At 44.0% G+C, this 144,179-nt stretch overlaps 1 long non-coding RNA gene across 1 annotated transcript; it reads right to left on the reverse strand.

The window, feature by feature from the left end:
• Positions 1 to 20,551: 20,551 nt before the first annotated feature.
• Positions 20,552 to 112,624, reverse strand: LOC138984672 (uncharacterized). The gene is made up of 8 exons (XR_011461923.1): positions 112,559 to 112,624; positions 110,928 to 112,146; positions 108,740 to 108,784; positions 72,310 to 72,496; positions 70,350 to 70,443; positions 26,518 to 26,767; positions 23,256 to 23,466; positions 20,552 to 21,482 (listed from the first exon to the last, which is right to left on the reverse strand). It is a non-coding gene; the product is annotated as an uncharacterized lncRNA (long non-coding RNA).
• Positions 112,625 to 144,179: the final 31,555 nt, after the last annotated feature.

The raw sequence follows: 144,179 nt of genomic DNA on the forward strand, positions 1-144,179 counted from the left end.
CCGACTGCAATACTACGGACTGTAGCCCACCAGGCTGCTCTGTCCATGGGGCTCCCCAGGCGAGAATACTGGAGTGGTTTGCCACCCCTTCTCCAGGGGATCTTCCCGACTCAGGGACTGAGCCTGCATCTCTTACATCTCTTGTATTGGCAGGCAGGTTCTTTACCGCTAGCGCCACCTGGGAAGCCCAAGAGGTTACGTCAGTACCTTAATGACTCGGATCAAATGCCACTGCAAGGTGACCTATGGTCGGTAGTTTTCCAGTAATTTCTGAAGAAGGAAACCTAATCCTCAAATTTATTCCATTTTATAATTACCCACTGCTGGCACACAAATGAAAGAAAAAGATTTTTTTTTTAATCTTTTGCAACTTAACATTTCAGCCTTTATTAAAAGATGTATATCTCATTCTCTCCAAACTTCGCAACCTCTGCCTGGAAACCTCCCACTCCCCACCCCAGGCTGCTGCGTCCTCTGCAGGGGTGTGCTCGTCTCTGGAGAAGCCAGGCAAGGTGGACTACTGAAATGCCTAGTTCCCCAGCTCAGCTGAGGGGCCAAGTCCCTGACAGCAGCGATGAGTGGTTCCCTCAGGGTCTTGCTATTTTGATGTTGAGATCTAGGAGAGTCCCTTCCAGCACTGAGGGGTTTAGGTGGAGCATCAGAAGTCCCAGAGTTTTGTCCTCCGAGTCGCGGCAGGTCAGTCTGAGCTCCCACACTGGGGCCATCTCTGAGGACCAGAGACGAGCATGGTCCAGGTGCCACGTCCAGTCTCACTAGAACCACTGCGGTGTGAGCAACAGCTGCTGGGCAAGGGAGCTGCCGCAGGTGTGAGGTGGGGCGAGGCAGCCCAGGGAGAGCTGACCTCAGGAATGTTCCTGACAGACTGAACACCTCAGGCACACCCAGAAAGGTCAAGACAAATGCCACCGGGGCCATCTGAGCCCATCTAGAGACCTTTCAAACTAAATAACCACTCTATGAAGCGCTGATTTGGAAGACTCAGCCAGCACTGCCTTCAGAGCAGAACAGAAGGGGGTTCATTCCTGTCATGGTTTCCATGAAGGACAATGTGTCTGTTTAGCTCAGGTCTGTGTTAGAGGCTCTCCTGCTGCCGCCCTCCCCACTGGGCTCTGTGTGTGGAGAGCATTTTCATGGTAAGGATAGAGCCTGGAAGGGAGTCGAGGTGGGTGGCGGCTTATACTTGAAATGAATGGTGTTTGGAGCCTTTGAAGAGCAAAAATATAAAACTGTTTATTGACCTACAGCCATCCATGAAATGGAATATAATCCCTGGCAGAAAGTATAGAACAGAAAGTCCCCAACATTGCAGCTGCCTAGAGATGAAAAGATTATCTGGAGCTAAGAAGACTATTTCTTCATCCACGGTCTTAATGCTGAGTCTCCCACAGAATCCGGAAGAATACTATCTGCTTCTGGGCTTCAGAGATAGAGACAGAGATATTCAAGGGGAGCAGAAATACCACCCCAAAGTGCATACCTTTCTTTTGGCTTTTTTCCAAAAAATATTTACTTACTTGTTTAGCTGTGCTGAGTCTTAGTTGCAGCAGGAGGGATCTAGTTCCCTGACCAGGGATCAAACCTGGTCCCCCTGCATTTTGAGTGCAAAGTTTCAACCACTGGACTACCATGGAAGCCCCCAGAATGCATCTCTGTGTTATGAGGATGATTTTAGGCTGATCATTTTGGGCAGGGCGGGGAGGAGGGCTGTGATGGGTCTTTGTTGTTGCACGCAACTTTTCTCTATTTGCAGCGAGCAGGCGCGACTCCTCGTTGTGGCGTGCAGGCTTCTCGTCGGGGTGGCTTCTCTTGTGGAGCACAGGCTCTAGGTGCATGGGCTTCAGGAGTGTCAGCTTGCTTAGTTGCTCTGAGGCATGTGGGATCTTCCTGGACCAGGGATCGAACCGGTGTCCCTTGCATTGCAAGGCAGATTCTTAACCACTGGCTAGGCTGATTATTTTTAAGAAACAGCAGACACAAGTGAAGTACTGAAAACTGCATAGAAGTTACCCTTCAGTAAGAAACATATGGGCTTCCCTGGTGGCTCAGTGGCAAAGAATCCGCCTGCTAATGTAGGAGATGCAGATTCAATCCCTGAGTCAGAAAGATCCCTTGGGGAAGGAGATGGCAATCCACTCCAGTATCCTTGCCTGGGAAATCTGTGCTCCAGGGAATCTGATAGAACACATCTTTAGATAGATACTTTGAGGAACTGATTTCATGATCACAATCCTTGCATCTCTTCAAACCTAGAAAATCACTAAATCCCTTCATGGTGACATCAGCTCTTACATCTAGCAAAAAACCTCTTGTAAAAGGGTGTGACTGCACTGAACTCCCCCTTCACCAAAATCTTATATTTGACCTTCCCTGACTGCTTCTTTGGAGCAGTTGCTCAGGGCTATCTGAGGTGCTGTCTCCCGGGCTGCAGTCCTCATTTTGCCCCAAATAAAACTTAATTCACAACTCTCCCATGGTGCATCTTTCTTGGTCAACAGCAGGAAATAAAACCTCCCATGGGAAAGGCACCTTCCCTGTCACCAGACATAGGATCCAGGGCTAAGCAGCTGTATAAACAAACTCTGTTACTTCTTCATCAATTTACTACTCTAAACCTGAACGTTTTTATCCTGTCAATTCCTCACAGGTGTTTCTTTATCTAAAAAGGATAAAAGCTGCCTGCCTTGGTCACGTCTTCAGACCTTATATTGCTGGGGCCGGGAGGGATTCAGCCAAGTTCAGTCATTTTAATTACAAAATTAAATTTAAATTTGCTTTCTCCTGATAATTTCCCTTTTATTACTGGGTGTGGGGGGGAGATGACTCAGCCAAGAACCTAGAGGAGTCAAAGGAAAACTCGTTTTCCTCCCTCACAGCATCATTTTCTGAGCATGCTGGGGTGCTCACCCCACTCCGTGACAACCACTCCTAGGCACTGTCTCATCAGGTCCTTGAAATGCCTGCACAAAGGAAACACTCTTTAAAAGCTGAGGAAGTGAAATCAAACTCAAGACCATTTCCCTGAGAAACAGAAGAGCCCTGTTCAGTCTGACCCCAGCCTGAGCTCTTCACCACTGGGTCTTCTAATGAAAGCAAAGTACACTCTAGACTATGGGCTTCCCTGGTGACTCAGACTGTAAAGAATCTGCCTGCAATACTGGAGACTTAGGCTCAATCCCTGGGTGAGGAAGATCCTCTGGAGGAGGGCATGGCGACCCACTCCAGTATTCTTGCCTGGAGAATCCCATGGACAGAGGAGTCTGGTGGGCTACACTCTACGGGGTTGTAAAGAGTTGGATACAACTGAGCAACTAACACTTTCACTTTTTTTTCACACTCTAGATTTGGACTGTCCCATTGGCTCAGCAATAAAGAATCCACCTGCCAATGCAGGAGATGTGGATTCAATCCCTGGGTTGGGAAGATTCCCTGGAGGAGGGGGATGTGCTGTATTCCTGCCTGAAGAATCCCAGTGAGGGAGGAGCCTGGTGGGCTGCAATCCATAGGTCAGAAAGTCAGACATGGCTGAAGCAACTGAGCATGTGAGCACATTCTACACTGCAGCCACCATTCAGTGGGCACTCACCATAGCTGCTAGCATCTCAGGGCACTGGGTTCCTCGGGCATTGGCCTGTCACCCCTGCTGCTCATAGCTGAGGGCAGAGGGCCCGCAGAGCTGCGACCATTGACTCATCCAGGGCTTTGACCGTCGTAGCTGTCAGCCACTAAATAGATTCTTCTTCGAAGGGACTCATCATCACCCTTTCCACCGCATTTCCCCTCCACTCTGGGTTCAATGTTGCCTCCTATTTGGGTCACAGCGACATTCTCCCCACAGGCTTCTCTGACTCAGCTCTCTCCTTCCTCATCCAATCTGCCTGCTCCCTACCAGGCTTGGCTTCCAAAAGCAGTGCGTCCTGCTCAAACACCGCAGGCAGCTCTCTGATCCCCAGTGGCCTAGGCCTTGGCTCACAGAACCAAAGTCCAGCCCTGGTTTGTACCCTTTCCATCACCTGCCTCCCCTGCACATCTAGCCACCTTCACCTGTGTTGTCATCCCCTCCACACGCTGTTACTTAAATCACATCCAAATGTCTGGGTCAAGTTCAAGTCTCACTTCGCCCTTGAACGCTGGACTTGAAGACAAACCACCAACCCTGATGTTACTGTAGATAACATGGCTGTTTTTGTTTGAATTACAGCCTAAAGGAAATGCTCAGACAAGAATCTGAAGGCAAATACAGTATTTGAAAGCTACAGGAAAGGCTACAGGGAGGTGGAAAAGAGGGACAGGGAGGAAGAGCCGCCAATAAAAGGTGCAGATCAAGTCGGTTACCATCGGAGCAGCCGGAGCTCAGTCCTGTGGGGATGGGCTAGCCAGGATAGGACACACACCTCCGTTATTCCACCCAGGAGGAGGGAGCTGGTGCATTGATACACCAACTGGAGAGTCCAGTCATTGTTGGAGAGCTGCTCCACCTGGAGCTGGTGCCCAAGCACCTCCAGCCTATGAGCAAGGCCAGAGGCAAGAGAAAGCTCCACATGAAATCCACGCAGGTGCTGGAAGCTAGAAACCCAGTGTGAACACCAGGACGGTGAGGGGGACAGGATACGGATGGGGCAAGGCCCACGTGTGCTTCAACAGCCACACACAGTTCATCACTCAAACCAGGGCAATCAGAGAGTGAAAGGGAGTACCATCAATAATCATTCTGGGAAGCAGGCAGGATTCAGGATGACCTGGGCAAATTACCACGCGTGAGCTTGCATTTGTAGCTGTGACTTTTGTATCAAGCTGATACGACTCTACGCAGTGCCTTCCACGTGGCTCTGTGCTCATCACCGAACCGAGTAAGGTGCTTAAAATAAAGGAGATGCTCAGAAAACACTGCACTGCTGGACCCAGGATGAGGGGGCCACCGCAAATTCAGAGTCGTGTGCTAGTCAAAGGGCATAGGCTTTAAAGTCAGACAATCCTGAGTTGAAACCCAAACCCCACTGATTCACTGCTAACCCCGGGTGTAGATATGACATCTCAAGAGTTGGAGTGACGATGATGATATCTGCCTTGCACAACTGTCAAGGATCAGAAAAGACCTATACAAAAGCAAGTCAAACTACAGCAAACTGAACCTTAATTTCATTATTATTCCACAAGCTAATAATGATAATATGGATTATCAGTTTGATCATTATCCTTCAGGCTCCTACTCAGCACTGGTTCTATGTCTGTCTCAGCTCAGCGTTTTATTTTCTTCTCTGTGGCTGTGGATCATTTTCACATAGCAGATGAGTTGAGCCTTTGTGAAATGCACTTCCATTCACAGAGACAAGGAGGCTGAAATTGGCTGGACATTCTCTAAGTCAGGAGTGGATATGAATTTGAAAAGGGAGAAGTTAAGAGGGTAAGATCTGGTATGAGCTGTTAGCTGAGCTGATCAAAATCCGAATCTCCAGATTAAGCTTCACTGTTTCTCACACTTTGAAAGGCTATGAATTAAGAGGAAAGTGATAGTGGAAAGACACCCGGCTTTTCAAAAAGAGACGTCTAACACCCCAGAAGTAAACAAACCTGCCTTAAGCTTCTGAGTCATGTCCCTGGCTTACTCATCACCACTGCTTTTATTGTCCACTGGGAAGATTTTCTTTGTGTTTATATAACAACAAGAAAAATGGGGTAGACAGAAGGGAGAACTTATAAACCCAATTACTGTCCCTCTGCAATTTGGAATCATAATTTTTCACTTTGTGAAGAAGCTTAAAAACACCAGGCTCACTGTAAATTTAGAAATGAGCGGGGAGAAACATAAGACAAAGTGGAGAAACGTACTCTCACCCCGCATAGGCTTCTGGCACATCCTCGTGTCAGAGACAGTATGATTTCTTTTAACTTATTTATTTTATCAACATAATACATGCATATAATTTTCAAAAGTTAGTGATAACAGTACTAAAAATTTGTAACAAAATACAGCAATAACATGCACCAGTATTCCCTGTCCAAAAGGCTCATTCTCCAACCAGTAACTAATTTCAGTAAATTCAGATACTACTTCTGGAATTTACTTCCACATTTCTAAATAATATGAATAAATAAAGAAGAATGAAGAAATGGTTAGTTCCCCTATATCCAGTCTCCCATTCTTCCATAGGAATACATATGCCAACTTCTAGCTGAGCTCAAGAGTTTTTGAATAAAAATATATTTTTTCAAGCTCCCCTATACATGGTTGTGCTATTAAATCTGGGCTAAAGGGATGTGAGTAAAGCATTACATGTCACTCTCAGGAATCTTCCATAAAAGACAATTGAAACATATACTTTGACTTCTTCATTCTTTCTTCCTTCTTGATAAATGGAATGCAGACATAATGAGCCATACTGAATCATGAGGTTAACTTGGGAATGAAATTGTGCCCTGTCAGAACAACAGAACAAGCAGAAGCAGAGTGGGTACCTGACGTTTTAGGGAGCAAGGCTGTCACCTGAAACCTGACAGCTACATTAGGAGAGAAATAAAAACTTTTGCCTAATGCAACAAAAAACCAAACAACCCAATTGAAAAATGGGCAGAAGACCTAAACAGACATTTCTCCAAAGAAAATATACAGATGGCCAACAGGCACATGAGAAGATGCTCGACACCAGTAATTATTCAGTTCAGTTCAGTTCAGTCGCTCAGTTGTATCCGACTCTTTGTGACCCCATGAATCACAGCACGCCAGGCCTCCCTGTCCATCGCCATCTCCCAGAGTTCACTCAAACTCGCATCCATCGAGTCGGTGATGCCATCCAGCCATCTCATCCTCTGTCATCCCCTTCTCCTCCTGCCCCCAATCTCTCCCAGCATCAGAGTCTTTTCCAACGAGTCAACTCTTCGCATGAGGTGGCCAAAGTACTGGAGTTTCAGCTTCAGCATCATTCCTTCCAAAGAAATCCCAGGGCTGATCTCCTTTAGAATGGACTGGTTGGATCTCTTTGCAGTCCAAGGGACTCTCAAGAGTCTTCTGCAACACCACAGTTCAAAAGCATCAGTTCTTCGGTGCTCAGCTTTCTTCACAGTCCAACTATTGCATCCATACATGAGCCCTGGAAAAACCATAGCCTTGACTAAATGGACCTTTGTTGGCAAAGTAATGTCTCTGCTTTTCAATATGCTATTTAGGTTGGTCATAACTTTTCTTCCAAGGAGTAAGCGTCTTTTAATTTCATGGCTGCAGTCACCATCTGCAGTGATTTTGGAGCCCCCAAAATAAAGTCTGACACTGTTTCCACTGTTTCCCCATCTATTTCCCTAATTATTAGAGAAACACAAATCAAAACTACAGTGAAGTACCACCTCAGAAAACCCATCAGTAAAAAGTCTACAAATAACAAGTGCTGGAGAGGGTATGGAGAGAAGGGCATCCTTCCACACTGTTGGTGGGAATGTAAGTTGGTGCAGCTGCTATGGAGGACAGTATGGAGGTTCCTCAGAAAACTAACCCCGCAATCCCACTCCTGGGCATATACTCGAACAAAACTATAACTCAGAACGATAATAACCTCCCAAAAAGGAACAGGAAGAAATAGGAAACATGTACAGACTAATCACAAGCATGGAAATCAGAACTCTAATAAAAAATCTTCCAACAAATAAAAACCCAAGGTCAGATGACTTCACAAGCAAATAGTACCAAAGTTTAGAGAAGAGCTAACACCAGTCCTGCTCAAACTCTTCCAGAAAATTGCAGAGGAAGGAACATTCCTGAACTCATTCTGAAACCACCGTAACCCTGATACCACAACCAAAGATCCCACACAAAAAAGAAAACTACAGGCTAATATCACTGATGAACATAGATGCAAAAATCCTCAACAAAATTCTACCAAACAGCATCCAACAACACATTAAAATGATCCTCTATCACAGTCAACTGGGCTTTATCCCAGCCATGCAGGGAGTCTTCAATATACTCAATCAATCTAATATACCATATTAACAAATGGGAAGATAAAAACTGCATGATCATCTCAATAGATCCACAGAAAACTTTTGACAAAATTCAACACCCATTTATGATAAGAGCTCTCCAGAAAGTAGGCACAGAAGAAATCTACCTCAACATAATAAAGGCTAGATATGACACACCTACAGCAAACATTATTCTCAAGACTGAAAAACTGAAAGCATTTCCTCTAGATCAGGAAAGACAAGGGTCCCCACTCTCACCACTATTAATCAACATAGTTTTGGAAGTCCCAGCTATGGCAATCAGAGAAGAAAAAGAAGTAAAAAGGAATCCATATTGGAAAAGAAGTAAGTCTCACTGTTTGCAGATGACATGATAATATGCATAAAAAACCCTAAAGATGCCACCAGAAAACTACTAGAGCTTTTCAATGAATATAGTAAAGTCACAGAATATAAAATTAATACACGGAAACCCCTTGCATTCCTACGCACTAATAATGAAAAATTAGAAAGAGAAATTAAGGAAACAATCCCATTAACCACTGAAACAAAAAGAATAGCTGGGAATAAGCCTACCTAATCCAAGCCAGGCCCCAACAACACGTGAACCGTGAACTTCCAGATGTTCAAGCTGGTTTTAGAAAAGGCAGAGGAACCAGAGACCAAATTGCCAACATCAGCTGGATCATCGAAAAAGCAAGAGAGTTCCAGAAAAACATCTATTTCTTCTTTATTGACTATGCCAAAGCCTTTGACTGTGTGGATCATAATAAACTGTGGAAAATTCTGAAAGAGATGGGAATACCAGACCCCCTGACCTGCCTCTTGAGAAACCTATATGCAGGTCAGGAAGCAACAGTTAGAAATGGACGTGAAACAACAGACTGGATCCAAATAGGAAAAGGAATACATCAAGGCTGTATATTGTCACTGTGCTTATTTAACTTATATGCAGAGTACATCATGAGAAATACTGGGCTGGAAGAAGCACAAGCTGGAATCAAGATTGCCGGGAGAAATAGCAATAACCTCAGATATGCAGATGACACCACCCTTACGGCAGAAAGTGAAGAACTAAAGAGCCTCTTGATGAAAGTGAAAGAAGAGAGTGAAAAAGTTGGCTTAAAGTTCAACATTCAGAAAACTAAAATCATGGCATCTGGTCCCATCACTTCATGGGAAATAGATAGGGAAACAGTGGAAACAGTGGCTGACTTGATTTTGCGGGGCTCCAAAATCACTGCAGATAGTGACTGCAGCCATGAAATTAAAAGATGCTTACTCCTTGGAAGGAAAGTTATGACCAACCTAGATAGCATATTAAAAAGTAGAGACATTACTTTGCCAACAAAGGTCCGTCTAGTCAAGGCTATGGTTTTTCCAGTGGTCATGTATGGATGTGAGAGTTGGACTATAAAGAAAACTGATCACTGAAGAATTGATGCTTTTGAACTGTGGTGTTGGAGAAGAATCTTGAGAATCTCTTGAACTGCAAGTAGATCCAACCAGTCCATCCTAAAGGAGATCAGTCCTAAGTGTTCATTGGAAGGACTGATGCTAAAGCTGAAACTCCAATACTTTGGACACCTGATACGAAAAACTTACTCATTTGCAAAGACCCTGATGCTGGGAAAGATTGAAGGCAGAAGGCGAAGGGGACGACAGAGGAAGAGATGGTTGGATGGCATCACTGACTCAATGGACATGTATTTGAGTAAACTCTGGGAGTTGGTGATGGATAAGGAGGCCTGGCATGCTACTGTCCATGGGGTTACAAAGAGGCAGACATGACTGAGTGACTGAAGCAAACTGAAGTGAAAGAGACAAAAGACCTGTATGCAGAAAACTGTAAGACACGTATGAAAGAAATCAAAGATGACACAAACAGATGGAGACGTATGCCATGTTCTTGGATTGGAAGAGTCAACACTGTGAAAATGACTGCATTACCCAAAGCAATCTACAGATTCAATGGAATCTCTGTGAAACCATAGAGTTCTCTATTCTTTATTCTCTAGTTCTCTATTCCTTAGAGAACTAGAACAAAAATGTTCATAATTGGCATGTAAACACAAAAGACCCCAAATAGCCAAGGCAATCTTGCAAAAGAAAAACAAAGCTGCATAAATCAACTGTCCTGACTTCAGACTATACTACAAAGCTAAACCATGGTACTGACACAAAAATAGAAATATAGACAAATGGAACAAGATAGAAATCCCAGAATAAAAACCCATGTGACAATGGACACCTTCTCTTTGACAAAGGAGGCATGAATATATACAATGGAGAAACAGTGTCTCTTCAATAAGTGGTGCTAGGAAACCTGGACAAATACATGTAAAAGAATAAAATTGGAACACTTTCTAACACCATACATAAAAATAAACTCAAAATGGAGTAGAGACTTAAATGTAAGTCCAGAAACTATAAAGCTCTTAGAGAGAAACATAGGCAGTCCACTCCTTGACATAAATCATAGCAAGACCCTTTATGACCAACCTCCTAGAGTATGAAAATAAAAAGAAAAATAAACAAATGGGACCTAATTAAACTTAAAAGCTTTTGCACAGCAAAGGAAACTATAAACAAAGTGAAACGACAACCCTCAGAATGAGAGAAAATAATAATAAATGAAACAACTGACAAAGGGTTAATCTCTAAAGTATATAAGAAGTTCATGCAGCTCAATATCAGAAGAACAAACAACCCAATCAAAAAGTAGGCAAAGACCTCAACAGACATTTCTCCAAAGAAGACATACAGATGGCTAATAAACTCATAAAAAGATGTTCAACATCACTCATTATTAGAGAAATGCAAATTGAAACTATAACGATGTATCACCTCACAGAATGGTCAGAATGGCCAGCATCAAAAAAACCTACAAAAGATAAATGCTGGATAGGGTGTAGAGAAAAGGGAACCCTCTTACACTGTTGGTAGATAAATTCATACAGTCACTATGCAGAAAAGTATAGAGATTCCTTAAAAAACTAGCAATAAAACTACCATATGACCCAAAAATCCCACTACTGGGCATATCATCTCAGGAAAACTTAACTGAAAAAGACACATGCGCCCCAATGTTCACTGTGGCACTATTTACAATAGCTAGGACATGGAAGCAGCCTAGTTGTCCATTGACAGATGAGTGAATAAAGAAGTTGTGGTTCATGTATACAAAGGAATATTACTTAGCCATAAAAAGGAATACATTTGAGTCAGTTCTAATGAAGTGGATGAACATAGAACCTATTATATAGAGTGAAGTAAGCTAGAAAGAAAAGAAACAAATACCATACATTAATGTATATATGTGCAATCTGGGAAGATGGTACTGATGAACATATTTGCAAGGCAGCAACGGAGACACAGATGTAGAGAACAGGTTTGTGGACACAGTGGGTGAAGAAGAGGGTGGGATGAATCGAGAGAGGAGCAATGAAACATATACATTACCTACATTCAGTTCAGTTCAGTTCAATTCAGTCGCTCAGTTGTGTCCAACTCTTTGCGACCCCATGAATCGCAGCATGTCAGGCCTCCCTGTCCATCACCAACTCCCGGAGTTCATTCAGACTCATGTCCATCGAATCAGTGATGCCATCTAGCCACCTCATCCAGCCATCTCATCCTCTGTCGTCCCCTTTTCCTCCTGCCCCCAATCCCTCCCAGCATCAGAGTCTTTTCCAATGAGTCAACTCTTTGCATGAGGTGGCCAAAGTACTGGAGTTTGAGTAAGCTGTTTCAAATGTTACCCATTACATATCTTTCTTTTTTTTTAATTTTATTTTATTTAACTTTACAATATTGTATTGGTTTTGCCATATATCAAAATGAATCTGCCACAGGTATACATGTGTTCCCCATTCTGAACCCTCCTCCCTCCTCCCTCCCCGTACCATCCCTCTGGGTCATCCCAGTGCACCAGCCCCAAGCATCCAGTATCATGCATCGAACCTGGACTGGCAACTCGTTTCATATATGATATTATATATATTTCAATGCCATTCTCCCAAATCATCCCACCCTCTCCCTCTCCCACAGAGTCCAAAAGACTGTTCTATACATCAGTGTCTCTTTTGATTATTTCTGCTACAACTCTCATTTTTCCTTGAGTTAATAACTGCTCCATTTATTTCATTTGCTTAGTTTACTGTGTGACTGTTACAGGCTAAATTATGTCCTCCCCAAATATGTATGTTGAGTTCTTAGCCCTCAGTACCTCAGAACGTGACTGTATCTGGAGGCAGAGACTTTAAAGAGGTGATTAAGTTAAAATGAGGTCACTATGGTGGGTCTTAATCCAGTATGACTGGTGCCTATAAAAAGGAAATCAGGAAATGAGGACACAGACACATACAGGGGAAAGACCACATGAAGATACGGTGGGAAGGCGGCCATCTGCAAGCCAAGGAGAGAGGCCTCGGAAGAAACCAACCCTGCTGACACCTGCATCTTGGACTCCACCCTCAAGAACTGTGAGAAAATGTATTTCTGCTGTTTAAGCCACCTAGTCCGTGGTATTTGTTATGGCAGCCCTAGCAAACTAACACAATTAACTCTTTGCTAAAAAATTTAAAAAAGATATATGCACCCAATGTTCATAGCAGCACAATTAGGCAACAAGACAAGGAAACCACCTAAATATCAACAGATGAATGGATAAAGAAGATGCCATCCAGATACGAATGGAGTAAGAAAGAAAGCCATTTGCAATACCATGGATGGACTGAGAGGTTCTCATACCAAGTGAGGCCAGTCAGAAAGAGAAAGGTAAATGCCATATATCACCCATATGTGGAATCTAAAATATGATATACGTGAAACAGAATCATGGACACATAGAGAAAAGAATAATGGTTGCCAAGGGGAAGGCAGTTGGGGTGGGGGGATGTGGGAATGAAGTGGCAGATTGAGGTTAGCAGATGTAAGCTTTTATATATAGAATGGATAAATGACAAGGTCCTGCTGCAGAGAACTATATCCAATATCCTATGATAAATCAATGGAAAATACATACATAAAAAGTGCATATACATATATAAATGGATGACTTTGCTGTATAGCAGAAATTAACACAACACTGCAAATCAACTATATTTTGTAAACAAAAATTGATAAAAAAACTTTTGCCTAGTTTAATTGTTATTTTGTGTCTCTGTATTTTACAGTTAACCAAAATATGTATATTTTTGCTACTTCATTTCCCAGTTTTAGAAAGTATCTACTGATGATCTATCAGTTCAGTTCAGTTCAGTCGCTCAGTCATGTCTGACTCTTTGCGACCCCATGAATTGCAACACGCCAGGCCTCCCTGTCCCCAATCCCTCCCAGCATCAGAGTCTTTTCCAATGAGTCAACTCTTCGCATAAGGTGGCCAAAGTACTGGAGTTTCAGCTTTAGCATCATTCCCTCCAAAGAACACCCAGGACTGATCTCCTTTAGGATGGACTGGTTGGATGTCCTTGCAGTCCAAGGGACTCTCAAGAGTCTTCTCCAACACCACAGTTCAAAAGCATCAATTCTTCGGCGCTCAGTTTTCTTCACAGTCCAACTCTCACATCCATACATGACCACAGGAAAAACCATAGCCTTGACTAGACGGACCTTTGTTGGCAAAGTAATGTCTCTGCTTTTGAATATGCTATCTAGGTTGGTCATAACTTTCCTTCCAAGGAGTAAGTGTCTTTTAATTTCATGGCTGCAGTCACCATCTGCAGTGATTTTGGAGCCCCCAAAATAAAGTCTGACAGTGTTTGCACTGTTTCTCCATCTATTTCCCATGAAGTGATGGGACCAGATGCCATGATCTTTGTTTTCTGAATGTTGAGCTTTAAGCCAACTTTTATAATCAGATCAGATCAGTCGCTCAGTCATGTCTGACTCTTTTCGACCCCATGAATCGCAGCACACCAGGCCTCCCTGTCCATCACCAACTCCAGAGTTCACTCAGACTCACGTCCATCGAGTCAGTGATGCCATCCAGCCATCTCAACCTCTGTCATCCCCTTCTCCTCTTGCCCCCAATCCCTCCCAGCATCAGAGTCTTTTCCAATGAATCAACTCTTCACATGAGGTGGCCAAAGTACTGGAGTTTCAGCTTTAGCATCATTCCCTCCAAAGAAATCCCAGGGCTGATCTCCTTCAGAATGGACTCGTTGGATCTCCTTGCAGTCCAAGGGATTCTCAAGAGTCTTCTCCAACACCACAGTTCAAAAGCATCAACTCTGGTGCTCAGCCTTCTTCACAGTCCAACTCTCATATCCATATATGACCACAGGAAAAACCATAGCCTTGACTAGACGGACCTTTGTTGGCAAAGTAATGTCTCTGCTTTTCAATATGCTATCTAGGTTGGTCATAACTTTCCTTCCAAGGAGTAAGCGTCTTTTAATTTCATGGCTGCAGTCACCATCTGCAGTGATTTTGGAGCCCAGAAAACTAAAGTCTGACACTGTTTCCACTGTTTCCCCATCTATTTACCATGAAGTGGTGGGACCGGATGCCATGATCTTCGGTTTCTGAATGTTGAGCTTTAAGCCAACTTTTTCACTCTCCACTTTCACTTTCATCAAGAGGCTTTTGAGTTCCTCTTCACTTTCTGCCATAAGGGTGGTGTCATCTGCATATCTGAGGTTATTGATATTTCTCCTGGCAGTCTTGATTCCAACTTGTGTTTCTCCCAGTCCAGCATTTCTCATGATGTACTCTGCATATAAGTTAAATAAACAGGGTGACAATATACCAGATAAATATTTGGGTTTCAAATAACCTCTACTCCTCCACTTGCACATCCTTCATCCTGTTATAATATTATAGCTATGCAATTTTTGTTCACTGCCAAACCAAGTAATACACTATCAGCATTTCCTTTCTTGTACAACTTTTCATGTTATCTGGAATTAATAACTGCCTTATTTTTTCATTTAGTTAATTTTCTCTATGGCTACTGCTAGTTTTTCTATACAGCAAGGAAACATATCCAGTGATCTATCAGTCCTATTTTTATTATTTCATGTTATTTAACATTTTTCAGATGCTCCCGCTAGAGTCTTTTCTCCCCCTGCCCCTCAGGTCGGGCACCTTGTTCCTGTGTGGGATTCTCAGTTTCCTTCCTGTCAAGTAAGTCTGCTCATGTTTTGGTTTCTCCTTTCCTGTAACTGGAAGCTTCCTAAGACTGTCTAAAATGTAAATTATATTTCATCTGTCTTGTAGGATGCAGATATGTGGATGGCCTCAGGAGTTCTGCAGGCTTGCAGGACCCATCAGAGCCTGGAAGAAGTGATGCTGGCAGAAAATCACTTCATTCTTCTGTGCTGTACACAAGAGTAAAACCAGGCAGGGAAAGACAGTCTCCGCAACAAGGTTTTCCAGAAGCCGATAAAAGGCGTCATCACTGCACCTGGATGCAAGGAACGCAAGAACGCCAGACACTCTTCTCACGAATGTGCCACCTTTCAAAAATCTGACTTAACTCTCTCCCCTGGGGCAGAAGACGTTATGTGACATGTGATGCTTTTCCCCCTCATCACCTGGAATGAGAGACTCTGAAAGCAAACTCCTGAAGCTCATTAGCTGTATAATTAACCAACTCAAAATCTTCCAGCATTGCACAAGGAAATCAGCAGGTGGGCAGCCCTGTTAGCCCAGGAGACTGCTGGCGGGCGTGCCTCCGAAGAGCCCAAATTTTGCCCTGCCCTTCCTCCATCTCCTCCTAAGCCCTTGATCTCAGACCAGCAGTGAGCATGGTTTTGTGAAAACTTCAGTCGGTTTGGGCCATTTCCCGTGCAGTCTTGGATGAGTACCTTGGAAAACCTGTTTCGCTCCGGGTAAAAAAAAAAAAAAAAGCCATGGTGAATGAATCCAGTACCATTGTCTTGTTTTTTAACTGAAAATTGTATCTCAAGGTGTATTCACTGAAAGCAAACACACAAAGATCCAGGAAGCGGAGGGAGAGGCTATTTCCCACCACTTGACTCTGCGACCCAGAAAATCAGGCTCGTGATATTATTGCAACGTAGTCTGAGCAGCATCCGCTGACCTACTGAGAAGGTTTAGCATTGCCATAGGGACTCGGTGAGCAGCTCCATGGCTTATCACGCAGCAGGGACTCAGGGAACCCCCATGCTCCATCGCTAAGGACTGCAGAGGAGTTGGTGGGAAGGTTCTATGGCCCTTGTGGTAGCCCTGGTGCCATTTCCCTCTTTTCAGAGGAGGACACAGCAGACAGCTCTTCTCTTTGGCTGTCTGTCCTTTTCCTTCTATTTTTCTCACATTCCCTTCAAATGTGGCTGCCTGTGTGCTATGCTGATGTTCCCCCAAATGTACGTATCATATACTATTATATACCCCATAAGTTAAGGCAGTGTTTCTTGGAAATACAATATCATGATGGTGAGATTCATGTGAAAATGGGCTTGACCTAAGTAATCGTCCCTGTACGGGATTTTTTAGGTCTTCAGTATATTAGTTTATTGGAGAAGGAGATAACAACCCACTCCTATTCTGCCTGGACAGAGGAGCCCGGCAGGCTACAGTTCATGGGGTCACAAGAGTTGGACACGACTGAGTGGCTAAACCACCACCATCATGTTAGTTTATGATCATGCTCCAAGACTAGGTTAATGAAAGTGCCATTTCCAAAACTTACTTGAGCACAGAACCCTTTACTTGGGGAGGGGAAAAGGGCATTGGATGTTTCCTTACATTTCACAGCCACTGATCCAACAAAACCAAAGGAAATGCTGGCAGAGCTGGCCTCCATGTCCCCAGCAGCCATGGTTTATTATTTCTAAACCAGAGACCGAGAGGCCAGGATTTGAAAATTTCCTGTACCATATCCTGGCTGTTTTACCACTGGTTAACCCCTATGAGATCCATTTCCCTGTCTGTAAGATGGGGACAATTATACTTACCTTTTAAAGAGATGTTTAGAAGAGACTGAATGAGCGACTAAAGATAAAGCCTCCACTAAATGCCTCATCCTCAGTGGCATCAACAGTAGTTAATAGCTCTGCTAATCTTTTTCAGCTTCTTCTGTAATACCCACACCCACCTCACTTCATCAACTTCAGTGTTACCTGCCTATTTGCTGATGTCTGAAATATCTTTTCAGAACGACTAAAATAGGTAAGGAACCAGGAAGAGGGGGGTGTTAAATAAAGTAGTGGTTGTCTAACACTGAAGCAGCAAAATTATATGGCAAGATTTTTTTAATACTACATGAAAAATGCTCATACTTGCAGATGTTCACTTAGGAGATCAAGGATCAGGTGCTGACTTCTATATTTTTAACAGAATCTCTAAGGAATTAATTATGATGCAAATAAAACTTTGGTAACCACAACATTTGAAGTAAATACCTACACAGATCTATCTGTCAAGACTGAGATGTAAATAACATCAGAGGCTTCTGTGAGAGCAAGTGGGGGGGACCGGGAGATGGTTAGGACCCTGGTGACTGAGAAACAGAGCCAGAGAAGGCAGGCAGAACAGACTCAGAAGCTCTAGTTCCGTGTCTGAGGAAAGCGTGCCCAGGATGGTGGCCAGGTGTGGAGAAGATACTCAGTGGCCACAGCGAGTGCAGCAGGGAAGCTGCGGAGCCTCAGCAGCAGGACCCATCAAGCGGCCATGGGCTTGGGCTTGGTAAGCAGACAGACTCCGGGCCCCAGAGTCACTTCCACTTCACTGCCAGTGCCTTTCACCACACCAACTGCAGGCTGGGGTTGCAGTCACAGCCCCCTGACAAGAACGGGCAGGGGTCTGGGAAAGCCCAGACACTGAGCGACCCACGCCCCCAAGGTCTGGATGACAGGCAGAGCGGTCCCCTCTCCTGGTGACCCGCAGGTCACCCACAGGTTTCCTGTCTGTCCTTTGAGAATGGAGCCACCAAATCGCCCTCCTATTTGGCAAATCCAAAATTGAGGAAGAAGGAAATCGTCATAGAAAGAGAAGCAAAGGGATCACAAAATAAACAAGCCTGCCCCTGGATTTCAGGGTTCCTACGAGGATTCCATAACTGACATGGTGTCCAGCCAGGAGCAGCTCACTGTCTCGTGTCCTCGGGGGAGGAACAAGAGGCACGGTTTTTAGGTATCAGACTACGGACGTCTTCAGTGCAAGGAGCAGGCCTTTCACTTCTGTCGCCCAAGTCGGTCCAGGGCCCAGCATCCAGTAAGGACTCAATGAATTTCAGCTAGCTGACTGGGCAGCTGACGCAGATGCACATCAGCAAGTTACTCGAACATATTTAGTGGATGGCACTCTACAGAGGCCTCCTTATTGGGGCTGTGGTTCAAAGAGACAGAAAGTCTTGTCCCAGATTGAAACTTTTACAATTTTGTCTGGCAAGAAAAGCTTACATACACACACACACTGCACTTGAATACCAGTATAACACGCAATCAAATGACTTCACAACATGAAGACACAATGTGATAATCTAGATTAAAGGAAGTTTGGTTGGGTTGGGGCAGCCTCATTAGCGATGGACTCTTTGTGAAGTCATGGAGAAAATACTGGCCTTGGAGTCAAGCAATCTTGGTCCACATTTAACTTAAATTTCCTCTTCTGTTAAATGAGAATACGTAGTAATAGTGCTGGAGAAGGCAATGGCACCCCACTCCAGTACTCTTGCCTGGAGAATCCCATGGACAGAGGAGCCTGGTGGGCTGCAGTCCATGGGGTCTCTAAGAGTCGGGCACCACTGAGCAACTTCACTTTCACTTTTTACTTTCATGCATTGGAGAAGGAGATGGCAACCCACTCCAGTATTCTTGGCCTGGAGAATCCCAGGGATGGGGAGCCTGATGGGCTGCCATCTATGGGGTTGCACAGAGTCAGACACGACTGAAGTGACTTAGCAGCAGCAGCAGCAGTAATAGCGCTTGACTCATAGGATGGCTGGGAGGATTTAAGGATTGGAATGTAGAGCAAGGTAATATTTTACAATACTTTTTATATAAACGTTTCACATTGGGTAGTGTGGCAGGGTGAACAATGGCCCCAAGTATGTCTACAGCCCAATCCCTGAACCCATGAACATGTAACTTTATGTGGTAAAAAGGGCTCTGGAGATGTCACTAAGTCAAGGGACTTGAGATGGAGAGATTATTCCGGGTTACCCAGACGGGCCCAGTGTAACCCCAGGGGTCCTTATAAGGGGAAAGCAGGAGGATCAGAGTTACAGAAGGAGCTGGGAAGACAGGAAGGAGCAGAGTTGAGTTTGGAGGGAGGAAGGGGCCCACAACGGAACTCAGACAAGAACAGAGCATTAGATGGTTGGCTGCGTGTGTGAGTGCTAAGTTGCTTCAGTCATGCCCTACTCTTTGCGACTCTACGGATCATAGCCCACCAGGCTCCTCTGCCCAGGGGATTCTCCAGGCCAGAATACTGGAGTGGGTTTCCATGCCCTTCTCCAGGGGATCTTCCCAATCCAGGGATCAAACCCGCATCTCTTAGGTCTCCTTCATTGGCAGGCAGGTCTTTGACCACTAGTGCCACCCGGGAAGCCCAGATGGTTGGCTACTACTGATTTCCGAATAGACTCCCAAAGCACGTTCAGAAACAACAGCTGTGGAAGCCAGGACATTCACTTCACAAGAGTTGTGATTTTTTTTTGAGAAAGGAGGGAAAAAATGGGATCTCAGGTTCCAAAGATCAAAAGCTCATACACTCAGATCAGAGGATGGAAGAAGAGGTGGGTTCCTGAGAGACGTTCAGCCACCACCCAGGAAGAGCTAAAGCCTGGGAGTGATGTGGAGGAGCATGCAGGGGAACAAGGTCACACGCGAGATGCAGCCCTTCTGACCCAGAGGGGAGGTGGGCAGGCAGCTGTCTGTGAAAGTGAAAGCGTTAGTTGCTCAGTTGTGTCTGACTCTTTGCAACCCCATGGGCTATAGCCCACCAGGCTCCTCTGTCCTTAGGATTCTCTAGGCAAGAATACTGGAGTGGGTTGCCATGCCCTTATCCAGGGGAACTTCTCCACCTAGGGATCAGCCTGGGTATCCAGCATTGCAGGCAGATTCTTTAACACCTGAGCCACCAGGGAAGCCATGTGTGAGGTGCTAGTGAAACCCAGTAGGATGAGTTCAGGCCTTGCCGACCGTGAAGGGTCTTCTGCCCCAGCTCACTTCAGTGGTTCTGGCAGAAACGCCCTGGGAGCTCCCCAGAGCATGCCCCACCCACCACCAGTGAGCAGGAAGTGAATAGAGACCGCGGACTTGAGGCAGCCAGAACGCTTCCCACTGGGATCCCAACTCCAGCGCTCCAGTGGAGGGCCCAGCAGAAGGCTGAGAGGATCCATTCACTGAGAGGGAGCTGGGTCGAAGGAAGACAGCAAGTACACGGAAACCATGGCCGCGGCCTGTGACTTGGCCCCCGGATGGCGGGGAGCAGCAGAGCAAGCTCAGAGCAGGAAACGAGGCCCGCCCACCTGAGAAGAAAGCATGAGCTCCTCTGAGGCTCCCACGACTGTCTCGGAGAACTCCCTCCCTCCAGCTGTGACGCTGCGTGCGCTTTCCTCTGCACATGGGCAGCATCCGGAAAGGAAAGCGGATGGGAGAGCCCCTAAGAAGGGAGAGCAACCTAGGATTTCCGGAAATTTCAACTCTGAATTAACAAAATGTAGGAGAAATTTATGACTTGTGAGAATTGATTAAAAAAGAAATTGTTTTAGCCAAATAATTTGAGTTGTCTTGGCATGACAAAAAAATTCTGCCCCACCACCAAAAGCAAGTTGAATTTGATTACAGAGAAGGAAGTTGAAATATACTGTTATTCTTGCAACTTGTGACCATGGGTGTTAAGCCTGGTACCTAGGCATGAAGCACTCAGCACACAGGAGATGTCCAATGATATTATCACATACTACATCTTGCAAAGGAAGGAAGGGGTTTGTCTAGGGGAAAAAGAAGGGTAAGGACATATTTTGTAGAAGGAACTAGAATCCAGTCTTAAAGGAAGTAGCAGGTGTCTATTGCCACCCCTTCCTGACCAGCTGCTGAGGCTCGGGGACCAGGGAATGAATTCACCAAGGCTACACCCACCCTAGTCCTGAGATTTGGGTGGGAAAGGATTTGCCAGAACAAAATCAGGGCAAGTGCAGAAGAGACCATGGGGGCTAGAGAGCAAAAGCCACAGATGCCACCTTAGCAGATATGATGGAGCAGACATCTGAAGCTGGAAGAGAAGCAGTCATAGCAAGGCAAAACTGAGAAAGCCGCCGAGAGGAGAACGGAGGTGAGTGATCCCACTCGAGAGACATGAGCCGTTCTTCCTAAAGTGTGGATGGCAGCTTGGATCTATTTATCCTGTATCTCCAGGAACCTTTGGCACGACACCTGGCAGTTTTTGAAATGTTTTCATTGAAAATAAAACCTCTCTCAATTGAGAGAATGTTTTCCATAGCTAAGGAAGACTACATTCTTCAAAACTGATGGCTTTGCACGCACTGTAGGGTTCCCTGGGAGACGCAGGAAGCTCTTTCATTCCACCTTGTTCAGCTTCTGTATGAGAAAGCAATGAGGAATCACAGGTGAGGAAGTTATAGCCTCTGGCCCCAAATTTTGCATGTTATCAGCTATAAACTTCAGAGAAGCTAGTATCAACATTTTTTTTTTGAGTAAGGCTTTTTTTTAAATTGCAGTATAATTCATTTACAATGTTGTATTAGTTTATACTATACAATGAAGTGATCAGCTATTTGTATACATATATCCCCTCCCCCTTGGACCTCCCTCCCACCTCTCTAGGTCATCACAGAGCACGGAGCTGAGGTCCCTGTGCTGTACAGCAGTTCCTTGCTAGCTTCTGTTTTACAATGGTAGTGTATATATGTCAATGTCACTCTCTAAATTTGTCCCCTCTCTCTTTTTCTCTCTTTTTCTGTTTAATCAAGTTCTCCAGCCACCATGTTCTGACCAGGAAAAAAAAAAAATTGACTCTTTCCCCCTCAAAGAAACTCAGAATCTTCAACTTAGCCTATCCATGATTTAAATTTTGTCTGCCGAAGATCTCTATTCAGTCCCAGCTACATGTTTTGGCCCTACTGCAATACTAATTATTAATCCTCTCAGGACATTATTAATGCTCAGAACAGCCAGAGCAGAACATCACACCAAACTGGAAGCCCTCTAAGCAGGGTCCCTGGACAGACAGCAGGTGACACGAGCCTGGCCTCTTCATGTCTCTTCCTCCTCCTCCCCTGAAAGAGGAGACTTCCCAAATGCCTTTCCTCTAAAGAACCTGCTGCCAATGCAGGAGACAGAAGAGATATAGATTCCATCCCTGGGTCCAGAAGATCCCCTAGAGGCAGAAATGGCAACCCACTTCAGTATGCTTGCCTGGGAATCCCATGGACAGAGGAGCCTGGCGGGTACAGTCCATAGGGTCGCAAAGAGTCGGACCCCTGACTGAAGTGACAGCACGCACGCATGCACCCCCTCCCCGGGTTTACCAGGACAGGCGGTGCTTTGACTGCAAATTGTTACCAAGCGAGAGGCCTCTCCCGCCTTCAGAGCCTCCATTTAGCACTTAAGTTACATATTCCTTTCCATCCCATCGCTGGCCATTGCTTACGCTTTGGGGTCTGTTTAGAGTTCTTTCTCAGTTATTTTATCTGACTTACTGCAAATCCATAAATCTCACCCCTCCACCCTGACAGGTGAATAATATTTTGGCTGCAAATAAGACTCCTCAGGCAGAGACCTTTCCTCTTGGAAGTGTATGTAGACATCATTCTGCTATCTTCTAATTTGCAGTGTTGTCAGAATACAGTTCCAGTGACAATTTGATTCTTTTTTTCTGCCTAACTTTATTTTTCTGTCTGAAGGATATAAATTTTTCTCTTTACCCTTTAGGTTTAGGAATTCTGGCAGACACATTTAGTTACATGGTTCTTCTCTTCAATATTGCCTGGTACTTGGAACACTTCAGTCTGCAGGCTAAGGGTTTTCTTTAGCCTCAACTCTCTCCTCAGTGCAGATGAATTTCTTTTTATTATCTGTTTACAAATAAGCTCTCCAGCATCCCTTCTTTGCCCTTCCTGGAACTTTACTGTTCATACGTTAGGGTCTTGGGGGCCTATGTACAAATCTGTTAAGTCCTTTCTTAATGATTTTCTTCCCTATGCAAATTTGCTCCATCTTTCTGCTCTCACCCTCCTGGTTCAAATCTCAATCGTCACCATCCTCTCCCACTCATCTGCAAGAATTTAAAATTAAAAGATCATGGTCTTGGTTCCACAGAATGTTCTTTTCTTTGTGCTAAAGTCAAATTACCTTTAGTGGGCTTCTTGCCCTTTCACATGAGCTCTTGAACAGGCCTCCCAGCACCTTCATTTCTTTGAGATGCTGCCTGGACAGGGGTCCCGCTGTTCTTCTTTCTTGCTCTGAATTTGAGATCTCTCTATCCTTGTCTCTGGAGCCCAGGGCTGCACCAAGAGCGGAGCACTGGCCACAGTCTGCCCTGCATGCCAGCTGCTAAGAGCATCTGCAGGGAAATGTAAACAAGCATAGAACCTCTTTATCTTCACTGTGGATGGCAATTGAAACAATGTCAGTGATAAAATACTCCTCTCTCCCAACACTCTTCTGTTGGTCTAAGTTTTAAACAATGGCTGTGGTTATAGTAGGGTTTGAATTATACATACACTAGCTTCAAATTAGCACATTTTGGTCACTTATCTCTTAATAGACACTACATTCTACATGGAAGCTAATTCGTAAAACTTTCAGTTGCACAGTTGGCCTCCAGTACACCCGACTCAGTGCTGAGCTTCTGTGAAGAATAAGCTCACAGTGAGTTGGAAACCCTCCGGTTCAGGTCTGTCTCCAGCCCCCAGGGTACCAAGTGTCCCTGTGTCGGCACAGTGGGCTCTAAGTGAGCAGTGACAGCACGGTAGCTACTGTGGCCAAGAAAGAGAAGCTGGGTCACTTCAGTTCTATTACGGTGGCGTTATCTGTGTTTAAAATCTTTTTTAATGAAACGAAGTATGAACTGCAAGCCAAACTATTTCATTTGGGAAGCGAAATTTTAGTTCATACATCTAACATCTTCCTGAATTTGAATAACATTTTGAAAATCAAAATTTCTTCTTCTTTGTTCATTCTTGTTTATAAAGAACAATTAAAATTATTGTTACCAAATACTACATGATTATCTCTGAAAATAACGTTGTCATATAAAGGCAGGAGTATTAAAATATGACCTATGTTGGCTATAAAATACCTCGATACTTCCCTGGGTCCACTTCCTGGGGCACCTTAGTGGCCAGAAATGGTTCACAGCCTGCCCTGTGGGTCAGTGGGGACCCACCTGTGAGGTGTCATCCCCAGGACACCTCAAGACAAAGCATCTGGGCCCCTCAGCCACGTTGGCAAACACCAGCACTTCTGGGTGTCAAAAGTAGGGATGATTCACTGCCTATTTCAGATCCCTCATAACTTCTCAGGATCTGGCACCAGGAAGAAGTCCCAGAAGCATGCATAGGGCCAGTACTCTTCCCCCGTCACAGGCCGCAGACCGCTGAGGCCATGCTTTCTCCAGGAACCTGTACCTGGCTCCTCACCCCACCGCTCTCTACAGTGCCCCTCAGCTCCTATTAGGCTCAGAAAGAGAAAGAAGGCTTAAAATAGTTCCTTCCAAAGACTCCAGCCAAGCCCAATGCCCACTGAGGGTCCCCACATCATCCTGCCTGCACGGAAGTTGCGTTTGAGGAGGTCAGTCAACTGCCATCTTTCCAGAGTCCCCACCATGGACTCGAACAGTCACAGCTTCAGATGTACAATCTGGAACTTTATTTTTTGATAACTAAACTTGAGTTCTTTGGCCACTCTTTTTCCTACTTGGAATTGAAAAAATGTTCCCAGTCAATGTAAATCAGTAACTGGCAGACTTAATCATGATCGATTCCAGATTTAAATTCAGTCAGTTCAAGATGGCATCCTTCTCCCTTGCTCTAATCTTCGTCCCGTGGCCAACCTGAGTTCCTGAGACGTGCGTTCTCCTGGCCTGGGGGAGGGGCGCTGCTCTGGGTCATCAGCGCCTGGGCCTCCTCTGAAGCTGGGCTCCTCGGAGTTCTTTATGATCAAGCTGGGGAGGTTTGGCAGTTTCCCTGTGAATTTTTTGACACTCCCCCTATCAAGATGTGGAGTCTATCGCCTCCCTTTGAACCCGGGCAGGACTTTGTAACTGCATCCAGGGAGAGAATGCAGAAGCACTGCCCCATGGTTCTGAGACCAGTTTAGAAAAGGCCACGTGGTTTCTGTAAGCTGTTTTGGGGACACTGGCTCGGGGAGCCTTCAGCCACCACCCGAGATGTCTGGGACTGGTGGCTGCGCTACGACAAGACCGCACGGAGAAAGAGAGAGGCCTGAGCAGCACTGATGTGCCTGCCCTCAACGGTCTGAGTCTTCCTGGCCTGGGGTGAGAAGTGTAAGCAGACAGTCAAGGGAAGCCCGCCCCAAGTGCCTCCTGACTGCATCCACACAAAAGAGCCTGAGCAAGAAGGGCCCCGCTGGGCCCAGCTATCCAGCCCCAGGCTGGTGAGCAAAACTAAGGACTGTTCTGAGTTTAAACTCATGCCAATGGCTTAAGCTAGTGTCTGGTTCATTTTGCAGCAATAGACTGCTGAAACACATGTCTACGAACACACCTATGGTTCCCTCAGCAGAAGCAAAGCTCAGTAGCTGAACTGGGAGCTCCATCTCTTCCCTGCCATGGGTGACTCTGATTCTGGGCTAAGTCCCCATCTGTTCCTGGCCTGGGATAAATAACCCACAGCCTCTCTCATGAGGTCCCTACACCCAAGGCCACACAGATGCCCAGCGGTCCCACCAGCTCTCAACTCTTAGCCTACTTCCTGGTCCCACTCCAGTGTGAGAGGTGGGGTGCTACCCCCCAACTCTTCTCCAGACAAGGTCAGCAGCCTGTGCCTCGCCTACTGTGAGGGCCTCTTTGGGGGATGAGGCTAAAGACTGTTTGGTTCTAAATGAGAAACTGCAAGCCAATACCCTCAGCCCTCAGACACACCAAGCATCTTCTCTGCGTGCAACCGCGTCTAAGCTCCAGTATCCTTCCTTCCTAATTTCTTACCCCTACTGGATAAGTTTTTCCTCTGATGTGAGATTCAAAGGCTCTTGCGCCATTCCATATATTTCCATCTCTACTTTGTGTGGCACATAACTATCCTCAGAATTCTCCAGTAATTATGATCTATACAAGGCTCCAAGTGTTTGATCATCAAAGGTCTTACGGGTTAAACCAAGGAGTCTGCCCCAAAATAAAAATTCCTGAACACAGCCATGAGCAGCAGCCTTCAGCATCCCGCCTATCTCCCAACACAAGCTCTCAAATTATCAAAGAAATGGAAACAAAAAAAAAAAGAAATGGAAACAGAAGCTTCTGCTCCCTAGAATAAATCAGAACACCTCCCACCCCCATCATGACCGAAAATAAGGCAAAGGGGTACAGCAGTATGGAGCCAGTCAGGAGAGCAGGCAGGATTTCCTCCGAGTAAAACTCTGCCATTGAGACAATCACCTCATTCCGAAATTCCAGAAGAGCTGAAGAGGGTGAGGTCATGGCTGTCTGCAAGTAAGTCCAGTTTCCACGTCACCATTCTCCATTAGAATCTCCACCTTGGCTCAAAGCTCGTAGAGAAACACGGTGATGGATGCAGTCAGCAGGAGAGGCTTGAAATGCACACGTCCCCCTGAGCACCTTTTCTAAGTGCTGTCCGTGTCACCTGTGTATGTGTGCAGAGCAAAAGGGCAGAGAAGGAAGAGCCGAACTGGAAGAGAAAGAAAAGTTTCTCATCAGTTTTCTGATCCAAAACAAAGAAAGACCCGTGAGGGAGGGCTCATCTACTGGATACATCCCAAGAGCTGGGAGAAAAGTACAGCAGAGTCCTGGAGGTTTCAGACACTCATTCCCAGGGCAGGAGCCTACCCAGCTCATGTGAGAGAGGAGAAAAACAGAAGCAATGTTCCTGAATTTCCAATATGACTGCAGCAGCCTTCCCTTAAAAATACCAAGGGCCTTAGCTCAAAATACCAATTCAGAAATTAGCATTCTTTTATAGCCATTTCTCTGATATTTTGAATAAAATTAACTTTATTAATGAAATCAATTGCAAAAGCATCAAAGCCACTATTTGGAACATGAAGGAAAAGAAACTTCTCTCTCACACATACACAAAACCTTCACTGCCTGGGACACAGCAGGGGCTTAAGAGGGTATATGGAGTAATAGTGAGTGAATGAATGAATGAATGAACAGCCCCTCAGAAGCCATGTAACATATTTCTTACCCTCTCTTTGCCTAGATTTCCAGGGAATCTGAAAGAATGGATATAGCTACTGACTCAACCCTGGTATTAAATGATGGCACCATCCAAGGCCTTGCCACCATCACCCAATTGTTACTCATTAGCCATTGCATCTTCCCGAAAGCAGGGTTCCTCTCTGTCCTGGCACAGTGATCAGCATGCTGAGGAGACAGCTTTGTTCTCAGAGGTGCGTCTGCAGGATCCTCTGTGAGCCACTGGGATGACTCATGCCATTGGGATCCTCCATTGGGAGGACTCACGCCATCTGGCGAAGGTTCCTGAATCCGGGATAGCAGGACTGGGAGTCACCCCGGACTCCTGCTGCCAAAGCCATCCTCAATTGAACGTGAAGTGAGTTGTTCGGTTCCTACCACCACCTTTGGCTAAAGAGGCAAATGAAGCTGTTTTCTTCAAATCAATCAGCCAGACTTCACTGAGCTTTCAGCTCCTGCCTGCAAGGAACTTACATCTGTTGGAAGAGAGAAGCTTTACACCCAAGGAACAATGAAGGAGCTAATAACACGCGGTCAAGACTAACGGACCGCACGGGAGTGTCTTTACCACTTCCCTTCTTTTTGCCCATGACAGGAAAATAAACACTGGCCCACAATAAACACATCACAGAAGTGAAACTGGACAAGACTTCCACTGAGACTGCATATGGAGAGAAAACAACGAGGGGTCTCCGTGATGCTCAGAAGAGCACCAAAGGAGTAAAGCACCTTCACTGCACTCGGGTGCTGTTTTCAGCAAATGACGCCTCAGGAAAGCGCAGGCCAGCGGCTCTCAGACTTAGGTGTATCAGAACCTCTCGGAAGGCTTGTTAAAACAGACTGCTGGGTCTTGCCCCCAGGGTTTCTGATCCAGGAGATCCAGGTGGAGCCTGAGAATCTGCATTTATAATAAAATCTCAGGAGGTTTGCTGATGAGAGGGAGGGAGGACCACACTCGGAGATCTGCTGATTTAGGCGGCTATTTTGAAGTGGACACTGTCTGTAAATGTTTGGTCTATGTACGTTCCAAGTGATGCCCAATTCTACATAAAGCATCTCACTGCTTGTTAGTGAGAGCCTGGGGGAGGAGGGAGGAAGGGGTAGAACGGGAGGGGAGAGAGAAAAGAAGAATCAAATTGTCGCTATGGAAGAGGGTTAGCCCTGATTACAGACTAACTCAGGGTTGGCAGACTATAATATCTGTAGGCTCCAGGAGGTGACACAATTGAGAAAGGGGCAAGCAGGGATGAGAAACAGCCACTGCCCACTACAATGTGAGAGACAGCAGGGGCGTGAGGGCTGGTTTTGGGGACCCAGAACTTCACGCCGCCTCTAAAACAGACAGCCCCTATTCAACTCCAGTGGGCTGTCATTATTCAAAGAATGGGGCCTGGGATTCCCAGAGTTGCTAACTTTTCAAAAGAATGAAAAACTTTGGATTTTTGTAAAATATATCTATTAGGTACTGATAACCAGACCCATAATTAAAAAAAAAAGAAAAGTTATCCATTCAGTATCTGGGATGACCTTAAAGACAAGATTAAGCAATTCTCCAGAATTCGGCTGTGGAACAATGATTGATATCTCTTAAGAACAGAGAGCTCGCCCCTCTGGCCAGAAGGCAAACAGGTCATCTCAAATTTGCTGTGAGGAGCTTTCATCGCCAGCCAGGGACATTGACCGGGGCCCTGTGTGCTGGATGGCAAAAGCTCTTCATCCCAGGACAAGAAGCCGGAGGTACTCCCTCTTCCCCAGGACTCCAGGCAGTCTCCCAGCTGAGAACAGAGGCCACGGCGTGCAGCTCTAGGTGGCCCCCGCACAAGCTTTCCTTCCCAGACACATAAGCAGGGAAGCAAGCTCACCCCGCTGAGAGCCTCCGGGAGAGCAGGTGAGGAGCCCCCTGGGAGCAGGGCTGTGTCCCCTCACCCAAGGACCTCCGGAGCCCAGCTCAGGGCCCACTCAACATGCAAACTCAGCGCTGCGGACCTAAAGATACTTCCACCCAAATGAGAGCCCTCTGGAGAAGTAACCCACTTTCTTAAAAACCTTCATTTTCCTTTCTCTTCTTTGGTCCCCACAAACCTCTCTGCTCTCCTGGTCTCCCTGCTCTCCCTGTCCCCTCACCACAGGGTCCCTGTGTATCTATGTCTCGGACACTGAGAGCTGCTTTTTGAGCCATTAGAGCAGACAACCCGTGCTGCCCTTCATCTCCTGTCTCCAGGGGGTTCCAGGAGAAGAGAACAGGTGCAAGGAAGAGAAGACAACTAAGAATTAAACACTTTGATATTTGGCAAAACTAATACAATTATGTAAAGTTAAAAAAAAAAAAGCTTTAAGCAGCACTTACTTTAGACCCAAGGCAACTTCCAAAACCCCCAGCACAAGGCACCCCATTAGAAGTTGTGGTAGGGGCATGTGGCTTAGCTTAGAGGATGAAACTGGGTCTAGGGAGGTCAGTTCTCTATTTACACGAGACTGAGGGGCTTCCTGGGATTCTGGAGTTTCAGAGCTACAACTCAGAGTGTCCTAGGAAGAACAGGATGGATGGATGAATAAATAACCGCAGGATTCCTGGCCCCTAGGCCTGTCTTAAAGGTTGAATCAGCTGAATGGGAAGTTTTCAAATATTCCCACACCATCATCACACCCCCTTGCCTCCTACTTCTCCTGCAAATCAAAGTGTTGGAGACAAAATCAAAGGATGAAATGGTGGACTAAGAAGAATGAGTCCTTCGGCTTCACCCACACTAGGAGACTCAGCGTGAAGGAAGGAAAGAAAACCAAAAGGCTTTGCTGACCTTGACAGCACATTATTTAATCCACAAATTAAACAGAGTCCAGGCAGAGCAACCCTGCCTTGGAAGTGGGGGGACTATATGGGGGAATGAGATGGAGACAGAAGCATGCTGGGGAGTGCCACCCTGGAGGATTTCATTCTAAGATCTGTGTGTGTGCTCACTCACTTCAGCCATGTCCAACTCTTTGCGACCCCATGGACTGTAGCCCGCCAGGCTCCTCTGTCCATGGGATTCTCCAGGCGAGAGTACTGGAGTGGGTTGCCATGCCCTCCTCCAGGGGATCTTCCTGACCCAGGGATCGAACTCAGGTCTCTTACATCTCTTGCACTGGCAGGTGGGTTCTCTACCACTATCGCCACCTGGGAAGCCCTTAAGATGAGGGCTCCTCCCCTTCCTTTTCCTTCTGAGGAGCCCTGCCCTCCTTGCACAGGCTGGTTCCAGGATCAGTTCCATAGATTCTGTTTTGCATTAGTGCTCTGGAACAATAAAGAAATGGGTTCTTGCAAATCATTTCTGGAAGCTGATTGCTTTGACACAGTGAACTTCAGCATTTCACCAAAGCAGATTTCTCTTCCATTTAGCTTATTTCACCATGAAATGACCCCATTCAGCAATAGTGTGCTACATACCACACCTGGACACTGCAATTCCCGTCGATTGCCAGAAAGGGAGGAAGCAAAAGAAGGCTGCCCCAATGGAACAGAGACTTTATTTAAAACAATTTTCTGAAAAACAATGACTAACCAGAGGTTCTGAGCCAGGATAACTGGGAACAAGCCATCATATTCCCCTTTCAAGGCACAGCTCCCTGTTGCTTCCAGCAGACCACGTATTTCTTAGTATCTCTGAAGAAGTGTTAAATCAATAAGCTCCCTAAAGGTTGCTGACAAATCAGATGCTGCTCTGTAAAAATATGAACCCCACTGCCAGGGAAAACTGAAGGCCTAAAGAGTTTTAAGAAGGAAAAGGCCATTTCCCACTAACACACCAGCCAGTATTCTGACATCCAGGGTGTCTCGGCTCACATCAAAGGCACAGTCATGGGTCCTGGTTGACTCAGCCAAACCTTTGAGGTTTAAAACTCTTAGGAAGGTACAAAGAGAACATGGCCTTGACCAACCTGGAGCTCCATATTAATTTTGAAAATGATTTCTGATTGCAAAGTAGTCCCTTCTACCTGGGCAGTGCTGTTTCCAGAGTATTTCACACCATCATGTCATTGCTTGCCACAAAAACCTGAATCCGGTCAAGACGGTATTCTCACACGTATCCCTCAGCCAAGGGAAAGGAGGCTCAGAGAGCCCTTCATAACGTGCTCTAGATCACACAGCTTGAAAGCGACAGGGTTGGGTCTAAAACCTAAGGTTTCTAATTTTTCTATTTTACATTTCTCTTTTGAGTACTTCTTCAAATCAATCCAAGATTTCCTGCTAGCTTCTATACTACCTGATAATAATTCATATATTCTGCCACAAAGAGCAAAGCTCCTGGTTTCTCCAGCAACTTTATCTACTTATATTTCTTAATGTATCAATTCTTATGTTAACAATTGTATAGCTTTATGTTTTATTGCTCAAACTCAATCACTTCAGAAATATTTGTCAGACTCCTCCGAGCAGTGTGCAAGAAACTGCCAATGAGACACAGAACTGAGTATTAACAAAACAGCCCCCACCCCCACAGACCCCCACCCACAGCAGGGGCTGGCAAACACCCTCTGTAAAGGGCTGGTTAGTGCATATTTTAGGCCTGGTGGCTGTACCGTACCTGTCACAACTACTCTTTCACTGTTCAGTTCAGTTCAGTCGCTCAGTCGTGTCTGACTCTTTGCAACCCCATGAATTGCAACACGCCAGGCCTCCCTGTCCATCACCAACTCCCGGAGTTCACCAAACTCATGTCCATTGAGTCGGTGATGCCATCCAGCCATCTCATCCTCTGTCGTCCCCTTCTCCTCTTGCCCCCAATACCTCCCAGCATCAGAGTCTTTTCCAATGAGTCAACTCTTCACATGAGGTGGCCAAAGTACTGGAGTTTCAGCTTTAGCATCATTCCTTCCAAAGAACACCCAGGACTGATCTCCTTCAGAATGGACTGGTTGGATCTCCTTGCAGTCCAAGGGACTCTCAAGAGTCTTCTCCAACACCACAGTTCAAAAGCATCAATTCTTCAGCGCTCAGCTTTCTTCACAGTCCAACTCTCACATCCATACATGACCACTGGAAAAAAGGGATAAAGCAGCCATGGAAGATGAATGGATGTGCCTGGGTTCCAATAAAACTTTATTTATAATCAGAGGCAGTGCATAGGATTTGTCCCATGGGCTGTAGGTGGCCTACTCCCCATCCAGAGTGAGCCCCAAGGCAGAAAAATCCAACGATGAGGCCATATGTTAAGTGTTCTAAGATCATGTGTGGGCGACTTGGCACCATCACTCCTCTCTGGGGCTTGGAAGTACATTTCCTAGAATGCCCTTCCTTATGGCTCTAGGTTAAAGATGACTAACAGGAAGTCATGTGAGATCTTGAAGGCAGAAGAAAAGCAGAGGCCATTTCTTTAGGAGGTCATAATGGTCAAACAGGAAGAGAAACAAATGGCCATAGGCCCAGAGGGCCCCAGTTGCCCACCTTCTCCTCTCAGTCCACATCTAGCTCACATTCCTGGCTGCCAGCCCTTCTGACCAGCAGTCGCCCCAAGTTCACCACAAGGCATCTCACTGAACCCTGTCCAAGGGACAGATTCCGCAGAGACAGCAATTTCCACATCCATTTCCACAAGCACCTCCCTTGGAGTTTCATGTCAGCAGTCAGGCACACGTAGCATCTTGGATTTTCCTGAAGTTCCAACTGTCTTCCCAGCCTGTGCTTCAGGCAAGCATGACAAGAGACTGTTTCTCTGACACTGTGACTTCCCCCTTCCAGACCTTCACTTCCTCATGGCCTTTCATTTTCACATAAGAAAAAAGTCCTGTGTTAAATTCCATATCCCATGCTATGGTGTGAATATTTGCATTCTTCCAAGAAGCAGACTCTAAAATGAGGATTGCATTTAAGTACTTTATTTGGGAAGAGATCCCAGACAGTCTCACTAGGGCAATAAAAGCAGGAAGGGGAAGCGATAAATAAAAATTGTTTTATCAAGTCACTGCCATTCTGGGTAACTGAATTTTAATCCCAAGGGGTGACTCAGGAAACTATGCAAAATAAATGCCTCAGAGTTATCCCACCTGAAGGTGAGGGAGCGAGGGTACTGATACACAAACTCCTACCAGCTGTTATTTAAGGGCTGCTGGGAGTGATGGTAAGCGACTTTCCACTGCCTTGAAGAACACCGTCAGGCAAAAAGATACGGATGCTGGCAGCTGCAAACCTCACAAGTGGGCTGGAGGTTCAGGGGATGTGAGCAGGAAACGGACATCATCTTTGCAGTATGGTTCTTTGCTGTAGGAAGCACCTGGCAGGTAGTGAGCTCTCAAGTAAGTGTATGTAAATGAATGATTAAATGTGAATCAATGAATGGGAATGAAGTACTAACATCCCGATTTCATACAGGGAACAAGGCAAGTGATGAACATATCTGAGGCTAAAGTTCACACGCTTGCATGCCCAGGCACAGCGACTAACTACCCCTCCGTGGGCTGCTCCTACAGGAAAATTGTGCGATGTTTTCAAGTGCCTTAAAAGAGTCAATTTACTACACAACTGCAACAACAGCAATCATCATCATAATTCTCTGTACTTAATAACACATTGGAGTCAGTGACAGTAACAATTATGCTATAATGCGCTTAGCTGGCAGGGAAATTCAGCTTGGATAATACTGTACGCATACCTGTTTTTTGCTTCCATTTCTATTTCCTTATTTTTGACTAAAGATGTGTTCACCACAATTTCCCCAAAGGTCATATTCCGGAGATAAGCGCTGGAGAGGAGATAGAACTGCTTTCTTGTTTACACAGCTTTTATGTCTGCCCATGTCATCTCTCTGCCACTGACTTTTATGTTCCAGTGTGATTACTGTCATTCACGTTTTTCCTGCATTTGGTGAAAATACCTAATATTCCCATAAGCTTTTATGGTTTTCAAAGCACTGTTCTTTACAGATGCTCATGTGATCCTTGTCACAAACCTGGGACAGAGTCACCTGTAAGATAGTCATCAGAAAGTCATCTGATAGTTCACTGTACTGTTACAATAAAACTCTACATATGAGAGGGATAAATGAGGGCCACAATTCAGCTGCATAAAACATGGGATTATTGGGAAATTACAAGAGACAACTCTACACATGGATATTGCCAGATGGTCAATACTGAAATCACACTGATTATATTTTTTGCAGCCAAAGATGGAAAAGCTCTATACAGTCAGCAAAAACAAGACCAGGAGCTGACTGTGGCTCAGATCATGAACTAGTTATTGCAAAATTCAAACTTAAATTGAAGAAAGCAGGGAAAACCACTAGACCATTCAGGTATGACCTAAATAAAATCCCTTATGATTATACAGTGGAAGTGACAAATAGATTCAAGGGATTCAATCTGATAGACAGAGTGCCAGAAGAACTATGGATGGAGGTTCGTGACATTGTACAGGAGGCAGTGATCAAGACCATCCCCAAGCAAAAGAAATGCAAAAAGGCAAATGGTTGTCTGAGGAGATCTTACAAACAGCTGAGAAAAGAAGAGAAGCAAAGGGCAAAAGAGAAAAGGAAAGATATATCCATCTGAATGCAGAGTTCCAAAGAATAGCAAGGAGAGATGAGAAAATCTTCCTCATGATCAGTGCAAAGAAATAGAGGAAAACAATAGAATGGGAAAGACTAGAGATCTCTTCAAGAAAATTAGAGATACCAAGGGAACATTTCATGCAAAGACGGGCTCGATAAAGGACAGAAACAGTATGGACCTAACAGAAGCAGAATATATTAAGAAGAGGTGGCAAGAATTACTACACAAAAAGAAATATACAAAAAAGATCTTCACAACCCAGATAATCACGATGGTGTGATCACTCACCTAGAGCCAGACACCCTGGATGTGAAGTCAAGGGGGCCTTATGAAGCATCACTTCATAGTGATGAGGAGCTAGTGGAGGGATGGAATTCCAGCTGAGCTATTAGAAACCCTAAAAGATGATGCTGTAAAAGTGCTGCACTCAATATGCCAGCAAATTTGGAGAACTCGACAGTGGCCACAGGACTGGAAAAGGTCAGGTTTCATTCCAATCCCAAAGAAAGTTCAAACTACTGCACAACTGCACTCATCTCACACACTAGTAAAGTAATGCTCAAAATTCTCCAAGTTAGCCTTCACCAGTATGTGAACTGAGAACTTCCAGATGTTCAAGCTGCTTTTAGAAAAGGCAGAGGAATCAGAGATCAAATTGCCAACATCCACTGGATCATGAAAAAGCAAGAGAGTTCCAGAAAAAAATCTACTTATGTTTCTTTGACTTTGCCAAAGACTTTGACTGTGTTCGGTTCAGTTCAGTTCAGTCACTCAGTCATGTCCGACTCTTTGTGACCCCATGAATCGCAGCATGCCAGGCTTCCCTGTCCATCACCAACTCCCGGAGTTCACTCAGACCCACGTCCATCGAGTTGGTGATGCCATCCAACCATCTCATCCTCTGTCATCCCCTTCTCCTCCTGCCCCTAATCCCTCCCAGCATCAGAGTCTTTTCCAATGAGTCAACTCCTCGCATGAGGTGGCCAAAGTACTGGAGTTTCAGCGTGGATCACAACAAACTGCGGAAAATTCTTCAAGAGTTTTCAGGTGGGAATTGACCACCTGACTGGCCTCTTGAGAAATCTGCATGCAGATCAAGAAGCAACAGTTAGAACCAGATATGGAAAAACAGACTGGTTCCAAATTGGGAAAGGAGTACGTCAAGGCTGTTTGCTGTCATTCTGATTATTAACTTATATGCATAGTACATCTTGCAAAATGCCAGACTGGATGAAACACAAGCTGGAATCAAGATTGCAGGGAGAAGAAATATTAATAACCTCAGATATGCAGATGACACCACCCTTATGGCAGAAAGCAGAGAACTAAAGAGCCTCTTGATGAAAGTGAAAGAGGAGAGTGAAAAGTTGGCTTAAAACTCAACTTTCAAAAAATGAAGATCATTGCATCCAGTGCCATCACTTCATGGCAAATAGATGGGGAGATAATGGAAACAGTATCAGACTTTATTTTCTTGGCCTCCAAAATCACTGCAGATGGTGATTGCAGCCGTGAAGTTAGAAGACACTTGCTCCTTGGAACAAAAGCTATGACAAACCTACACAGCATGTTAAAAAGCAGAGATGTTAATTTACTGACAAAGGTCTGTCTAGTCAAAGCTATGGTTTTTGCAGTAGTCATGTACGGATGTGAGAGTTGGACTACAAAGAAAGCTGATCATGAAAGAATTGATGCATTTGAACTGTGGTGTAGGAGAAGACTCTTGAGAGTCCCTGCGACTACAAGATCAAACCAATCAATCCTAAAAGAAATCAGTCCTGAATATGCATTGGAAAGACTGATGTTGAAGCTGAAGCTTCAATCTTTTGGCCACCTGATACAAAGAACTGACTCATTGGAAAAGACCCTGATGCTGGGAAAGATTGAAGGCAGGAGGAGAAGGGGACAACAGAGGATGAGATGGTTGGATGGCATCGACTCGATGGACATGAGTTTGAGCAAGCTCCAAGAGTTTGTGATGGACAGGGAGGCCTGGCGTGCTGCAGTCTATGGGGTCACAAGGAGTTGTACATGACTGAGTGACTGAACTAAACTGGACTGAAAGACTATATGACTGTATATTTGTACTTACAGTTACCTTTAGGATGGACTGGTTGGATCTCCCTAAAGGAGATCAGTCCTGGGTGTTCTTTGGAAGGACTGATGTTAAAGCTGAAGCTCCAATACTTTGGCCACCTGATGCAAAGAGCTGACTCATTGGAAAAGACCCTGATGCTGGGAAAGATTGGGGGCAGGAGAAGAAGGGGACAACAGAGGATGAGATGGTTGGATGGCATCACTGACTCAATGGACATGGGTTTGGGCAGACTCCGGCAGTTGGTGATGGACAGGGAGGCCTGGTGGTTCACGGGGTCGCAAAGAGTCGGACACAACTGAGCGACTGAACTGAACAGTTACCTTATGGGAAAAAAATTTTAAATATGTCCTCATTTATTATATGTGTAGTAACTAGGAGAGTTATCATAAGCAACGGGTACACCAAACACTGGACTTAAAATTTGCTCCATGGGGTGGTGGAAGGCCAGTCCCAATCCCAGCTGCAATTCACCCAGTGCAGCCTGAAAAGGCTCAGTAGCATCCGTTTTACTGTCAAAAATGTATCACGGTAAGGATGATAATCTTTACAGTCACTAGTTTTGACAAATTTCACTTTATAACAATGAAGTTCTCAACAGGGTTTTACTGTATTGCTTCATCTTGTGGATACCAAAACTGAGACTCTGAGAAGTTAAACGACAGGCCCAAGCTGACACCGTTGTATTTGTTCACAGCCAGAACCAGAAGCCAAAACTAGCTTCCTGAGTGGGTGTGTGCTTCAGATACCCTCTGGCACACTGCCTGTCCTGGTCTGGGCAGCTATAACAAAGTACCGCAGACTGGGAGGCTTAGAAACAGCAGAAATTCATTTCTCACATTGCTGGAGGTTGGAAGTTTGAGATCACGCTGCCAGCATGGTTAAGTAACTGGTGAGAACTCTCTTCTGGGTTGCAGAGTACCAAATGGTTCTCGTATTCTCTAGTGATAGAAAGAGGGCTAGAGAGCTGTTTAAGGTCCTGCATATACAGGCACTAGTCACATTTATGAGGGCTCCTCTCTTGTGACCAAATTATTTCTCAAGGGCCTCATGTCCTAGTATCATCACACCAGGAGTTAGGATTTCAACACGCGAATCTGGGGAAGGGCGGATTGCAGACCTCGGGTGTATAACAGTAGTTAACTGCGTTGTTTCCGTTTTGCAGATGAGCAAATAAGCAAACGGAGGCCCTGAGAAATTACATTACGTACCCAACATGACACCACTAGTATTGCTCATAGTTAGAACGAGAAGGCAAAACTAGTTTCCTTCCTGGCACACAGCCTCCTCACACAGGCTGACTCTCACCAGTCATCACTTGAAGTGTGTCCCCTTCACATCACATCATCTTATCATTCGGCTCCAGTATCTTCTACTCTGCTCTCACACATTCTATTTTTAGTATATTTACAGCAAGAGCCCAGGTAGACAATTAAATCTACATTCTCATTAACTACATTATCTGACAGAATGTGGTCCACTGGAGAAGGGAATGGCAAACCACCTCAGTATTCTTGCCTTGAGAACCCCATGAACAGGATGAAAAGGCAAAATGATAGGATACTGAAAGAGGAACTCCCCAGGTCAGTAGGTGCCCAATATGCTACTGGAGATCAGTGGAGAAATAACTCCAGAAAGAATAAAGGGATGGAGCCAAAGCAAAAAGAATACCCAGATGTGGATGTGACTGGTGACAGAAGCAAGGTCCGATGCTGTAAAGAGCAATATTGCATAGGAACCTGGAATGTCAGGTCCATGAATCAAGGCAAATTGGAAGTGGTCAAACAAGAGATGGCAAGAGTGAATGTCGACATTCTAGGAATCAGCGAACTCAAATGGACTGGAATGGGTGAATTTAACTCAGATGACCATTATATATACTACTGCGGACAGGAATCCCTCAGAAGAAATAGAGTAGCCATTATGGTCAACAAAAGAGTCCAAAATGCAGTACTTGGATGCAATCTCAAAAACGACAGAATGATCTCTGTTTGTTTCCAAGGCAAACCATTCAATATCACGGTAATCCAAGTCAATGCCCCAACCAGTAACACTGAAGAAGCTGAAGTTGAATGGTTCTATGAAGACCTACAAGACCTTTTAGAAGTAACACCCAAAAAAGATGTCCTTTTCATTATAGGGGACTGGAATGCAAAAGTAGGAGGTCAAGAAACACCTGGAGTAACAGACAAATTTGGCCTTGGAATACAGAATGAAGCAGGGCAAAGACTAATAGATTTTTGCCAAGAAAATGCACTGGTCATAACAAATACCTTCTTCCAACAACACAAGAGAAGACTCTACACATGGACATCACCAGAAGGTCAATGCCGAAATCAGATTGATTATGTTCTTTGCAGCTAAAGATGGAGAAGCTCTATACAGTCAACAAAAACAAGACCGGGAGCTGACTGTGGCTCAGATCATGAACTCCTTATTGCCAAATTCAGACTTAAATTGAAGAAAGTAGGGAAAACCACTAGACCATTCAGGTGTGACCTAAATCAAATCCCTTATGATTATACAGTGGAAGTGAGAAATTGATCTAAGGGCCTAGATCTGATAGAGTGCCTGATGAACTATGGACTGAGGTTCGTGACATTGTACAGGAGACAGGGATCAAGACCATCCCCGTGGAAAAGAAATGCAAAAAAGCAAAATGGCTGTCTGGGGAGGCCTTACAAATAGCTGTGAAAAGAAGAGAAGTGAAAAGCAAAGGAGAAAAGCAAAGATATAAGCATCTGAATGCAGAGTTCCAAAGAATAGCAAGGAGAGATAAGAAAGCCTTCCTCGGCAATCAATGCAAAGAAATAGAGGAAAACAACAGAATGGGAAAGACTAGAGATCTCTTCATGAAAATTAGAGATACCAAGGGAACATTTCATGCAAAGATGGGCACAATAAAGGACAGAAACAGTATGGACCTAATAGAAGCAGAAGATATTAAGAAGAGGTGGCAAGAATACACAGAAGAACTGTACAATAAAGATCTTCATGACCCAGATAATGACGATGATGTGATCACTAACCTAGAGCCAGACATCCTGGAATGTGAAGTCAAGTAGGCCTTAGAAAGCATCACTACGAACAAAGCTAGTGGAGGTGATGGAATTCCAGTTGAGCTATTTCAAATCCTAAAAGATGATGCCATGAAAGTGCTGCACTCAATATGCCAGCAAATTTGGAAAACTCAGCAGTGGCCACAGCACTGGAAAAGGTCAGTTTGCATTCCAATCACAAAGAAAGGCAATGCCAAAGAACGCTCAAACTCCCACACAATTGCACTCATCTCACATGCTAGTAAAGTAATGCTCAAAATTCTCCAAGCCAGGCTCAGCAATACGTGAACCGTGAACTTCCTGATGTTCAAGCTGGTTTTAGAAAAGGCAGAGGAACCAGAGAGCAAATTGCCAACATCCGCTGGATCATGGAAAAAGCAAGAGAGTTCCAGAAAAACATCTATTTCTGCTTTATTGACTATGCCAAAGCCTTTGACTGTGTGGATCACAATAAACTGTGGAAAATTCTGAAAGAGATGGGAATACCAGACCACCTGACCTGCCTCTTGAGAAATCTGTATGCAGGTCAGGAAGCAACAGTTAGAACTGGACATGGAACAACAGACTGGTTCCAAATAGGAAAAGGAGTACGTCAAGGCTGTATACTGTCACCCTGCTTATTTAACTTATATGCAGAGTACATCATGAGAAATGCTGGGCTGGAAGAAACACAAGCTGGAATCAAGATTTCCGGGAGAAATATCAATAACCTCAGATATGCAGATGACACCACCCTTATGGCAGAAAGTGAAGAGGAACTCAAAAGCCTCTTGATGAAAGTGAAAGAGGAGAGTGAAAAAGTTGGCTTAAAGCTCAACATTCAGAAAACGAAGATCATGGCATCTGGTCCCATCACTTCATGGGAAATAGATGGGGAAACAGTGGAAACAGTGTCAGACTTTATTTTTGGGGGCTCCAAAATCACTGCAGATGGTGACTGCAGCCATGAAGTTAAAAGACGCTTACTCCTTGGAAGGAAAGTTATGACCAACCTAGATAGCATATTCAAAAGCAGAGACATTACTTTGCCAACAAAGGTCCGTCTAGTCAAGGCTATGGTTTTTCCTGTGGTCATGTATGGATGTGAGAGTTGGACTGTGAAGAAGCCTGAGCGCCAAAGAATTGATGCTTTTGAACCGTGGTGTTGGAGAAGACTCTTGAGAGTCCCTTGGACTGCAAGGAGATCCAACCAGTCCATTCTGAAGGAGATCAGCCCTGGGATTTCTTTGGAAGGAATGATGCTAAAGCTGAAACTCCAGTACTTTGGCCACCTCATGCGAAGAGTTGACTCATTGGAAAAGACTCTGGTGCTGGGAGGGATTGGGGGCAGGAGGAGAAGGGGACGACAGAGAATGAGATGGCTGCATGGCGTCACTGACTCGATGGTCGTGAGTCTGAGTAAACTGCAGGAGTTGGGGATGGACAGGGAGGCCTGGTGTGCTGCAATTGATGGGGTCGCAAAGCGTCGGACACGACTGAGCGACTGAACTGAACTGAAAAGAACATTATCAGTTAGGATTAGAAGTGCCCTAAACAAGACAGACGAAGAAGGCAATGGCACCCCACTCTAGTACTCTTGCCTGGAAAACCCCATGGATGGAGGAGCCTGGAAGGCTGCAGTCCACGGGGTCGCTGGGGGTCAGACACGACTGAGCAACTTAGCTTTCACTTTTCACTTTCATGCATTGGAGAAGGAAATGGCAACCCACTCAAGAACCCAAGTGTTCTTGCCTGGAGAATCCCAGGGATGGCGGAGCCTGGTGGGCTGCCCTCTATGGGATCGCACAGAGTCGGACAAGACTGAAGCGACTTAGCAGCAGCAGCAAACCAGACAGAAGCTTCGTATCGCTCTTAATTAACAGAAGGCTTCAGGCAGGAAATCCAGACTGCCAAGGTGGCTCCACAGTCATTAGGGATCTTTCTTCCCTTTCTCCTCCACTATCCTAGAATCTGAATCCCATCCAAGGGCACCTTGTGACCAAGACAGCCTGTGAAGCTCCAGTTTTCATCTGTGAAGCTGGAAACAGGAAGAAGAAAGGAGGGACAGCGGTTAAAGGGGTGTGTCTCTCAGGGAAGTCGGCTCCTTTCAATCAGATTTCCCGGAAATCTGACTCAGCGCTCTATGCTATTGGACAAACAGTGAAGAAAGGAAGGACAGGGTAAGGGGTGTATTTCTCAGAGAAGTGTGCTCCTTTCAATCAGACCTCTGGCTCAGTATCTTGTACAGAATTTAGCCACAAAGACATATCTACAGTGAAGGAAGCTTTAAAAATGTTTTCTTTTAGCTGAGCATACTGCTGTCCCAATAAAATTAGAATTTTGTTTTCATAGAATAAGGAGAGAATCAGTTATCTTCACAATAATGCTGCGTAAGAAACCATCCCAAACCTTAGCGACTTACAACAACAAGCACTTTTTTCTCATTTGTTGAATCTGGATTCACAGAGTAGTGCCTGATTCACAGAAAGCAGGACCGTGACTGTGTGATCTAAGCTGGCAAATTGAGAACAGAGGCCACTGTGGAAGGGTCTGTACTGCTAGAGTTCAGTGGGAAGGGTTGCATGCCTTTAGGGTCCTGCTGGACGCCTTGGAATGGAATCTCTCTAGAGCTTTTCTCGAAAGCCCAGTCACCAACCCCCCCAAAAAACACCCAGGGGTATATCAAAATAACAAGGAGATGAGAGGTCTCCCCAGAGGCCAGCAAAGTATGCGGCACTTGTATCAGTTAATGGTGCGGTGAACAGGGCTGCAACACTGCCTAACTCCTGAGGTTCCCGATCCCGTCACAGCTGATGCAGGCAACAGCACAAACTTTACATGGCCTTAAGCATAAGCCCTCACTGTACATGCCATGCACACTTCTCTGAAATGTGTCCTTTCCCAATACAATGAAAACATCCTTCCATGAAAATAGGGGTGGACCTTCTTCTTTTTTGGGGTTGTCTAATATCCTATGGTGTAGATGTACCACAATATGCTTAGGTACTTTCTGAGTCATAGACACTTAATTGTTTCTAGGGGCTTTTTTGCGGCTATAATCACTACTGCAAAAAGCTTTCTTCTCCATATATCCTTTCCATCCTTATCTCATACCACACAAAAATAAAATTCTGGACAGATAAAAACAAATGAACTTAAATATGAGAGAAAAACAGAATGTAGTAGAAAAATATAAGATGATGCTTTTATATATCGTGGTATAGGCAGCCTTTATAATACAAAGCCTTTATCAGTATAACAGAAAGTAGCTTTTATGTATTTGCATAACTATAGAAAAATTCCCCTGGATAGTTTGATTTTATAGGACTTCTAGATGGATAGACATAATACAAAGTTAAAAGACAAACAGACTTGAAGCTAATGTTTGCAATCCATATTGAAAACTAACAGTCAAACTACATTTATTTAAAGAGTTCCTATAAAGTGATTTCTAAAATGAGTGATTTAATAGAATTAGAGCAAAGAAGGTGAATTGGTAATTCACAAAAGAAAAATAAGAATACAAATGAAAAATAGGACATTCAGTCTTACTGGTGAATAGGGAAATGCAATTTAAAATAACAATAAAATATAACTTTAAACAACTTTTCAAACCCTAGAGTATTGGTAACATTTACTGTTGGTGAGAAGTTGGAAGAATAAACATTCCCATGCTTGCTGGAAGCAGGGAGCCTTAGTACAATTTTTCTGCAGAATAACTTAGCACTATCTACCAAGATATTTAACAGCTCAGCAATTCAGTCCTGAGAACCCAACCTGAAGAAATATGCTTACAAGTGCAAAGACATAGACACACACTTGCACACACAATCATGGGGTTTTATCTGCAGAGGCAAAAACAGGACAAAGACATGAAATGACCTAACTGGTCATGAAGAAGCTTATTTAAACAAATGGTATAGATCTATATGGTCTAATTTGGACAAATGTCCACAAAATACTTCTAGAGAAATAAAAAGCATAAAAATATGTGTAGCTTCATTCCATTTATCTAAAAAATATTTTATGTCTTTGCATAACCATAGAAAACATCTATATAGAAAGCTATATGCCAAAGCTAACTTCTGTAGGAGAGGGGATATTAAATTGGGAGAGAGAGAACCGGTCTTTCATGTTTCATACATTTTGTTCTTTTGAATGTGTTACAACAGGCAAATATACTTCTCTGATTTAAACAATAAAGATTTAAAAAAGAGAAGTGACAAATGTTTCTGTCCTCCACTCCTGAGCAGGATGGGGTTTCCCTCAGCTTAAGCAGCACTGGCTGGTGTGAGTCAAGGTGGACAGCAGGCAGGCAGCCTGGATTGTAGTGTTTGTTGGTTTCCATTGTGTAAATATCCCCACACGCTCAAATTTCAAGTGACTCACAAAAGTCACTTTAGCATAATATGTGCTCAATAAATCAATTTTTAAAATTAAGTGTTAAACAGAACTGAACTGCTGAGGTCCTGAATAAATTAACAAGTTAGGTCAGAAATTCCGCTCTGGTGGAATGGAAACATCCTGCTGGATGGGCAAGTCTCAACCTCGTTTGTTCACGGCACATCCATCTCTCTCCCCCGCTTGCCACTGAAAATTCAGCATTCAAGTTTTCTGAGGTTGGTGTGGTCTTGTTACAGTTTTACAAGGTCAACTGATTTTGCCAATCTTTAAATGAAGCTTCACACTTTAGAAATAGGTCAGGTGGTGGAAGGAAGTCTGCCAGGAAGGTTCCTTGTTCATTATCAGCCCAGGCAACTGAATTCTGCAGACGGTGCACATAGGGAGAGAACCTGGTTGAACTTTCAGCCTTTACAAAAATATTCCTGCAGATGGGAAGATGTGAGAACTGCAGTGCAGCCCCATTTCCAAGTGCTTCTCTACACTGCAGCAATTAACAAGGCACGTGGAATTCATCCAGCTGGGAATGACGAAGAATTCCTGCCCTCACAACATGATCACAGTCTAGTAGAGGACAATCTGAGCAACATCACAGAGTCGGTGCTATGACGGCCAGCCCACTACCAGCATTTGCAGGGACTATGAAAGTTGCCTTCCTTCTCCTCTCATTCCAGGTTCTACCTTCTACTTCAGGGGTTCTTATGTGGACACCCCGCCCATGTGTCCAAACTTGATCTACCTTCGCTGTCCTTTAGAACCAGACATGCACACCAGCTACATCATCTGCCCTCTGGTGCAAAGAATCCGGGAAAGAGACCCCTGCAGCTCTTGGAAAGAGGCAAAGGCCATTTGGGATAGGGGTTTCAGGGTCCTGGTTATTTAAGAATGATCGAGAAGCAGGGCTGGGACTCTTCACCTCACCAGAGGAGGAATACAGCCCACATGGGGCCTGACCTGTGTGTGTCAGTCAGGCAGTCATGTCTGACTGTTCACAACCCCATGGACTGTAGCCCGCCAAGCTTCTCTGTCCATGGAATTCTCTGGGCAAGAACACTGGAGGAGATTGCCGTTCACTTCTCCAAGGGATCTTCCTGACACAGGGATCAAACCCAGCTCTTCTGCATTACAGACAGATTCTTTACCATCTGAGCCACCGGGGAAACTCCTGGGGACTGACAGGAGTCCTCAAATGCACAGCATGCAGAGCAGGGGCTCCAATGGCCTGGAAAGTATCGGTAATGCAAATAACCGCGGCCAAGAAAACAACTACCCCACCCTTAACCAGTGCAAAGCAGGCTTCCTGGAGGAGACAGGCCTAAACTGGGCTTTGCCCTTGGCATATAGTTTAACCCATCAGAGAACAGGGAGGGAACTTCAGACATGGGAACAACATGTAACAGGATCTTAAGAGCTGAGAGATGCTCACAAGAGCTGATGTTAAATTGTTCCTAAGAGTCTTTGCCTTTTTGTTTACCCAAGTCAGAGAGATGCTGCTGCCTTCACCCTCAAGCCCTGAGAACAGGGAATGGCAATTTAGTGGGATCTAGTCACAGAAGAGTGATCTGCATTCTCTAAGCAGCTAGCTGGAGTCCAAATTGTGAGCAGATGACATTGATTCTTGATTTGCCGTGCAGACCAATCCTGCCCCAGCCCCTCCCCCAGTGCTTTCCTCTCCTCCCTCCATGCCCTCCACATTTCACCGCTCTCTCAGGAGAGGCACGAGGACCCAGGACTGCAGCCAAGGTGTTCATTTTCCTAACGAGTCGGCAGCTAACCCATTTGTATTGAGTGACACATATCACTTCTGCTTAGAGCCCACTGTCCATACGCAGTCACATGCCCACACTCACTGCAAGGGACTCTGGGCGATCTCGGACAGCACATACAGTGTTTGATAAGCACAGTCCCTCTGCCACACAGGCTCTGCCCGTGTGTAGTTGTACGACCTTGGACAAGGTTCGGAAATATTCTGTGCCATACTGCATCCTCCATAGTGAAGCAGGAGTAACACTAGTCTCTGACTCCAGTATTGTGGTCTAGGAATTGATAATATGCTTTTCAATCACAATGCCAGGCACATAGCGAGCACTCAGCAAAAGTCAGTTGTCATTTTTATTGTCACTGATTGTATGATTGTGAGAAAAACGCTTTGTCCTTCTGGGTCTATGCTCCCTCATCTGCAAACCAGCCATGACAATAACCCTGATTAGGCTGGCTATTCAATTAAATGGCACAATATATAAAAAGACCATAGCACTGTGCTCGACATATAATCAGCACTTAATACAAGTTATCTCCCCTTAGTGGAGGTAATCATGAATTGATAATCCTCCTCAGATCAAGAGGCAAAGGCCTTGTTTGTAGATTTAATAGGGTGCAATAGTATTTAAGACGCTGACCAATGGAAACCCCAATACAGAGTATTTCAAAACATAAATGATTTTACAGATTTTCTATTTTCCAGAGGCAGCTTAACACCCAACAAGCAGGCTGAGTCACTCCAGTCAAGTACAACTCTTTGCGACCCTATGGACTGTAGCCCGCCAGGCTCCTCTGTCCATGGGATTCTTCAGGCAAGAATACTGGAGTGGGTTGCCATTTTCTTCTCCTTAACACCCAGAGATACAGTATCTAATATGCAGTATGGTTCTGTGGACCACTCAGTTATGTTTCGAACTGCATTTCCCAGAGTCCCTTTTTAAGGTGGTCTGGGTTAGCGTTGTGAACAGTGAACTGAGATTTGGACGTGGGTGTGGAGCGGCAGCCACTCTGCTCTGGAGGTCAGTGTTGGTGATAGGTATTGAGGGGTGGACACCGAGGTGCTGTTGGGTCCACTTTGTCCTTGATGACTTTCCTTTCATACTGCCAGTCCTGGGGAACTGTGCTGAGTCCAGGCCCGCAGCTAGGACTTACCAGGTGACACTGTGCAAGGCTGACCCTCTGAGAACTCCTATATCCGCTCTGTTTTGCCTTTCCAGTAGCTGGACTGTGTCATAGCTTCCATATTTTCCTGGAGGTTCTGCTCATTCATCCCCACCAGGACTGCTTTGTGACCTGCTGTGGACTGAATTATGTCTCCACAAAATTCATTTGTGTAAGTCCTAACCTCCAGGACCTCAGAATGTGACTGTTTGGAGACAGGGCTTTTAAAGAAGTGATTAAGGTAAAATGAAGTCATATGAGTGGGCCCTAATCCAATGTGACCGGTGTCCTTAGAAAAAAAATGGAAATTAGGGCACACACACACACACACAGAGGAAAAACCACGTGAGGACCCCAGGAAGATGGCCATCTGCAAGCCAAAGTGAGAGCCCCTGGAAGAAAGAAGCCCTGATGACACCCTGGTCTGGACTTCTGGGCCCCATGAGAAAATACATTTCTGTTATTTAAGCCGGCAAGTCTGTGGTACTTTGTTATGGCGCCCTAACCAGCAAATGGGCTTCCTTATAGCTTTTCTTATAGTTCAGTTGGGAAAGAATCTGCCTGCAATGCAGGAGACCTGGGTTTGATTCCTGGGTCAGGAAGATGTCCTGGAGAAGGAAATGGCAATCCACTCCAGGGTTCTTGCCTGGAGAATCTCATGGACAGAAGAGCCTGGTATATCCACGGGGTCGTAAAGAGTTAGACATGACTTAGTGACTAAACCAACCAAACCAACCAACAAATACACAACCTTTCTATGACCTCTCAACTTCTAGCTGTGGATCATTATTCTTCCAGCTCTTCTCACACCTGGGTAAGGTCTATTTCTACTGTAAATTCCTTATTCTATAGTTCTCATGGTGCTTTTGGTTCCCTGATTGAACCCAGATTGATACATATAAGGCTTAAGAACATGGACTCTAGCTATAGTCTTTTGGGACAGAAATCTCATCTAATTTTATTCTGTGCGATCCCTGGGCTATTACTTAACTTCTCTGTGTCTCTGTTGCCTTATCTGGAAAATAGAATAATAGTACTTTCCCCTGCTCCCTTACAGAGTTGAATTAAACGAACTACTACAAAGAGACTTAGTATATTCTTACACAAAGATTATGCTCAATAAGTGTTGATTAATGCTGTGATTGTGGTTATTACTTGTTACCCACCCAAGAGCTAAAACACTGATTCATAAGTACCCCTTTCCCTGCCCTGACTTCCTATATGTATGTCCACCTTTCCTCCTGGATTGTAATACCCTAAAGAAGGGTATCATAAGTTATTTTTGCTTTTCTACTCCTGAAACTTCCATCTTCATGTGTCAAGAAGCCTCCACTGTCTGGATGCTGACCAAGTGAGAATTAGAGTTTCATATGGTCCAAGGAAGGCTTAAGGTCTGTGAGATCCAGCCTCTAAGATCCTGGCTCTCAGGACTCTTGCCTCCTGGTACTCACACCTATATAGTCTCCTCCCACATGAAGCGGGGCTGACCTCTGTAACCTATAGGACATTGGGGAAGTGATGAGTGTGACTTCCAAGGCGAAGTCATAAAGGAAAGTGATGTTTCTACCATGCTCTCCTGGATTGTCACAGGGGAAGCCAGCCACCATGTCATGAGGAAACTCAGGCAGCCTTATGAAGAGGCCCACACGGTGGGGAAGTGATACCTCATCCCAGAAAAAGCCCTAACTTGCCAAGCATGTGAGGTACCATGTTGCAACCAATCCTCCAGCCCCAGCCAAGCCTTCAAAAGACCACAGTCACAGTGGAAATTCTAATTGCACCATCTCATGAGAGACCCCAACAGAGACTGTTCAGGTAAGTAGCCCCCAGTTTCTGACCCAAAGAAATCATGTGAGGTCCTAAATATTTATTGCAGTTTGTTATACAGAAATAGGAAAGTAATATACAATCTAGAAGAAAACTGGCCTGAAAATATGCTTTAGCTCATCAACTGCAATGGTAAGAATCAGTTGTATTATATATCAAGTGCTAATTATCTGTTAGGTGTTATACTGAATACTTTACAATCATAACCTTATTTAATCCTTAATATTATCTTACTTAATGAATGACAGAATTAGGTTTGTACTATTAATAGTCTCATTTTTCAGATAAAAAAAAATGAGGCCTAAAAAGGCAATCAATTTCTTCAAAGTCTACCAGCTAGTCGGTGATACAGCCAAGACTGGCTGCTCATCCCCAGGCCCCCAGAGCTGGGTTCTCCTCACTGACACCCTATTACATCTGTTTGGCAGAACTCACCGAGGCCTCATCTAAGGTACTGGTTTCCTAAAAACTCAGGGGAACAAAGCCCCTGGGCTATGAATATTGCCCCCAAATCCTCCAGACCTGGATAATGAACGCCAGCTCGCCACTTCCTACAGTCTGGTGCAGCCCTCCCTGGGGGTGCAAAGACAACGAACTAATCACAAGTTTGTGCTGTGAACACACTGTTTAACACCATATACAAAAATAAACTCAAATGGATTAAAGACCTAAATGTAAGACGGGATGTTACAAAACTCTTCAGAGGAAGACATAAGCAAAGCACTCTCTGACATAAATCACAGCAATATCTTTTTGAATCCACCTTATACAGTAATGAAAATAAAACCAAAAATAAACAAATGGTATCTAATTAAACTTAAAAGCTTTTGCATAGCAAAGGAAACCACACACAAAATTAAAAGACAACTCACAGAATGGGAGAAAATATTTGCAGATAAACTGATGATCAAGGGAGTAATCTCCAAAATATATAAACAGCTCATACAGCTAACTATAAAAAAAAAAATCAAAAAATGAGCAGAAGACCTAAAAAGACAGTTCTCCAAAGAAAACACACAGATGGCCAACAGACACATGAAACGATGCTCAACAGTACTCATTATTAGAGAAACACAAATCAAAACTACAGTGAGCTATCACCTCATACCAGTCGGGATGGTCGTCATCAAAAAACCTAAACACCGGAGAGGATGTAGAGAAGAGGGAACCCTCCTACATTGTTGGTAGGAATGTAAATTGTTACAACCACTATAGAGAACAGTATGGAAGCCTCTTAAAAAATCTAAAAATCGAACTACCATATGATTCAGCAATCCCACTTCTGGGCATGCATCAAGACAAAACCGTAACTCGAAAACACGCACGGGCCTCTGTGTCCACTGCAATACTATTCACAACAGCCAGGACGCGGAAGCAAGCTAGACATCCAGCAACGGGGGAGAGGACAAAGGTGTGCATAAGCAATGGAATGCTGCGCTTGCTTAAGTCACCTCAGGCGTGTCCATCTCTCTGTGAACCTTTGGACTGTAGCCCACCAGGCTCCTCCATTCACGGGATTCTTCAGGCAAGAGTACTGGAATGGGTGGCCATGCCCTCCTCCAGGGGATCTTCCCGACCCACGGATCAAACCCGTATCTATTATGTCTCCTGCATTAGCAGGTAGATTCTTTAGCACTAACATCACCTGGGAATGAAATACTACTCAGCCATTAAAAAAGAATAAAGTAATGTCATTTGTAGCAACAGGGATGGACCCAGAGATTATCAAACTAAGTGAATCACAAGTCAGAATGAGAAAGACAAACACCGTATGATATTACATGCAGAATCTTAAAAAAAAAAAAAAAAGATACAAATGAACTTGTTTACAAAATAGAAACAGAGTCACAGACTTCGAAAACAAATTTAGGCAGTGGATTAAATTAGGAGTTTGAGACTTGACATAAGCACACTACTATATATAAGACAGATAACCAACAAGGACTTACTGGATATCATAGGAAACTTTACTCAATATTCTCTAATATTCTACATATGGGGAAAATAATCTAAAAGAGAAAGAATGGACATGTGCACATGTAAAACTGAATTACTTTGATGCACACCTGAAACTAATACAACATTGTAAATGAAATCTAATATAAAATAAAAATTAAATTAAAAAAAACCCATGCCCCCAGGTAACTGCAATTCAAGTATCCATATTCCTTCCCTGTCACTGCACTCTGACTTCCCTCCTGGCGTAAGTGGTTTTTTCCCTGCTCGGGGAAGGGCTCGAGGATGCTTCAGGAGCAATTTCACACCTCATTCTAGAAACCTGCCCTGCTCTCCAGTGGAGGATACAACAAAGAAAGTAATTAGCTCAGAAGATTGAAAAGTGAAAGTGTTAGTCACTCAGTCATGTCTGACTCTTTGCAACCCCAGGGAGTGTAGCCCTCCAGGCTCCTCTGTCCATGGGATTTCCCAGGCAAGAATACTGGAATGGGTTGCCATTACCTTCTCCAGGGGATCTTCCCGACCCCGGGATCAAACCCAGGTTTCCCGAATTGCAGGCAGATTCTTTACTGTCTGAGCACCAAGGAAGTCCAAATCAGAAGATTACAGATCTTATTATGAGAACCAGTTACTTTCAGTTTTCAGCGCAACTTATATTCTCTTTGGCTCTTTCTATGTGTTAGCACTTGGGCTGACTTGGATTTCTTGCTGGTATAGTCCTTGATTACTTAAACAATTCCATTTTCCACGAATCTTAAGCCAGTGACTTCCTATTAGTAAACTTCCTCGACCACAAAACATCTACTTAATCAAGATGTGTTCTCATAGCATGGTGCCTAAGTCCTATGAAAAAAAGTGAAAGTGAAAGTTGCTCAGTCATGTCTGATTCTTTGCAAACCCATGGACTATATAGCCCATGAAGAAGGCAATGGCACCCCACTCCAGTACTCTTGCCTGGAAAATCCCATGGACGGAGGAGCCTGGAAGGCTGCAGTCCACGGGGTCGCTGAGGGTCGGACATGACTGAGCGACTTCACTTTCACTTTTCACTTTCATGCATTGGAGAAGGAAATGGCAACCCACTCCAGTGTTCTTGCCTGGAGAATCCCAGGGACGGGGGAGCCTGGTGGCCTGCTGTCTATGGGGTCACACAGAGTCGGACACGACTGAAGTGACTTAGCAGCAGCATACAGTCCATGGAATTCTCCAGGCCAGAATACTAGAGTGGGTAGCTGTTCTGTTCTCCAGGGGATCTTCTCAATCCAGGGATTGAACCCAGGTCTCCCGCATTGTAGGCAGATTCTTTACCCTCTGAGCCACCAGGGAAGCCCTATAGTATATTGCAAAGGAGAGGAGAGACTTTTCAGATTTCTACTTAATTTGCTAGGAGACCAACCAATCTTTGTTGTTTTCTTTCAAACTATAATACAGAGTTGGCTGACATACAACTATTTTCCAAGTCCTGCCAGCTAAATAATGTCACTCGACATCTAGTCCTACAAGGACTGAGTCCTGAGCCACTGCAAACCCTGATCTACAACATACCCTGAGAGGGGTGCAGGGTGGAGATCTCCATGAGGCACTCTGTGCACTGGGAAACTGTCAGATCAGGCCTTCAGAGAGTTAGACGTTTTCAGGAGAAAATATTATGAACCCCATTCTTGCACCTTCCCATCCTTAGAAAAGCACTGAAACCATTCACTAAGACATCTGTTCCTTGTGACCAGCAGCAACCTTCTACCAAATGTTCCTGCTTGCTGCAGAAACCCCTTCATAAAAATCACGAATATACTGATACCTCTTCAGAACAGTTCCTCAGAGCTGTGAGAAGCTGACTCCCGGCTAGAGTCTCAGTAAAACACTGAATAAACTTGACTCACAGCTTCCACATGTTGTATATTTTTGTTTTCCAGTCAACGACACATAATACATAAAGTGGAACTTGCCCAATATCCTGCCTTATCAATTATCATTATAAACAAATCAGAGTACACACATTCAACTTGTATGCTAAAATATTTTACTTTCATTTTCTCCTTTAAAAAACAGAGCTTATACGTACTCTCTCGTGTATTTTTTCCTCTTAGAAGTCTCTCTTGGAAAGACTACATCTTAGAAAGATGTTTCGCATTAGTACTGACGGGGTTTGGGGCACAACGCTGTAAGATGTACCACTTTGGCAAACGGATTATTTTGAGCTGAAAACAACTGAGGTGTAAAAGATTCAGGAAGAACCTTTGGACTTGCTTCTTATTGCCTAAAAGAATTTAAAATAAGAGGCCTGTCCCAGGAAGTAGCTATCTTCCTGGTTAACTATAGTGAACGATTAAGTGTGATAGACGGGGAGAAATGTAGCAAAGCCCATTTGATCAAAGTTCTCTCTGTGTCACCGTCTTTGGATGGCCCAGCAAACAGCTGTCTGCCAAATATTAACATTTTTTACCTTCCTGTGAATTATCTTACTTTCCTTTGGAGTCTGAGACCCTTATTTCTTCTCTTTATTTAGTCACTAAGTCATGTCCTACTCTTTTGAGACTCCATGAACTGTGGCCTGCTAGGCTCCTCTGTCCATGGGATTTTCCAAGGTAAGAATACTGGAGTGGGTTGCCATTTCATTCTCCAGATAATATATATACCTCATCTTGCCTGGCTGTCTTTGGAACTCTTCATTCCTATGTGAATTCTCCATGCACATAATAAATTTGATTTTTTTTTTCCTATTCATCTGCCTTAAGTAATTTTTAATTGCCAGCCAAAAGAACTAAAAGGGGAAGGATGGGGATATCCCCTTCCCCCACAGCATGCAGAGATTCTTATTCTTTGAAACAGTTACTCTGACATGATCAACTATTCTCATATTCAAGGAGCTGTGGGCTGCTTCCTTCCTTTTTCCAATGGCAATCTAATGTGGAAATGACCGTTCTTACCTGTATGCCCTGCACATTCAGAGGAGTGTTTCTGGAGCGTAAATTCCTATAAAGGGGAATTCTGAGATAGGATTTGTGAGCTGTATCGGCTTACATTCCCATCAACAGCATCTGAAGCTGCCTGTTCCTCTGTACTTCTTCAAGATTGGATATTATCCTTTCTTCTCTCGTTTTGCGTTATGCCTACCTCTTCTTATAATTAACACTGGTGAAGGGAACAATGGATTCTTTTCCTCCTCTACAGGTGGACTGAAAAGGAAATTCCCTCAGTAGTAAACAGGAGATTAAGTTGGCCCAGAAGTAATTAGCATTTATATAGTGCTCATTCTCAGAACTAATTCCCATTTACACACACAAAGAGGAGTTTACACTGAGGGGAGCTCTGCATGCGCTTCCTCAGAGCTTGAGTTCTGCTGTTCTTGGCTTCAGCCAGTGATCTAGAGCCAGGAGGTCCCCCTGAAGATAGGTTAAATTGTGGGTGTTTAAGAATCACTTAAGAGGACTCAGAAAAAAATGGAGTTTCTAGCTCTCTTATTTCCCATTTGATTCAGGCGGCCCTGGGTGGACATTTCTGCGTCTTTTGGAGCATGAAATGCTGAGGTCATTATCCTGTCGGGCTTGGGACACTGACATCGCTACTCCACGTGAGGCCACTTCTTTGTTTTATCCAGTGACTTGCTTTGACTCCCATCAACTCCCATATCCTCTATAAGCAACCATCTCTAAGCATTGGATACATTTTCCAGAATTTTAAAGTATCTCTGGGAAATATGTAGTGTGGTTTTACATGAATGTATGTATAAATTTTATATAAATATATATTAGATAAAAATAATGTTATAGGTATAATATAAAAAAAGAATTAAGTTGTAGTATAGATGTTTCTTTTTCTTGCTTTTCACCTTAGCACTCTATTTTAAGATCTATTCTGATGGCTGTGGGTTGCCCCACAGAATTCCCTGGTTCTAACTGCCGATCTTTTTGTCTTTTCATACTGTTCATGGGCTTCTTGTGGGAAGAATACTGGTTTGCCATTTCCCCTCCCACGGACCAGGAGAAGGGGCCGGTGAAGGATGAGATGGTTAGGTAGCATCACTGACTCAATGGACACGAATCTGAGCAAACTCTGGGAGACAGCGGAGGACAGAGGAGCCTGGCAGGCTATAGTCCACGGGGTCGCAGAGTGGAACAACTGCAGATCAGATCATCATATCCTCCTGCGCTGCCATCACCTCCCGCCCAGGCATGCCCTCAGAAATGGGCAGGGTGGTTGTGTCCAAGTCCACGCCCTGCTGCTACAAACCAGGCCACAGTGGCCAGCCTACCAAGTCCTGAGAGGGAATTTCTCTGGGTTTTATGCCTGGGAGTTTGACTGTTAGGGTTGGGCAGTTTTTAATTTCTTGATAGTTTTGAAAAATAAACAAAAGTACAGTAAGTGGTATAATGAGCTCCTTACCCCCATCTACCTGAATTTTGAATTATCACGATTTCACTGGACTTTAGCTCTTTCTTTTACGGCACTATTTTAGAGAAAATCCCTGACACTGGGCCATTTTACTCTAAGTATTTCCATCTGCATCTTCAATACATAAGAAAATATTTTACATAACCCCAGTGTCAAAGTCACACCTAAAATATTAAAAATATTCTCTCGATATCATCTTCTTTAAAGCTTTTTAAATTTTACTCAGGAATAATTGACAAATAAAACCGTACATATCTGGACTGTAAATATATATATACACATTGTGTACACATATACACACATTGTGAAATAATTACCAAATTAATTCAACGTTTACCTCATGTAGCTAACTCTGTTGTAGTAGTTAGCTTTATTGAGATATAACTTGACAAATAAAGTCATATATCTAAGTGTACAATGTGACGATTCAACATAAGTATACACTGTGAAATGACTCCCATCACCAAGTTAATTAACACATCTGTTTCCTCATATATGTATATATATATATGTATATATATCACATTGTGAAATAATTACCAAATTAAATTAATACAAGTATCACCTCACACAGCAAACTCTGTTATAGTAGTTCTTCCCTACCTATAGGGTTTTTAGCTTTACTGGATATAACTGATAAAGTTGTATATTTAAGTGTACAATGTGACGATTTGACAAAAGCTTACACTGTGAAAAGATCCCCATCACCAAGTTAATTAACACATCTGTTACTTCACATGTTTCTTTCTTTTGGATGAGAATACTTAAGTTCTACTTTTTTAACAAATTTCCATTATACAATAGGGTGTTATGTCAACTACAGTCACCATGTCACACAATTAGGTCTTCAGACCTTTTTCATCTTAAAGCAGAAAAGTTTGTATCTTTTTACCAACTTCTCCCTCCAGGCCCTAGAAACTACCATTCTACCCTGTCTCTGAGTTTGACTTTTAAAAAATTTTTACACTCCATATATAAGTGATACTGTGCAGTATTCGCCTTTCTGTCTAGACTATTTCACTTAGCATAATGCCCTCAAGGTTCATTCATGTTGTTGCAAGTGGCAGGGTTTCCTTGTCTATCATGGCTGAATATTACTGAATAGATCTACCACATTTTCTCTTTTCAATTCATCCCATGACAAACATGCAGGTTGTTTCAACACCCTGGCTGCTGCGCGTGCTGTTGCAGTAAACCTGGGTGCACAGATACTTTTTGACCTTTGACATGGTGATTTCATTTCCTTTGGATGCACACCTAGAAGGAGGATTGTTGGATCATATGGTGGTTCTATTCTTTTTTTTATTTTTTGAGACTCCTCCATAAACTGTTTTCCATAGTGGCTGCACCAGTTAATATTCCCATCAACAGTGAACAAGGGTTCCCATTTCTCCACATCCTCGTCAACACTTATGTCTTATCTTTTTGATAAGACATCCTAACAGGTATAAGGTGATAATGAGGAAACTGGACACCCAGTTCAGTGTTTATTATATAAAAGAAACAAGAGAAAACATCAAAGGGGCAAACAGGTGCCCAGAGATACATTCTGCTGCTTCTCAAGTTTGCCTTAATCCAGTTTTACTGGGATATACTTTATACCGTGAACAATAAAGTATATTATTACACTCAAACTGAGAGTCTGGTCTCAAAGGAGCTTTGTATATACTATCAGCATAGCTAAGAGAGAGGAACACAGCAACAAGGAATATTTTCTCTAAGTTACCACTCACAACTTTTAATAATTTGTCTTTTTTAATTTTTGAGGCTTGAAGTAACATAATTACAAAGTTGAATGCTGTCTCTACTGTTTACTGTGTGATCTTGGATAAGTCATGTAAACTCTGATTCCCAGTTTCCTTGTCTATAAAATCTGGGTGACAATATCTATTTCTCATGATTGTTGTTCAGGGATTCGCTTATTCCTCTGAAAAACATTAATTCAGTGTGAAGGGACTTACAGAATATGCCACTCCGAAATATGTCACATTGGCACATGGATCATTTTGAGCCCAAGACAATTGAGAACTGATGCAGAGAGAAACCTTCTCAGAGCTTCTCTTGCCTGATGAAAAGCAGAAAAACTTCTGAGGAATGAGAACTGCCCTATATCACTCCTCCAGGGGAGTTTTGTGACCGTAAAGAAAATGGGAAATTGAGCACCAAGATGAACGAAACAAATCTAAAGTAAGCCTTATCTTCCATTAGTTTCCCCACATAAATGCGCTCCCACAATTTACTACTCTAAGAAGCCCAAACTTCCCTTATCTTGTCCCTTCCCTTATCGCCTTGTCTTAAAGTGGTATATAAGCTTCCACGTCTAACCGCTTTTTTGGCTCTTCGTTTTTTGTGGAGCCCTGTGCACATAAAACTGAAATGTTTTTCTCCTGTTGATCTGCCTTTTGGGAGTTCAATTTGCAAACCTTTGTCACTTACCCTTGGCTGGGGTAGAAGGCCATCCCTTGTGGAGGGCTCTGCTTCAAAGACGGACGTAAGTGGCAGACGTGAGCGCTAAATGAGCTGACTACCTCCAAGGAGTAGGTCTCAATCAATTTTCACTTCCGTCTTTCCTGCATTCTTCTCTGCCAATAACCCAGCTGATGCCACAGGTATTCGTTTTAAAGAGTAAAGAAGTCCTATAGGCATTTAGTACTCCAGCCTCTGCCTGTGGACCAGGAGCCTTGGTCTCACCTGGGAGCACGTTAGGAATGCAGCAGTCCGTTCCCAGCCCAGACCTGCCGCGTCAGAATCTACCTTTTAACTAGATCCCCAGGTGCGCGCTCTGCACACAAAGGTTTAGGAAGCACCGCTAGGGGATACAGGAAGGGACTAACTGCACTGACAGATGAAAGGGAGATTCCAGAAAGCAGAGAACGTCAAGGAGAGCTCCTCAAATGCAAGGCTGCAGCAGCATCGGTGAGGCAGGTCTACACGTGATCCGGGATGGTTGATAACATCACGCGTCCTCCACTTCCGCAACGTTCCCTTCCACAAAGTAGCCCTGTCGGTCCTGCTCTCAACCTGGTTCCCTCTTCTGACAAAATCTTCTTGCAATTTAGGAAGCACAACTCAGATGCAAATAACAAGAGGCTCCAGTAGTGCCAGGCCTTGTCTAAATGGGATTAGTCAGCCTCCGCCCGCAGCTGCGAAGTGTGAAATGAAATTCCCTAGTTCGGATGGATGGACTCTTTCTGCCACGTCTAAATGCAATGGTAGCTTGGAACAAGCGGAGCTGCGCCCCAGTGTTTATTATTTCTGGCTGCACTGGGTCTTCACTGCTATGTGCAGACTTTCTCCAGTTGTAGTGAGTAGAGGCCACTCTCTAGCTGTGGTACGCAGGCTTCTTTTCTCATTGCGGTGGCTTCTCTTGTTACACAGCACAGGGTTTCGGGGGTGTGGGATTCAGTAGTTGTAGCACACAGGCTTAGATACTCTGAAGCAGGTGGGAGCTTTCTTCCTGGACCAAAGATCAAACCCGTGTTCCCTGCACTGGCAGGCAGGGTCCCAACCACTGGGCCACTGAGGAAGTCCCAGTTTTCTAGAGCCCGAGAGGGTCAGAGTGAGGCAGAAAGAAATGGAGGTAGACCTTACTTCCCACAGGGCAAAGGCAACACAAGGAACTGGGACCTAAACAGCCCCAGGCTTAGCAAATGCCCACTGAATCTGGACCAACTTCTGTCCCCTTTTTACTATATCCCACTCTTCCTCACTTCTCATTTGTACTAATTAACAATTAGGCAAATGATTAGATAGATAATATCAGTGAGGGAAAAAACCAATTCTCCTCTCCTCACTTATGTTTAATAATTAGGGGTATTCAAAGTAAACCAGAAAGACACATTAACCCAAGAAAAGACAAAGTTTATTCCTGTAAGTACAGGGGAGCTTCCAGAAAATGTGGCTCAAAGCAGCAGCTAGAATTTGGGGCTTATATAGCATCTTAATAGGAGAAGAGGAGGGGAAGGAAGGACACTTTGGGGAAAATGAATGACTTTGGGCAAAGATAAATCCTACTCCAGGAGAGTAGATGGGGAGGGATGATGGTTTTCTAACAATGTTTGTTTCTGCAATTTCTCTTCCCAGTGTCAACTTCTCATTCTCCCCAGTACATCTTCCCCCAGTATAGGAACCCCGCCTCCCGAAGGGGAACTTATGGCAACCGAATTCTTTTGGAAGATTCTACTTGTAGGCAAATAAAGGGGGATGGGGGTCAGACAGACTCTCTTTCTGCATCTTTTGATTCTCAAATGACTGTTCAGCTCAAAATAATTTTATGCCACATTGGGTGTAATTTCCTTCAATAATTGGGAAAATAAGAGGATATAAATAAAACTACACGTGCTATCTTTGTATCACACGCAGGCATGCACACACACATGCACACCATCCACTATTGACACCAACGGAAATGACTGTTAACATTTTTTTTTATGATTTGTTTTTTAATCTTTCTTTCCACTTTTTGGTACAGCTTTGGGATCACACTATATATACAGTTTCATTTCTTGGTTTTTCTACTTTAATATTTTCAGCTTAGCACTGGAGAAGTGTATATGAAGAAGACTTTTTAAAATTTAATTAAAAAATTATGAAACCCTTCAAATGTAAAGTTCAGGAAGTAATATAACAACTATCCAGGATTTAAGAGACATGACTATTCTGCTATATTTGCTCTAGATTACTCTGCAAACAATGTTACAGATGCACTTAATATGTCCCCCCAAACCTCACCACAACCACCCCTTTCCAGAGGTCACCACCATCCTGAGACTGGTATGTTCCACTCTCAGCCTTATTTTTAACTGCTGCCAATGAAATATGTCAATATTTCTTGGGGTTTTATATCTCCCATAAATGGTATTATGTTGCAAAAATTATCCTTTTGCAATTTGCTTTCTATCATTCAACATTAGGTCATCTCCATAAAGATAATCTCTTTTCCATTTAATTATACAAATGAAAAACAGGTATCCATTGTTCTGTTAAAAAATGTTCCAGTTTTGCAAAGGCCCAGAGCTGAGAGCTGATGGCAGACGGAGTTAGATGGTACCTTCTTGTCTTTTTTTTAAATTTATTTTTAATTGGAGGATAATTGCTTTACAACTGCTATACAACAGTGTGAATCAGCTGTAAGTATACATATATCTCCTCCCTCTGGAGTCCCCCTCCCACCCACCCCCCGCCCATCCTTTTAGGGTTCTCCCTTTCATGTGCCTTTTTGAATCTGTTCGTTGTCAGAGGACTCAAGGGCATTCTGGGAGAAACAAGAGCAAGCGCAAAGCCCAAATCCTCTTAAGTGTCGGGTTGTATAGATACATTTAATGTGGCCTGGCGGAGGCTAGGTGGCAGGAAAAATCAACAGAGAATTCTTAGGGTACCCATAATCGTGGGGAATCTAATCTGAGACTCAGATTGTAAAGCAAGCCTATTTCTAGGCACAGACTAGAGAATATCTGGTTATGAACACTGTGTGAGGATGTGGCGCCCAAACTTCATCCCATCTGGATGCCCTGGCTCATGGGCAGGAGAAGGAGAGGCTGGGGCAGGCAAGGCTACCTGTGCATACACGGCAAGAACCAGTCCTGCCAGCAAGTCAGCTTGATCGCCCTGGACGGTGGAGGCTCTGTAACGTGGAGACCACGTCTCCCGTGGCCAGACGCAGGGTGGGTGATGCAGACGCCACCTCGAAGGGCAGCTGGGAGGAGCATTAGAGGCAGAGGTACTACAGCTTCTGCTTTTCCTCTGCAAGCTGGTGGTTCTGAGCTTTTGCTATCCTTGGACTTGTCTAGGGAATGGGATCTGAGAGAGTGAAGGATGGACTTTCCCTAATCAGATCCCACTGATTCTGTGCCAACAGATTTGAACACTTAAAGCAACGTGACCCATCTGCACATTCTCCAGAAGCCACGTATAAGGATGGTTGTGATGGCACTGTTCCCATCGCCCTGAACTGTACCTACTGCCATGCCCTTCAACAGTATATAGGTGAATACATGGCTACCAACTTATACAATAAAAATTTCTACACCCACGGGAATGACCAATTTCCACAGTAAAGATGAGCTTCACAAATACAACATTGAATAAAAGAGACCATATACAAATGAGCACAAATTGCAAGGTTCCATTTATAGGAAGTTGAAAAACAGGCAAAAGTTAATCTGCACTATTATAAGTTGGATTGTAGTTGCTCTTGGCATGGGTTAACGAGTGAAAGGGGACTTCTGAGGCCCTGGTGCTATTTTATTTCTTGACTTGGGTACTAGTGAAAAGGGTACATTTCAGTTTGTGAAAATTCATCAAGATTTACACTTATGCCAAACTTTCTATAGGTATACCATCATTCCAAGGAAAGTTTTTTAAAAGCGATATTTGACTTCAAGCTGAGGCTTACACATGAACGCCTATCAAAGCCTTAACTTTACCCTCACATTCCCTGGCACTGGTTAAAGGTCAAGACACACTGTCATCCCTCCACTAAGCAGCCCACTCTAATGACCCAGCCATCTTCCCAGTGTCCTCCCAAAGACAACGCTGTGACCTGACTGCTTCTCCACACCACTACTCCACCTTCTCTGCACTTCTATGAGAAAGTGCTAGAAATCGGTGCTAAGCCAAGACAGGAGAGTTCTCGATCCCCAGGACAGGACTCTGGGGTAAACTGATGATCTGAGGGCAGACAGTGCCCACTATGCAAACATTCCTAGGAGAGGGAAGGCCCAGCTTCGATCTTGCAGCATCTATATTTAGCAGCCTGGGGTTTGCCTCATTCAGGCCTCAGTAGGCATTTTGAGACCTTCTGTTGCTGCACACCAGAGAGAAGCATCAAACGAGAAACTCTCTCAGCTTTAAGGCTTTGTTCCCACTGGACACTGTGAGTTCTGAGCAGGCTTTCAATTCTCTGCATTTTAACCGTGGTTCTTACCTCTAACATCCCTCTTTGTGTGGTTTTTTTTAAAGCCAGTCTCTTTAGAGCACTTAATTCTGTTTCAGACATTTGTCTCCGTCGTGCCAGCAAGTCTGAATTTGCCTGTCTGATTCCTGTTGGTGAAGTCTCTTTCCTGTGACCCCTCACTAAACGATGGTATTGCAAGGGGAAAAGATCCCTCTGAATACAGAGGGGGCTACCCCTCCCCCATGAGCCGTGTGTCCAGTGGCGGTGCCTGGGGCCTCTTCCGGGCGCTTGTGGACTTCAAAATCTTTTAAGTGTAAAATGCACCGAGATCAAAGATGATATTAATACGTTACTGGAAAAACTAAGCCCCACTAATTCCCTTTGTTCCGTGTATGGCACCTCCCTTATTACATTGTTCCTGAATAGTGCCGGAATGATAATATGTCCTCAGTATATGCGGAGGAAGAAAGGAGAAAGAAAGATGAACGAGGAATGTGAGACGATTTCCTGATTATAGTCCAGAAGTCTGTTAGTCTTTTTTCACACTTCAAAATCAACTGGTTTGGCAAGATACACTGTCAAATAATTATTCTAAGGTTTTTTTTAAAAAGTGGTAAAACTCTGTACACAGTAACGTCTTCTTGGATATTCATAATGCACATAAGACACTAAAGCTGTTGGAAGTTCTATATCACAGAAACATGTTTGATTTGGGTTTCTGCAGAGTGCTTCATGGAATCCTCTTCAGGTCCTCAATTAGATCTCTCAGTACCATCCAGTCACATCCTACAAGACCAATGTTCTTTAGAGGATGCTTTGGCAAATGCACCTTTAACTCAAACAGATAGGATTCAAAGACTGTCAGTCCCACGCAGAGAGTTTCTGAACCCTTAGTTATCACCACCGTGAATGCCAGAGACTGCACCAAAGACACTCTGATTAAATACCTGCTTGTATGAAGCAAGGATACATGGCTGTATTGCACTGCACACACTGTGCCTTCTGTACAGCCGGAAGGAAGCTGTCAGTCTCAGGGTTTCAGATACAAGTGACAGTAGGCAGCATGGCTGAACAATCGGGAGAGCAAAGGTCCACTCTGGGGGTCATTACAGATGACTCAGAGGACTTATCAGTCCAGTCCAGTCACTCAGCTGTGTCAGACTCTTTGCGGCCCCACGGACTGCAGCATACCAGACTTCCCTGTCCATCATCAACTCCTAGAGCTTGCTCAAACTCATATCCATCAAGTCAGTAATGCCATCCAACCATCTCATCCTCTGTCATTCCCTTCTCCTCCTGCCTTCAATCTTTCCAGCATCAGAGTCTTTTCTAATGAGTCAACTCCGCATGAGGTGGCCAAAGTACTGGAGTTTCAGCTTCAGCAACAGTCCTTCCAATGAACACTCAGGACGAATCTCCTTTAGGATGGACTGGTTGGATCTCCTTGCAGTCCAAGGGACTCTCAAGAGTCTTCTCCAACACCACAGTTCAAATGCATCAATTCTTTGGCACTCAGCCTTCTTTATAGTCCAACTCTCACATCCATACATGACCACTAGAAAAACCATAGCTTTGACTAGACAAACCTTTGTTGGCAAAGTAATGTCTCTGCTTTTTAATATGCTGGCTAGGTTGCTCGTAGATTTCTTCCAAGGAGCAAACGCTTTTAATTTCATGGCTGCAGTCACCATCTGCAGGGATTTTGGAGTCCAGAAAAATAAAGTCTGTCACTGTTTCCATTGTTTTCCCATCTATTTGCCATGAAGTGATGGGACCAGATACCATGATCTTCATTTTTTGAATGTTGAGTTTTAAGCCAACTTTTTCACTCTCCTTTTTCCCTTTCATCCAGAGGCTCTTTAATTCTTCTTCACTTTCTGCCATAAGGGTGGTGTCATCTGCATATCTGAGGTTATCGATATTCTCCCAGCAATCTTAATTCCAGCTTGTGCTTCAACCAGCCTGGCATTTTGCATGACGTACTCTGCATATAAGTTAAATAAGCAGGGTGACAATATACAGCCTTGACATATTCCTTTTCCTATTTGGAACCAGTCTGTTGTTCCATGTCCAGTTCTAACTGTTGCTTCTTGACCTGCATACAGACTTTTCAGGAGGCAGGTCAGGTGGTCTGGTATTCCCATCTCTGTAAGAATTGTCCAAAGTTTGTTGTGATCCATACAGTCAGACTTTGGCATAGTCAATAAAGCAGAAGTAGATGTTTTTCTGGAACTGTCTTGCTTTTTCGATGATCCAATAGATGTTGGCAATTTGATCTCTGGTTCCTCTGCCTTTTCTAAATATATCTTGAACATCTGGAAGTTCATGATTCATGTATTGTTGAAGCCTGGCTTGGAGAATTTTGAGCATTATTTTGCTAGTGTGTGAGATGAGTACAATTGTGCAGTAGTTTGAACATTCTTTGGCATTGCCTTTCTTCGGGATTGGAATGAAAACTGACCATTTCCAGTCCTGGGGGCACTGCTGAGTTTTCCAAATTTGCTGCCATATTGAGTGCAACACTCTCACAGCATCATCTTTTAGGATTTGAAAAAGCTCACCTGGAATTCCATCACTTCTACTACCTTTGTTCATAGTGATGCTTCCTAAGGCCCACTTGACTTTGCATTCCAGGATGTCTGGCTCTAGGTGAGTGATCAGACTGACAGACAGGTTAATATGTGTATTACCTGATCCTGGCATTCAGGTTAATTTTGTGTCATTTATTTCAGGCAGCAAAACAAAGCATTGATTATCTCTCCAAATCCAACTGCAGACAGCCATGCTTAACAAGGAGGAAGAAAGCAAGTGGTTATTGAGACCAGAGTTTGCAGATGTCAACCACCCAGTGATAAAAGTGATCTGAGCCTGTCCTGTAGGGAAAATAATGGAAAGCTGGTCTTGTCATGGCATCTCTCATGCCAATAAGAGGCAGGCAGGATATGACCTCTCATGAAGACAGATGTTTTTTTGACCCCAGAGGGATACTTTACCAATATCTTCAGTGTGGGGATGCACTGACATCTAGTGGATGACCAGGTGGCTGATGTTTTGGCCACAAATGATAAGGTAGGAATCAATAAACTACACAGTAATGGCATCTGAAAAAAACTTAGTTCAAATAACATCTAAAGTAGAAATACAGATTTTCTTTTCTCTCATGGCTGAAGCCAATTAATTAAATTCATATTTAAATTAATATTACATGTGAAGACTTTTTCCTGCTAACAGTACCACCCCTCTGGTCTTGTGAAACGCTGGTGCATGGTTTGATGCCTACCAGAATTAACAAGCTTACAGGCAGGTAAAGACAGGTAACAGAACACCAGAGATACCCAAATAACGGCAGGAAATACTGTCCATTTTGGTTTTAGAAAATAAATATTTAATCTAATCATCAAATACAAGTTGAATTGTTAGGTTCTAGCCACCTGTGTGGATCACAATAAACTGTGGAAAATTCTGAAAGAGACGGGAATACCAGACCACCTGACCTGCCTCCTGAGAAATCTTTATGCAGGTCAGGAAGCAACAGTTAGAACTGGACATGGAACAACAGACTGGTTCCAAATAGGAAAAGGAGTATGTCAAGGCTGTATATTGACACCCTGTTTATTTAACTTATATGCAGAGTAAGTACATCATGAGAAACGCTGGACTGGAAGAAGCACAAGCTGGAATCAAGATTGCCAGGAGAAATATCAATAACCTCAGATATGCAGATGACACCACCCTTATGGCAGAAAGTAAAGAGGAACTAAAAAGCCTCTTGATGAAAGTGAAAGAGGAGAGTGAAAAAGTTGGCTTAAAGCTCAACATTCAGAGAACGAAGATCATGGCATCCAGTCCCATCACTTCATGGGAAATAGATGGGGAAATGGTGGAAACAGTGTCAGACTTTATTTTTTTGGGGTCCAAAATCACTGCAGATGGTGAATGCAGCCATGAAATTAAAAGATGCTTACTCCTTGGAAGGAAAGTTATGACCAACCTAGATAGCATATACAAAAACAGAGACATTACTTTGCTAACAAAGGTTCGTCTAGTCAAAGCTACGGTTTTTCCAGTGGTCATGTATGGATATGAGAGTTGGACTGTGAAGAAAGCTGAGCATCAAAGAATTGATGCTTTTAAACTGTGGTGTTGGAGAAGACTCTTGAGAGTTCCTTGGACTGCAAGGAGATCCAACCAGTCCATGCTAAAGAAGATCAGTCCTGGGTGTTCTTTGGAAGGAATGATGCTGAATCTGAAACACCAATACTTTGGCCACCTCATGCAAAGAGTTGACTCATTGGAAAAGACTCTGATGCTGGGAGGGATTGGGGGCAGGAGGAGAAGGGTACGGCAGAGGATGAGATGGCTGGATGGCATCACCGACTCGATGGATGTGAGTTTGAGTGAACTCCGGGAGTTGGTGATGGACAGGGAGGCCTGGCGTGCTGCGATTCATGGGGTCACAAAGAGTCCGACATGACTGAGTGACTGAACTGAACTTAACTGAGCCACCTGTCAGTATGGAATTTGAGAATTTTAGAAGTTTGGTCAAAAAACTGCAAAGCTGAATATGATTATACCAGATGCTACTCTAGAATGGGGAAGAGGGCCTTTCAAGTTTAAAGAAGAAAGTCTGTGTGTCTAGTTTTCCTAGAATCACTGATCAAGGAGTCTGTAGAGTAAATCTTATGTATCTAGTTCACTGAATGATACATTGCAGGAAGTAATTAGTGTTAAGATGCAAGGGGAAAAATGGACTCTTGGATTGTGAAACAACTGGGAAATGGACTCATGGAGTAAATCAGACAAAGATTTAACAATGTAAGTCCTACTCTGGGTAAAACAGATTGAAGAACGCTGTTCAAACTGTGCCCGGCATAGATTTTTCTAATAATACCATTGACTCCTGGGATTAAATTTATGCTGATATGATTATAGTGCTTCTGTCCAGTTTCTGTCTCATTTCTACTTTTTCCAGAACTCTATGTGTTACCATCTCTTATATCTATTCTTCCCTAACATACAATGGTAAGAAAAGCATTATCCAAAATTTGGAAATAAGGTAAAGAGTATGACTTTTCAATGAGGTGTCTTTTCAACGTCATGCTAGAATTTTGTTTAATAGGCCAACATAAAGGACTTTGTAATTTTCTAAGAGAGTGCACCTATATTTGACTTACAGCTTATTATTTGAATAGAGCTCAACCACTGTGAAGTTACATGTTAATCTGTAGAGTTCTCTAGGAAGAATCTGAATACACAAATGGGAAGTAGCCAGACCATGTATAAAAACAGAATTCTGAGACAGAACTTGAAGGAATTATCTCCAGTAACCAGTCCTGGAAGCCAGATGGCTGTAGGTTGGACCTGTAGAAATCAGATCTCCATCTCCAGTAACAACTCAGGGAGCCAAACAATAAGCTCCGTAACGATCGGTCCAAAATGGCTAAGACTGGATCAATAACTGACAGCTTTCTGATTTGTATACCTGCTTCCAACTGAAGACCAACCAGAGGAAGTCAAATATCAGTGCAGTTCAGCTCAGACACTCAGTTGTGTCCAACTCTTTGCGACCCCATGGCCTGCAGCGAACCAGGCTTCCCAGTCCATCACCAAATCCTGGAGCCTACTGAAACTCATGCCCATCGAGTCAGTGATGCCATCCAACCATCTCATCCTCTGTCGTCCCCTTCTCCTCCTGCCTTCAATCTTCCCTGGCATCAGGGTCTTTTCAAATGAGTCAGTTCTTTGCATCCGGTGCCCAAAGGATTGGAGTTTCACCTTCAGCATCAGTCCTTCCAATGAATATTCAGGACTGAACTCCTTTAGGATGGACTGGTTGGATCTCCTTGCAGTCCAAGGGACTCTCAAGAATCTTCTCCAACACTACAGTTCAACAGCATCAATTCTTAGGTGCTCAGCTTTCTTTATAGTCCAACTCTCACATCCATACATGACCACTGGAAAAACCATAGCTTTGACTAGACGAACCTTTGTTGGCAAAGTAATGTCTCCGCTTTTTAATATGCTGGCTAGGTTGCTCGTAGATTTCTTCCAAGGAGCAAACGCCTTTTAATTTCATGGCTGCAGTCACCATCTGCAGTGATTTTGGAGCCCCCAAAAATAAAGTCTGTCACTGTTTCCACTGTTTCCCCATCTATTTCACATAAAGTGATGGGACCAGATGTCATGATCTTCATTTTTTGAATGTTGAGTTTTAAGCCAACTTTTTCACTCTCCTCTTTCACTTTCATCAAGAGGCTTTTTAATTCTTCTTCACTTTCTGCCATAAGGGTGGTGTCATCTGCATATCTGAGGTTATTGATATTTCTCCCAGCAATCTTGATTCCAGCTTGTGCTTCATCCAGCCCAGTATTTCGCATGATGTACTCTGCATATAAGTTAAATAAGCAGGGTGACAATATACAACCTTGATGTACTCCTTTTCCTATTTGGAACCAGTCTGTTGTTCTATGTACAGTTCTAACTGCTGCTTCTTGACCTGCATACAGATTTCTCAAGAGTCAGGTAAGGTGGTCTGGTATTCCCATCTCTTGAAGAATTTTCCACAGTTTGCTGTGATCCACAGAGTGAAAGGCTTTGGCATAGTCAATAAAGCAGAAGCAGATGTTTTTCTGGAACTGTCTTGCTCTTTCGATGATCCAATGGATGTTGACAATTTGATCTCTGGTTCCTCTGCCTTTTCTAAAACCAGCTTGAACATCTGGAAGTTCACCGTTCATGTACTGTGGAAGCCTGGCTTGGAGAATTTTGAGCATTACTTTGCTAGTGTGTGAGATGAGTGCAACTGTCAAATATACACCCCAACAATCACACAGGATGCCCTGCTTCTGTATAGCCCACCTAGGCTGCTCTATCCCAACAGCCTCCGTCAGGGCACACCCAGAGCTCCCCCTCATTTCCACTATAAAGGCTTCTTCCTCAACTGCCTGCTATTGAGTTTCTTCCAAAGTGTGAGTGGCACGGCTGACTCCCTTGCTATGCCAAGCTCTGAATAGTAACCTCTGTTACTTCACTCATCTCCACAGTCCAGTAGAAAAGAAAGCCTCGGAGGTTAATGTTTCCTCATTCTGTAGAGAATTAACCAGTTGTGTATGTAACCCAGCCACTTTATTTTAACAATCTTTTCTGATCGCCCAGAAATAACTGTCCCTTATATGCTCTTGGAACCAGTTTTACCATCTCACTTGTTCCCTCATTAATGAGTTAATTAAACTGGTGACATGCGTTCACTTTATATTTGTATGGGAATGGTGTTTTTAAATTTTTGAAAATTACACATTGACAACAGAAAAGAAACAAAATGCGTATAAACATCTAAGGAGAAATTCAAATACATATTATATTAAAAGTTATATTAAAAGACAAAATAGCATACTTATTACGCCTATAGAATATCTTCAGTTTATTTTAATATTGTGAAGTAGCTGTCCGAGATATTGAGATTTACCAAAGTTCCTCAGCTCACTGGAATTATTTGGCTCTGAGTGGCATTAGTCAGTTTTTGCTGTGTAACAACCCCACCCCCCCTGCCAAATCCAACTTTCTGCAACATTTATTTTTCATACTCAAAGCTGTGCAAGTCAGCTAGAGTGGCTCTGCCTCAATATGAGCAGGCTCAGATCTGCTCTACCTTTGAACCAGAGGCTATTTGAGACAAATTTTTCCCATAGTGATGACAAAAGAACAAGAGGACAAGCTCTCCTAGGCCAGCCACCTCGCCTCATGTCATCCTAGTCACGCAGCGGAGCCCACATTCAGGGTGAGCGCAGGACATACACTCCCTCCAGAGCAGGAGGCACTGCAAAGTGTCAGGTCAAAGGTCACAGATGTATACACCCCCACAGAGAGGCAGTAACCTCACTGAACCTACAACGAAAGCGAAAACCATGGAGGAAGGAAGAACCCCACTGACTGGCTTTCAGAGGGGCTACACGTAGCCACAGACCAGACGTGGAGGACGGCAGGTAGGGACAGTACTCACCTCCCTGAGGGACGTGCCCTGCGCTGGTGTGACCACAGCTCTTGGAGACCTCAGAGCGCTTCTGCAGCATGAAGGTCACAATTCCAGAAGCAACCTACAGGGAAGTATGAGTCAAGATTTTAAAAGCCCGTGTCAGCTCTGTGAGGAGAATCTCAGGAATAATCTGGCATTAGCCCTGGTGTGCTTCAGTTCCCAGAGGCACTGACTGGGCTGGAAGAAAACCATGCAGAGCCCGAGGCCTTGGAAATAGAAGACAATACATTGTGAACACTTGAAATAAATACACTGCATAAAATCTCTGAAAAATCTTATTATAGTCTAATTCTGAGTAATGTTCATAAAACTGATGAAATAAAAGCTAAAGTCTAACATCAATGATATGCCTATTTGTATACAATCCAAGTTGGTCACTAATTATTCTCTCTTAAAGTATCAACAGCTCATTGATTGTGACAGATGGTTTATTAGGTGTAAGCTTTATTTTTATATGAATAAATTTGATGAAATGTTGTAACTGTTCTTACATAACATTACAGATAAAGCCATGAAATTAAAAGACGCTTATTCCTTGGAAGGAAAGTTGTGACCAACCTAGATAGCATATTAAAAAGCAGAGACATTACTTTGCCAACAAAGGTCCATCTAGTCAAGGCTATGGTTTTTCCAGTGGTCACGTATGGATGTGAGAGTTGGACTATGAAGAAAGCTGAGTGCCGAAGAATTGATGCTTTTGAACTGTGATGTTGGAGAATACTCTTGAGAGTCTCTTGGACTGCAAGGAGATCCAACCAGTCCATTCTGAAGGAGATCAGTCCTGGATGTTCATTGGAAGGACTGATGCCGAAGCTGAAACTCCAGTACCTTGGCCACCTCATTCGAAGAGCTGACTCATTGGAAAAGACCCTGATGCGGGGATGGATTGGGGGCAGGAGGAGAAGGGGAGGACAGAGGATGAGATGGCTGGATGGCATCACGGACTCAATGGACATGAGTTTGGGTAAACTCCGGGAGTTGGTGATGGACAGGGAGGCCTGGCGTGCTGCGGTTCATGTGGTCACACAGAGTTGGACACGACTGAGCGACTGAACTGAACAGATAGAGTCTGTACTCCAACTATCAAATAAGCTATGATCACTATCTTTTCCCATGCAGCTTATAAGTGCTGATTACAGGAACACAGGCTTAAAAAAAAAATTAGATGCCTGATAGAAAAATGCTTCAGTTTGCTACCCAAGTTGATTTTTTCACTCAAAATTATGTTAGTGAGATTTCTCTTATACGCGTAGTTTTCGTTTACTCATTTCCAGTGCTATATTGCATTTCATTGTCTGTGTATCCTGTTTCCAAATTCATTCTTGTACTAATAGTTATTTAAGTTATTACTTCAGTTTGGCATCCCCAAATATTCTTTTCCTTATCATTTATCCTTCCACATATGCTCATGTCACTCCCTAGCAGACGTGCGCCATGGCTGGAGTTTGGCACTGACTGGTTCTAAGTATGTGAAGGAGGGCCCGCTGGGGGATGTGCTGCCTCTCCTCTACTCCATTCATGGTTGAGGCCAAGATTACTCAGGTAAGAGAAACATCCAAGATGCTCTGCACTGGGCCAGGCTTGGTGGATCCTGACTAGCTTGCTCATGCATCTGCAGTTGGTCACGGGGAGGTGGACTGGTCCAGGAAGGTTTCACATTTCTAGAGGCAGCGTGGTTACTGGCCTGTTGACTGGGGCAAAGAGCAGCTGGGCAGAAGTCTCTTATCCTCCAGTAGGCAGGATATCAAGATGGAAGTAGATGCTCCTAAGGCCTGTTAAGTATCAGTATAAGCTAGACATCACCTCTTCAACATTTTATTGGCCAGCCAGCTCCTATTCAAGGGAAATAGTTCAGTTATCTATATTTCTATATAACAAATCACTTCAAAACTAACTACTTTAAAACACAACTCATTATTTTACTCACCAATCTATCATTTGGCCAGAGCCCGGTGGGGACAATTCATCTCTGCTCCACTAGATGTCAGCTGGACTAAGGCTGAAGGATCCACTTCCAAGATGGCCCCATCCCATGGCTGGCAAATTCCTGTCCAGGGGAGATTCTCAGCGGGCAGGTTACACTTCTTGAATCATGGGAGATGGATCCTAAGAGACTGGAAATGGAAAGTTGCTAGTTTCTTAAGTCTTGGCCCAGAAACTGGTGTAGCATCACTTCTGCCAACTCCTTTTATCACATCCTTATTCAGGAGGAGGGAGACTTGAGACTGTATCTTAAAACTGCCATAAGTGGGCTCTAAGCCCCAGCTTTATGAGAGACGTGACAATGCCACCTTGTAAAGGGCATGGGAACTGGAAGAGGAAAGAGTCGCAGCCATTTTCACAATCAGTGTGAGCGTGAAGGAGGAGAGATTTCTGGTTCAATATTCTCCTTTTACAAAGCTACTATTTACTCATCTCAGCCTTATATTAACTATAACTTATCAAGAGGCAAATTTAGAAAGCCTACTCATTATTTAAATGGCTTGGGATTTTATATAGAAAGGCTTCAAAGTGCCTCCTTTTTATTTCAACGTAAATGTTAGTACTTTAGCTCCCCTTGAAAGATGTGAAACCATGTTTTATTGATGGGATAACTATTATGCAACAAGAGCGAGGGTAATCATCTTATTCCACTCCACAGGATGAACATGGCCATTTCTGCACAAAAAAGACAGTGAAATGCTCAATTACAGCTGTGTGGTCAGTGTAAAATCTCTCATTTATATGAGCTGCAGAGTCATTAATTAGACATGGGCAAGGAAAGCTGTGGCCACCTTGGATTTTCTTTAGGCTGTCTTCTCTGTGCTGTATGAGCCACAGCCAAAATGACCTAGAGGCCAACCAGATAGAATCAGTCATTGACTCTCTCCATGCTCATTCATACTCTTCACACGTGACTCCATGGGATAGAACCACTCCTTCAGGGAGGAAATTCTGAACTTCATGCCTCAATTACATTCCCAAATCCCTACTTTCCTTTCCTAGACAGAAACTTAATTTCAATAAGAAAATCTGACCTCCCAGAAGTCCTAAAAATAAAGCGTCTACGATGTCCACCTAGTATGGTTTAATAAGCTTTGTCCAAAAGTTCCACGCCAATTCCACCTCCTGGGGAGCACTGGGGTGGTGATGGCTCTATTCACTGAGACAATTTGAGTCAGTCTTTTTATGGCTTTTCAGCTGCTCTCAGTTAAGAACTGTGTTTGGCAACAAATGATGGAAAACTTTACGTACAATAGCTTTTGAGAAATGGAGTTGCTCTTGTTTCCCTTTTATGTTAATGTTGACTTATTTATTCACTTATTGAAGTATGGTTGATTTACAGTGTTGTACCAATTTCAGGCACACAGCAAGGTGACTGTTACATATTAATATATATTCTTTTTCAGAGTCTTTCCATTATGCGTTATCATAAGATACTGAATACAGTTACCTGTGGTATACAGTAGGTCCTTATTGTGTATATATTTTTATATGATAGGTTTCAGGGATCATTACTATAGTTTTTTTTGTTGTTGTTTCTTTTAACGCACAAAGAAGTATAAAATTCTGGCAACCTCATGATGCAATCAGGTACTTATACTGCTGTTTGGATTTTCTTATTCTATGGTTTTCATCCTCATGTTTGTAACCACAATGTTACCAATCAACGTTTTAAAATTTTGGATTGAAATTACTATGACGATCTTCCTAGGGGAAGTGTTTGAGGCTGTAGACAACAGAAGAGGAATCAGCCAAGAAACATGAGGAGCCCAGAGCCTTTATTCATTTAGGTTAAGGCCATTCTGAAAACACTCTTAAAATACATGTACCTGTGGTTTTTTAAATTATCTTTTTAATAAACAGATTGGTCTAAAGTTTCTTGCCTTTTGGAACTGAAAGAATCTTAAGTGATACAAACTGTATATTGCATATAAAGTAATTTCAGTTCAGTTCAGTTCAATCACTCAGTCGTGTCCGACTCTTTGCGACCTCATGAACCACAACACCCCAGGCCTCCCTGTCCATCACCAACTCCCAGAGTTCATCCAAACCCATGTCCATTGTGTTGGTGATATCTGAAGGTCTCTAAATCTATCTTTAAAAAATATTTATTGAATGTATTTGCTTTTTGCATTCGTGTAACAAGAACTCACATGGCAAGAATTTGGAACATGAGAAATTCCTGAACTGAATTTGGGAAAAACTACAAAAGTTGTATTTAGAGGGGACAGATAGTCTTGGATGCTTATAACAGAAGTAGAGACTGAAATTTATTGAGCTAATCACCAGTGCCAGAATTAAGAAAAGGACTGAATATACGTAGGCATTTTCAAGATGGTGGAGAAGACACGGAAATCATCTTCCTTCCTACAAATACATCAGAATACATTTACACATGGAACCACCCCTACAGAACATCTACTGAATGCTGCAAGAAGACCACAGACTTCAAAAAAGGGAAGCTGATCTCCACAAAATGACATAAGACCAGAGAAGAAAGGAAAAAAATGGACAAAGGAAATGGGATGAGGCCTGCAATTTAGGGAAGGAGATGTGAAAGAGGAAGTTTCTGCACACTGGGAAATCCCCTTACGGAGGGGACAGAAGGGTCCTTTTGAACCTCAGAGGCGGGGAGTGTAGCAGCAAGTGCATGGAAAACCAAGTGGAGAGAATTCACCACGGAGATCAGTGCCGACCAGCACTCCCCAGTGGGACATTTGTACGCCCACTGCAGCAAGTTGGGGCTAGGTGCTGAAGCTCAGACTTCAGAGGCAGACCTCAGGCAGAGGACTGGGGTAGACTGCTGGGAAGATACTCTGGAGGGGCTAGTACAACACAGCTGAGGGAGACCAGAGAAAAGCCTGGGCCAGTCAGAGAGCCAAGAGATCTTTGTTGCAGGGACCCTCTAACTCCCTTCACTCACAATCTGCAGAACACCACCTTTACAAGGGCCAGAAGCAGGGTGGGATGTGGCAGTGGTTTGCGACCCCAGAGGCAGCCAAGCCTGCCGGCCACCAACCACTACAAAAATCCACGGGAGAGCAAGAGGCGGGGGACTGTAACTGCGATCTGGAACCCCAAAGATGAGCAGACTGGCTGGCTGCTGCCTAGGCATACCCAAGTACTAGAGGTAGGAGATAAGACGCTGCTGCAGTCCCTGACCTCAGAGGTGGGCATGACGGGACTCAAGCTGTGGTATCTTCCTGTGGGCCTTTACTGCTGCAGGCACTCCACACATGTCCCAGTTGTGTCTGCTGGACCCCTCACTGCCCCCAGACCAACTGAGCAAGTGAGCCCCGATAAGCCAATGCTTTTGCCCCTCTCTTGTCTGGGCAGGGAACAGATGCCAGAGAGAGGCCTACCAACAGAGACGGGACCAAAACCAAAGCTGAGCAGCAGGGGCCGTGTGACCCAAGAACAGGAAGGGGATTTGCTTGCAGTCATGGGATCAGCAGATTAAATGCCCACAATTAGCTTGAGACTGTGGGCTTCGGGGGCAACTACAGCTGGAGTAAGACCAGTCTAACCTGACCACACAGTGCCCACAGCAGTTCCAGAGACCAACCCGGAAATCCTGAGGGAATTCCCGAGTAGGAAGACTGGTTGGAGCTAATTGTGTGGCAAGGACACTGACAACTGAGGCCGTGGGAGAAATTCTTATTGCCACCCTCTCTATATAGGTTTTCATCTTTTTTCTTTTTCATATTATTCTGTTGTTTGTTTTTGTTATTCCTTTTCAATTTTTTACTTACATTTTCCTTTTTTAATGTTTTTGCTTTTACGTAAACTTATTTTACTTTACCTTTTTCCTATTTCTACAGTACTTTTTTCTTATATTGCATTTTTTCCATGTTTTTGGTTTTCTATTTTTGCTAGTATAGTTTTAGCAGTGTTTGTTTTTATTTAAAACACTTTTTGGGAGTGCCTGAAGTTCTTTGTGAGTTCTTGTCTATTTAATGTTGCTTTTACCATTTGTCTTAGGGTTTTGTCTTTCTGTTCTTTTTTGTTTGATTTTTTTTCTTTTCTCCCCTCCTCTTATTTTCTATCTCTTTCTTTCTCTTCTATGCTATGTAGCTTGTGGAGTCTTGGTGCTCTACCAAGGGGCTGGCCCTGAATCTCAGAGGTGGGAGACCCAAATCCAGGTTCACTGGACCACCAGAGGACTCCCAACTTCATGGAATATTAATTGAGAACAGCTCTCCCAAAGGCCTCCATCTCAACACTAAGACCTGGCCCCACTCAAAGGGCAGCAAGCTCCAGGGCAGGATGCCTCACACCAAACAATCAGCAAATCAGGAACATGATCCTACCTAACAGACAGGCTGCCCAAAGCCATACCAAGTTCACAGACACCCCTAAACACCCCACTGAACATGGCACTGATCGTCAGAGAAATAAGATCCAGTTCCCACCAAGAGAACAGAGGCACCAGTTACCCTCACTGAGAAACCTTCACAAGGCACTGGTCCAACCACACCCTCTGGGGACAGAATCCCCAAATAAGAGGAACCATGACCTTGCAGGCTGCAGAAAGGAGACCCCAAGCAACAGTAAATTAAACAAAATGAAGAGTCAGAGAAACACTCAGCAGATGAAGGAACATGGTAAAAACCCACAAGACCAAACAAATGAAGAGGAAATGGGCAGTGTACCAGGAAAAGAACTCACGCTGCTAAGTCGCTTCAGTCGTGTCCGACTCTGTGCAACCCATAGACGGCAGCCCACCAGGCTCCCCCGTCTCTGGGATTCTCCAGGCATGAACACTGGAGTGGGTTGCCATTTCCTTCCCCAATGCATGAAAGTGAAAAGTGAAAGTGAAGTCACTCAGTCGTGTCCAACTCTTTGCCACCCCATGGACTGTAGCCTACCAGGCTCCTCTGTCCATGGGATTTCCCAGGCAAGGGTACTGGAGTGGAGTGCCATTGCCTTCTCCACAAAGAACTCATAGTAATGACATTAAATATGATCCAAATTCTCAGGAATAAAATGGAGGCACAGATGAACCAAATGAAGGCACAGATCAAGAAAATACAAGAAATGTTTAAGAAGGACCTAGAAAAAATAAAGAATAGACAACCAGCAATGAACAACAGAATAACTGAAATAAAAAATACACTAGAGGGACCCAATAGAATAACTGAGGCAGAAAAATGGTAAGTAAGCTGGAAGATAGAATGGTGGAAACAACGAATGCAAAGCAAAATAAAGAAAACAATGAAAGGAAATGAAAACAGTCTTAGAGACCTTTGAAACAACATTAAGCACACCAACATTCGAATTATAAGAGTCCCAGAAAAAGACAAAAAGAAAGGATCTGAGAAAACATCTGAGGAGATTATAGTCAAAATGGGGCTTCTCTGGTGGCTCAGATGGTAAAGGATCTGCCTACAATGCAGAACACCTGGGTTCGATCCCTGGGTCTGGAAGATCCCCTGGAGAAAAAACTGGCAACCCACTCCAGTATTATTTCCTGGAGAATTCCATGGTCAGGGGAGTCTGGCAGGCTACAGTCCATGGGGTCAATAACAGTCAGACATGACCAAGTATCTAGCACACACACAGGGTCAAAAACTTCCCTAACATAGGAAAGGAAATAGCCACCCTAGTCCAGGAAGTCCAGAGTCTCATGCAGGATTAATGCAAAGAAAAACACACTAAGACACATAGTAATCGAACCAGAAAAAATTAAACCAAGAAAAAATATTAAAAGCAGCAAGGAAAAAGCAACAAATAACATAGAAGGAAACCCTCATCAGGTTCAGTTCAGTTGCTCAATCACGTCCAACTCTTTGTAACCCCATGGACTGCAGCACGCCAGGCCTCCCTGTCAACAGCTCCCAGAGCTTACTCAAACTCATGTCCATCAAGTCGGTGATGCCATCCGACCATCTCATCCTCTGTCGTCCCCTTCTCCTGCTTTCAATCTTTCCCATAAGGTTAACCACTGATTAATCAGCAGAAACTGCATGCCAGAAAAGAGTGGCAGGATATACTTAAAGTGATGAACAGAAAAGACCTACCACCAACATTACTCTATCCAGCAAGGATCTCATTCAGATTCGATAGAGAAATCAAAATCTTCACAGATAAGCAAAAATTATGAGAATTTAGCCCCACCAAACCAGCTTCCAGAGAAGGCAATGGCACCCCACTCCAGTACTCTTGCCTGGAAAATCCCAGCTGGTTTTGTAAACCAGCTTTACAAAAAATGACAAAGAAATTTCTCTAGGCAAGAAACAGAAAAGAAAGAAAAGTTCTACAAAAACATCCCCAAAACAAGTAAATGGTAACAGGATCATACATATCAATAATTACTTAAATGTAAATGAATTTTATGCTCCAACCAAAAGACACAGACTGGCTGAAGGGATACAAAAACATGACCTATCAGCTGTCTACAAGAGACCCACTTGAAACTTAGGGACACATACAGACTAAAAGTGAGGGGCTGGAAAAAGATTCCATGCCAATGGAAATTGAAAGCAGGAGTAGCCATACTCATTTAAAATAAAGACCATCACAAGAGATAAGGAAGGACACTACATAATGATCAAGGGTTCCCTCAAAGAAGATATAACAATTATATATGCATCCAACAAAGGAGCAGCTCAATACATAAGGCAAATGCTAACAACTATAAAAGGAGAAATCAACAGCAACATAGCAGTAGTGGAGGACTGTAACACACCACTCACATCAGTGGACAGATCACCCAGACAGAAAATTAACAAGGAAACACAAGCCTTAAGTGGTACATTGCACCGGATGTTCCTAATTAATATCTATAGAACATTCCATTGAAAAGCAGTAGAATTCAGTTTGTTCCCAAGTTCACATGGAACATTTTCCAGGATATATCACATCTGGGGTCACAAATTAAGCCTTGTATATTTAAGAAAACTGAAATTGTAGCAAGCATTTTTTCTGACCACAGCACTGTAAGATCAGATATCAATCACAGGAAAAAATGGTAAAAAGCACAAACATATGAAGACTAAACACTATGCTTCTAAATAACTAAGAGGTCACTGAAGCAATCAAAGAGGAAATCAAAAAATATCTAGAAACAAATGACAATGAAAACACAACCGAACACCTGTGGGATGCAGCAAAAGCAGTGCTAAAGGGAAGTTTATAGCAATACAAGCTTACTTCAAGAAACGAGAAAAGCATCAAATAAACAACCCAGCCTTATACCTGAAGCAACAAGAGAAAGAACAAAAAGCCTCCAAAGTTGGTAGACTTTGGATAATAAATCATAAGATGAGAGCAGAAATAAAAAGACATGAAGGAAACAACAGCAAAGATCAATAAAACCAAAACACTGGTTCTTTGAGAAGATAAACAAAATTGACAAACCATTAGCCAGACTCATCAAGGAAAAAAAAAGGAGAAGACTCAAATCAATAAAATTAGAAATGAAAAAGGAGAAATTACAACTGACAATGCAGAAATACCAAGGATCATGAGAGACTACTGTAAGCCACTATATGCCAATAAAATGGACAACCTGGAAGAAATGGGAAAAGTCTTTACAAAGTACAATCTCCCAAGACTGAACCAGGAAGAAATAGACAATATTGACAGACCAGTTGTAAGCACTGAAATCAAAACTATGATCAAAAACCTTTCAACAAACAAAAGTCCAGGGCCAGATGGCTTCATATGCAAATTCTACCAAAAGTTTAGAGAAGAGCTAATACCAATCCTGCTCAAACTCTTTCAAAAAATTGCAGAGGAAGGAACACTCCCAGACTCATTTGACAAGGCCACCATCACCCTGATACCAAAACCAGACAAGAATATTACACATACAAATGTTTCAGGACAATATCATTGATTAACATAGATGCAAAATCCTCAACAGAGTTCTAGCAGAATCCAAAAACATATTAAAGGGATCATACACCATGATCAAAGGATTTAGTGTAGTCAATGAAGCAGATGTTTTTCTGGAATTCTCTTGCTTTTTCTATGATCCAACGGATACCTACAATTTGATCTCTGATTCCTCTGCCTTTTCTAAATCCAGCTTGAACATCTCGAAGTTCTTGGCTCACCTACTGTTGAAGCATAGCTTGGAGAATTTTGAGCATTACTTTGCTAGCATGTGAAATGACTGCAACTGTGTGATAGTTTTAACATTGTTTAGCTTTGCCTTTCTTTGGGATTAGAATGAAAACTGACCTTTACTAGTACCGTGGCCACTGCTGAGTTTTCCAAATTTGCTGGCATATTGGGAAAAGGAATACACCAAGGCTGTATATAGTCACCCTGCTTATTCAACTTATATGCAGAGTACATGATGCAAAATGCCAGGCTGGATGAAGCACAAGCTGGAATCAAGATTGCCAGGAGAAATATCATTAACCTCAGATATGCAAGTGACACAACCCTTACAGCAGAAAGTGAAGAGGAACTAAAGGGCCTTTTGATGAAGGTGAAACAGGAGAGGGAAAAAGCTGGCTTAAAACTCAACATTCAAAAAACGAAGATCATAGCATCCAGTCCCATCACTTCATGGTAAATAGATGGGGAAACAATGGAAACAGTGAGAGACTTAATTTTCTTGGGCTCCAAAATCTCTGCAGATGGTGACTGCAGTCGTGAAATTAAAAGACACTTGCTCTTGGAAGAAAAGCTATGACAAACCTAGATGGCGTATTGCAAAGCAGAAACATCACTTTGCTGACAAAGGTCCATCTAGTCAAAACTACGGTTCTTCCAGTGGTCATGGATGGGTGTGAAAGTTGGACCATAAAGAAGGCTGAGCGCCAAAGAATTGGTGCTTTTGAACTGTGGTGTTGGAGAAGACTCTTGAGACTCCCTTGGACTGCAAGGAGATCCAACCAGTCCATTCTAAAATCAAACCTGAATATGCACTGGAAGGACTGATGCTGAAGCTCTAATACTTTGGCCACCTGATGTGAAGAGTTGACTCATTAGAAAAGCCCCTGATGCTGGGAAAGATTGAAGGCAGGAGAAGACGGGGATGACAGAGGATGAGATGGTTGGATGGCATCACCTTCTCAGTGGACATCAGGTTGAGCAACCTCTGGGAGATGGTGAAGGACAGAGAAGCCTGGCGTGCTGCAGTCCATGAGGTTGCAAAGAGTCAGACATGGCTAAGCAGAACACCACCACCACCACCACCATGATCAAGTGGGTTTATTCCAAGGATGCAAGGATACTTTAATATATGCAAAGTGATCAATGTGATATACCATATTAACAAACTGAAAGATAAAAACATATGATCATCTCAATAGATGCAGAGACTTTTTGATAAAATTCAACACCCATTTATGATTAAAGAAATCTGTTCAGAAAAATCAGCTAGAAGAAACCTACCTCAACATAATAAAGGCCATATGCAACAAACACATGGCAAACATTATTCTCAATGATGAAAAACATAAGGGCATTTCCTCTAAGATCAGGAGCAAGACAAGTGTGTCCATTCTTGCCACTATTATTCGATATAGTTTTTGGAAGTCCTAGCCACAATAATCAGAGAAGAAAAAGAAATACAGAGAATCCAGATAGGAAAAGAAGAAGTAAAACTCACTATTTGCAGACAGCATGATAATAAACATAGAAAGCCCTAAAGATGACACCAGAAAATAACTAGAGGTAATTAATGAATTTAGTAAAGTCATAGGACATAAAATTTATGAGAAATCAGAAAGAGAAAATTTTAAATTAAGAAATAATCTAATTCACAACAAAAAATATAAAATATCTAGAAATAAACCTACCTAAAGAGAAAATAAAAACCTATATGCAGAAAACTGTGAGGCAGTGATGAAAAAAAATCAAAGATGACACAAACAGATGGAGAGAAATACCATGTTCTTGGATTGGAAGAGTCAACATTGTGAAAATGACTATACTACCCAAAGCTACCTACAGATTCAATGCAATCCCTATTAAAATGCCAATGGCATTTTCCACAGAACTAGAAAAAAAAGTTTCACAATTTGTATGGAAACACAAAAGACTCCAAATAGCCAAAACAATCTTAAGAAAGAAAAATGGAGCTAGAGGAATCAACCTTCCCAACCTCAGACTATATTACAAAGCTACAGTCATCAAGACAGTATGGTACTGGCACAAAAAAACAGAAATATAGATCAATGGAACAAGAATAAAGCCAAGGAATAAACCCATATGCCTGTAGGCACCTTATCTTTGACAAAGGAGGCAAGAATATACAATAGAGAGAAGACAGCCTCTTCAGTAAGTGGTGCTGGGATAATGGAGCAGCTACATGTAAAAGAATAAAATCAGAATGCTTTCTAACACCATACACAAAAATAAACTTGAAATGGATTTAAGACTTTAATATTTAAGGTCAGAAACTATAAAACTCTTAGAGGAAAACACAGGCAGTTTGAAATCACAGCAAAATTCTCCTTGACCCATCTCCTAGAGAAATGGAAATAAAAACAAAAATAAACAGGTAGGACCCAGTTAAACTTAAAAGCTTTTGCACAGCAAGGGAAACAATAAACGAGATGAAAAGACAACCTTCAGAATGGGAAAAAACAATTGCAAGCAAAGCAAATGACAAAGGATTACTCTCCAAACTATATAAGAAGTTCATACAGCTCAATATCAGAAAAACAAACAACCCAATCAAAAAACAGGCAGAAGACCCAAACAGACATTTCTCCAAAGACATACAGATGGCCAATAGATTACATGAAAAGATGTTCAACATCACTCATTATTAAAGAGATGCAAATCAAAACTATAATGAGGTATCAGCTCACACTAACCAGAATGGCCATCATCAAAACAATGACGAACAATAAGTGCTGGAGAGGATGTGTAGAAAGGGGACCCTACTGCACTGCTGGTGGGGATGCAAACTGATGCAGCCCCGATGGGAGACAGTATGGAGATTTCTTAACAAACTAGGAATAAAACTACCATATAACCCAGGAATTCCACTACTGGGCATATACCCTGAGAAAACCACAATTCAAAAAGACACATGTATCCCAATTTACTATTTGAAATAAATCCCAACAGCACTGTTTACAGCAGGCAGAACAGGGAAGCAACAAAGATGTCCATTGACAGATGAATGGATAAATCAGACATGGTACATAAATACAATACAATATTACTCAGCCAGAAGAAGGAACAAATATGAGTCAGTTCTAATGAGGTGGATGAACACAGAGCCTATTATACAGAGTGAAGTAAGTCAGAAAGAGAAAACAAATATATATTAATGCATATATATATGAAATTTAGAAAAACGGTACTGATGAACTCATTTGCAAAGAAGAAATGGAAACACACATGTAGAGAAGTGACATGTAGACACAGCAGGGGAAGGAGAGGGTAGAATGAATTGAGAAAGTATCATTGACAGATATACTCTATCGTATTTAAAATAAATAACTAGTGGGAAGCTGCTATATGACACAGGGAGCTCAGCCTGGTGTTTTGTGATGCCTTGGAGGGGTAGGATGGGAGGAGGGATGGAGGCTCCAGAGGGAGGGTATATATATACATATATATATATAATTATGACTCATTCATGCGTTGTATGTCAGAAACCAGCACAACACTGTAAAGCAATTATTCTCCAATTAAAAAAAAGAAAGGGTTTGCCGAAAAACTTCAAAGAAAGTGAGACAAAGATGATGAAAAAGAAGACATACAGATGGCTAACAAACACATGAAAAGATGCTCAACATCACTCATTATCAGAGAAATGTGAATCAAAACCACAATGAGGTACCATTTCACACCAGTCAAAATGGCTGCGATCCAAAAGTCTACAAGCAATAAATGCTGGAGAGGGTGTGGAGAAAAGGGAACCCTCTTACACTGTTGGCGGGAATGCAAACTAGTACAGCCACTATGGAGAACAGTGTGGAGATTCCTTAAAAAACTGGAAATAGAACTGCCATATGACCCAGCAATCCCACTGCTGGGCATACGCACTGAGAAAACCAGAATTGAAAGAGACACGTGCACCCCAATGTTCATCGCAGCACTGTTTATAATAGCCAGGACATGGAAGCAACCTAGATGTCCATCAGCAGATGAATGGATAAGAAAGCAGTGGTACATATACACAATGGAGTATTACTCAGCCATTAAAAAGAATACATTTGAATCAGTTCTAATGAGGTGGATGAAACTGGAGCCTATTATGCAGAGTGAAGTAAGTCAGAAAGAAAAACACCAATACAGAATATTAATGCATATATATTGGAGAAGGCAATGGCACCCCACTCCAGTACTCTTGCTTGGAAAATCCCATGGATGGAGGAGCCTGTTAGGCTGCAATCCATGGGGTCGCTAAGAGTTGGGAACGACTGAGCGACTTCACTTTCACTTTTCACTTCCATGCACTGGAGAAGGAAATGGCAACCCACTCCAGTGTTCTTGCCTGGAGAATCCCAGGGACGGGGGAACCTGGTGGGCTGCTGTTTATGGGGTCTCACAGAGTCGGAAACGACTGAAGTGACTTAGCAATGCATATATATGGAATTTACAAAGATAGTAACAATGACCTCATATGCAAGACAGCAGAAGAGACACAGTTGAATAGAACAGACTTTTGGACTCTGTGGGAGAAGGCAAGGGTGGGATGATTTGAGAGAATAGCATTGAAACATGTATATTACCATATGTGAAATAGATAGCCAGTCCAAGTTTGATGCGTGAAACAGGGCATTCAAAGTCAGTGCACCAGGACAGCCCTGAGGGATGGGATGGGGAGGGAGGTGGGAGGGGGGTTCAGCATGGGGGACACATGTACACCATGGCTGATTCATGTCAATGTATGGCAAAAACCACCACAATATTGTAAAGTAATTAGCCTCCAATTAAAATAAATAAATTAATTTTTTTAAAGGGTTTGCAGAAAAACTCCAAAGAAAGGGAGACAAAGATGAAGAAAAGAGCAAAAGCTTATAAAACAAATCAAAAATAAAATACAGAGGATTAAAAATCATAATAGAAATGTAAAAGTATTTATAGCTGAATTATAATGAGAATTCTATTCACCAAGACTTGTAGGTTGAAACAAAATTGTTACTTGGAAGAGAACAATTCTAAATGCTTGTATTTGAGGAAAAAGGCTAGACTTTAATTTGCTAGATATCCAAGTTAAGAATTTAGAAAAAACAACAAAATAAATCCAAAAAGTAAAGGGAAGAAGAGAAAACAAGTGCAGATCAAAGAACAGGATCAAAAAGCCAGAAGTTAGTTCTTCAAAAAGACTGTGGCAATAGGCAAAGTCTAGTAATATTCAGCAAGGGGAAAAGCAGGGGAGGGGGACAAAAGTAAATAACATTAGGAATGAAAAGCTGGCCCTATAGATAGACTCAGCAGATTAAAGCAAGAACAAAGCAGCATTATGGACAATTTCTATGCTAATGATTTGACAACCATGAAAATGGACAATTTCCTAGAAAAAAAAATAAGATTCATTCAAGAAGAAATAGAATCTTCACAGTGCTAGAAGCGTTTAAAAAACAGATTCAGTAATTTAAAAATCTTCCCAGAGGCAAGATCTTTTTTCAGGAGGATTCTATCAAATTTTCAAAGACTATATTTAAAGTATACAAACTCTTCCAGAGAATAAAAGATAATATATTCACAGCCCATTCTAAGAAGGCAGGATGACTCTGATCCAAAACTAGAAAAGAATATGAAAATGACCAGCTTTCTTATTGATAGAATATTTTTATGACCCAAAGGTAGGGAAGAATTTCTTAAACAAATAAAAATCACTGAACAGAAAGAACTGAAAACTTCTACATTAAAATTAATATATATTCATTGAGAACCACCATCCAGTGCACAAAGACTTCATAAAATAAGGGAAAATTTCAAAACACATATAATAGACAAAGGATTAATATCTAGAGTATTGAAAGAATTCTTTAAATCAGAAAAACAAACAAAAAATGGACAAAGACATGAATTGGTATTTCACATGGAAAAGAATTACAAATAGCAAATAAACGTAAGAAAAGATGACTAACTGCATTATCATTGAAGGAAATGCAAATTAAGACCATAAGAAGGTACATTTTAAATAGAATCCGTGGCAAAAATTAAGAAATTTGACAATGCTATGCCCAAAGGATGCAAGTCAATGAGAACTCTTCTGCACTTGATTGGAAGGTAACTTGTTAGAACAATTGTGGTAAGCAATTTGCTCTTCCTTATAAATTCAAGTGTTCACATATCCTAAGACACAACCACACCTTGCTTGAGTAACACCTTAAAGAAGCTTGCACATATGTACCATTACTAGAGTGATCATAACAGGACTGTTGCAAATAAGTGACTAATTTAAAATGTCCATCAGTAGGAGATGGGGTAAATAAACTGTGGAATATTCACACTGGGGACTATTTTATACCACTATCAATTGAACACAGAGGTTATGAGAAAAGGAACCCTCATGGAGCGTTGACGGGAGTTACTAACTAGTTCAGAGAATTCAATGAGCAATTTGGTATTATTTCCTATATATATATACATTTTGTCATTTATTTCCAGTATGCATATGTGCTAACTCATGTCTGACTCTTTACGACCCTTTGGACTGTAACCTGCCAGGCTCCTCTGTCCATGGGATTTTCCAGGCAAGAATACTGGAGCGGGTTGCCGTTTCCTCCTGAAGAAGATTTTTCCAACCCAGGAATCGAACCCTCATCTCCTGTATCTCCTGCACTACAGGCAGATTCTTTACTGCGGAGCCATCGGGAAAGCCCAGAGAACCTCTCAAACGGGTCCATGAGGAGGCATGTGCGAGGATGTTCATTTCAGCACTGTTTGTGAAAGCAAGACTCACCTCCAAAGGGACAAGTAGAATGTGACAAGTGTATGTGATGGAACACCGTGGAAACTGCAATAGGCAGGAAAACAAACCAGACTCACCAAGTGCACATAAAGAGTTCTTTAAAACATAACATCGAGTGGGAGAAACAGCATTTGATTAGCATTTCAGCTATACTTATGTAAATTTAAATGAACATACACACCACCAAACATTCTCAAAGTACACCAACGTCTAAATACTATCGAAGTAGAGGAAGTTCACTTCTTAAATACAGCAGTTCAGCTGTATTTCAGTTCAGTCGCTCAGTCGTGTCTGACTCTTTGTGACCCCATGAACCACAGCACGCCAGGCCTCGCTGTCCATCACCAACTCCAGGAGTTCACCCAAACTCATGTCCATCGAGTCGGTGACGCCATCCAACCATCTCATCCTCTGTCGTCCCCTTCTCCTCCTGCCCTCAATCTTTCCCTGTATCAGGGTCTTTTCAAATGAGTCAGCTCTTTGCATCAGGTGGCCAAAGTATTGGCGTTTCGGCAGCAGCAGACTGAGTGTCTAAGAGGCAAAATGGCATTGGAAGTGGGGATGGAAGAGAATAAAATAAACGTGGGGGACTTCTTTAGTGGTCCAATGGTTAAGAACCTGCCTTCCAATGCAGGGGATGTGAGTTTGACTCCTGGTCAGGGAACTGAGATCCCATATGCCAATGGTCAACCAAACCTGAGTGCCCCAACAACAGAGCCTGCTCGCCACAACTAGAGAGAAGCCTGGGCACTGCAACTGAGACCCAACATAGCCAAAAATAAGTAAATTAATGTTTTTAAAAATGAAAATATTAGTATAAAACAAAAGAAGATGCCTGCATAGATTAAAGCAGGGATCAGGCCAGCAACTGCAGTGTGCACTCAAACTCCTCTCTGTGCAGTTGAGTCTCTCACAAACGCATGCACACACACACAGTCATTCATTTTCAGGGAGGTTTTAAAACTACCTATAAATCTACTGAACCCTCGGATCTTATAGCCTTTGTTTTATCACAACAATTGACTTGTTATCAGAGACCAGGTTAGTTCGACAGGACTTACACCAGTAATTGTCAAATTCTTCTCCAAATTCCCACAGATAGAACATTGCTTGGTTATCTTCTAGAATTGTTTTCAATTTTTTCTATCAACTATTAGGTATGTGGGCTTTCCCTGTAGCTCAGCTGGTAAAGAATCGGCCTGCAATGCAGGAGACTCCAGTTTGATTCCTGGGTCAGGAAGTTCTCCTGGAGAAGGGATAGGCAACCCACTCCAATATTCATGGGCTTCCCTGGTGGCTCAGATGGTAAAGAATCCACCTGTAATGAGGGAGACCTGGGTTCGATCCCTGGGTTGGGAAGATCCCCTGGAGGAGGGCATGGCAACCCACTGCAGTATTCTTGTCTGGAGAATCCTCATGAACAGAGAAGCTTGGCCGGCTCCAGTCCATGGGATCACAGAGTTGGATACGGCTGAGGGACAAAGCATAGCATTAGGTCTGTAATTCCTAGCATCTCCCTTTTGAAAAACAGGTCATATTTTTCCCAGCTTTACCTTTCTTGTGTCTCTCCCATTCTCCAAAAATTTTCAAATATGGACAATAATAATAATCTTAAAATAATAAACAAGATAAAACCTGCGAGTGCTTTCAGGACTCTGGAATGTGACCTGTCTGAGCTTGTTGGGGTAAATGCATTTAAAGCAGCTTTGTGATTTCTTTGCTAACTCATTAATACTTGCTGCATCTTCATACTAAGATATTGATTACTCACTAAAGGCCACAGCTTTTGCAAAAAGCTTCTGTGATTTAGAACAATACATAAAAATATAAACATAGCATGGAGACAGAACTAGCAGTGGAATATGAAACTGCTCATTCAATATTCAACTGACTATGTTTAAAAGGAATTTACATGGTGATGTCATGAGTAAGAACCAGAAATGTGAATTCTAGTTTCCTTTTGCCCATTAATGACCTTCATCTGTAAAATGGTGCATATATTTGTCAGGATCAAATGGGATAATGGATGCAAAATATCCCTGTAAATGTCAAAGAATTTCTAAAAAATGAACATTTTATTTTTTATTTCTACAACTGTGTCTGAAGAAGTGGAAGGGTGTATTCACTAAGATGTGTCTTGTTACTCAAGCAGTAAGAGGGATGTATTAGTTGACCGTCTGGAGAAGCTAGATGGGCAGGCAGTGCCCACCTCCCCTCCCTCAGTTTTCAGCCCCAGGTCCTCCGCTCATGCCCACTTTCACAGTCACATGATGCCAACAGCACCCAGGGCCATCACGCAGCTGGTGGTACAGACCTGGAAGAAACTAGGGCTGCAACCCTAAGAGTTTAAATGACACCCCTGCAATTGTGTCTTCCGTTCTGAGTAGCCTGACTTGGGATGTGTGTCCACCCTCTACCCGTGTCTGCGGCCAGGAGCCTGGGACATGTGGATGGGCGGAAGCCAAGCAGAAAGCCTGGCCAAAGGAGCAGGCGTGCACAACTCCAGAGGGCAGCACTCCTGTGTCCCTGAGAGGTAGGTCCTAGAGAGTCAGTCAATACAAGTAGACGCTGTGGACCCCTGGGAGAAAAGGCAAGACTTGGACTGAAAGTCCTTTGAGAGTTGGGAATAGGACAGCCTTCCTCACCACCCACAGGCCAGACCCCCAGGAAAGCCCTGGGTCTCACCCCATGACAATTTCCCTCATCCCTGCACACTCCTCTCCCCAGTTCTTCTCTGGACTTGTTCCCACCTTGGCTCCTAAACCCACAGGCTGAGGAAGTTGTGTGCAGCCACTCTGGTCATTTCCCAAGCCCCGCTCCCTGTCAGCTTACTGGCAGCCTGTGCCTAGCATTCCAGGCCAACATCAGGTACCGTTCCACCCTAATCCCACATGACCATTCAAAGCCACGCTACCTTCTTCTCTCCTTTAAGAGTCTGTGACCCAAATCATAATTTTCCTCCTTTCCTCTGACTTAATTTCATTTCTTTTACTGGTTCCTCTGTTTTGACAAAGGAATGCTGATGTGTTTCTGGCCTCTCTTCAGGGTTCTGTTCTTTTGCTATTGCAGGTTCCAGAGGACTTAGCGTATGCACTCTGCGTGGATGACTTACAGGGGTAAATACACCCAGCCACCTGGAGGTATCTGACTTCCCCAGGCATCCTAAGTCAACTACAGGTCTCTCCAACTCAAGCACTCAAACCAAAGTTGATTGTTATTATTATCTGATCCACCTTGGAATAAAAACAAACAGAAGCCAGCAGCTTTCTGGTAAGTGGTGCTCAGAGATGGCACCGTACAGCCACCTGAGACAGAAGCCTCGGAGCTCCTCCCCGGCTCTCTCCACCTGCCACATCAGCCAGGGACACAGCTCTCCCCTTAACCCCCAGCCCCTGTCCCGTGGTATTCCTGTGTGTACATCCGAAGTATCGTCCTAGGTAAACACTCTCTTCCCCCAGCTGGTCTCTCTGCTTGCATTGTGTGCATCATCTGCACACCTAAGGCAAAGAAAAAGAAAATATAAAAATCAGATCATAGCACCTTTCTTATGTAAAACCCTCTGTTGTTTCTCAGTGCAGAGCAAACTACACGTTGTCTACAGAAGCTGCTGTTTGCTCTTGTGGACAGTGTCTGCAACAACTTCATTTAAGTCAACGAATGAGATCACTCATCAGAGTAGAAACAACTTCATTTAAGTCAACGAATGAGATCACTCATCAGAGGAGAACTGATCAGATCCAGTGTCCTCCTTAACCTGGTGTCTCTAGCACCAGGCCCTTGGCAAGTTAGGTCCTTGTCTGCCTTACCGCTCACACAGCTTCAGGAAGCGGGTCCTTGGAGTGGCCCCATCTCACAGGCAATGAAACAAAGGGACAGAGAGGTGAAGAAGCTTGCTGAAGAGACGTAAGTAGCAGAGCCGGCAAATCAGTAAATAGGACAGCCTAACTCAAGAGTCCACATTTCTAGCCATCTATCCAAGGCCCTGTGCTTGTCTATGTGGGTTCCTTTAACCAGCCCAGAAATAAGCCAAAAGTTACTGAAATTACTGTGGACATACAAGTGAGGGTCACAGCTCACCTTCAACCAAGCATACAAATGGCAAGATCAAAGCTGACCACAGGGAAGCCCCACGTGTAAGGCCAGTGCTGAAGCCCAGTCGTTTGCAGGGAAGGCCGGGCCTCACTGGGATTCTCCCAGGTATGAGGGCTCTCAGTGGCTGTGGTCACCTCCTCCAGGCCTGGATGGGTGCAGAGTGCCCTGCTCGCCTTGATGAATGACTCTCTCCATAAAGCCAGTCTTGGGGATGTCACTGACAGAGAGCCTCTGCCCCTGTGTATTAGCAGAGCAGCAGGGCCATCAGCTGTTGGCAAGTATCCCAAGGCTGCTCTGAGGCTGTGCAAGAATTCTAATGAAATGCAAAGCATTCATCAAACAGGAACACAGTAGATTTTTCAAAGCTCATGCTCAGTCCTTTAACTGAACAACCACTGTCCCTCTTTAGCAAACACTACAGGCATTTCCCTGCTAGTAGGGAAAAAAAAAAAAAAAAACTTTACAAATTGTCTTATCATTGTTGTATTTTCTAAGTTTTAGGTTATGGACATGTTCTATTATTATAAGGAAAAAGACTTTATAAATATTTTTAACATTTTTTTCCAAAGTCATGTACTCCCATGGTTCTCATAGGTGGTTTGTTAATAGAATCAACAGGGAAGATGTGTTCAAATGCAGACCTACTGAATCAGACTCCTTAGTGCTGGGGTCGAGAACCTGGGAAAGTGTGTCTCAGCTCACAAGCTCAGAAGTCCAGGCCTCTTGTCTATGTGAATCGAGTTGAATGACCAATGCATTTCCTGTCTCTCTCTGCTTAACAGCACCTAGATTTTATTTCCGTAGCTACCTCTCTGTCCACATCCCATATTTTTCCAGAATAAGCTCATTCCTTCTCTCATTCCTTCTCTCATTCTACTAGTAGTCCCTGGTTGGTTTAAATCAGGCTTGGGTTCAAGGGTGAGCACCTATGCAATCAGAGCTGATCTCAGGACTTGATCAGAATGCTGGGGCAGAAACTCTCAGCATCTCACCAAAGCTGAACAGGAACCCCAGAATCCCAGGCCTATGGCAGCCATCTTTAAACCACGAGTAGAAACAGGTTTGGGTGGAAAATGACACCGTGGAAGCTGAAGCAGGGAGATGGAAAGAAACTGCAACCTTCTGGATCAGCCAATCATGGAGCCTGCCTAGGCTCTGAAAGCTCAGGTACGTGAAATGATAAACCCTTTCTTTGAAAGGGCTGACTGAAATGAGATATTCTGTCCTTTGCAACGTGGAGTCCTGACAGCTGTTTATTGTTCCTGGTTTCAGCTGCAATACCACGTACTGATTTAATCTAGTCTGGTACTCTTTTGGAACACTACAACCAAGTTCTAGCTACCCTCATGGCAAACAAGCAACATTAACTAAAAATAAAAAAAAATCACCGGATGCAGGACACAATGCCTTTCTCCCCATCCGTGATCATGACAACTGTCCTTGTATAACAAGACCCTGGCTTCAGGGCTCCTCAGCTCCCAAACTGGCCCCAGGCTCTACCTCAGCTCCACCCTTAGGTCTCCCAGTGCTACGGTGAGGCCTCTAGTTCTGGGCAGTTGCCTCTGACTTGGACTTTGCTTCTCGGCCCACTGACCCTCTACTGAGATAGCCAGTGTACCACTTCAGTCCATTTTCTCCCGGACATTGGCTCTCCGATAGGCTTGCTGCTGCTGCTAAATCACTTCAGTCGTGTCCGACTCTGTGCGACCCCATAGATGGCAGCCCACCAGGCTTCCCTGTCCCTGGGATTCTCCAGGCAAGAACACTGGGGTGGGTTGCCATTTCCTTCTCCAATGCATGAAAGTGAAAAGTGAAAGTGAAGTCGCTCAGTCGTGCCCGACTCTTAGCGACCCCATGGACTGCAGCCTACCAGGCTCCTCTGTCCATGGATTTTCCAGCAAGAATACTGGAGTGGGGTGCCACTGCCTTCTCTGCTCCGATAGGCTTAGCTTTTCCTGCCAGGAGGGAGTCTCATCTCCCACAAGGCCAGGATGCATGAGCCCTGGAAGGCACTCAGTGTTTCTGATAGGGAGATGACTGGCCTGGACTGGAAATACTAAAGTTACAATGAATAACAAGCATCAGTCTTTCCTAATAAATAAAATGAGATCACTGAGCTGGAGATCACTCTGAGATTTCTTCCAGTTTTAAGATTCAAGAAGCTAGAGACACACCCCTTACAAGCCTACCACTAGTGTGATCCTGGAGGTCAGAGGACTCAATAATCAATGCACACCAGCTCAGTGGCCTCAGGACACAGCGGGAGCCTGTATCACATCCAACAAGCTGCCATATGGGGCCTCTACTCTGTCTACAAACTGATACACAGAACACAAAATATATTAAAATTGAGTGGTGGGATATAAACCACTATTCCAAAAGCTGACAACACAGAAATCAGGAAATGCACATTTTAAATATTCTCATTTTACTTATTCATCCAAGTCCTCCATATATGACCAGTATCCTAGAAACTATCCAAGGAGTTAAAAATGTCACTTACCACTAACTTGCACAACTTAAGAGTAGCAGAAATTATAGTGGAGTCATTGCACTAAGTCATTTCAGCAGTGTCCGACTCTGTGATACCATTGACCATAGCCCGCCAGGCTCCTCTGTCCATGGGATTCTCCAGGAAAGAATACTGGAGCGGATTTCCATGCTCTCCTCCAGGGCATCGTCGCAACCCAGGGATCAAACATGCGTCTGTTAACATCTCCTGCATTGGCAGGTGGGCTCTTTACCACTAGTGCCATCTGGGAAGCGTCATCTGTCATTTATTACCATTGTCTGAGTGAACTCAAATAAAGCACCTGAATTTAGTCAAATGAAATTAAAGTTTTTTATAATGTTTTTAATTATAAAAAATAAAAAAACTAAATGTATTTGAAGGCTATGAAGTCCTTGAATCTTACAAATATTTGAAATTCTAAGTAGTTGTTAGAGAATTCACAGGCTGGTTATAGGAGAGAGTAGTTTCATGGTATAGACTAAATGACTTTAGTTTTTTCCAATCTGTAGCCACTTTCAAGCAATTATAATTTGTATGACTAGACCATGGCCCAGATGACCTCTTCTTTTAAAATTATACTTGTAAATGTTTATTTTTTATCATGTTGGTGGTTAAAATTTAGGGTTCTGTAGATGGTTGGATTTGAGCTTCAGTTCCAGCCCCAAGATATATTAGTCATGTGATGTTGGGCAAGTTACTTAAATTCTCTTAAACTCCAATTTCCTTGTCTATAAAAGGAGTATAATAACATTAAATATTAAATAATATTTATTATTAATAAATTTCCTTTTATATAATTTATCTAATATATTTTATTTATGTAAATAAATTATAATTAAATATTAAATATTGAAGAATTAAATATTAAAGACCTCATAGGGTTATAGTGAGGATCACAGGAGAAAGTACAGTCCCTGTTTACATCAACACCTCCATTACTGTATCCACTAAGAGCAGTACTTATGAGTCACTGTGGAAAAACAGAGAGAAAAGTCTTCTTTTCCTTGGAATAAAAAGAGCCCAACCCCAAGGAAACACACAAGGGCCATTCAAAACAGTATTTAGCAAAGGTCAGTATTTCGTGGGACCCAGACTCCCATAGCCCCGTCAGGGTTGGGGCTGTGCTGAGAGGGAAGGAAGGTGAGTGGGCCCCTCATCCCAGTCTGCGAGTTTATGGTGAACAGCAGGAGGCTGGGAGAAGAGAAGTGGCAGAGGCAGTGGAGCTGCACAGGATTCTGAATGTGGACAGCGTGAGAGGGAAGAACCCAGAGGTTCAGGACACACTCCCCCAAACATGGCACCTTGCATGCTGAACATGTGAAGCCCAGAAGAGGAGTCTGAGAAAACAGGAGACGCAGGAAGCTTGCTCTGCTCTCCTCCCCTCCACCTTCCTCCCTGAAACACGTGGTAAAACCTTCCTGTGAGAGGTGTGCTCCCTACACGTGCAGCAGAGGAGCAGCCTCATCTCCCAAGATGAGGGAGACAGAGGAGGACCCTAGCAGACAGTCCTTGCTCAGTCCCCAGGTCACTGCACTGACCTCACACCCCCAAGCTGTAATATTCGTCCACCACGGCCCACCCGGCACCACATCAAGCACAGAAATATGCAGGTCTGTTTCCTCTGGTCTTCATTTCCTCATTAAGGCTCCACCTCAGGGAAAACATCTATCAAACAAATGTGCGTGCTTTTCTCTTGTTACTATTCTTGTCACTTCAATTTTCACACTCAGCCAGGGACCCTAAAAGGGTAAAGGAAAGCCGCCTTCTCTGCTACAGAAGAAACCAGACCAAAATAGAATAAAAGCCATTTGCTTGGGCTCAGGGTCACTACCCCCTCCTTAAAGAAGAGACATTACAGGTTTCTATCAGAATTTACTACATATCATCTGTAGTGTGTTGCTTAATGCTTTAAAGTTCATATATAGTCAGTGTCATATAGTTCTAATTTTAGAGACAGATTGGGTCATTCTTCATTTTTTTCTTATAAGAATATCCCAAGGTTAAAGAAAAAAAAAAATCTGAGTATAGTAACAGATGAACAATCCAGCCCCGATGAACTAGAGGTCTTCTGTCATCCCAGAGTGAGCAAAACCAGGAACACTATTTCGTTCACGTTCTGAGGCAATGCACGTTACTATGACGTGAACTGCTTTATTCAGCTCTGAAATCAGGTGAATCCTATTTGTGACAATCAGATTAGAGTAACTCCTTCAGAAACGCAATATGTAAAGCAGTGTTACATATCACTTCCTAGAAGCCCCCCAAGTACACAGAAATCTCCTAGCAAGCAGAGGTCTTATCCCTTTAATAAGTAATGAGGTAGGGGCTTTCCTGGAGGCTCAGTGATATAGAATTCGCCTACCAATGCAGAAAGAAAGTGAAGTCGCTCAGTCATGTCCACCTCTTTGCGACCCTGTGGGCTGTAGCCCACCACACTCCTCCATCCATGGGATTTTTCAGGCAAGAGTACTGGAGTGGGTTGCCATTTCCTTCTCCAGAGCATCTTCCTGACCCGGAGATCGAACCCGGGTCTCCCACATTGTAGGCAAACGCTTTACCGTCTGAGCCACCAGGGAAGCCCTGCAGGAGACATAGGTTCAGTCCCTGATCTGGGATGATACCACGTGCTTCAGAGCAACCAAGCCTGAACACCGCAACTACTGAGCCTGCGCTCTAGAGCCTGGGAACACCGCTACTGAGCCCACGTGGCGCAGCTACTGAAGCTGGCACCCTAAAGCCTGTGCCCCACTGCCACGAGACGCCCGCGCACCAAAACTAGAGAGGAGCCCCCGCTCACCGCAACTGAGGAAAGCCCAGGCAGCAGCAAAGACCCAGCACGGCCGAAAATAAATAAATGAGTAATCAGGTGTCCCAACAAGTTTTCCCAAAGTAACAAAAACCAGAAACAACTTCCTGGAGCCGTGCAGAATCATCTTCGCCATCTTCACTGAACAGTCAGATGAAGGTGGAATTGCTGTACCCCAACCCAGAGCATCCAGGAACCAGCGCTGTGTTCAGAGCTGGCTCTAGAGCTATCACGGCCCATGGAGCAGGCCGTCTGCCCTGCAGAGACCGAGGGAAAGCAGGCGTGCCGAGCTGGGAGCCCCGGAGCTGCACACCCCAGGCGCTCTTATCTGAAGCCTTCTGGAGGCCACGCTGCAGACAGTGCTGTGGATGCCAATCCCCCACTGATCACTCCCTTCAGAGTAAAGAGTGAACGAGGACGACAACAGTGCCAGCAGCGGACGTTTGGGAGGGCCGATTATGCGCCAAGCACCAGTGTAACTGCTTCAGTCCATACTAAAACGTTCCATTTCCCGCAAGCCTACAAGTAGGCAGTCAGGATACCCGTCTTACAGATGGGGGCGTTGGGACACCGGCCTGTTAAGTATCACAGCCAGAGCCACCAGCTGGTGAGGGACACAGCAACGATTTTCCATTAAGCTACTTTACCCTAGAGCTCACTTTCTCAACCAGCACTCTTACTGCCTCCTGGAAAAGTGAGGTGTACTGGCTGTGTCCAATTTCCCCTGTTCCCAGACCTTCTTAGGGTTCTAAGCTTGCCTGGCGTAAAGAAAAGGGAAAGAGGAGGAACAAGGACCAGGAAGCTGTGAGGAGAGAGAAACAGGACTGATTTAACAAGCAAGCCTGTTGTTTAATTTCTATACCTGCTAAATATAGCCCTTCTTTCTTCCAAACTTTTTTACAGGAGAACAGAGTACATTTGACTGACAGTTGAGCAGAGAAAGGACAAGAGCAAGTAAATTGTTATCTGTAGATCAGTGCACAAGTGTAAGATATCTTCGCAGTGTTTGAAGCCGTAAGAAATTCCATGAAAGAAATCCTTCACAAAGACTAGCTCGCTGAAAGTCTGTTAACTCTTTGCAGCTTCTGGCACTTTTACCACAAAGAATTGGACCTTCATGTGCCACTGCTGTTGTTTAATCAGTTAGTCGTGTCCAACTCTTATGCAATCCCATAGGCTAGAGCCCACCAGGCTCCTCTGTCCATGGGATTTCCCAGGCAAGAATACTAGAGTAGGTTGCATTCCCTTCTCCAGGAGATCTTCCCAACTCAGGGATGGAACCATGTCTCCTGCATCTCCTGAATTGGCAGGTGGATTCTTTACCACTGAGTCACCTGGGAGCCCCATGTGTCACTATCACCAAGGGTGTAATTGAGGCATAAAGGGTGGTTCAGGAGATGGATGCAGAGAGCGTGCTCCAGTTAGTTAAGAGAATGAGAACAAGGATGCTTCCTCCTGTATCTGGCATGTGTGTGGAATACCCCCTCCTCCCAGAAATGAGTGCTGGGGATACAGGAGGACCCCTAGCTTTAGGAGCTTATGCCTAGTGCAGGGGTCTGCAAACTTCCACCTCTTTTAGGCTATGCAGGTCATAAAAGCTCTGTCCCAACTACTTAACTCTGCCTTGCAGCACAAAAGCAGCCATGAAAGTGAGTCACTCAGTCATGTCCAGCTCTTTGTGACCCCATGGACTACACAGTCGATGGAATTCTCCAGGCCAGAATACTGGAGTGGGTAGCCTCTCCCTTCTCCAGGGGAATCTTCCCAACCCAGGGATCGAACCCAGGTCTCCTGTGTTGCAGGCGGATTCTTTACCAGCTCAGCCACAAGGGAAGCCCAAGCAAAACAGCTATAGATAGTATGTAAGTGAATGGACGCAGCTGCATCACAATAAAACTGTTAAAGAAAAAAAAGTAGCTGGCTATATTTGAGCCACAGACTAGTCTGCAAACTATTGTACCTAGACACCTAAAGAACGGCTTATGGGGAAAAAACAACTTCTGTGTTATTTCATGTTTAGATCTGCTTGCTACCTTCATCCCTGAACAGCTTTGATCTGGGTGTGGACTCTCTGGATCCCACTTAGCTCCTGGAGTGTTTGGAGCTGCTATTCCACTGTCTGTGAGCGCTGGTGTCTTCAGTCAGTTGATTCTTCATCCTTGAAGTCCAGGAATCTTGTTAGGATATGGCTTAGTGATCCCAACATAAAAGGCTTTGTTTTCCACAAGAGATTTTAGCTCCTTTATAATTATTGATGTGATAAGGATGTTTGTCATCTTATTTTATATTGTACTTTCTTTTCTGGTTTCAAAACTTCCTCACCATCTCGTGTTTTGCTTTATGTTGTCTGCTGCTTCTAATCCTAGTAGCATACGTAGTTTTATCCAAGTAGGTTACTTTTATGATCGCAATTTATACTGTATCTGCTAAATCTGTAAACAGTGATGAATTTAATATATTATCCTTTCTCCTTCCTTCACTTCCATCATCCAATTACTCAATCAAGTAATTTCACAGATACCTTTATAATATTCATTTATGTGATGGCTTAATATTTACTATTTAATATTTTCTTCCAATTTTTGTGCTGAAGTCCTATTTGATATCTTCTTTTTTCTTACTATTTTTTCTCTGAGTTTATACATTTCTGCTTTATGTTCCAGTTACACAGTGGTAATACAATTAAATTGAATTAATTTGTGTTAGAAAAATTGGGAGGCCTGTGTTGTCTAGATTTCCTGTTCCAGGTGTATTTGAATATTGTGTGTGTGTGTGTGTGTGTGTGTCCCTCACCCCTAATGGAGATAGACAACTACAGGGGGTTTTGCAATGCAAAGACTTTTCCCTCCTCCTCCACCAGAGACAGCTTCTTGCAAACAAGGCTCACCTATGTGATTCTTCATGTAACCTCAGCTCCTCTGTCATCTGGAAAAAATCTAGATGAGGTCTTGGGAGCTCTGGCAACTGTCGAGATGTAGAGTTTTTACCTGCAGGTGCTCTCACCTGGAGATGACTTGTTTCTGGCTCTTTTGAGCTGTGACATTTCTCTGTGCTTCTTGAGCATCCCTTTGCTGGACCCACTGCTTTTGGCAGCCCCTCCATCAGCTTTTCAATTTGGAATTTTTGCTGCCCTTTAGTTTTGCTAAAAATGGAGTTTGTGTTTACATTCTTCATTCACCTTTTCACTTTTGAGAACAATGTATGAAAATCCCTTTTTCTTTACAGACTCTCAATAGATATTTACATCAGTAAGTTCTGATTTATATTTCCCTTTTCAGTCTTGAGATAATTTCCTTTTTTGCAAAATGATGTCATGAAGCCATGGGCAGAGAGAGTCAGAAACAAAAGTCATGGTATCAGATGACTCTCCATATGGAGTTGTGGGAGCATTTGCTCCGCAAATACTTTTTCAGGTACTCAATATATATGCAGAGTACATCATGTGAAATGCCAGGGCTGGATGACTCACAAGCTGGAATCAAGATTGCCAGGAGAAATATCAACAACCTCAAATATGCAGATGATACCGCTTTAATGGCAGAAAGCAAAGAGGAATTCAAGAGCCTCTTGATGCAAGTGAAAGAGGAGAGTGAAAAAGCTCTGAAAAACATTCAAAAATCGAAAATCATGGCATCCGGTCCTATCACTTCATGGCAAATAGATGGGGAAAAAGTGAAAACAGTGACAGATTTTATTTTCTTGGAATCCAAAAGCATTGCAGATGGTGACTGCAGACATGAAATTAAAAGATGATTGCTCCTTGGAAGAAAAACTATGACAAACCTAGACAGTATATTGAAAAGCAGAGACATCACTTTGCTGACAAAGGTCTGTATTCAAGGTTATGGTTTTTCCAGTAGTCATGTACAGATGTGAGAGTTGGACCATAAAGAAGGCTCAGTACCAAAGAATTGATGCTTTTGAACTGTGGTGCTAGAGAAGATGCTTGAGAGCCCTTTGGACTTCAAGATCAAATCCGTACATACTAAAGGAAATCAACCCCAAATATTCATTGGAAGAACTGATGCTTAAGCTGAAGCTCCAATTCTTTGGCCGCCTGGTGCAAAGAACTGACTTATTGGAAAAGACCCTGATGCTGGGAAAAATTGAGGTCAGGAGGAGAAGGGGGTGACAGAGGATGAGACGGTTGGATGGCATCAACAACTCAATGGATATGAGTTTGAGCAAACTCCAGGAGATAGTGAAGGACAGGAAAGCCTAGTGTGCTGCAGTCTATGGGGTCACAAAGAGTCGGACACAACTTAGTGACTGAATGATGAACAATAACTCTATGTGCAAAAACTGTGCAAGGCAATGGTAAAATTTTAAGATATATAAATATGCCCATAGAAGCACACTCTCCAGATGGGGATAAACTGTAGCCCAATATCTCTATTTAGAAAGGCCTAGAACCTGCTTCCTTAAAATGTATGACTTCTTGAAACCTCAGCTTTCTTATCTAAAAAATGGTTTCGATGATACTACCTACCCTTGTGACTGTTGTGAAAAGTATACAAGTTGATGCCAGTTTTTATATATGAAAGTCATAGGCGATATTAATAAGATTAGACTGGTAGGTCAGGGCCAGAATGGAGAACTTGAAGATCTCATTAAGAAATTTCATCTTTAGACTATGGGTTCCCTGCAGATAATGATATGATGAAAATGGTGCTTAAGGAAGATTTTCTGGTCAGTCATTAATCTGCAGAAAAACGAGGCAATGAAGAGGCTAACAGCAAAGAGACTGGGTAGGAGGTAGATCAGTTAGATGTTTCTTCTACACGGCAGCCACTGAGATATCTTAAGGGAAATAGCATTGGCACTGACCAGGAAAAGAGGCATCTAAGTTATCACAAGAGATGCTGGCTGCAAACAACCCTTACGTCTGCACCAGAGCATACGAGCTGAATGGCAGCCCTACCCCTGAGCGAGAGTGTCCACTTCTGAAAGTGCTATTAACTCACGTAAAAGGATGATGCTTCCAGAGTTGGTTAATTGTGCCACTAGTCGAAATGCCAGTGCCCATCACGTCCCTCAGAGCCTGCCCTTCCGCACCCCCAGATCTAAGGGGGCCTCTGGCAGCAGCCTCTCTCTGTCCCTGGGGCTGTCTCCTCCCCATGTGGAGGGAGGTGACACCTGGGGACAGTGCTCCACAATGCCTCAGGAGGTTGATGGACAGAAGTAGGGCTTACTCACCTCCAAGGCGGGACAACTCTGAGATACGGCCTACACTTCATCCCCAAGGTCCCAGCAGGACTGAGGCTCAGTGATCAGGAGTGAAGCCTGCTCATTAAGGCGTAGCATGCTGACCGCCTTCCTCCCCCTGTCATTCCTCACTTCCCTGCGGACGCTGCCTGAGATCACTCCCAAATAAACTTCTTGAACTTAAATATCTTTCTCAGAATGGTCTTCTTGAGGAGACTGTATACATATAGACTTTCAACCTCAAGTTTGTCCAAAAGACATTCTTCTCAATTTAATAGAGAAGAAAATACTTTTCAGAAGGCCCACAAGCCTTCTCCACACATGTCACTGGCCCACAGTGGGGTCACATGTCCCTGCCCAAATGTAATCACACAGAGAATGCGATGAACACGATGGGCACCACACAGCAGACACTTGAGCACCACTGGGGTCAGGTGACCGAGGAAGTGCGCCTCTGGATGACAGCCACAGTCTTCCTGGAAAAGGCTTCTCTCATAAGCGGGCACAGGCAATGAGTGTCTGCTGTCGCCGTCATTGTTTCACTGCCCTGGCAGAGAAAACCTGCGTCTGGATCCTGGACTGGACTTATCATCCAGTGAGTTCTGAGCTTTTCATCTTCCTTTAGAGAAATAAGAAGTTTTAGCCTTCAACTCTGTGAAGAACCTACCATGAGTCTGACGTGCACATTTCTACGGCAACGGGCTTAATACATCTTCATCGCCCATATTAGGATAACATTTTCCATAATGATTAGGTATTCATACCACTTTTCCCTTCATTGATCTGAGTGCTCAGACCTACATTAGAACCACTTAGGAGTAGCTGTGCCACACGCCAGCCCTTGATTATACAGCAAAATGTCGAATATCCCCACATGCATGCACAGCTTCACACCTAACACAGGTGTAGAAAGGTTGCCTAGAAAGCACTTATTCTTATCCAGTCTTTGCAGCCAAGACACCTAATGATCAATAACCTGGGCCATAAAGGGTCTTTGGAAACAGAATCTAGAGTTTATTCTTGTTTTGTATGAAGGTTTCCTCACCAGACTTCTCTTCACAGCCAGGAACTGGTTCCAGGCACACCCTTTGCCTCAGTGTGGGACCCTGGCTGCCATTTTGCTCCCTGAACTTTTCCTAGATCCCAGGCACCGAGATGGTTCACCGAGATTATCTCCCAAAGGGGAAACCCTTCTGAGGAGGTCACAGAGAGAGAATTCCCCCCGGCTGGGACTGTCAAACACCTCACGGCAGACAGGGGAAGAGAAAGGAGAGTGTCTGGGACCTGGAGCTGTCCCTTCAGTGTGGACTTGAGGCTAGAGGCTGGTGCTGTCAGCCATGTGCAGAGCACCGAGGGACGGAGTTTGCCTTCAGTTGGGGCTTTTATCTTTGTTGGCATGGAAATAAATTGGTTCCACTTTTTATTTCCTCTGTAAAAGTCCTTTAAATTCTAACAAGCTAATGGAGCCAATTTCTTTTGCCACCCCAATCCAAGTCCATTAACCCCACCCTACTTTTCATCGTAACCTGTGCCCCTTTCTAAGCCAAGCAATCATTCACGTTAAGTCTGTCCTGTAGGAGGAAAGATTCAGAGGTGTCTGACAGTTCCTGCTTGAGACAGAGATTCAGGGAGGATGTCGGGCAGCTGAGTCCTTCAGAGACTGCTTGTCAATCTTGGCCTTTGGGCTGACATCCAGGAAGATGGGCCATTAGCAAGAAGCCATCTTTTGACCTTCACTAATGGTGGGTGCTGCAGAAGTGGGAGGCATGGTGAGCCCCATCCTTGGAAAAAAATGCAGAAGGCCCTCCACAAAGGACAAAGAAGCAGTGGAAACTTCCAGTTTCTGTCTCACTGAAGAGGCAGGCACTGCACAGAAGAAGATTAAAGTATTTTGAAGCTGGTTCTCAACGCTGTATTACCTTACATTTGTTATTTTATCTCCCTGTTTTTGCATGATATTAATAGGAAAGCCCAATATGGAAGACCCTTGTGGTCTCAAATCAGGAAATGGAGTGAGACAGGGCAGAAGGTCTGGGTCCCACCAACAGCTGGTTTCAGGAGGAACAGAAACCAATGTTACATAGTGAGTAACAGTAGCTTTAGGAAGAGACAAAGTCAAATTGGGGGATTTCAGAAAGAAAAGGCAAGTGGAAGAAGATGTTCTTGACCTCAGACAGGTCTATGGCAGTCAGACCAAAGCCAGAGCTCTAGGAAGCACCGTGTCACCAGGAGCTGCATGACTTTTTAAGTCTAGGCCTATACCATCCAATATGGTGACCACTCACCATGTCACTACTGAACTCTTGAAATGTGGCTGCTCAGAATTAAGATATACATTCAATTTTGGAGACATGTATTTGTTGCTCATTAGTTTTTTATACTGCATGCTGAAATGACCTCAACTGTAATATGCTAGGTTAAATAAAACATTATTAAAATTAATCCCCCTTGTCTATTTTCACCCATTTTACACATACACAGTCCGTATCTCTTATCTACTGAACACCACTTGTCTGTGCAGCCAGAGCAAAAGCTGCCCCACTTGGAGCAGCACAAGACTGGAAACACATATTTCCCATTCCCAGTGACTCAAGCATGTCTGAGAGCTGTTTTAGACAATGACTAATTGACTAGGAGAGAACTAATCTTGCTTGTTTAATTCCAGACCAAAACCTCCAGGACATGGGACAGGAGGCAGGCAACAATTTAGACTATAAACCAGCCACCTAAACGTCACCAAACTCTCAATTCCCTGAATATATGGATAAAGGTCACACTCCTAAGCTGTTTTTACAGGAGGAAGACCCCCACCAGATGAAAACTGCTGACCACAAGCACTCAGACACCAGATTGTTTAAAACCAAAGATTGGTGATGCTCAAAACTTTCCTTTGATGCCAACCAATGGGAGATCTGTGCACAAGCTGATCACGCACACTGCAGCCCCTCCCTCATATTGCCTTTAAAACCTCCGTCTCCTGGGGATTCCCCTGATGGTCCAGTGGTTAAGAATCCGCCTTCTAATGTGGGGGATGCGCATTCCATCCCTGGTCAGGGAACAAAGATCCCGTATCCCTCGGGGCAGCTAAGCCTCCATACCACAATGAAGACCCAGCGCAGCCAAACAAACAACCAAAATAACCTTTGTCTCCTAACCAGTACCTTGGAGACGGTCTGAGGACGTATCTACCATCTTCCCAGGTTGCTGGTCTCCTAAATGAAGCAACTTTTCCTTTTCCACCAACACTCATCTCCTGAGTGTAGGTCTTTCCAGCGGTGAGCAGCTGAATTTGATTTCAGTACATTCGGACAAAGGGGTACAGAATTTTACAACTCTGGGTGGGTAAGGTCATCTGTGGAAATGTGCCCTCCTCCTCTGGACCCCAGAGCATCCTACTCCCATGAGAAGCACTGGCACCAGCCTCAGCAAGGCTATCAGGCAGGAGGGTTTGGACCTGCCTGCCATCCAGGAGCACAAGCGTGGCTTTATTTCATGCATTAACTCTTCCTTTTGCCTCCAGAAAAAAATCACCTTTGGGGGATGCTGACAACACAGGAAGCAGGAAAAGGTGTCAGTTCCCTTCTCTGCCCCAGTTTTTTCAGCTTTTGGTTGAGCTCCACTGGGTCATGGAAATTTGCCTCTTCTTGCTGCCCTGACTCGGCCCAGCAGTCTATTTCAATAAGCCGGCCATCGGGTGTGCCAGCAGCCTCCACTCTGCACTGAGGCACCAGCTCAAAATCATTTCATTACTCACAGTTGGGAGGCAATCTGAATATCCTGGAAGCCAACTTTGTTCTATTTACTCAAGTACTGAGGTCTTTCTTTATCCTATTGACTTATTACTGGGATTTGCAGAACATTTTGTGAATTCTGGTTGATTAGTAGGTTTTGATTTTAAAAAGTCTTTTTTTTTTTTTTTTTTTTTTCAGTTGTGTTTTACCTCTTTAAGAAAACCCATTCATCTGGTTAACAAAAATGAATGATTCATGCAAAGCACAAGCACTTTTTCATGCCCTCAATGAGCTCCCAGACTAATTGAGTGGGATAGATTTGTTTTCAAAAAATTACAGATACCATGAGAGAAATCTATACAGAACAAGGAGGTATGTAAGGGAGGGAGTGATCAGTTTTCCTCTGGAGAGATAAGAAAACGTTCTAAGGGTCTTTGAGTTCAGACTCCCCCTCCTCCAACACACACATACACACACACACACACTCCTCCCCCAAGTGTGAGATCCAAATTAGCATATCTAAATGCCTCCAGACATTTCCACTTGCATGCCTCAGAACGTCTCAAACATAACATATATAATATGTATTTCACTTTTTTCAAAGAAGCCATCCCTTCTCTGCCACCCACAGTCCCTTCAGTTTCCCCATCTCAATGAATGGCCTCACTAACAACTCAGTTCTAACCCTCCATCTGTGGGTCACTCTCGGTACCTCGCTTTTCCTCCATATGGCTCGACCAGTCCACCTGGGAATTCTGTCAGTTCATCGTCATCTATCATCCAGGGTTAAGGCAGCTGACCCTATACTCACTCACTTCCTCCACACCTTTCCCTTAAATTCTAAGTTCTAGGCAGCAACATCCATTTATTTCTACAGACATAAATCAGGTCTTGTCAGTTACCTGCTCATGCCTATCGATGGATCTTTACTGCACAGATAAAATTCCAAACACTTATCTTAGAATCTGTAAAGATGTCTTAAATAGGACACAAAAACCGCTAGTAGTAAAGAATCCGCCTGCAATGCAGGAGACCCCGGTTCGATTCCTGGGTTGGGAAGATCCCCTGGAGGAGGGCACAGCAACCCACTCCAGTATTCTTGCCTGGAGAATCCCATGGACAGAGGAGCCTGGTGGGCTACAGTCCATAGGGTTGCAAAGATTCGTACATGACTGAAGTGACTTAGCACGCACAATGAAGGGAAATAAGATAAATTGAACTATGTTGAAATTAACAACTTTCAATCATCAAACAGAATTAATTGAAAAGGCAACCCACTGAGCAACAGATGGTATTTACAAACGCATACCTGACAAAGGACTCGTATTTAAAAATAAAAGAACTCAGACAAATAAGAAAATTAGAAACTACTCTGTAGAAACATGAGCCAAATATTTGACAAAAGAGAACATCCACATGGTCAACATACATATGAAAAGGGCTCAGCTCACTCATCGAGTCTCAATGCAAGACCACTGCATCCGTCAGGATGGCTGAAGTGAACAAGGCGTATGGAATAACATCCAGTGTTAGGGCGGGTATGGAGCACCTGGAATGCTCACCCACTTCTGCGGACAGCGTGACTTGGTACAAAATGGCAGGAAAACTATCTGGCAGTTTCTACTAAAGCTGAGCATATGCACACCCTATGCTCCATCAATCCTACCCTCAGCTACACACATACACACACACCCCCAAAATCGACGTATGCATGTGAACATGCTAAATTGCTTCAGTCATGTCCAACTGTTTGCAACCCCCCAGACTCCTCTGTATGTATACATACATAGGGCTTGCCAGGTCTCTGCATACATACATACACCTGAAGACAGCTACAAGACCACTGTCAGCAGCACTACTCATAAATAAGCCCCAAATGGAAATTAACCAAAGGCTCACTGATGGCAGATGAATAAATAAATCTTGGTTTAGTCATGTAATGGATTATTCAACAGCAACGAAAGTGATTTAAATCACAGGAAATACATGGTTGAATTTCAAGGTCATACTGAACAAGAGACAGCAAAAGCGTGCTTACTGCATGACTTGTTTGCGCCACATTCAAAAGCAGGCAAAACTGACGAGGGTGATCAGAAGTCTGGTAAGTGCTTCTTGGGCAGGAGGGAGTCCGTGGTGACTGGAAAGGGGACCAGGAGTGCTCTGGCTGCGGGCTGTGTTCCGTTTTCTGATTTGAATGTTGGTTACACAGCTATGTTTTGTGTGACAAAATTTATAAAAATTGTACTGTGGTTTATGTACTTTTCTCCATGTACCTCAAACTTTAATAAAAGTTTTTAAAAATTCACATTTCCAATCACAGCCCGAGGCCCCAGCCTGTCTCCAAGCTCACCCCAAGGCCCTTCTCCCCAGGTTCACCAGCTCCCACCCAGGGCTTCTCTTCAGCCTCAGGACCCTGTTCATCCTGCTCTCTCACTGGGTGGTCTCCCCTCACCCTTCACCAGCTGGTTCGTGTTCTCCCGGGCACCTAAGCTTGGGTGCCTCCTCTTCCTGGTCACCACACCAGCAGGTCTCCAACTGATATTTTCTACTACAAGCCTCTGTCTCCTCCTTTGACAGCACCTATCACACTTTTGAACAAACAAATCTGTAAAAAAGTGTTGTCCAGGTGAACAAAAAAAAAAAAAACAGACACCTAACACTGAATTTCCCTAACTGGTATGGAAAGAAAGGAAACGAGGTCAGGATGGAGGGCATCTGTCTCCAGCAGGGCCTCTGTGATGTGCTTACTAGGAGTGATTAGATACTGCTGCAACCTCGCAATGCATCTCAGGCTTTCAAAGTTGCTTCTGTGGTTGACTGGTGGGTAACTCTCTCCACAGGCTTTTTTCCTGCCTGGAAAGAGACCTAATGAAAGACAAAGTAATAGGCACTGCCTGCAAACACACTGGTCAGAACACTGCACTTAAATGGTCGTGCTCTGCTGGTGTCCTCAGGAAATGGAAGCCCTTCAGAAAGCTCACCATTACTCTGTCAGCTGGAATATCCCTGCGCCCTCCACGGGCACTGGGACAATTTTCCTTCCCTACGAGGGTGTCCCTTTCTGACTCCAGTGTCCTCAGCAGGTGAGAGCAAGGTTTCTGAAAGTGAAACGATGCTTTGAGTTTATGTGCGTTCACTTGAGCCCTCCTTTGTAAGCTGCCGAGAGCTGTGTGATGGCCTCACCTTAGCGGAACTGCCTGTTGACCCGGCGTTCTTGACAACTTGAGCCTGTGGAAAGGATGGGTCAGCAAATCAGCTGAAATGAGAAGGCAGTGATTTTTATGACTGGTACAAGTCATCTGATGGGAAATCACAGGGCATATAGAGCATCCCACACACACTTTTAACATGCTTCCTGTGATCCACATGGCTTTATTGGTGAAAGCATTTACAAGTAAGCATACTGTACTTGTATTATTATTTCCAATTCCCCATTAGAGACACTGCAACTGAGTCTGCAGTTTCTGATAAAGGCAGAGTCCATTTCTCAAGCACTGGTGTGGGACTCAGCTAAGCAACTTAACTTTCGCCAGCTGGGTGTGGGTGGCATCGTAACACCTCCGAGCATAGACCTTAGGAGGCATCACGCTTTCTTCTCCTGCTCACACTGCTCACACGGCCGTGAGAAGAGCATGGGTCAGGTAGCTCACTGGTGCAAGGAGGACAAGAGACATGGAAAACACCTGGACCCAACCCACAGCTTCAAGGTGAGCTCCGACAAGCAAGGCCTCAGTCAGTCAACCTCATCCCCCGACCAACACACAGGTGCATGAGTGAGAAGATCAGCTCTGCTTCCACACTGAGTTTCGGTGGTTTTTCAGTCAGGAGTTTTGTGGAAAAAGAAAATGACACAACAAAAATCAGTCTACTTATGACTTGGCGCTCTCCTACTGCCCTTAATGAGTCAACGTCACCATCCCCTTCCATGAGGTCAGCAGCAACTCTCGGGCAGACAGCGTCCTCTCAGACCAGTGACGAATGACTGCGCATTCACGATGCACCAAGCACTGAGAACACCAGGACGACTATCAGAGGCTCTCATCCTCGAAGAGCCCGTGTCCTGTGTGGGACACGGACACCCAGAAAACCACACCTGGAAAACCGTAGGATTCTAAGATGGGCACTGGACTGCCTTCCCAGCCCAGGGGTGATGAGTGATAACTCCACTGTCCAAGAGAGACCATCTTTCACAGAGAGAAGACCACAGGCTGAGGAGGTGCAGAGCCCATGATGGGCCGGGAGGCAGGCACGGGGCTGCCACTGGGCACAGAGTGACCAGCCCAGTGACGAGTCCCTCCAGTCCTCAGACGGTGGCTGGATGGCATGCGGGGCAGCTCCATATAAACCAGCAGGCAGTGGCTGTCTCCTGGCACTAGGAATCCACTTCCTCCAGACCAGGAAATAAGAACTGGCTTACACTGTCAACTTGTACAGAACCAAACGGCAGTAACCTACAACATCATTGAGCATAATTATCTTCTTTTTTAACAAATATACATATTGAGGTATACCTTATTCACCATAAACTTCACCTGTCTTAAATATAAATTCAACAATTTTTTTTGTGAATTCACAGAGTTACGCAACCAGGACCAGAATTTAATACTAGAACACCTCCATCAGCCCAATAAAGATCTGCTCTATCCATCTGCAGGCACTTCTGGTTCCCATTCCTGGCTTTGGGCAGCTATCAGTTGACTTTCTGTCTCTACCTATGGCCTTTATTGGCAATTTCATATAAACAGAATCACATAATAATGTGGTCTTTTGCATTTGGTTCTTTCACTCAGCATGTTTCTGAGGTCCATCCATGTTTTAGCATGATGCATTGATGCATTTTGTTTTTTAAGGAAATTAGTTTCCTTTTCCAATTTCACTCCTGCCCAACAAAAATAGAATTAGAACATTACACATATTTATAACTTTGGTTTCTTCAGCAATCAGGCCCAGGGAGGCTGGTGCCTACAAGAAATGGAGAAATCACTGATCAAAGTAGAAGGGAGATCTCTTCTACACTTCCACATCCCTCATCACACTGGCCAAGATGGAATCCAAATCTGCAGCCACCACAGAGAGCATCGGAGTCATCATTACTCCTCTGGGAATATGATGACCATTACGTATTTCCCTGACCACAGAGGACAAGCTTCTCGGGCTACCCTGATGCCGACTTCCTTTCTGCATGTGTCTCTCTCTGTTTCACTGACTCTCTCTCATGAAAACAGAGACACAGAGTGAGTGAGTGAGTGTGTGTGTGTGTCCTGCCCCCTTTACTGGTCCTCCAACTTGTTCACTCAGAATTTTGGAACTTCAATGAGACGGGATCTTATCCAAATAGGACTACAGGCCAAGACCAGAAAAATTATCTTACCACATTCCAGTTTCAGTTCAGTCGCTCAGTCATGTCCAACTCTTCGTGACCCCATGAACTGCAGCACGCCAGGCCTCCCTGTCCATCACCAACTCCTGGAGTCCACCCAAACTCATGTCCACTGAGTCAGTGATGCCATCCAACCATCTCATCCTCTGTCATCCCCTTCTCCTCCCGTCTTCAATCTTTCCCAGCATCAGGGTCTTTTCCAATGAGTCAGCTCTTCACATCAGGTGGCCAAAGGATTGGAGTTTCAGCTTCAACATCAGTCCTTCCAATGAACACCCAGGATTGATCTCCTTTAGGATGGACTGGTTGGATCTCTTTGCAGTCCAAGGGACTCTCAAGAGTCTTCTCCAACACCACAGTTCAAAAGCATCAATTCTTCGGCACTCAGCTTTCTTTATAGTCCAACTCTCACATCCATACATGACCACTGGAAAACCCATAGCCTTGACTAGACGGACCTTTGTTAACAAAGTAATGTCTCTGCTTTTTAATATGCTGTCTAGGTTGGTCATAACTTTCCTTCCAAGGAGTAAGAGTCTTTTCATTTCATGGCTGCAATCACCATCTGCAGTGATTTTGGAGCCCCAAAAAATAAATCTACCACATGGAAGACTGTAAAATTCAATCATCAAAGTCATGATTTGCAAACAGAAACCAACAGAAAAAGGACAACTGATCTCAACATGTTTGTTTGGTAAATATTAAGCATTTCAGTCGGGCAGTCCAGAAAGGACACATTTCTATATAGTTGCTTATTACTTCCATCAGTGAGACTGGGTCAAACCAGCTCACAATTTAAGGAGGCTGTTCCTTTTATAAAATCATGGAGAGAATCATGTAAGCTTTGCATAAAATAGAATTTTGGGTGTGTAATCAGCCAAGGGAGTGGCCCAACCTACTTGAGAAGGATAAACAGTCCTATGGACCAGCTGAATCCCCACGCGTGTACCACCACACACAATTGCTGCCAGTATCCTATGCCCAATGCACACAGTCTGATTTTCATGGCAGCTTCACGACCCCTGTTACATGGGGTCCTGTTACATGTCTGTCCTGTGCGCTGAGGCCACCTATGACATCACCACAGTCAGCTGAGAGACACTGCCACGAAAAACATTTCCACACAAGGAGGCTGCGACTGTGCCAAGCCTGACTGGCAAGGGGGAGGGATCTGGCAATGCTTTGGCAGCAAGTTTGAATCCAAAGCAATCTGGAGAAGGAGAAAGCAAGGTTTAAATTAAACAGAACTGAACAGAACAGAGAAAAGGAGAAGATAAAGCCTTGTAACTGTAATAAATCCTTCCAATTCAAGGGCAAGAAATAGTGAATGGGAGAAGCTGGAAACAAAACAGAACCTCCACATGCATTTGAGTCACCCACACTCATCTGGTAGAAAACAGGATGTTAACAACACAGAGGATGCTGCCTGAGGGTCCTTATGCCACCCACCTCTCCATTCCCACTGCCTGAGGCTTTTAGGTAAAGCCAGGGCTACTCGAGTCACCCCACATGACCAAAACGTGGACCTCTATGGAAAGCGTGGAGTTAATCATATCCCTTGGTCCCTGGGACATTATCATGATCAGTCTGGACAAGAGCCTACTCTTGCTTTATTTACTTACCCACACTTCTTATGACTTTTCTTTTTCCTGTTTCCCTCCCCATCAGCAGCCATCATCCTGTTTTTAGGTCCATGCTATAAATACACGCTGCTCTTTGCTCTGCAGCATTTCTCCTATGTGAAATGTGACCCACCTCATTATGCTTCCTTCCAACCTCTACTAAGCACTAGCTTTTAAAATTTTTTTAATTTATTTAAACAAACAAAAAAAAATACAGTTCATCCATTACCCCTGCCCCATTTCCCACCTTACAATCATCACTCTGTTTGCTGTATCTGTGAGCTTAGCTTTACTTTTTGTATTTATTGATTTTTTTTTCTAGATTACACATATGCAAGATGATACAGTATTTGTCTTTCTCTGATTTATTTTATTTAGCATAATGCCCTCAAGGTCCCATCATGATGTCATGAATGGCAAGATTTCACCCTTTTCTATGTCTGAATAGTATTTCATTGTATGTGTGAGTGTGTGTGTGTATAAATCGCAATTTCTTTATCAATTCATCCATCAATGGACACTTAGCTGTGTCTGTATCTTGGCTGTTGTAAATAATGCTACAACGAATGGCAGTGCGTGTATCTTTTCGAATTAGTGTTTTTGTTTTCCTCAGATAAATACCCAGAAGTGGGACTTCCGAATCATATGGCAGTTCTAGGTTTGATTTTTTGAGGAAGCTCCATGTTTCTATAGTGGTTGCACCAATTTATATTCCCACCAACAGTGTTGGAGGGTTCCCTTTTCTCCAATCCTTGCCAACACCTGTAATTTCTCGTCTTTTTGGTGAGTCATTTTGACAGCTGTGAGATGATACACCTCAGCACAATAGCAACACTACCTCATTGTTTTGATTTTCATTTCCCTGATGATTAGTTATGTTGATCATCTTTTCGTGTGCCTGTTGGCCTTCTGTAAGTCTTCCTCGGAAAAATGTCTTTTCAGATCTTCTGTCCGTTTTTTAATCAGATTGCTTGGTTTTCTACTTTGGAGTTGTATGAGTATTTTATATACTTTGGATATTAGCACTAATTTCTTAAATGTCCTCGTTGTTATAGACGGCTCAAGTCCATTTCTGCTGTTCACATATGCAAAACCACATTTTGCCTATGCATTCCTCGGACGGTGGAATCACTTCCAGCTCCTCACCTCCACAAACAAGCTGGGACAATGAGATCTCTACATGCCTCCTGTAGACCAGGGTGGGTATTCTTTGAGCTATACACCCAAGAGCAGACTACAAGTAGATGCCACACAACCAAGAATGCCAAAACTCTCCAAGGTGGCTGTGCACGTCTACATGATCCCCACGTCTCCCCTTTCCAGATTTTCTATATTTTGCCAGCCTGAAAAGTGAAAGTGTTAGTTGCTCAGTGGTGTCCAACTCTTTGTGACCTCATGGAATATGTAGCCCACTAGGCTTTTCTGTCTATGAAATTCTCCAGGCAAGAATACTGGAGTGGGTAGCCATTCCCTTCTCCAGGGGATCTTCCTGACCCAGGAATCATATCTGGGTCTCCTGCATTACAGGCAGACTCTTTACCATCTGAGCCACCTGGGAATGGGTGTCAAATGATATTAGTAACTCATCATTGCTTTACTATTAACTCTTGATTATTAATGAGTTAGAGTATTCTCTGTATGCTTCTTAGCCATTTGGGAGTCCATCTTTTATACTCTACCTGCTCATATCTTTTATCTGTTTTTCTGTTGGAGTGTTGGGTTTTTCTTGTTAATTTTTTAAAGTTTTTAATATAGTCTAGAAATTATAACTTGTCAGTTTAGACATTGCAAATGTTTTCTCTCAATATGATATGTGTCTGTTAACTGTGTACACTGTACCCTTAATTAAAAAGAAATCTTAAATTAATAAATTTAAAGTTAAAAAGAGATTAAAAGAAATATTGGGAAACTTGGATATTATCTGTTTACATACTTTTTAAAGTTAACACAGGACATGTGTCAAGCTAGTATTAACAAAAAAGTGAAGTGAAGTGAAAGTCACTCAGTCACATCCCATGCTTTGCAACCCCATGGGCTATTCAGTCCATGAAATTCTCCAGGCTGGAATACTGGAGTGGGTTGCCATGCCCTCCTCCAGGGGATCTTCCTGACCCAGGAATCAAACCAGGGTCTTCTGCATTGCAGGCAGATTCTTCACCAGCTGAGCTACCAGGGAAGCCCAAAAAAGTGAGTGGCATTTATTAGGACTCAAAAATATTCAAGAGTGATGGTTTTTGGGGGTGGTGGGCAGAGGCAGGTGGCAGAACCAAGACCTGGAGAGCAGTCGGGAACTGAGGCATCGTCCCTTCTCTCTTTCTCCCTCTTTCTCTTGCTCTCATTCCTACTCCTCTCCATCCTCGCCTGGCCCTCACTCTCCCAAGCGCCCAAGTTGTTAAGCCCTCAGTTCAGAAAGCTCACCAGTAACGATACATTGCAAATTGCAGACTCCTAGAGGAGGGACTGATAGGCCCAGCTGTTTAATCAATGATGCTAGATGAGGTCGTCAGGCTAATAGAGACAGGGCTTCAGGGGTGTGCTACCTTGGTGGCAGCTCTCAGAAAAGGAGAATCGGAGCTGTGCCAACAGCACACGAAGACTGAGGAGACATAAACTGCGGTCACTGAGTGGGTGTGAGAGGCGTGTGAAATTTGCCCTATTAACAGCTGACAATACTTCCTGTCTTGTTCTCTCTGCTGAGACCTGGGGGCCCCTGGAAATCAACAACGACTCTTGAATCGTTTGTGGGCATCACTCTTCAAGAATGATTCGTTGTCTCACCGGTGCCCCTGATAGTTGGCGATTGGTCCTGATATGTCCCGATGAGACATTTCTATATCCAGACTATGTCTGAGTACCTCAGAGACTGTGTGTCAAAAGCTGTGGCTCTTAGTCCCTGACTACAGTCTGAATGGATAAAAGACTCCATTTTTCTCATGAAAAGCATCCTCTCTAAAGAGCTGTCTGGTCTCTAGGGCCAAACTGCAATAACCAAATATATATATCTATATATTTCAGCCTCCATTATTCTTTTACAAATCTGATTCCACACTTGTGCATATTACACAGCAAGTGTATATATTATGACTGTTTTATTTTTTCTTGTATATACATACACTAATAAAAATAGTTAATACTATTGAGTTCTCATTATGAGTCAGGCACTGGGCTAAGTGCTTAACATTTGTAATTGCCACTCCACACTTACAGTCCTCCCACACAAAAACTATAATCCCCACAGCGACCCTATGAGACATTATTACCATTTCCAATTTTTAGTTGAGTATCCCGAGAGGTAGATGATTAAGTAACCTGCCCAGATTACAAAGTGGTGTGTGTAAAGCTGAGATTCAGGTATACCTGGATTCATCATTGCCATGTGCTGTTCTATCTTGACATGTGTGGATGTGTTTGTGTGATGTTTGCTATTCACTGGTCCATTGCTATTATCTACCTTAGGATACGAAGGCTCAAAAGGCAATAACTGCTTTCTATGGCTTTACATTGTACACTTGTCTCAGTTTAGACGTACACCTTTAAAGGGATAAATCTGTGGATGAAAGAGTGGCAACAGCATACAACGCCTGATTTGAACACGGAGGGAAATCCTCTGGGTACAAACACAACACACACGGAGATTTAAGTAAAACATGGGGAAATGTGGGGGAGGGGAGATGGATGCAGGCAAAGTGGGGAGAGTCTCGGAGTCCAGGGGTCAGTGCACCTTCTGACGAGCTGAGCACAGCCCGAGAGAAGGGGAGCCCCAGTCCCCAGGAGGGCCACCTGCGTGTGCCTACGGCAGACAGACTCATCTAAAGCTTGGTCACGGGACTGGTCCCTGAACGCCTCTGGGACGCACTGCTGCAGAGGAGACAGGACCTAGAAAGACCCAGGTGTGCCTCTTACTTCTGCCGCTGTGAGTGATTTGACCTTGGAAATTTTACTTTACCTCCCTGCACTCTCATTCACTTCCGTGTCTGTAAACTAACCCTTTCCTTGAAGCACTGCTGCAAGAATTAGAAATGACTTAGCCTCCTGGGTGGCACACAGGAGCAGTTAAGTTACCATCATTGTCGTCGCTGTCACTGTGAACCATAGGGAAGAAGGTCAGGGGCCTCCCTGTTCCCCAGGAATATTCCACAGCCTCAGACACATGGCTGAGCCTTCTCAGGCCAAGGAATGGCCAGGAAATCTCTATTCTCTCTCAAAGAGAAAGAAAGGATCCCCATTCCCCATGGCTCCACTGAGAAATCTTTCAGATTAAAAATGACCAAGAGAAAGCGTTAAGTCACTCAGTTGTGTCCAGCTCTTTGTGACCCTGTGGACTGTAGCCCACCAGGCTCCTCTGTCAGTGGAATTCTCCAGGCAAGAATACTGGATGGGTTGCCATTCCCTTCTCCAGGGGATCTTTCCAACCTGGGAATCGAACCTGGGTCTACCCCCCTGCAGGCAGATTCTTTACCATCTGAGCCACCGGGGAAGCCCCAAAATGACCAAAAACCCAATTAAAATTGGCTTAAGCAAGAAGGGGACTGTGTTGGCTCATGTAACTGGAAAGACCACAGAAGCGCTGGTTTCAGGATGAGCTGGATTTGAGGCTTCATCACAGATTTCAGGGTTCTCTATCCTTAACTTTGATTCTTCCTCCCACCCTCCAGGTGGCTTAACAGTGTGGTAACACTTTAAAAGAGGAAAAAACAAAACAAAACCTCTGCTCATTTTTACAGCTTCATACATCTGCCCTCTGCAACTCTATTCTTTGGTCACTCCTGGACAAGTAGGGATTCATGCTGCTTGGGACAGTTTGGTTCCCATGCTCATCCTTAAACCAATCCAAGACCAAAGCAAGGAAACCATACTGGTGAGTTTAGGCCTGGGCCCCACACCCATCCCTGGGGCTGGGAATAAATTCAGCCCCACATAAACCCCCTGGACAGAGAATGAGGTAGAGGAAGTCCCCTAAGAAAAACTGAAGTGCTATTAGCTGAAGAAGAAAGTGGATGCTGCAGACAAAAGCACCAGACACATGGCCCAGGCCCTAAACAGCATCAGAGAAATAATGACACCAACATTTACTGAATGTTGACTGTGTCCTGGGATGAGCACTTTCCCTTCACTTCCTCATTCCATCCTTATCATAATGACACAGTGTGTGTGTTATTGCTTTCCCCATTTAACAGATGATGAAACTGAGACTCACAGAGACTAAGTAATTTTTCTGAGGTCGTGACTCTGATAAATGTCAGGGTTGAGATGTGAACTCAAGCCACTGACTCAAGAGTCCATTCCTCGAAAAGATACATGCAAGCCAACGTTCACAGAAGCACTATTTACAACAGCCAAGCCATGGAACTACGCAAGTACCCGTCAAGTGATGCATGGATAAAGAAGATGTGGTACATATATACAATGGGATATTACTCAGCCATTAAAAAATAATGAAATAATGCCATTTGCAGAAACGTGGATGGACCTACAGATGATCCCACTAAGTGAAGTAAATCAGAAATAGAAAGAAAAACACCATATGATATCACTTATATGGGAACTCTAAAGAACTTATTTGCAAAACAGAAACAGACTCACAGACATAGAAAACAAACTTATGGTCACCGAAAGGGAAAGGTGAGTGGAAGCGATGAATAAGCAGTTTGAGATTAACAGAGACACACTAGTACGTATAAAACAGATAAGCAAGGTCCTACTGTGTGGCACAGGGAACTATATTTAATATATTGCAATAAACTGTAAGGGAAAAGAACCTGAAAAAGAATATATGTGTGTGTGTGTATGTATATAACTGAATCACTTTTCTGTATACCTGAAACATTATAAATCAACTATACTAGAATAAAAAATTTAATTAAAAATTTTTTTTAATTTTAGAAAGAGTCCATTCCTACTCTGGTGAACTGAATAAAGATGTCCAGATCCTAATACCTGCAATTTGTGAGCATGTTATCTTCTATGGTGGCTCAGACAGAAAGGAATCTGCCTGCAATGCAGGCTATCCGGGTTCAATCCATGGGCCGGGAAGATTCCCCCGGAGAAGGGACTGGCTACCCACTCCAGTGTTCTTGCCTGGAGAATCCCATAGACAGAGGAGCCTGGTGGACTATGATCCACGGAGTCGCAGAGTCGGACACAACTTAGTGACTTTCACTTTTTGTGGCAAAAGGGACTTTGCAGATGTGATTAAGTATCTTGAGATGGGGAGACTACCCTGAATTACCCTAATGGGCTTAACATGTAATCCCAATGGTCTTTAGAAGACGGAGACAGAGGAGATTGACTACAGAGAGGAGGAGGCAACATGACGAAGGAAGCAAAGACTAGAGTGACGCACTCTGAAAATGAAGGAAGAGGCCAGGATCCAAAGAGGGCAGGTGGCTTCTAGTAGCTAGAAAAGGCAGGAAAACATTCTCCTCTGGAGTCTCCAAAAGGGGCCAGTTCTACTGATTTCTTTACTTTGGCCTAGTGGGCCAAGTCGGAGAAGGCGATGGCACCCCACTCCAGTACTCTTGCCTGGAAAGTCCCATGAACGGAGGAGCCCGGTCCTCTGCTGGAGTCCATGGGGTCGCTATGAGTTGGCACGACTGAGCAGCTTCACTTTCCCTTCTCACTTTCATGCATTGGAGAAGGAAATGGCAACCCACTCCAGTGTTCTTGCCTGGAGAATCCCAGGGATGGGGAAGCCTGGTGGGCTGTTGTCTATGGGGTCGCACAGAGTCAGACATGACTGAAGCGACTTAGCAGCAGTAGCAGCAGCAGCGGGCCAAATATGACTCTATACATACTTCTGACCTCCAGCTATAAGAGAATAAACTCTTGCCTTAAGCCACTGAACCTGTCATTAGTTACAGCAGTCACAGGAAGGTACCGCAGTCACCAAACAATTTCCACACACACAAACACACACAAACACGCACACAAACGCATGCAGCCACAATGCCGCCCCAGAGCTAAGGGTACCTGAGGTCCGTGCCCAAGCCCACTTCCTGCAGAGAGTCCGTGGGAAGCGGAGGGAGCACGGCGATAGCTCCACAGCCTCCATCTGCCCCTGCAGGTCTAGGCTGAGCTGCCTCCACCCTCCTCCTCTCCTCAGAGGGCTGCTGCGTGTGGACAATGCCAGGTGGTCCCTGCACCCTGCAGCCTTCAGCTGGGGTCCCCAGGGGTGCACCAGCAGTAAATGGACAGGAGCGAGAGTTACGCTTGAGTAAATACTCCCTCAGCCTCCGGTCTGTCTGAAGTCTGGCTCCACGATGACCAAAGCTCCTGTGCAGGAGCGCTCTCCTTACAACTGCACCTTTTCAGCTTCCTGAGAGGGCTCCTTCCCTGGCCCCTTCAGCCCTAGGAGGGCAGTAGTCCCTGCACCCCCAGACTGGAGCGGGATATTTCCCTGCACCATCTCTTATGGTTTTCTTACATCCTTCTCATACCTGTACACTCATCGCAAAATATCCAGCTTGAGTGTACCATCTGTCTCCTGCCAGGACCCCCACTGACCCAGTTGTATGATGTGGTCAGGAAGTTAGAGATGTGGGCAGCCAGAAGTAGCAAGAAGGTTGGCTGGAAGCAGGGGATCTAATCTGTGAAACAATCTGCTGACTTAGGAAACCACAGGGAGACGGACATCTCAGCTGCACTTCTCTGACCAGGGGCATCAAGGACCACCTTAGCCCCCTGCCCCTGCAAAGACTTGGCTGTGTGTGTGTCTTAGGGTGCATTTCTCTGGAAGCAGGTCCTGTGGGTTAAGCATTTTCTATGCGTGTGTGCTCGGTCGCCTCCAGCTCTTTATGACCCACTGGACTATAGCCCGCCAGGCTCCTCTGTTCACGGGATTCTCTGGGCAAGAATACTGGAGTGGGTCGTCACGCCCTTTTCCAGCGGATCTTCCCAAGCCAGGGATCAAACCCGCATCTCCTGCATTGCAGGCTGACTCTTTACTGCTGAGCTAATCCATGGGCCCATCAGTAGGGAGGGGGCAATTACTCAGCAGAGGGGAGGGTGACCGCTTTGTGCCTGTCACTCTGGAAACAAATGAAGAGCTTGGCCTCTGGGATTTCCCCACTGCAGAGATGAGGGGGCAAATACACCAGCAAAAGAAACCTGTTGAGGGCCCCACGGGTTGAGGGATGCTCCCAGGGAGCATGAACACCTCCACCCAGGAAGGAGTGGGGAGGACAGAGAGAAGCCCCGGCAGGCAGGGCAGAGCCCAGGCGAAGAGATGAATACGCGGTGTGAAAGTCTGTGGGTGTCTGCGGCTATGGGGAAGCCCAAGGGGCGAGGGGCGGGGGATACAGACAGCACATATGCGAAACCAAAGGAAGCTCTGAATCGATTGAGACTGTTTCTAAGTGGAAAGTGGCTCCAGACAGAAATTAGTCTGATTTATAGACAAAAGAAAATAAAATCTGCCTGCATCTGAGTTTACAGATGGAGATTCACATCCACTCAGATGACAGAAAACAAATCCTCTCAAGGTAGCACAGCACAAAGGAAAATTCATCCCAGATACACTGGGCCCTTGCACAGAACCCAAGAGCCGGAGGCTGAACTGCACCAGGGCCTGATGGAAACCAGAAGTGCCCCAGGAAAAAAGGGCAGCTAACCTCTCTGCACACGGGCATGTGCGGAGCCCTCCCGCAGGGCTGCCCAGCCGTGGCCCTGCCCTCATAGTGCCTCCCTCTCTCCTTCCCCCCTCTAGGCTTCTTCATCCGGTTTGCACGTGGCCCCCAAGGGCAACCTCATCTCTACCAGGCAAAATACTAAGATGCCCCTACGAGTTCCCACTCCCCAGTGGACATGCCCATGTAACCTCCAGGATCCTGAGTGTGATGGACCTCACTCCCATGATCAGGTGACATTAAATGGCACAGTGGACTTTAAGGAAAAAGGGGTATTGGGCGAGCCTGACCGTCTGAGCTCTTCCTGAGAAAAAGAGTAGAAGCAGGAAAGGGATTGTTTCCCTGGTGGCTCAGTGGCAAAGAATCCGCCTGCCAATGAAGGAGACATGGGTTCGATCCCTGAGTTGGGAAGATCCCCTGGGGAAGAAAATGAAAGCCATTCCAGTATTCTTGCCTGGGAAATCCCACGGACAGAAGAGCCTGGCAGGCTATAATCCATGGGGTTGCAAGGAGTCAGACATGACTTAATGACTAAACAACAAGAAGGAAAGGAATTAAATATGAGGGAAATTCTCCAGTGTTGGCCTTGGGGACGAAGCAGGCTACAGGGCCAAGACTGCAGGCAGTGCCAAGGAACTAAGAAGAGACCCAGTCACCAGCCAGCAAGGAGACGAGAACCCTACAGCTACTGAAAAACTGAACTTGGTCGACTGCCCCCAGAGAGCTAGAAGTACATTCCAACAGTTCCACTCTTGTGAGACTGTAAGCTGTGGAAGAACCCAGCCACTAGGGCCTGGACCTCTGACCTCCAGAGCTGCAGGCTATTTTGAGTCGGTGCTGTTTTAATCTGGCAAATGTTCCATCATTTGTTACACAGTCACGGGATAGGAGCACACCAAACCCAGCACTGCACCACCTCCTAACTGGAACACCCAACTCTAACCAGCTATACAGTCTAGAAGTCCTAAAACAGTAGAAAGCATCAGCTTGTTCCCAGCTGGGTCACTGTCCACCACCGTCCCAGACCACTGTGGAACCAGGGCCAGGCGTGTTTCCCCCCACAGCAGTGGCTGTGGACAGTTTCAGGCAAGAGGATGTGGATGAGGCTGGCAGCCTGTCTGCCATGTTCCACTACTGCCCTTCTCACTCAGATGGTGTAGCAATCTATCAGTCTAGACCTGCCTTACAGTACGTGCATTTCCTCTCACCCAGCTCGCTGGTGAGCCCATCAAAGGGTGGTCTGCTGCAGGACACAGCACTATCCCATGGGGCAAAGACATGGATGTAAGTCCCGGTCATTCCCCTACATGCTAAGTGAGCACAGGCAAATCACTTAAACTCTCAGGACTCATTTGTGATGTGGCAATCATATCCCTACCATGCAGAGCTGCTACGATAATTAAACTGGATGAAGTAGATAAAGCTCTTTGGGAATCTTTACTAAGTATCGATTCCCTTCTGCCATTTTTAGTCTATTGTCTATGTCCACCATAGCAGCTGGCACAACAGTGCTATAAGCTCATTGCTGCCTCAAATCAAACAAATGAGGAAAAAAAATCCATATATTGGTGGTCTGATTGGTGGGGCAACCAATGGCAGAGAAGTGACCCAATGATCACAAGCAGCAATGGTGTCTGCAGAAGACAGATTTAGTAATGGTTCCCCCGGATGTTGAGTCCGCTGAGAAAGTAATAATAAATGGCATGATGTTCAGTTCAGTTCAGTTCAGTTCAGTCGCTCAGTCGTGTCTGACTCTTTGCAACCCCATGAATCGCAGCACGCCAGGGCTCCCTGTCCATCACCAACTCCCAGAGTTCACCCAGACTCACGTCCATCAAGTCAGTGATGCTATCCAGCCATCTCATCCTCTGTTGTCCCCTTCTCCTCCTGCCCCCGATCCCTCCCAGCATCAGAGTCTTTTCCATTGAGTCAACTCTTCGCATGAGGTGGCCAAAGTACTGGAGTTTCAGCTTTAGCATCATTTCCTCCAAAGAAATCCCAGGGCTGATCTCCTTCAGAATGCACTGGTTGGATCTCCTTGCAGTCCAAGGGACTCTCAAGAGTTTTCTCCAACACCACAGTTCAAAAGCATCAATTCTTTGGCACTCAGCCTTCTTCACGGTCCAACTCTCACATCCATACATGACCACAGGAAAAACCATAGCCTTGACTAGACGGACCTTTGTTGGCAAAGTAATGTCTCTGCTCTTGAATATGCTATCTAGGTTGGTCATAAGTTTCCTTCCAAGGAGTAAGCGTCTTTTAATTTCATGGCTGCAGTCACCATCTGCAGTGATTTTGGAGCCCAAAAAATAAAGTCTGACACTGTTTCCACTGTTTCCCATCTATTTCCCATGAAGTGATGGGACCGGATGCCATGATCTTCGTTTTCTGAATGTTGAGCTTTAAACCAAATTTTTCACTCTCCTCTTTCACTTTCATCAAGAGGCTTTTTAGTTCCTCTTCACTTTCTGCCATAAGGGTGGTGTCATCTGCATATTTGAGGTTATTGATATTTCTCCCAGCAATCTTGATTCCAGCTTGTGTTTCTTCCAGTCCAGCGTTTCTCATGATGTACTCTTCATAGAAGTTAAATAAGCAGGGTATCAATATACAGCCTTGACATACTCCTTTTCCTATTTGGAACCAGTCTGTTGTTCCATGTCCTGTTCTGTTGCTTCCTCACCTGCATACAGATTTCTCAAGAGGCAGGTCAGGTGGTCTGGTATTCCCATCTCTTTCAGAATTTTCCACAGTTTATTGTGATCCACACAGTCAAAGGCTTTGGCATAGTCAATAAAGCAGAAGTAGATGTTTTTCTGGAACTGTCTTGCTTTTCCCATGATCCAGCTGATGTTGGCAATTTGATCTCTGGTTCCTCTGCCTTTTCTAAAACCAGCTTGAACATCAGGAAGTTCACGGTTCACATATTGCTGAAGCCTGGCTTGGAGAATTTTGAGCATTACTTTACTAGCGTGTGAGATGAGTGCAATTGTGTGGGAGTTTGAGCATTCTTTGGCATTGCCTTTCTTTGGGGTGGGAATGAAAACTGACCTTTTCCAGTCCTGTGGCCACTGCTGAGTTTTCCAAATTTGCTGGCATATTGAGTGCAGCACTTTCACAGCATCATCTTTCAGGATTTGAAATAGCTCAACTGGAATTCCATCACCTCCACTAGCTTTGCTCGTAGTGATGCTTTCTTTTTTTTTTTTTTTAATTTAAATTTATTTATTTTAATTAGAGGCTAATTACTTTACAATATTGTGTTGGTTTTGCCATACATCAACATGAATCTGCCACAGGTGTACATGAGTTCCCATAACATAGTGATGCTTCCTAAGGCCCACTTGACTTCACATTCCAGGATGTCTGGCTCTAGATGAGTGATCACACCATCGTGATTATCTGGGTCATGAAGATCTTTTTTTGTACAGTTCTTCTGTGTATTCTTGCCACCTTTTCTTAATATCTTCTGCTTCTGTTAGGTCCATACCATTTCTGTCCTTTATCGAGCCCATCTTTGCATGAAATGTTCCCTTGGTATCTCTAATTTTCTTGAAGAGATCTCTAGTCTTTCCCATTCTGTTGTTTTCCTCTATTTCTTTGCATTGATCACTGAGGAAGGCTTTCTTATCTCTTCTTGCTATTCTTTGGAACTCTGCATTCAGATGCTTATATCTTTCCTTTTCTCCTTTGCTTTTCACTTCTCTTTTTTCACAGCTATTTGTAAGGCCTCCTCAGAGAGCCATTTTGCTTTTTTGCATTTCTTTTCCATGATGATGGTCTTGATCCCTGTCTCCTGTACAATGTCACGAACCTCTGTCCATAGTTCATCAGTCACTCTATCTATCAGATCTAGGCCCTTAAATCTATTTCTCACTTCCACTGTATAATCATAAGGGATTTGATTTAGGTCATACCTGAATGGTCTAGTGGTTTTCCCTACTTTCTTCAATTTAAGTCTGAATTTGGCAATAAGGAGTTCATGATCTGAGCCACAGTCACCTCCTGGTCTTGTTTTTGTTGACTGTATAGAGCTTCTCCATCTTTGGCTGCAAAGAATATAATCAATCTGATTTTGGTGTTGACCATCTGATGATGTCCATGTGTAGAGTCTTCTCTTGTGATGTTAGCATCTAGCATTAACTGCAAGTAGACCCGGGTTTGATCCCTGGGTTGGGAAGATCCCCTGGAGAATGAAATGGCAATCTACTCCAGGACTATTGCCTGGAAAATCCCATGGACAGAGGAGCCTGGTAAGCTACAGTCCATGGGGTCGCAAAGAGTCGGACACGACTGAGCGACTTCACTATCTACTATCTACTATCCTGTGTTCCAGGCACTGTGCTGAGGGAGTCCTGGTAAAGCTGAACAAGCCCCTGGTGAAGCTCTTTCATAAGTGCCATCGATACCAAATTTTACACATGAGGAATAGAGATTCAGAGAGATGAGATGACTTATGCCAGCTCGGAAGTGGCCGGGTCAAAATTCAATGCTGGGTCTCAGTGACTCCAGAGTCCAAAGCCTTGAGTCACTCTGCTTCAAACTGCCATAAATGTGGCAACCCTCTGCTGTAAACAGTTCTAGCTGGTGGAAACACTTACGGTGCCCGTGGAGCCTGAAACTGAATGATAAGATATAATCCCCTTCATTGACTGTTGGGCTCTTTTCAAATCTTTACATTTCCAAGTTTTTTGGTTTTTTTTTTCCTATCACAGGGCAGGAAAAGTATCCAAGAGAAGCATAATGAGCTTATGTCTGCCAAACCGAAAGTACCTATTCAAAAGAGAGCCCAGAGCGATTCCATCTCCCTGCCTAGAGGAACACTCCAGCGGTTAAGTCTTCCAAACAATTCTGCTTCATTTTCAGCTGTTTAAAAAAATAAAGATAAAATGAGAGAACTCTTGTTTTCTGGTGTGGGAAAGCCAAGAGTCTATGATTTTTGTCTTTGCTTTTCAGCAGAACTGAGACCTCCCAAGATGCTAAAAGTTCTCTGGGGTGTCAGGAAAACACCTGGGTCACCGTTAACAAACATGACTGCCCCTGGAAATGTGACATCCAGATTTATTGATTCCACACCCAGACAGTGCAGGCCCTCCACTCCCCAGCAGGTAAGAGTCACAGGGCAGGAGAACAAGCCCCAGACTGTCACAATAACCCCAGGCTAGCTTTGATGGTTTTAATAAGCTTGGCCATTCCCTGCTCAGGAGGTGGCCATTATTGCTCAAACCTCTTCGCGTCAGCTTGAAATTCACCTTGGCAAGGACCCTGCCCTTCTTGGACGCTTCCCCCTGGCTTTTCAAATTCTGTGAAAGGAATTGAGATTGAGTGGAGAATGCCTGCCTGTCTCGAGTCTGTATGAAATCTCCCACAGAGCTGCCCTGGCCCTGGGCTAATTGGGCTGTTCTGATTCTACGACAGTATCAGGAAAAACTAAGGGTGACTCTTTACACCAGTCTCCGGGCCCCTGTCTCTGAGAGTTTGGAGGGTCTGTGTAAATCAGAGAACACACCAAGGCCCAGAATATTATTTTCTTGCATGGGTATGTGGGGTGCGCTTTTGAACCCCAGGTCCCATTAAAATAAAATGCTGCTGTTCACAGGATACACTGACAAACAGCAAAGCTAAACAGATGCAGAAGGTTACAGACACCCCTCTCTCTGCACTCCGCCCTGTCTACACAGCAAACTCGTTCGTGTTCAGCCTTCAAACCCTCTCCACCCTGAAGCCACCCCTCCCTCAGAAGGTCCTCCCTGAGCCTGACTTGGCTGGCACCACGCTCCCTCCTCTGTGCTCCTGGCAATACCACCACATTGACACTGGTCATTACAAACTGGGGAATGACGAACTGGGGAGCCCCAAGAACCAAACCTGGGAGTGGGGGATGGGCCCTATGGTGCAGAAAAGTGCTCTTCAAGGTGTGGTCCATGAACTCAGCACTGCCAGCCTACAGAACCTCAGCATATAGGAAACTCTGCAGTTACTTGACCGGTGCTGGGACCTTTTACCAAAGGACCAGAGCATGACAGAGAAGACGAAAAAATAAAACTACCTCTTTTCTAAATCAGTGTTTGGGATGCACTGGGATAAGAGACACACTAGAAAGGGTGGCGGAGACAGCAATGGCAGCCCACTCCAGTACTCTTGCCTGGATAATCCCATGGACGGAGGAGCCTGGTAGGCTGCAGTCCATGGGGTCGCTAAGAGTTGGGCACGACTGAGCGACTTCACTTTCACTTTTCACTTTCATGCATTGGAGAAGGAAATGGCAACCCACTCCAGTGTTGTTGCCTGGAGAATCCCAGGGACGGCGGAGCCTGGTGGGCTGCCGTCTATGGGGTCGCTCAGAGTCGGACATGACTGAAGTGACTTAGCAGAAAGGGTGGGGTGGGGGCAGGGAAGGAAGAAAAGGTGAGTAGGAAGGAGGGAATTAAAAATAGTCTCTGTGTGATTATTTACAATACACAAAGTATTTCCACACACGTTACATCACTGGGTCTTGACCTGGCTGGTCCAAGGGGTCTTCCTCCGCAGACACTCTCAGCGCATGTGCTCTCCCCTCTGTTCCGTTCCCCTGCGGGCACTGCCCTCCACTCGCTTCTTCCCCTATTATGACCACGGTTTATATGTGATTTCCTCAGGAGGCCTTCCTGGCCACCCAATCTAGAATGTTCTCCTCTCTGACCCCGGGCCATCCCCCTCTCTCCACGGCCATGGTTTGGGTGTTTTTTTCCCTCCACAGAACTTCAACAATCCAGACTTTTTCATGTATTGGTGTATTGTGTATGGTCAGTTTCCCCACTAGAAAGTAAGCTCCTTAAGAACAGGCATGTCTTGTTCACTCTGAGAACTCCCTAAGCTAGGACATTGCCGGCAGAGGAACAAGTGAATGAATGAATGATTAAACTCGTGAATGAATACAGGAGGTGTTCCTGTTTCCACTTAAAATGAAAAGAAAATAAAGAGTTTTAGGACTTTCCCCAAAAGAAACTGAGGGTCTTGTCCAAGGATACACAGCTCCTCGGGAGACCCTGGTCTCCAAGTGAGCCTCCCGCTTCCAGATGCAGCTCCTTCCGCCCTGTACCACTGCTGGGATGTTTCCATTTCTGGGGGAAAACCTGCAGAGCCTTTAACATCCAATAAGGGAATTCACGCAGGTTGTGTGACACTATGGTCAGCTTCTGAGGTTCACATATCCAAGCATCCCTTTGATATTAAAGGGAAAATAGCAGAGCCCGGGAGGGTCAACCTTCAGTGACAACTAACCCTAACGATGCTCTAAATCCCAGTCCCATTACTGGAGAAGAATGGTAACAGCAAAGGCTTTGGAGTCAGGCATGTCTGGGAGAAAATTCAAGATTTGAATTTTCATAAAAGCTTGAAAGATGAAAAGTCCCTTTACAAAACTGCCTGGAACATAGTAGGCACTCAGTAACTATTTGATGAATGAATAAAATGGGTATTTGTTTGCAACTAATAAAGAGGGAAAAGGTTTGTATCCTGAAACCTGGCTTGATATCTCAGAATTTCAATTCATGACATTAACCCTAATTTATAAGAATTCACCAAGAACTAAATCAAGTCTAAAATTTTTGCTCATCTTATAGCTCCTCCTCAACTTAAAGAACCCATAATTGGTGTTAGATCAAAAATTCCAAAAGTAACATCTCCACAGTCACCCAAGTGACTGTTTCCCCCAGGAGAGGAGCAGACAGATCTCAACAGAAGACATGTTTGAGGTGGCCACCCTCAATGCAATCCAGCCCTGATTTCAGAGCACAGTTCTTCAAATCAAAACCACTCACTAAGCCTGGATTTTCAACAGCGCTCCACTGCTTTCTGTCAAGGAAATGATGCAGAAAATGTCACACAGAACTCAGATAAGAGCAGGAAGAGAGAGTTGGGCCAAAATTGAAGGGCCTGAGGGGTGTTCTTGCACTGGGGTTTGCGAAGTTCTGTATAAGTTCATATTAGGCACTTAGCAGAGACACAGTTGTCTGTCACATGTCAGCCCTGGTTTGTGAAGCTGTCAGTCACCACCGTGAACTACAAAGTCACTGCATGAACTGGCCAGGACCCAGGAGGATTTCCACAAAGTGAAAATCCAGATTTAAAAAAACCACTGAGCTCAAGGAACACCAGAATTCTTAATACTACTTCATACCAGGGCTCCAAAGCCACGTCAGGGCCCCTCTCTCCCCGTCTCCCCTTAACCTCCCCTCCCCCTGCCTCCCACGTTCCCCTCCTTCCTGTCACCTTTCATCTCCTTCCCCCCAGTTCTGAGAGACGTACAGAGAAAAACAATACAGAACATAAACTTTTTAGTCTATTTATCTGACATCTGCACGTCCACAAAATTCACATACGTGGATTCGTTTTCTTTCCTTTTATGAGAAAATGGCTAACTGATGTGAAGCTTAGACTTCTGAATACGTTACTATCAGGTAAGACACAAAGTCAACGTAAATAGGACATCATCTGTCTGTCTATTCAGTTTGTGTAATTTGACAAATACTTCCTAAGCACCAGTGAGGACTACACCCTCTCTCCTCTTCCCTGCCCACAGTTTAACTACAAACCCATGGCCTCCAGACTTCACTGGGCCTTTGTGCTGCTCACAGGCTTTCTACAGCTCTTTGGTCCACACTCTCTCCTGCTGTCCATGCTAGCCGATGTCATAATCCTCAAGGTTCTGCCCAATCACCAACCTCCTCATTCAGGAAAGCCCCTCACCTCTTCCTTCTCAGAGAAAACAGAGCCATCAGCTGTCTACTCCCAAGCTCTCTGCCTGGGGTCCTGCCCACTCCAGAAGCGGCAGTGATGGTAGAACACTCTGGATGCCCCCATCCTACCACCTCTTGAGACACCTGCCTGCAGAGCAAGCCCCTTTTCTCCAGATCGCCACCCGATCCCTTTCTACCAGTTTCTTCCCCATCAGGATTTAAGGAGACTGCAAGTTATCCCATCATGAAAGCAAACAGGGATACAAACCACCCTTCTCCGTGGAATGACCCTTTCTCTTCTCTCTCTCCTCCACGTCACAGCTCAGCTTGCTGAAAGCGAAGCCCACACTCGGCACCTAGACTCTCTTTTCCCAACAAGCTTAGGAGTTTTGGATTAAAGCACACCGAGTCCAGCTGTCTCCCATCTGTGTGATCATGGGCACAGTAGTTAACCTCTCCATGTCTCACTTTCCTCAGCAAAAAGAAATTAATATCAGTTCTACTTATTGCTGCTGCTACTGCTGCTGCTAAGTTACTTCAGTCATATCCAACTCTGTGCGACCCCATAGATGGCAGCCCACCAGGCTTCCCCCATCCCTGGGAGTTTCCAGACAAGAATACTGGAGTGGGTTGCCATTTCCTTCTCCAATGCATGAAAGTGAAAAGTGAAAGTGAAGTCGCTCAGTCGTGTCCGACTCTTAGCGACCCCATGGACTGCAGCCCACCAGGGTCCTCCATTCATGGGATTTTCCAGGCAAGAGTACTGGAGTGGGGTGCCATTGCCTTCTCCGAGTTCTACTTATTAAGCTGTTGTTAATATAAAACGTGGCAATACTGGTAAAGACTTTAGGACAGAGTATGTTCTCTGACAGAATGTAGTCCACTGGAGAAGGGAATGGCAAACCACTTCAGTATTCTTGCCTTGAGAACCCCATGAACAGAATGAAAAGGCAAAATGATAGGATACTGAAAGAGGAACTCCCCAGGTCGGTAGGTGCCCAATATGCTACTGGAGATCAGTGGAGAAATAACTCCAGAAAAAATGAAGGGATGGAGCCAAAGTGAAAACAATACCCAGTTATGGATGTGACTGGTGATAGAAGCAAGGTCCGATGCTGTAAAGAGCAATATTGCATAGGAACCTGGAATGTTAGGTCCATGAATCAAGGCAAATTGGAAGTGGTCAAACAGGAGATGGCAAGAGTGAACATCGACATTCTAGGAATCAGCGAACTCAAATGGACTGGAATGGGTGAATTTAACTCAGATGACCATTATATCTACTACTGCGGGCAGGAATCCCTCAGAAGAAATGGAGTAGCCATCATGGTCAACAAAAGAGTACGAAACACAGTACTTGGATGCAATCTCAAAAATGACAGAATGATTTCTGTTTATTTCCAAGGCAAACCATTCAGTATCACGGTAATCCAAGTCAATGCCCCAACCAGGAACGCTGAAGAAGCTGAAGTTGAATGGTTCTATGAAGACCTACAAGACCTTTTAGAACTAACACCCGAAAAAGATGTCCTTTTCATTATAGGGGACTGGAATGCAAAAGTAGGAAGTCAAGAAATACCTGGAATAACAGGCAAATTTTGCCTTACAATACGGAATGAAGCAGGGCAAAGGCTAATAGAGTTTTGCCAAGAGAACACATCCACTGGATCATGGAAAAAGCAAGAGAGTGCCAGAAAAACATCTACTTCTACTTTATTGACTATGACAAAGCCTTTGACTGTGTGGATCACAGTAAACTGTGGAAAATTCTGAAAGAGATGGGAATACCAGACCATCAGACCTGCCTCTTGAGAAACCTGTATTCAGGTCAGGAAGCAACAGTTAGAACTGGACATGGAACAACAGACTGGTTCCAAATAGGAAAAGGAGTACATCAAGGCTGTATATTGTCACCCTGCTTATTTAACTTATATGACTTTTCATATATTTTGAGAAACACTGGGCTGGAAGAAGCACAGGCTGGAATCAAGATTGCCAGGAGAAATATCAATAACCTCAGATATGCAGATGACACCACCCTTATGGCAGAAAGTGAAGAGGAACTAAAAAGCCTCTTGATGAAAGTGAAAGAGGAGAGTGAAAAAGTTGGCTTAAAGCTCAACATTCAGAAAACGAAGATCATGGCAACTTGTCCCATCACTTCATGGGAAATAGATGGGGAAACAGTGGAAACAGTGGCTGACTTTATTTTGGGGGGCTCTATAATCACTGCAGATGGTGATTTCAGCCATGAAATTAAAAGATGCTTACTCCTTTGGAGGAAACTTATGACCAACCTAGATAGCATATTGAAAAGCAGAGACATTACTTTGCCAACAAAGGTCTGTCTAGTCAAGGCTATGGTTTTTCCAGTAGTCATGTATGGATGTGAGAGTTGGACTGTGAAGAAAGCTGAGTGCCGAAGAATTGATGCTTTTGAACTGTGATGTTGGAGAAGACTCTTGAGAGTTCCTTGGACTGCAAGGAGATCCAACAAGTCCATCCTGGAGGAGATCAGTCCTGGGTGTTCTTTGGAAGGAATGATGCTAAAGCTGAAACTCCAATACTTTGGCCACATCATGCGAAGAGTTGACTCATTGGAAAAGACTCTGATGCTGGGAGGGATTGGGGGCAGGAAGAGAAGGGAATGACAGAGGATGAGATGGATGGATGGCATCACCGACTCGATGGACATGAATTTGAATGAATGAACTCCGGGAGCTGGTGATGGACAGGGAGACCTGGCGTGCTGCGATTCATGGGGTTGCAAAGAGTCGGACATGACTGAGCAACTGAACTGAACTGATGTTTTCAAAAATGTAGTTATTATTATTAGTAAATTCCAAACTGGTATCAGTCATCTAGAACTTCTCCCAAGCTCCAGACTCAAAAATCCAACTGCTTTTAAGGTATCTCAACTAAGACGACTCCTAGACACTTCAAACGGTTCCAAGGGGGACATAGCTATCATCCACCCATCTTCCCATGTGGACCACCACTCACCCAGTTAACACTGGGACCACCACCCAGTTAACACGTCCATCAGCTCTAATTAATGACAGCTGTTTGCTTCATGCCCCTCCACATCCAGCTCCAGTTCTGCCTCCTACATATGCCTCACTCCATCCGTGTAGCTCCACTCCTACTGAGGCACTGTCATTGATAACACATACCACTGTCTCCTGTCAGTATCACTATCACAAATTTCCAACTGATACAGGCTTGCCTCTCTTCTGATATCTTCTCTACACTATAGCCAAAGTGAATATATATTATACATGATATATATCATCCGAGCTAGACTTTCAAAAATATACAGAAGTACAAAGAATGATATTGTACAACGAACACCACATTCACATTACCCAGAATTAACTATGATATTTTTACAATTAAAATCTTACCACATCACTAGTTCATAAAATGCTCAATGGCATCTACTTATCCTTAGGATCAAACTCAAACAAAGTTGCAAGGTTGAAATGACTCTCCATGACTCCCAGCCTCTTCTCACCCACACCTCCCCTGTTACCGATCTGAAACCCAGACCACAGAAAACTATTTTTGGTTGCTCCCAAATGCCAAACTCCTCCTGCCCTCCAGGTCTTTCCATCTTTGAGGAGGAAGGCATGAAAGGATGATAAACTGCTCAAGTATGAGACAGAAGCAGAAAGAAACATTGGGAGGTATTTGGCAGTCAGCCCAAGGAAGTGATATTCAGAGAAATATCTTAAATGGTAAAAGTGACAGCATCACAGAATCTTAAGAGTCACTTGGACATTTAGTTAAATCCAGCCTCCCCTGCCATACCCATCATGCCTTCAAAGAACCTCTATTGGAAAGGCAATAAAGTACATATACTTTGCTTTACATCTTAATGGCTTTTTAACGGAGAGTATGTAATACATGGAGACATATGTGTATAATTCTCCAAGGCTCCTGGAAGGCAGACATCTTTCCCCAACACCCCTCCAAGGGGGCAGAGGTGATCTTTGAATGAAAAAGGAAAGGTCAGTAACTTCTATTAGGCAGTCCTTTTCATGAAGAGAGAGGAAACGTTCCAAGGTTTTGGGCAATTCCTTTGTTTTATGGAGATAGTTAAAAGGAAACCAGGAAGGAAGAGAAATCTTTCCACTTCTGTGACAGGCCTTGAATATTCTTACTTTAAGGAAACACTGGTATTTCTTGCCCTCCCCAGTTACAGTAAATGATGCCTGGAAAATGGCACAGCATTGTAAACTGAAATTCTTTTTTTAGTCTGCCCTGAAGTCTGTCTTCAAACACATCTACATCATTAAATGCCTGATGCGATTTGACTTGGTAGAAAAATTAGTGAAATACTAATACATACAACCACACTATCAGAATTATTTATGAAACGAGCAGCCAGTGGGAGGAAAATGAATTGTACAAATAAGCTGCCTAAATCCTCAGGGTTATGATGGAAATTGCTCTGATTTCTGTGGATGACTGAAGACAGTAGCTTTGCTGTTATTTTTTCATAATCCAATAGTTGTTAACTGATCACACTGCTTCTACAATGACTTCTGTAAAATGCCAGAAGAAAACCAAAGGGACTCATTGCTAAATTTTTAAAAAAAATAATTATGAAAGGGAAAGGAAAGGAAATCCGTGTGTGATCTGTGTATAAGTTACCTGGGTATTGATTTTACATACAAGAAACCAACCTCCCCTGTCCATAAAGAAAATTTATTCTGGAACATAACTGACTTTCCAGTAAAGTAAAAATATTTTCAAAGTGTTGCCCCTACAACTGTAAAAGGTACACTGCCTTTTGGAACAAGTATTTTGGAAAAATTAAACTTGTGTCAAGTTGGATATTTTAATTTGTAATGGGAAGTTAACTTCTAACAAGAGCTCTAAATTATCTTTTAATGTATTATTTAGAACTTTATATCATTATGCATACACACTCAAAACTGTCAATCTTCCAAGCACAGTTCTGAGCTGGTGTGCGGTAACACCTAAGTGATGCTTTGAACTACACGGTAGACTCAAGAGAAAGTTGGTGAAAATGCAGAAAAGGTTTTGGAAAATTCAAAAACTCCATGACACATGGACCAGGCAGTGAGAGCTCGCGTGTGAGCATTACACACACAAACATACACGTGCACACACGCAAACACATGCATGCACACAGGCATGTACGCAAAGGACTGTTTCAGAGGCACAGTCAGGAAGTCACATGAACTCACACTAGTCTCTGGAAACATCACCTCCTGAAGGGATCCGCCAGTCCCCGAGAGCTGGTCATGGCCATCAATGCAGCAGCCACTGTTTATTCCCTGTTGAGTATGTGATGGGTATCACAGCTAGTCCTTCATAATCATGATCTCATTTTATTCTTCCAACAACCATATTTAGTAAGTTACAATACCATTTTACAGATAAGAAAACAGAGGTATGTTTTATCACCAGACTACCACATGACCTTGAAAAAGGCAGTAAGGTCATTTATTTCCACATCACACTTGTTTCTTAAGGGCAAGCTTCCCAATGTCAGTAGGAATCAAATTTGGGTTTATATTAGATCTGTTAATTTATTCCAAGGAATTTATGATTGAAACCTAGAAAATACTGTTTTTATTTAATTATATTCTTTCTTTTGCAACAGTATATTTTACTTTAAAAGCTAAGGATATATAAAGCAACTTTACTCCAATAAAAATTAATTAAAAAGCTAAATATTGCCTAATATTCTGTGGAAAGTTTATTTTAATAGAATACACAGAACAAGTATTGAAGAAATACCAATGCTTCTATACAACTAGCTCCCCCCCTCCTCAGGTTCATCAGTCCAATAGTTGATACATATGGGTTTATATCACACCGCTGCCACCAAAATATATATATATATATATATATATATATATAAAAGAGCAGAGTGAAAAACCAGGCTTAAAACTCAACATTCAGAAAACTAAGATCATGCAATCCAGTCCCATCACTTCATGGCAAATAGATGGGGAAAAAATGGAAACATTGAGACTTTATTTTCCTGGCTCCAAACTCACTGCAGATGGTGACTGCAGCCATGAAATTAAAAGATGTTTGCTCCTTGGAAAAAAAGTTATGACCAACCTAGATAGCATATTAAAAAGCAGAGACATTACTTTGCCAACAAAGGTCCATCTAGTCAAAGCTATGATTTTTCCAGTATGGATGTGAGAGTTGGACTATAAAGAAAGCTGAGTGCAGAAGAATTGATGCTTTTGAGCAGTGTTTTTGGAGAAGACTCTTGAGAGTCCCTTGGTCTGCAAGGAGATACAATCAGTCCATCCTAAAGGAAATCAGCCCTGACTATTCATTGGAAGGACTGATGTTGAAGCTGAAGTTCCAATACTTTGGCCACCTGATGAGAACTGACTCACTGGAAAAGACCCTGATGCTGGGAAAGACTGAAGGCAGGAGGAGAAGGGGATGACAGAGGATGAGATGGTTGAATGACATCACCAACTTGACGGACATGAGTTTGAGCAAGCTTCGGGAGTTGGTGCTGGACAGGGAAGCCTGGTGTGCTGCAGTCCATGGGGTCGCAAAGAGTCAGACACCACTGAGTGTCTGAACTGAGTTCTTGAGTAGTACCCTAGTACGCACTATGTGCCAGATATAGGAAATATAATATCAAGTTGGAAGACACTACCCTTGACTCTCACAGAACTTCCAATACTGTCATACACTTGAGGAAACAGATGATTAAACAAGTAATTTCAATACAGCGTTACAATTATTGCTACAGAAGGAGAGAATCAAGAGATCATAGGAGCATCTACAAAGGTAAAGAAGGATTCTGAGAGGGAAATGACATCTGTGCTGAGACTTAGAGGCCGAGGCAGAGCTGGCCATGGGAAGATAACGCTTCTGTCAGGCCTGCAGTTTGAGAACACTGTATGTTCAAGTCACTCTTAAAACAAGCACCATGATGTGGTGGGAGCACAGAGGTGGAGATGGTGGGAAGACAGTGCAAGCAGTTAGATAAAGAGGTGGGCAAGGATGAAAAAACACAAACAAAAAAGTCCTGAAACAAATCATAATAGCTTCATGTGCCGTTTTCAGAAGGTTGGGTTCAATCCAAAGGGTGATGGAGCAGCTCTGAAGGACTTTTATCAGTAGCTACTGTTTTAATTCCACTCCTGTCTCTAGGACAGAGTACAGCTCCACCCACTCTCCTATGGCAAAAGCCTCCCAGAATGTTTAGCCTCACCACATGATCAATTATTTAAGGTTTTTCTTCTGCAGTGGGCTTTAATTACTGCATAAAAAGAAACTCCTAAGGTCTAGGACTTCCCATCCAGTCAGCATGATCAGTCCTCCCCGCTTGCTCACTGTTCCAGTGTTCCATGTCTCCCAGCTCAAAGAACAGAGGTCCTAAAAAAAAAAAAAAAAAAAGAACAGAGGTCCTTCTGTTGCAGGGGTAGAAGGAAAGATGTTAGTAACTGCTCACACCTATAGCACAAACCCATGTAACTCATTTGCCTCCTGTGATGCATTTGTCTCCTACACCTACCACCCACCTTACCTTTAGCTACTTTTCTCTTGAAGCTAGAACTTGTATGTGACTTGAAGCCACTAAACAGACCTCTTCCTTAGCAGCTATCACTGATGGTGGTGGTTTAGTTGCTAAATAGTGTCTGACTCTTGCGACCCCATGAACTGGGGCCTGCCAGGCTCCTCTGACCATTCTACAGGCAAGAATACTGGATTGGTTTGCCATTTCCTCCTCCAGGGGGTCTTCCCAACCCAGAATTCAAACCCAGGTCTCCTGCATTCCAGGTAGATTCTTTACCAACTGAGCTGTGAGGGAAGCTCCTCTCTCCATGGAATTTTCCAGGCAAGAATACTGGAGTGGGTAGCCTTTCCCTTCTCCAGGCGATCTTCCCAACCCAGTGAACGAACCCAGGTCTCCCATATTGCAGGCGGATTCTTTACCATCTTAGCCACCAGTGATAGCCACCGCTATCACTGATGTTGGGTTAAATTCCAAACTATTCTCTCTTTAAAAATTTTAAACTACAAATATATTATGCCAGAATACAACCTTCTCAGCACAATTAACACTCGTTTTTAAAAAATACACCTTAAATACAAAGTGTATCTTCCACAGATTTTTTTTTTTTCCTTCTGGACTAAGAGACAATTCCTACTGAGAAAGTGGAAAATGCTTTTGGAATAAGACAATCCAAAACAAAGAGATAGATACGCACGCCTATGTTTCTGCATCTGAAGACTGAGTGGCGACAGAAAGAGAGAGGTTTAGAAGGGATAGTTGGATGTCTGAACAGATAACATCCCAAATATTTCAAGTCTCACCCAGGAGGGAATTTCCACCAGCATATGCTGCAATTTGCCACAGGCAGATGAAAGCCTTTAATTCAGAACATAAGCTGGGCTCCCACCTATAAAAAATTCTACAAGCAACAGCTTGCCCTGGCTAGAATAACGATGCACGACTCACGGCTGAGAACATTCCACAGCTCAACAGATGGCTCTCTTCTGGGGTTTAAGACAGGCAGGCATCAGGCAGCATCCTGATAACAGTGAGCTACTGACCTGAAAAGGAGAAAGTTGGAGGCACAGGGGTCCACCAGCCCAGGGAGATGGCACATCTTTTGAAGCACACCATTCTCTGGGCATGCCCTGCAGGAATTTCCCTAAAACACAGCATAAAGCAATTGCTTTGTTATAGAACCGTGTCAAGGAATTCATAAAACAAGAACCATTGGTGCAAATAAATTCACATGACTCAAATTTTTAAAACGCTGAGAGATGTAGGCCTTCGGTTTTTTTGGTTTTGTTTTTCATCTCTCAGAAGCTTCATCTTGTTACGGTACATCTAGATTCTAACTTGAGGTTTATCCCTCCGGTATATTTCAGCTCGAATTCCTTATTTTCCCAATGCAGATCCCCATTTCCAATAGGGAGAAAAAGAAACCCGTGAGTAACAGTGAGCCCTTGCTTGATCCCGTGAGCACACACACTCATGCAACTGGACAGCACTGCACCCCAACCCCAGCACACCCACACCTGAACCCACTGTTCACGCTCCAAATCCCAACCCTCCTTTCAGAAGGAATGAGCACTTCCTGAGTGACTGAATGATCACTGAATTAATAAACTGTAACTGTTGCAGTTCAACTGCTAAGTCAAGTCTGACTCTTTTGCCAACCTATGGACTATAGCCAGTCAGACTGCTCTGTCCATGAGATTTCCTAAGCAAGAATATTGGAGTGGGTTTCCTTCTCCAGGGGAATCTTCCCAACCCAGGGATCAAACCTGGGTCTCCTGCATGAGCAGACAGATTCTTTACTACTGAGCCACCAGTGAAGCCCAGATTAATAAGCTATTCTCTTGATTATTTGAACAACTGGTACCACATCTTTTGCTTCCCCACTACCCTTCCCCACTCTCTTCCTTGTCTTTGATACATTCGCTGATCCGATCCCTCTCTGACCAACCTAGTCCGTCCATCCTCAGACCTCAGATGGGTGTGTACATGTGATGTCCCTGCTGTCTGTCTGACCCCTGGCTTTCCCATGGTGTCTTTTGCTCCCCATCTCCCACTGGGCAGGACCAGCCTCATAGAATCTAATTTATGGTCCCAGTCACTCAGTTGGCCTATGTCTGGGCCAGTCACTACTCTACCCCCACTCACCCGCAAAGTGAGGAGTCAAGACATTTTAATACACACCCATTGTTCCTGGAGTCTCAAGTGAAATCATACTATTTTTGTCCCCTTAAATCATGACTATGATGTAGGGGCAGGACACCCAGCCTGGTGGGATGTGCACTTTGTTAGGGCAAGAAATGGTGGTCAAGCAGGGAGCTCAAATTCGAGGCTCTGTGACAACCTAGGGGGGTGGGATGGAGTGGGAAGTAGATTTACCAGGGAGGGGACATATGTGTATCTACGGCTGATTTATGTTGATATATGGCAGAAACCAACACAATAATGTAAAGTAATTATCCTCAATTAAATAAATAAATTTACATTAAAATAAAGAAATGGTGGTCAAGACAGAGACTCACTTTCCCACCACAGCTGCTCAAGTAGCCCTGCCACACATCATCAGGCAGTTCTATGGATTAATCACAGAGCTGCAGAAATTCACTGACACCCAGGGCTCACAATCCTGGGGCGGCTGTTGCTAAGTCACGTCAGTCACGTCCGACTCTGTGCGACCCCATAGACGGCAGCCCATCAGGCCCTGTCCCTGGGATTCTCCAGGCAAGAACACTGGAGTGGGTTGCCATTTCCTTCTCCAATGCATGAAAGTGAAAAGTGAAAGTGAAGTCACTCAGTCATGTCCGACTCTTTGAAACCCCATGGACTGCAGCCTACTAGACTCCCCCATCCATGGGATTTTTACAGGCAAGAGTACTGGAGTGGGGTGTCATTGCCTTCTCCACAATCCCGGGGCATTGGTCCTGTAAACCAGGCACTGTGGAACAACATGAAGGAGCGCTGTGCTCTCCCTGCAGAGGGGACCCCAGCAGCCTCCCACCCACTGTGCAGGGCAGGTGCAACAGCCCCACCCACCACCTGGTCCCAGCCAGGAGTGACAAGTTAACATAACCAGGACACGGCCACCGAGCACCACTGGCCTAGCTAGTTCTCACACAGCACTATGCTGAGTCCTGACACCAGCTGCTGAGACCCCTGCCACCCCACCTCTCTAGGCACCACCCTCTGCCCTCTGGATGTGGAGTCTACATGTTTCCCAGGGGAAAACATTTAGATGCCTTCCATGACCCCAAGTGACTCCCCTCCAGACTAAGATTCCAGCACCAAGGCATCCCCCAAACTAAGGTCTTCTGAGGGACAGCTGTTGTGATCCATCACTTCAGTCGTGTCCTACTCTTTGCGACCCCATGGACTGTAGCCGGTCAGGCTCCTGAGTCTATGGGATTCTCTAGGCAAGAATACTGGAGTGGGTTGCCATGCCCTCCTCCAGGGGATCTTCCTGACCCAAGGTCTCCTGGAAGGGGAAGTAGGGGAGGGATGGTCAGAGTCAAACAAATAACCACCCAACATTTCCCAGGGGGCAGCACCCTTTCTGTAAATGCTGCTTACAGAGACTCCGAGGAGAGAGACTCAGGACTGGTGTTGGAGGCCAGCCTTCTTACAAGTGACAGAGTGACTTGGGTGGGTCTTGAAGAATATTTTATCCTCTTCATGGCACCTTCAGATACTCTGCTGTCTTTCTTGAAGGCATTTTTAATCTGAAAAGTGCCAAAATTCTTAAAACACACGAGATGCAACCAAAAATACCAAACTGGGTATCATAGAAGTGCTGGCTAGCCTTGAGGAGGAAGTTGGAATCTTGATCTGAAAAACCATTAAAAGCCATCCTTTTATCCGATTCCTTCACCTGCCGACCTGATTGCTTTTAAATGAAGATTCAAGATCTCAAGGAGAACAAGATGCAGAAAATCGAGTGCCATTTTTTTCTCTCCACTTTCTCACAGATAATGACATGGGAGCATCCAGAGGCAGAGACAACCAATGTAAGTTAAGAGCTTAAGTGGGAGCACATTACAGGCCATCTCCACTCCCTCCTCCCATCCTCACACAACCCACAACACAACTGGAGAGAAGGCCCAAGACATTACTCCTGGAAAATGCAATCGCTATAACCAATTACTGAGCGAAATGCCCTTTATTAAGCCTCAAGCCTCTGATTAGTAAGTTTAATTTAAAGGGATTCCTCCTTCTCCCACCTAAGGCTGAGCTGCACAGATCCTTATCATGGTGATACGGAGCATTTATAGGCCAAAGCAGGTCTCGGATGTGTAATGGAATTGCCACTAAGTCAGATCAGCTTTAAAAAAAAAAGAGTTAGAGACAATCAGAAGACTGTCCCATGCCTGGTCTAAGGTTCCCCCTGAAGGTTCCCCCATCACCTTCATGTCAGTGACACTGTCCTTTGTGGCTGGGACAGAGCAGGAATAATCAAAGAATATGTATTTCCCTCCTTCCATGCCTTCAGCAAGTGGTCAGCTGCAGAAAATTTGGGTCTTCAGTTTAGATGGAACAAATGAACTTGAAAATCCAAGACAGACTTAGTCATGGTTTAGGGACAATATTTCCATCCCAGTACTATCTGTGGTATGAATCCGCTGCAGCGGGAATCTAAAGTATAAAATCCATCATACAAAGCCCAATGTTCTGAAGGATTTTCTCAGTGAATTTAGAACTTCAAAAAAATATATGAAAGTTCATAAAAATCAGGCCACGACATTAGCCCCTTATTCAGGTTAGGAGCAGAGAAAAGGAAAAAGACAAAAAATACCTAAATCATCATGTCACTTGATTTGGCTGTTCTGTCCAAAGCTCTGTCCATATCTATGTCCAGAACTCTGCTGAGGAGACAGGGAGTCAGAGGACTCTACCCACACCCCGTTGACAGATATTTCATTGAAAGCAAGCACCTAAAGTCTCCTTCACAGAAGGTTAAACTCAGACACCAACATTCCAGTTAGGTGTTTAGCTGTAAGAGCAGACTCACAAGGTCATGAAAACAAACTAAGGTGTTGACTTCATTTTGAAATGGCCGGACTTCCCAGGTGGCTCAACGGTAAAGAATTCACCTGCCAAGCAGGAGATGCAGGTTCGATCGCTGGATCAGCAAGATCCCCACGAGAAGGAAATGGCAACGCACTCCAGCATTCTTGCCTAGAGAATTTCATTGACAGAGGAGCCAGGCGGACTACAGTCCACAGGGTGGCAAAAGAGCCAAGCACGACTTAGCAACCATACAGTGACAAATAGCAGTCATACAGGGCACGTGCCCGTGTGTGTGTGTGTGTCCACTTGCTAGTGATAGAGAAGCAGGTAGGGAGAGAAGGAGGGAGAGAGGAGCATCTCAAAGCTAATCTTCTGCAAAACACCTCTGAAATCCCCTTCCCTTGAGCTTTCTTAAAGGATTTCTGTGGCTTGCCACCAAGAGATACCTATCCATGCCACATATCCTCCAAGCATCCTTGTATTACGGTTTGCATTTTCCTGAGTTAAACTATGTCTCTGGGCACTTATTATGTATTTCAAACAAAAGTTCTTATAAATGTTCCAGGATCAAAATGGCTTTTCATTCCAAATTAAATTATGGAATTTTATTGTATAAATTACCAAGCTAGAAATTATATCCTCAGATTTCAAGAGTTAGTAACAAAATAGACCTAAAGTCTTTGTAGAAAAAGAAGCAGAAAAATAAATCCTTGAACCCACTGGGAGAATGAAATTGATGTCAAAGGCCTCTCACAACTACCCTGTAATCTTTATCATCCGCATCTTTCTTAATCTTCTGGAATTTCTTTTTATTTTTTTTCCAATTTTATTTTTAAACTTTACATAATTGTATTAGTTTTGCCAAATATCAAAATGAATCCGCCACAGGTATACATGTGTCTTCTGGAATTTCTAATGACTTTGTTTTATTGTGTTTTGCTTTGGTAAGCGGTTGGGGAGCTAAGTAGACATAGCTAGATGTTGGAGATAGGATACAGTAATCAGCTGGAATCTGATGCCAGAACAATAAAACTGTGAAGAACTCACTTCCCTCATCTGCTTTCCTGAGAAGAGTACACGATCAAGCACATCAACTGTCAAAGATAAACGACGCTTCTGAACAATGACAACAATAAGCAAAGGTGGCAAAGATTATTTTTACTATGCTTAGTTCGTGATGTTTGGGTCAAAAAAATAACCCTACTGCCAAGAACCCTAAGATTTAGAACTCAAAAGTTTCATTGTACAGTGTTCTTCTATGTAAGGGTATTTGCCGATGTTTTCTTGTGCGACATTCAACTGTTGTGGTATGCGCTCATGCTAAGTCACTTCAGTCATGTCTGACTCTTTGTGACCTTATGGACTGTAGCCAGCCAGGTTCCTCTGTCCTCAGGATCCTCCAGGCAAGAATACTGGAGTGGACTGCCATGCCCTCCTCCAGGGGTCTTCCCGACCCAGAGACCACATCTCTACGTCTCCTGCATTGGCAGATGGGTTCTTGTGGTATGGAGGGCCTTTTTCAAGGACTTAAACACATACACTCAAACCCAAGGTGGCTATGTCCCCTGAAGAAGCCTCAGCTGCAGCTCCCAACTGGTTCTTACTTTTCCATAGGAAGTGAGCCATAAAAGCTGTAACAGGATGTTAAATCGGACTTTTCCTGGGGTGGCCAGACAAAATACAGGATGCCCGGTTGAACTGAATTTCAGGTAAACAATGAATTCTGTACAGGACATATTTATATCAAA

Source organism: Bos mutus, chromosome 22 (genome assembly GCF_027580195.1).
Source record: "Bos mutus isolate GX-2022 chromosome 22, NWIPB_WYAK_1.1, whole genome shotgun sequence".
NCBI classification, from domain to species: Eukaryota; Metazoa; Chordata; class Mammalia; order Artiodactyla; family Bovidae; genus Bos; species Bos mutus.